This window comes from Notolepis coatsorum (assembly GCF_963971535.1).
Source record: "Notolepis coatsorum genome assembly, chromosome: 19".
Classification (NCBI taxonomy): domain Eukaryota; kingdom Metazoa; phylum Chordata; class Actinopteri; order Aulopiformes; family Paralepididae; genus Notolepis; species Notolepis coatsorum.
The window spans coordinates 84,162,505-84,278,878 of NC_140183.1; the positions used below are offsets into that span (position 1 = coordinate 84,162,505).

General features: G+C 44.2%; 2 protein-coding genes and 1 long non-coding RNA gene across 6 annotated transcripts; 2 read left to right on the forward strand and 1 right to left on the reverse strand.

Moving 5' to 3' along the window:
- Positions 1-10,911: 10,911 nt before the first annotated feature.
- On the reverse strand, positions 10,912-62,685 carry leng9 (leukocyte receptor cluster (LRC) member 9). Of its 4 annotated transcripts, none has more exons than XM_084335675.1 (7): positions 62,547-62,685; positions 43,521-43,614; positions 28,936-29,063; positions 27,973-28,299; positions 14,936-15,164; positions 12,219-13,236; positions 10,912-12,111 (listed from the first exon to the last, which is right to left on the reverse strand). In XM_084335675.1, the coding sequence occupies exons 1-7, from the start codon at positions 62,680-62,682 to the stop codon at positions 11,452-11,454; spliced, it is 2,592 nt and encodes an 863-aa protein (XP_084191801.1). In that variant the 5' UTR covers positions 62,683-62,685; the 3' UTR covers positions 10,912-11,451. The 4 variants fall into 4 exon arrangements, with proteins under 4 accessions (XP_084191801.1, XP_084191803.1, XP_084191802.1 ...); XM_084335677.1 differs by having other exon boundaries at positions 12,354-13,236; positions 28,936-29,066; XM_084335676.1 differs by having other exon boundaries at positions 12,309-13,236; positions 28,936-29,066.
- A 788-nt stretch (positions 62,686-63,473) lies between these two features.
- On the forward strand, positions 63,474-87,346 carry flcn (folliculin). Its single transcript, XM_084336145.1, has 12 exons — positions 63,474-63,718; positions 64,214-64,423; positions 64,556-64,702; positions 64,864-65,085; positions 65,725-65,891; positions 79,848-79,939; positions 82,375-82,538; positions 82,916-83,029; positions 83,291-83,414; positions 84,418-84,546; positions 86,264-86,366; positions 87,040-87,346. The coding sequence occupies exons 2-12, from the start codon at positions 64,214-64,216 to the stop codon at positions 87,245-87,247; spliced, it is 1,680 nt and encodes a 559-aa protein (XP_084192271.1). The 5' UTR covers positions 63,474-63,718; the 3' UTR covers positions 87,248-87,346.
- Positions 87,347-92,195: 4,849 nt separating this feature from the next.
- Positions 92,196-99,164, forward strand: LOC311246118. The gene is made up of 5 exons (XR_014620776.1): positions 92,196-92,686; positions 93,113-93,222; positions 93,641-93,712; positions 94,918-95,064; positions 98,383-99,164. It is a non-coding gene; the product is annotated as an uncharacterized lncRNA (long non-coding RNA).
- The last annotated feature ends 17,210 nt before the right edge of the window (positions 99,165-116,374 follow it).

Genomic DNA, 116,374 nt, shown 5'->3' on the forward strand with positions numbered 1-116,374 from the left:
AATGTCAGTCACGGTTACTTTGAACTGAACTCCACGGGAGCATAAATCGGTGCACATGCCGTACTCAAGGGGAGGGAGGTCGAGGAGTGCCGTTCTCCGTGTTCCGTGTCGTGTTTTACCTCCAATGTTTCAGGTCAGGGTTGGCTCATCCTAGATCTCTGCCCGAGGGCAACATTCACCTAGAAGCAGCAACCCAGTGGCTCCAATAAAAAAATACAGAAAACAGAGAGCAGGTAAGAGGCACGGTACCCATCCTCATCCTCCCTTTATGAATGGTAGCGTGACCTTTGAGATATCTATAGGCTGAAGGGGTGCACACTGACCTGACCACCCCTGTAATGTGTTGTATCAGCAGAGTGCAGCCTGACAAACGGAGAGATTGCATTACTATCAATGGCAGACATAGCCCTGGCGACTAATCCCAAACCTCTCCCCAGTCACATCCATTTAAACCGGGGAGGATAGCCTACGGGAAGAGAATGGACTCTATATAACGGATGTATGGGGGCTTTGAAGCTATCTGCACAGCGGGATATGCATAGGACACGAGCTACTGAGAATAGATACAGGGAAGGATGCATGTTAACAGCCTTGATAGCCATGCTCCAGAATCAAACGTCGCTTTAGTGGCCAATGTACCCGGCTAAAACCAGCCAAGGGGGGAGAAAGTAGGGTAAATGCAAGGGCCAAATCCGGTTAGCCCAAACACACACACACACACACACACACACACACACACACACACACACACACACACACACACACACACACACACACACACACACACACACACACACACACACACACACACACACACACACACACACACACACACACACACACACACACACACACACACACACACACACACACACACACACACACACACACACACACACACACACACACACACACACACACACACACACACACAGGAATCCTCATTACAATGACAGAACGGTGGTGGGGGGTGGGGTTGGGGTTGGCGGGGTGAGGGGGCAATAGGTCTCCGACAGTGGCTGTAGATTAAGAGAATATCAGTGCTTTACTGTTTCAAGACAAGAGGGTTTCAAGACAGCTTAGGAGAAGAGAGAGCACGGGTCGAACCATTCATCACAGCAGAACTGAAGCTGGGACAGAAAGGGTTATACAGTACAGCTTTCAATACATTGCTGCTCTAATGTGTACAATGCTGCATTTGAGTTTGGCAGGGTTCAATAAAGATAAACGGATTCTGTGCTGAATGCCTTGTCCCGGGTTTTAGTGTCTTTAGTGTTTGAATGCAGCCGTCATTTTAGTCAATACAACATTCAATCAATGTAGCGTTCTCCAGGCATTCTACCATCTCTATTGGGATAAAGGCTTTACAAACTTTACAAACACTTTACAAAAGCCTTTGCTCTTAATTATGAGTGTTTTATGCAATGTTACAATGCTACTCCCTTTTATTGCACTTGTGATGGTTATATATATATATATATATATATATATATATATATATATATATATATATATATATATATATATATATATATATATATATATATATCCTGGTATATTTTGTAGTTAAAAATGTTTGCACACAGGGGGAGCTCCAGTAGCTCACCACGTATCTCGGCGCTATTTCGGCGTCGGGGACAACCGTGTGCGTCACGGATCTGGGGTACACGAGCTCGACTCCCGGACTCGCCGTATTTTCTCAGAGTGTCTTCCCCTGATCTATATCCCATTCAACCTGTTTCTTCAGTCGGTCATGCTTGACCAGAAAAAGCGATAAACGCTAAAAAGAACCAGCTGTCTGGTCAAAGTAAAAAAAAAAATGTTTGCACATAGTGAAGCACTTTTAAAATGTCCTTATTTTTTCTTTAACTGCTATACGAATAATCTTCAAAAACTTGTATTTATTAACACATTGAGAGCCACGCCCCTATGCCCAGATAACCCCTTCCGTGCCAGCACTTTAGTCAATGGGAGGTCGGGGATATTTGCGAACGCTTAAACTATATCTTAAATTATGGCTATGGGTCTAAAACACCCCTCGCTTATTAACACTTTGAGCGCCAGCCGTGTTTTCCTTTTTACCCCCTTGAATGCCACGGTCCACGGCCAATGTTAACGTTAATATCGTCTAATCTAAGGGCGGCTATGTGGCGTAGTGGGCAAGGCGCTCGCCACGAAATGCTGGAGACGCTGGGCTCGTCAGTTCGAGCCCAGCGCTCCACATTTGCTTTCAGTTTAGCTGGTCGTCCGTACTAATACACATTGGCCGTATTAGGGGGTGTGAAACTGATGGGTGGGGATCGGGCGTTGTGGACAGCGACTCCTACAGGTCGGTTGGTGCGCCTGCGCAGTAGAATCAGGAAGTGTCGGGGGCAGCGTGAGCCTCCCATGCCTTACTCCTCGCCACTGAGAGATCGAGCTGCGCAGGTGAAAAGATGCGACTGCTGTTACCTCAAGTACCGGAGGGGACTTGTGCTATGTATGACTTAGTCCACATTGCAGCCGGCTTGTGGGAGGCAAGAAACAGCGTCCGTGACAGGGGAGGGTTGAATTGGATGATACGAAATTGGGATGGGGAAAAATATAGAAAATGGGAGAAAAAGTGAAAAAAAAAAAGAATATCGCCTAATCTATGTTTTAAATTATGGCTATGTGTCTAATCTGCCCGTCGCTTATCAAAGAATCATTTTCCAGTCAACATTGTCAAGGCAGATTGTATTTTTATCGCTTCATTTCCGTTTGATAGCATTTTGAAAATCACCCGTTTTCGGGGAAAAAACAACCCATGCCTATGATAATCGCCTTTTACTGGAATATTCCAGAACGTTGTCATTTGTCGGCCTATTTATGAATCGTTTTCAAATAAACGCTAGATGATCGATAGTATTATGTGTGCGCACGCACGCTCGTGCCGTGTGCTGATAATCGCTGCTCTTATTTCCTCATGGCTTTTACAGTCAAAACAGCCATATCACATATCACATAAACGCTTATATATGTTACAATGCTCTTTTTTCACATCTGAGCGCCGGCGGTCCCTGGATCTCCAACGGTAGGCTTGCGTGATGCAATATGATTTCAGATCGCTAATAATAAAAAATAAAAAAACAACCCGAGAATACTTGTGACGTGGCATTCAACGGTCGGGGCGTAAACCCGAGAAAAGCCGTGAGTGGCATACAAAGTGTTAATGACTTGCTTGCAGTCAACATGTACGAAACGGATTGTTTTTTCATTGGTACATTTCCGTTTTATACCGTTTTGAATATGAGTATAGTTTCGGAGAGTTCTAGGAATTTCAGAGAAATTCCGCGATAATAGCCCTTTAGTGGAACACAAAACACGTTGTCATTTTTCAGCTGATTTATGAATCGTTTTCAAATAAACGCTAGATTATCGATAGTATATGTGTACTTATACACGCTAGAGCTGAAAAATCGATTATCTATGCCGTGCTTAGCGTTAACACTTTCAGTGGCCATCACGTCATACGACATTTTATCAGCCCAATGCCCACGACGTGTATTAGCGTTTTATTTTTTTATTAGCGATCTGATTTCATATTTCATCAACCGAGTCTCCCGTTGGTACAGCAGCTCCTCCAGCAGCTCAGAATGGAAAAAAGCGCCCCCTATCGTCTATCCCTGAGTAACTGCACGTCAGTCGCTTAGACTGACCTGGGATCAGTCGATATGTAGAGGCGGAGCCAGCTGGCTCCCTGAGCTGGCAAGCTGTCTGCTCAACATGGAAGTCATCGCGGGACGGAAATCAGCCTGGAATATATATTCACAGTAGCCAATCGATAGTAGACAGTAGTGATCGATTTTTGGAATGGCGATCAGGAATTGGAATGATCTTTTTGGAGAACATCTGATCTGAGGTAAGGAATCTATTTGACCAGTCTTGGGATATTCAGAGTTGTATTAGCTGAGATATCAACGTGTGTGTGTGTGTGTGTGTGCGCGATCGCTGATGAGGAACTCAGATAATCGATTTTCAGCTCGCTGCCCCAGCGTGCATATGTACACATATACTATCGATAATCTAGCGTTTATTTGAAAACGATTCATAAATAGGCCGAAAAATGACAACGTTTTTGTGTATTCTAGAATATTCCAGTAAACGTCTTTTATCATGGAATCTTTTTATTTTCCTTGAAAACTAGGGCTTTTCAAAATGCTATAAAACGAAAATTCACCGATAAAAAAACAATCCGCTTCGACAATGTTGACTGGAAAACGAGTCATTGATAAGCGACGGGCAGATTAGACACATAGCCATAATTTAAAACATAGATTAGGTGTTATTAACGCTAACATTGAAGTGGATGGTGGGCATTCAAGCACTAAATCGTGCGCCCCCTGCTGGCACTGAAAGTGTTAACGTTACGCACACACACACACACACGTTGTGATCACTGTGAAAAAAACATCTGATTAACCCAAAACTGGTAACATAGTCTTTACCTCACATCAGATGTTCTGCAAAAAGATTAATCGAATTCATGATCGCCATTCCAAATATCGATCGCGTTTATTGATCCAACATTATACTCCGAAACAGATAATCGACGCTTCTTCCAGTCCCCTCATGCAATAGTATCCAGATGCATGCCCCAGAAGTAAAACGTGGACCGGAGTTATTTTTTCGATGCACTTTTTCAGCCAATCCAATCCAATGATGTGCAATACCATCCGGGAGACGTTAGGCGGCGGTATTTGCCCTTTTCGAGCTCAGAGCCATTCCCAATGATAACGTCAGGCTGGATGGATGAAAAATGAATGGATATTGCTAATAAAAGAAATAACGAGAAAGAAAACGAGAAAACTCATCATTGGCACTCAACGCATGGCAAGTTAAGACGACTAATCTCGTCGTTGGCTATAGTACAACTTGGCTCAGTCAATAGTAGACACCAGCTGATCCAATTTAAAGTTGTGCATCGTCTCCACTACTCCAAGCATAGATTGCACAAGATCTACCCCTCTGTTTCACCTCTGTGCGACAGGTGCCAGGTATCGGAGGGTACACTTTCTCATGCCTTCTGGTTTTGCCCTTCACTAACAGGATTCTGGGCCAAAATATTTGACTGGTACTCTAAGGCCTACAAGATAACTCTACAGCCGGGGGCAGAGCTCGCCATCTTCGGCTGCTCTGAGTCCTCTCTGAGCTTTCCTACAGCTGTGCAACAATCTTTGACACTGGGGACAACGGTTGCTAAAAAACAAATACTGATGGAGTGGAAGTCCTCCTCAGCACCTTCTTTCCAACTGTGGATGGCGGACATGACCTCTGTCAAACGGATGGAGAGACTAAGGTTCCTGAGAACCGATTCACTTAAAAGGTTTTCAAAAATCTGGGACCCGTTCTTAGCCTATCTCGATGAGGCTAGAGGCGGCAGCTGACTCGCCCGTCTGATCTCACAGTCCCCCTATGAGGGACCCCAAACACAATATTTCTCAGTCATGTATGGCTGGTAACCGTGTTGTAATAGCAAATGTAAAACATTTGTTATTATTATAATTTTTTCTTTAATGCATTTTTTTTTACTTTCACTGTCTGTTTGTCTGTCATGTTGGTATACTGTTTGTCATGTTTGTACAATGTTCTGAAAAATGTAAAATAAAATATAAAAAAAAAAGAAATCTCGTCATTGGCACTCAATGTGTTAATCTATTTATTATTGTTATTATTATTGTTATTATCATTGTTATTGTTATTATTATTGAGGAGTCACTGCATATTGGTACTGACGCTTACGACACAAATTATATAATGTCAGGTAGGTCAGGTAGGGTATCAAACAAGAAAGACTGTCAGGCTTTAAAACTGTAGGACCCAGGCCTAGAACTGCACCCTGAGAGAGGGAACTGCACCCTGAGAGGGAGGTTTGCCCTGAGTGGAAGGTTTGAAGGGTCAAAGTGGGTATCAAACAGGAGGGAAGACTGTCAAGTGTTAAACTGTGGATACCAAACAGAGAAGGTAAAGACGACTTTGAACTGTTGAACAGTAATCCAGAACTATTTTATTTCACTGTAAAAAAAAAATTTGATCTATTCTATTCTACTATTTTATTGCACTGCACTATTACACTATCTTACTCTTTTTATTATTGTCTATTTAAAACTGAATCAAACCATAAACAAGGTGGCCTGTTGGGATGTTAGATCCTAAAGTGAAAAACTGTGATTTTATATGTCTGCACTTTATGTGCTCATTTTATGCCTGTCTTTTTTCTGTTGTGAAGCACTTTGAGCTGCAGTTTCTGTATGAAAGGTGCTATACAAATAAAGTTTATTATTATTATTATTATTATTATTATTATTATTATTATTATTATTATTATTATTATTATTATTATTACAATAATGGCCATGATAAAAAAAGTGTGAATACAGCATTCAGTATTCCCAGCCCTTCAGATTTGGGCAGTCCTCTCACAGGACACAGCTCGCAGATGCACCAGACAGGGCAGCTCTAAGCCCATTACATTAAGCCTGTTCACCTTAATGGTTCCAATGGCCCAACTGTCACAAATAAAATCAAAGCCAGCGCTCCATTCCACTTATTAAAAATCATAGTGAGCCACATCCATCAACTACACACAAACATCGTCAACAGATTGTCCCGACTGTGGTCTGGCGTCATCACGTCCACAAGATTACGGTCATATATTTCAACTCAATCAACACCTTACACATCACAATCATTCATCTGGGGTTCAGCAAATTTGTTGGATTATAGGAATTTGATTTAGGCAAGACAGAGAGGCCCATTTACCAAAACTTTTGGAAGGGTTGGACCCTTTTGAAAAGTCAAAGTGAGAATAACAACAGAATCAAGGTAGAATCTGTCCACATGAGTGCAGCCACTGCTGAGTCAAAACAGTAAGATGTTTCCCTTCAATACCTTATTCCCTCACAATGTCTAATGGAGATGATAGTTGACAAGCATCGCTCCAGCTCATCACACCAACAGCATGACCCATGGATACTATGAAATAACATGGATCGACAGCCTGACTGAAAACTAAACCTCCGTGTAGATCAAGAGAACAAGCCATTAGGGAGAACAACTGATTTGAACATTTTGGTAGAACTCCATATTAAGGTGCAAAGACTAAAGGGTAATTACGGTGTAATAACATAGAAATAATAACTACTTTGTAATGCTAAGTACTTATTTGTAATTACAGACCAATGCTTTCTCTGGTAGGTTTACCTACCTAGCACTTGTCCACAATTACTGGTCATTACCAGATCTACCATTGCCAGGCAAATTCCTATGTTATTACACAGTAATTACAAGGTAATTTGTGTACTGTGATAACAAGTGCTACAAAGGGTTCCTATGATATATCAATAAACGTCATGTCAGAAATAGGTAAAGGTATGATTGAACAGTAACCCACAAAGTTATTGAGGCAATCTAAAGGGGCTTGGAGCAGTGGCTTAGCTGTTGTCACAGAGCGGAAGACTCAAGTTGACATGATGTCTCTTGCCAGGGAAGAGAAGAGATAGAAGAGAGAAGAGAAGAGAAGAGAAGAGAAGAGAAGAGAAGAGAAGAGAAGAGAAGAGAAGAGAAGAGAAGAGAAGAGAAGAGAAGAGAAGAGAAGAGAAGAGAAGAGAAGAGAAGAGAAGAGAAGAGAAGAGAAGAGAAGAAGATAAAAAGCACTGTGTCTCCAACTCACAGACCCTGAAACAGAAACAAAGCAGGAGAATCATTCTGGATTGGAGAACTCCACCTCATTGTTCAGGCTGCACTGGCCTTTGGGAATGGAATCAATTGGAGTGAGCACGATACTCCATAATGTCTGAATGTACAGAACGAAGACATTTTGTTAAGGGAGCTACAGTAACGAGAAGAAGATAGGAAGCATGTCTTCCTGCTGAGTGGAGAAGCCCCTCCAGCGCAGGGACATCTTCTCCCCGTTTATCTTCATTTACAATGCACTGTGGCAACACTGTTCTAATCTGGATCAAAGGATATGAATAATGTAGCCCTGCTGCAGCCGAAATGATGCTGCCGAGACGACTCTCGTAAAAATCTGTTCCACAATTAAGGCCTGAATAATCATTTAACAGCCACTTAACGACAGTCTTAATGGCTGCAATTTATGACAGTATTATAGCCCCAGTGAGACACCACAGCAGCTATGAGACATTAATACCCATTCAAGTACACGAGGTGCCTTCAGTATAAAAGCACCTGTCTTTAAAAGCCACATCAATGACAAACGAGTGTGTGTGTGTGTGTGTATCAAATTTGAGCAATATTTAAAATAAAAATGGAAACCTTGGATTCAAATGCAAAATTCATTTTCAATTCCAATGGTCTAGTGAGTGCAGCTCACAGTCAGTCAGTCCAAAGCTGTGCTTTGATGTGTGCAAGAGTCCAACATGACAAGTTAATGGTGACAAAATGCCTCCATGCTAATGACCTAATTGGCAATCGTGCACAGAACATAATGTTCAATTATCGTGCAGATTAAGCCAATAGTCCAGAGACAGTGGAACCAAATGCAATAACTGAAGCAAATGAAACATTTCTTAAGATTAATTATGTTCCTAATATATATATTTTATGTCTTAATTGGGGGTGGTGTGTGTGCGTGCGTGTGTCAATAGATGCATTCAAACCATAACAGCGTCATAGTAATAATGTCATGATTATAAAAAGGTCTATGGAAAATATATAATCAAAATCCATTAAACGTAACATTAAAAAAAGCCAGACAGACGCAGGCATTCCGTAGCTCCACATGGTTTATAAAGTGCATGATGAATTTATTTCACTTGACTGGTGATTAATCTTTGCGACCGCACGGACAATTAAGCCATAATGTAGGAGTGAGTGGAGAGGTCTCGTTCTCTTACCTTTTTGATTGTAGTGCTGGGAGGGTTCTCTCTCTCCCTCTACCTCTCTCTCTCCCTCTATCTCTCTCTCGCTCTTCCACGGGTTTCCGTCAAATATTTACCCACTCAGAGAGGTACGCTGCCAACCATCAACGCTGGATGCTCTTGAGAAAAAATAATCATCCTGGGAAAAATAAGGCTTGAAACCTATACCAAAAATGTGTTAAAAAAAATAAAAGAAGAAAGAAAAATAGACCCAATAATTATTTGGGGGTTTTGAAATATTTAACCAGCCAGTAATTGTATGGTTGTCTGGTCACAGTGGAGAGGTGCTTGTGTTGATGGATGAGAGAGGAGCACACTCGGTGAGTGAGAGCGAGTGAGCGAGAGGGAGAGAGAGAGAGAGAGAGAGAGAGAGAGAGACCAAGCGAGAGAGGGAGAGACCAAGATAGAGAGAGGGAGAGACCAAGCGAGAGAGAGGGAGAGGGGGAGACCAAGTAAGAGAGTGAGAGAGAGAGAGATAGAGAGAGAGAGAGAGAGAGAGAGAGAGAGAGAGAGAGAGAGAGAGAGAGAGAGAGAGATTAAGATTGAGGAGACACCCCGAGGGACTCTTATGGTTGTGTTGAAGCCCCTCGTAGCGGGCGGCGCTTAGGCGGCTTCCCAGGCGAGGCGGCGACACGATAGTGCCCAAAGATAATTAATCCGTTAACGGGGATTAGGGGTCCGTCCTCCCCTCACTCACTTTGTACTGGGAGAGATACCAGACCTGACCTCCATCCACACACACACACACACACACACACACACACACACACACACACACACACACACACACACACACAACTACAATTAAATCAAACACAAATGCATTAAATGCATAATGATCCAGTCAGTAATCAATGATCAAGTCAGTCAGTCAAGTTACTTAAATTATATATTTTTTAAAGTAAGTGATATTTAAAAGGGAAATAAACCCACTTAAAATATTGGAGGCAACAGAGTGAGCTGCTGGTGATGATGTGCAGAGAGCCATGGTGAGGTAAGCGAAGATCATAATGTTAGAGCAGGAGAGGCGAATAGGCAGACTTATACATGGATACTAAGCAGGAGATGGAGGGGGGGGGGGGGGGGGGGGGGCAGGGGGGAGAAAAGCAACATAGATATCGTGAATAGAAGAAAAGAAAAAAAAAAGTGGGTTGTCAACCAAGCTGCGAGAGAGCGTGAGAGAAAGGAGGGGGAGGGGGAGGGAGGGGGCGTTGGAGTGAGCAATGAATAAGAGAGGGAGCCGGCGACATGCCATGGATTTGTAGGCAAAACCAGTTTCCAAAGAAGGCTGCAAAATGGCACCAAACACAGATTCAACAAGAAGCAGGCAGAGCACAAACATTTTTATTTTGAGAGAAATGAAGATGGGAGGTAGTGAGAGAGAGAGAGAGAGAGAGAGAGAGAGAGAGAGAGAGAGAGAGAGAGAGAGAGAGAGAGAGAGAGAGAGACACACACACACTGATGCTCTCTTCACCACGATGCCCGTGGGCTGATCTGACCCGAGAAAGGAGGAGTTGGGAGACAAAATGATAAAACAAGAGTGAAGAAGGAGCAAAAGAGCATGGTGTTTTTGTCTGCCGTTGGAGGAAAGGGGGGGGGGGGGGGGTGCAGAAGCGGGAGAGCGAGCGAGGGAGGGAGGGGGCGGCGTTAGTTTTTCTGTGTCACTGAAAGGGAGTGGGGGATGGGGGAAGGGAGGGAGATAATGCCAGCGAGGGAGCAAACAGGAGAGAGAGCTGTGAGCAAACTCACTGGCTCATATAGTGGGCCTGTATCTGGGAGGAAAAGGGGGGAAAGACACGGAAAATTATATTATGTATGCAAGAGTTACTCGGAGAGCGTTAACCCCCAGCCTCCGTGCCTCTCTGTGTGTGTGTGTGTGTGTGTGTGTGTGTGTGTGTGTGTGTGTGCACGTGCGTGTAAGACCATAGCACAGCAACAGGACCACATCCAGGTCACCCAACGCACCAGGGATAGAGAGATATCACCACTCACAGGATCTAAAATAAGCCAATTCAATATTTAATGTCTAGTGGTCCAATCAAATGGTCATCGTCAGATGTAAAAGGCATATTACAAATTAATCACTTTCCCGTGGACCACAAACCCATACAACATTCATTTAAAATAGGAAGTCATAAAATCATGTACTGCAAAATACAGCTTATCATTATATATACTGTGAGAAAAAAAAAACTTCATTTTCCCTTCATTAATCATGGATGACCATTGCACAACCCTTTAAGAGAGGTCTATATTTTATGTCCTGCCTATATAGTCCTAGTGCAACCCAAATGACAAGAGAAAAAGTGGAGTGTTTTCACAGCACGTAGTAAAATCTCACATGTATAGTCATCTTTTAGAATATTTCTATTCGGTGGTCAATCAAATAGCGGAAAAGAACAAAGAGTTTTGGTAAATTAGGTCATATTATAGACAGTGCAATCCTGCATATCCCAGAAGTATTACACCCACATACACTGTACACATACACGTGTACCGTGCACTACCATGCACGTGAAAGTGCACTCTCTGAGACATAGAAAAATCAGTGTCACCGAAGAGAGACCGTGCGCAAGGTCTCATAAAACCCGTCTGTCTTGGACGTGCCCATGGCACACAGGTGCAACGTGGTCACCGGCAATCGCCCGAAATTCAGCCCCTTGCCCACCTTTAAATCTCCCACGCCCTGGAAGACCCTCGGCCCCTCCCTGCCCTCCACCTTGGCCAGGGTGAGGTGGTAGCGGGGGCTGAAGGAGTTCCCGTGCAGCCAGCCCTCCTGCCTGAAGGCCTCCTGGAGGCCTCCGTTGAGGTGCTGGATGGGCAGCCGGGGCTGTGGGCTCAGGTAGAGAACCTTCCCGTTGAAATGCTTCAGTCTGGCGGGGAAGGACACCACCACCGGGGGGTTGCGGTCCAGGTGGGCGAATCGTCGGAGGATCTCCCCGGCGGCGGCCACCTCGGCCGGGCCGCACAGGACCAGGAGGCACAGGGTCACGTGGAGGGTGGCGGGGTCCAGCCAATGAGGGGCGGAGGTGGGGAGGAGGGCGGTGAGCTCCTCTCGTAACCGCTGGAAAGAGGAGAGGATGGCGGGAGTGTTGGCCTTGAAGGTGACGAAGTGGGTGGGCCGACCTTTAAGAGGACGGCCGCCCGGCCCCTCCTCTCTCTGCTCCAGAGGCGCAGGTGGACACGGGTCAACGTGACACGGGTCGAGATTCTGTCGAAAACATTAAAAAAAAAAAAAAAAAAAAATCAGCACAAGAACATGGACCTGGTATAAGTGCACAGAAACAAAAAGATGATTTGAGAGTCAACTGGACCCACCAGTTGGTCCTTGTCCCCGTCCCAGTGGTCTTCAACTGGACCCACCAGTTGGTCCTTGTCCCCGTCCCAGTGGTCTTCAACTGGACCCACCAGTTGGTCCTTGTCCCCGTCCCAGTGGTCTTCAACTGGACCCACCAGTTGGTCCTGGTCCCCGTCCCAGTGGTCTTCAACTGGACCCACCAGGTCGTCCTTGTCCCCGTCCCAGTGGTCTTCAACTGGACCCACCAGTTGGTCCTTGTCCCCGTCCCAGTGGTCTTCAACTGGACCCACCAGTTGGTCCTTGTCCCCGTCCCAGTGGTCTTCAACTGAACCAACCTGAAACCAACTATTATTTTTGTTAGGCCCCACCAGTTGGTCCTTGTCCCCGTCCCAGTGGTCTTCAACTGAACCAACCTGAAACCAACTATTATTTTTGTTAGGCCCCACCAGTTGGTCCTTGTCCCCGTCCCAGTGGTCTTCAACTGAACCAACCTGAAACCAACTATTATTTTTGTTAGGCCCCACCAGTTGGTCCTTGTCCCCGTCCCAGTGGTCTTCAACTGAACCAACCTGAAACCAACTATTATTTTTGTTAGGCCCCACCAGTTGGTCCTTGTCCCCGTCCCAGTGGTCTTCAACTGAACCAACCTGAAACCAACTATTATTTTTGTTAGGCCCCACCAGTTGGTCCTTGTCCCCGTCCCAGTGGTCTTCAACTGAACCAACCTGAAACCAACTATTATTTTTGTTAGGCCCCACCAGTCCGTCCTTGTCCCCGTCCCAGTGGTCTTCAACTGAACCAACCTGAAACCAACTATTATTTTTGTTAGGCCCCACCAGTTGGTCCTTGTCCCCGTCCCAGTGGTCTTCAACTGAACCAACCTGAAACCAACTATTATTTTTGTTAGGCCCCACCAGTCCGTCATTGTCCCCGTCCCAGTGGTCTTTCCGTTGTTCCTGGTATTCCTCCAGATCCTCCGCTTCCTTGGTCTCTCCGTCTCGTTGGACTTGGGACAGTTGTTCCGTTGAAGTCTGAGGTCTGAAATCAAAAAGCAAGGAAATGTATATTCTTCAAAACAAAGTCAACAATTTTGTGATTGACATCATCTCAAATGTTCCTCGTGTCCAAGGAAAGCGACATCTGTGATTGGAGGATCAAGAAGAGAGGGGGCGGAGTTTGAGACAGGTGAAACAAGGCAAATCATTTGAATTCAGACAATAAACTGTTAACAGTTATTTGTGTTAACAGTGCTTAGCAAATCCAAACGGATGTATTATGCATCTCACACATATCCCAAAATGATACACTTGTCTTGCACAAATACACTTGGTTGGAAAGTTATAAAGATTTAAAATGTATGATGTCATTGTCATGTATGATGTATAATATTCCAGGAAGAATAAATATGTCTCAGTGAAATTATGAAAATAAGAAACATCAAGGCCTGAGTGAGTGATTAACAGTTCCTAGAGAGAGGCATGCAAAGGCCTTGATATATAGTATAATATTATACTATTATAGAAATATAATTTCATAATTTCACTGAGGTAGGCTATATTATGTTACTTCCTAGAATAATATACATCCTAATAACATCACAGATTTTTACTTGAACTCAATAACTCAAGTCAAATTAATGTGTACAAGACGGTTTATACACAGTCAATTTCGCAGAGTAAATCTTTGAGTAAAATGTACACTCAGTTTGAGTACAATTTACTCTAAGAAATTTACTGTGTAGTTTGGGGCATTATGTGTGAGATTATCAGCATAATTAAATCAGCTTTATGTTTTTGGTGGAGTGTTCCTTTAAGTTAACACACCCAATCAGAGGATGCAAGTTGATGTTAAAGTTTGGAATTTTGGACTCCTTGCCTTATTTCCCACTGAAGGATGGTGTCTTCCTCAGCACGCTGTTCTTCATACTGTACAGCCACAGCACTGGCTAGTTGGCCACAAAACGAATGGAGTAATGGAGCCACGCTTCAGTGTGCAAGCTCTGAAATGAACGTTTAAAACGACTCCACCACAGTGCACCCAAAGCAAAGACGTTTGTTTGAGTATGATTAAGTGCTTTTTACAGTGGCCCCATTAACTTTACATTCATTGTGTGGCTAACTACAGCATCTCTAATAATAATAATACATTTTATTTGTAACACACTTTATATTTGTAACACATCTCAAAGTGCTACATGAAAGGAGATAAAGATAATCAAATTAAAATGAATAAAATAACCAATGAAATGAGATACATTCAGATCAAAGTCAGCTCTAGACAGCTAAAAAAAAGAAAAGATCACGTTTAAAGAGAAAAACACACAAGGCATCAGTAGGTCCATTTGAAAATAAATAAATAAATAAATGTTTTTAGTCCCCTTTTGAATGCCTCAACGGACTGTGGTGCTCTCAGATGGCCGGGGAGGGCATTCCACAGCCGAGGAGCAGCTGAGCAGAGGGCCCGGTCACCATTGAGTGTGTTTAAGGGTACAACAGTATCCAGTATGAAGCACAGTGTGGATTGTGCTGAGAAAGGACTCTACCCTTTAACAACACCATCAATGAGTAGGAAATAGGGCTAGGGGTCCAGAATTCTGAACTTACTCTTTAAACGTTCAAATGTACGTATTATACATGTCTATGCTGCACATGTCTATGTCACATTATTCTATCCAGACGTTTTATCAAAACTTCAAAAAAGATTTTCAGTCAGATACAAAATAATGAGGATCATATACCCATTTAAAACGTTATCCAGATCTGGTTTGGATTCTCTTCCCGCTTCCTGTCGTCCCTGAGGCAAGCGTCCTGGTTGTGTTGTTGACTCCACAGCGATGTCGTTCTGCCCCTCCTCTCCCAGGTGTCTGTTCTCCTCTGCCTGCCTGCTGACGGCAGATCTCTGGTCTTCTGCCGACTCAAGGGGGTCCAGGTTTAATGAGCCTGGATGCTCGGCACCTTGTGTCACTCCTGCAATCACATATTGTGTTTGTCAATGCAGATTCTAATAGAATAGGATAGAATAGAAACACTTTATTCATCCCGAGGGAAATTAGGCGCTACAGATCGCTAACAGTAAACAGTAAACATTTAGGTAGTCAAAAACAAAAAGTCACGAATAAGAATAAAATAAGACTAAAATACGGTCCGGGATATACATTTTCTATGTTATGTATATACATTCTAATATAAAATATACAGTAAAAATATACAGAAATATACAGTAAGTGTACAGTAAAAAGTGTGGAATTGTACAGTGTCGATTTAAGAGTAAAGTAAAAGTCCAGGGCCCTCATTCATCAACGTTGCGTACGCACAGATATGTGCTTAACCCGTGCGTACGACCATTTCTAAGCAAAGTGTGGGATTTATCTATTTGAACGTGAACTTGACTTTGTGCGTATGTCTACGCACAGCCCAGAGCATGCGTAGCTGGCGCCCGTTGGTAGAATATATTATTACAACAAGGAAATAAGCTTCTGTGCATTAGTTTCAACACTGGCGTGTTCTGTATGAACCGTAATTCATTATAGTTCATTGTAAAATAGCAACAGTAGTGTAATCATGGTCAAAACCCTATAAATAGCATTTGGAATAATAGGTCTTTATCTCCGAATGAATGCAGCATGGTTTATATAGCGTTATCGGAATATACAGGGTGTACTGACTGACTGCGCTCCGCGTAGCTCAACTCGTTATTATTTTGTGCACAGACCGCAGAAACACGGGAACGCTTTGATTATATTTAACACTTACCGTGCCACACACGAGATATCTCGGGTTTATTTATAGGTGGTTGAAAGCCACTCACGAGATTTCTCGGAATTATTATTATTTTTTTTTAGCGATCTGAAATCATATTGCATCACCCGAGCCTACCCGAGTATAGCCGAGCGGCGCCGGCGATCATTGTGGAAAAAAGCGCCCCCTGTCGTCTCCCAGATGACATAAGTGATTTTGGAATGGACTCAATGAAAATGAATGGGGGAAAAAATCCGGTACTCCACATTTTCCAGTCCACTGATCCAGCCGGGGTTACCACAGTTCATTCTGGAACCTCAGAGCCCCGCTGATCATGGAGTTCTACTGTATCGCGTTGGATCCATACACTTATCGATTTTTTCGAATGGTGATCAGGAATTGGAATATACCAGTTGGATACAATCTGATGTCAGGTAAGGACTCTATGTTATCAGTGTTAGGATAATCAGAGTAAGTTTGATGAAGTTATAAGCTGTTTTGTGAAATGTCTTCTTTCGGTTTCACTGTAAAAGTCCGAGAGGAAATCAACGGGGCGATTATCCGTGCGCGGCTCGAATGTGCTTGCGTGCACGTATAATATTGATCATCTAGCGTTTATTTGAAAACGATTCATAAAAAGGCAGACGAATATCAACGTTGTGGAATATTCCAGTAAAAGACGATTTTCATAGAATGCTCCAGAATGGGCTGTTTCTTATCTGAAAACGGGTGCTTTTCTAAATGCTCTGAAACGGAAACGACGCGATAAAAAACCAATCTGCCTTGACAGCACTGACTGGAAAATAGTCTTTGATAATGCGATGGGCAGATTAGACACATAGCCATAATTTAAAACATAGATTAGGCGATATTAACGTTAACATTGGCGCCGATGGTGGCATTCAGCGGGTAAAAAGGAAAACCCGGCGTGGCGCTCAAAGTGTTAAAAGGCTTTACGTTAAACAAAACAAGTGGAATTTCGAAGCTGTAAGCAGAATACAAGTCATATGAACACCCACGATATAGTGTTCTTCCCCCTTCCTTTTTTTTTTTTTATTGATCTTTTCCCCCCTCCATTTTCCTCCGATTTTCTCCCATCCCAATGTTAGTCGTATGCCAATTCCCAATCCCTTCCTGGTCGCTGCGCACTTACCCCCCACAGTCAGATCATCTGGGAGAGTGGAGGCTATCACGTGCTTCCTCCGACACACGTCCAGCCAATCAACCGCTTCTTTTCACCTGGCAGCGCGGATCCTCCCTGAGAGGGCGTAGCGTGTGGAAGGATCACACTATCCCACTCAGGTCCTATCCGCGCTTAGCAGGCGCCCCGACCGAACTGTAGGAGTCGCTGTTTACAACGACCCGGACCCACCCCGCCAGCTTCTCCCACCCTCTAATACAGCCAATTGTATTAGTGTGAACGGCCAGCCAAGCTGGTGACAACCCCGGAGCTGTGAGCTGGCTTCGGGGTTGGTGACGAACGCAATCTCCGCTACGCCACCTAACCGCCTGTTCTTCCCCCTTCCTACTGTATAAGAAAGAATAAAAAACGCATTGCAATGAGAACAGGGTGTATGTGTATTACAAAACCCTTGCAATAATGTGTCTTAAATTAATGAAAAGCATACATGCTCTGGACACAGAGCATATATCGTGTGGGTGATATATGACTTGTATTATGCTTACAGAATTCCACGTATTTAGTTTTACAATGTCAAAGCCTTTTAATATAAATCAAAACATTCCCGTATTTCTGCAATCTATGCGCAAAATAATAAGGAGTTGAGGTAGATACACACTCAGAACGTATTACATGCTGGTATGCTGATAGAGTAAACTATTATATGAATATGAATATGATATGATATAAGGTATACACTGGTCCATCGCATACACTGGTATGCGCAAGTTACTGTTGCATAATGTAGGCTATGGCTGCTATTATATGTAATTCATATAGGCTACCTAATAGTATATGATTTTTAGAGGCATCTATTTTGTTGTCGGTATTAGGCTAATACCGACAACAACAGGGGGGGACCCTGATGTACAGTAAACAAAACAAAAGTATTTCTCTGGTCTGCATCCCCTTAACAATTGTGTGTATTGAGCCGTACTGTATTGTACCCATTCTGCAATCTGTTAAATAAAGTTTTCATTCATTCATTCAAAATAGATGCCTCTAAAAATCATATTATAGCCAATCGAACACAACTAATAAAGGCATTCATATTACAGCACGGTTATAATGACACACATGATGAATTGAAAATGGGGGACCCTGATGTAAACAAGACGAAAGTCTTTCTCTGGTCTGCATCCCCTTAACAATTGTATGTATTGAGCTGTACTGTACTGTACCCATTCTGCAATCTGTTAATAAACTTTTCAATTAATCAATCAATCAATCAAACCACCAACGCCAAACAGTGGTCAACGAACGGTCTTTATTAGTATTTTGAGCTGTCCAGGCAGAATTGCAGCAATGGTCTTAGGGAGCCGTTGATATCTGACATCACCGTGTACAAGTCAGCCTTTTATTTATCCCATAACACCGGTTGTGTCTTCTTGGTTCGACAGCGCCTCAGTGAACAATCTCCCGTGAAGTTTCTCAGAGTTCCGCTCGGTCAGTCCATTATTTCACATCCCATGGGGGGTGTTTCATGACCATATATGGATAATCATGCACGAGCATTGACGGTAGAACAAAGAGGTATTTACTGGAATTTACCAAATTTCTATTTCAAGAGAGATTCTGCTGAATAATATTATGGGGAAACTTACTCCTTGCTTACAAGTCTTGGTTATCATAGACTCAGGTCTACTGTAAGCTTTAAGTCCCACATTAACAAGGTGACAAAAACATAATTCTTCCACCTTAGAAACAAAGCTAAAGTACAACCATTTATAAATCAAAAGGATGCTGAAAAACGGATACATGCCTTTATTCCAAGCCGACTGAAGAAAATACTTCAGCTTATTCAACTCTCAGCTAGGCTATTACACTGGCTTCCAGTAACATTTAGAATTGATTTGAAGGTCCTCCTCCTTATGTAGAAAGCCCTAAATGGAACCAGACCAAGCTATATTGGCAATTTTCTTGTCAACTACATGCCCCCAAGAACACTACGATCACCTACTTCTATCATCTTGTATTTTTATTTTCTGCATTGCATTTATTCTGTCTATTTTATGCTCATTTGATGTATTCTAGTGTATTTTCTGCTGTAAAGCACTTTGGGCTGCAATTCTTGTATGGAATTTGTATTTTTTTATCCTCAAATTTACTTTACACTCTTTATCCTTGGGGACATTTTGACCCCAGCAGTTTAAACCTCCAGAAAATGATCATAATCAAAAGTGTTACCCAAATGTATGTTTCAGGTGCTTCATGTTACTTTGTTGATTACCTAAATAACCATTTAAATAAAACATTACCCCTACTCCCCCCCACCCACCCAATTATACATACATAATATATATTATGTTGTTCAAGTGGGGAGTGGGCCCATGATAACTTTCCGTTTTTGGAAAGTAACGTGTCTGCTTGTGGTTGAGAGACAACAGGAGCATCTGCACTAAGGGTCTCATTCTCATCAGAGGAGGACGCCTCATAATCCAGGTCTCAGACACATTCTCTCCTATGTCACTTTCACTGTCAAATATCTGTGACAAAACTTCACTGGCAGAAAACTTTTTCTCCAAGGTAATTTTCAAATTAGAGTTTAGAAGGCTGCTATGCAAGCTATGTTTGCTCCTCCCCTATGTTGCGTAAAGTTTAGGTAGTCAAAAATCACAAATAACAATAAAAATACAGTCCGGGATATACATTCTAAAATACCGGTATATACATTCTAAAATATACAGTAAAATTTACAGTAATAAATGTAGAATTTTTTTAATAAAAATGTTTAAGTGTATATGTAAAAATAAGAAGTCAAAAGTCCAGGGCCCTCATTTATCAAGTTTTCTTAGAAAATGTTCTATTTCCATACGTAAGCACATAATTTAGAATGTGTGCACGCACAAAAAAAACGGGATTTACACACGTGCGTACACAGGTCCTACGCACACCTGTCATGATAAATATCACCTTGCTCCTACGCTGAGGCTTGTGCACACTTTCACGTATTTGCATACCAGAACCGCCCCGATTAACCATAATGGTAATGGAACACCCCCATGAAATGTGGAAAAGTGGACTAACCCGAGCGAACTCTGAGAGACTTCACTGAGAGCGAGATTGATCACCGAGGTCCAACCAACAAATTTAACGTATAATCTTCGGTGCGCCGGGAGCCAAGGATGTTGACTGACCCAGTCCTGCTACAGAACCAGCACATTGACAGAAATAAATGACAAGATGACCCGACATTAAGCACTGTAATGACTGAAATTAAATCAATTTCAGCAAGCCAACTCTGCGCTCTACAATGCCTATTATGTGCGCTCGTCATGAGCCCGTGGTTCTGGTCAGAGTCATTATGGCTTCAGTGGATAACCCTGATCTGCATTGTGATGTTTTAGATACCCCAGTAATAACATTACAATTGAATTAAATACAATTAGGCCTGAATGAGACTCCGGCCACCGGCACATTATCAGCCAAAATGCGCATCGCAGATTATCTGTACATTGACCGAGTGGAATCCCGTTCACATTACTGGATTTGTTTATTGATGGAGCAAACTGAGAGATTGTTCACAGAGGCGCTGCCGAACCAAGATATAATATGATGTGTATAATATAATGTGTGTAGAGGCATATGATACAATCTATTTTGTTGTTGGTATTGGGTAGCCTATATGAATTACATATAATAGCAGCCAGCCTACATTATGCAACAGTAATTTGCGCATATATAACACACAGCCCTGCGAAGCCTGCATACAGTAAACTAACTTGATCATTAATCTAGCTGTTGTATCTTTACGCTTATGAAAACATTAAATAATATGTATAGGCTATAGGCCGTTGCTTTAGCCTATATTCTCAAATGGCATTTAATGGCTATCCGAGTCCTCGATATCCTCGCGGACGGACCAGTATACCTTTATATCATATCATATTCATATTCATATCATAGTTTACTCTATCAGCCTACCAGCATGTAATACGTTCTTTGTTAGAACTCAACTTGTTATTATTTTGCGCATAGATTGCAGAAATACGGGAACGTTTTGATTTAGGCTTTGACATTGTAAAACTAAATAAGTGAAATTCTGTAAGCAGAATACAAGTCATGATATCACCCACACGATATATGCTCTGTGTTTTCATTCATTTAAGACACATTTATTGCAAGGGTTTTGTATACACATACACTCAACAAATAACCTCAGTCTGTTCTCGTTTTTTATTCTTTCTTATAGGAAGGGGGAAGAAGAAGAACACTATATCGTGGGTGTTCATATGACTTGTATTCTGCTTACAGCTTCGGGGTTCCACTTATTACGTTTAACAATGGCAAAGCCTTTTAAATATAATCAAAACGTTCCCGTATTTCTGCAATATATGCGCAAAATAATAACGAGTTGGGTTACGCAGAGCGCAGTCAGTGCTTATTTCCGCGTTGTAAAAATATTCTACCACCGGCGCCAGCTACGCATGCTCCGACCTGTGCTTAAATATACGCACAAAGTCAAGCACAAGTTCAAATTGATAAATCCCACACTTTGCTTAGAAATGATCGTACGCACGGGTTACGCACATATCTGTGCGTACGCCACGTTGATAAATGAGGGCCCAGGAAGATTACCAGAGAATTCCTGATGAATTGAAAATGGGGGACCCTGATGTAAACAAGACGAAAGTCTTTCTCTGGTCTGCATCCCCTTAACAATTGTGTGTATTGAGCTGTACTGTATTGTACCCATTCTGCAATCTGTTAATAAAGTTTTCAATCAATCAATCAATCAATCAGTTTGTACTGTCACTCTGTGGTGAGGCAGTGAGGCACAGTGATGCGTTGTATACTCTCATGGTTGTTGGAATGAAGGACTTCCTGTGCCGTTCAGTGTTGCATCTAGGGAGTCTTAGTCTAACACTGAACATGCTTCTTCTATCAGCCAAGTCTGTGTATAGCGTGTGGGAGGGGTTGTCCATGATGGCGTGGAGCTTAGCAAGGCTCTTCCTCTCTGACAGAGGAAGAGTCTAGCTCCACTCCCACCATGTTACTGGCCTTCCTGACCAGCTTATTTGTCACATATAAGGTACATGTACATTACAGTGAAATGCTTGGTTCTGTATGAGAGCCCCCTGAGATTGTGCTTCAGACAGTAAAAAAGTTAAAAAAAAATAAAGACCAAACACTATACAAAATATACAAACTAGTACAAGTACACAATGCAAACAAATGCAAAGATGAGTTAGAGAGGTAGTGCAAATATTTTACTAATAAATAGATACAATATGGTGTAGTGTTAAAAAGTGTTTAAAGTGAATGTTAAAGGTGAGTGTTATTCCATACACATGGAATATGTATCTCGATACGATAGAGGGCACATATTGTGAAAACAAAGAACAATTTACCGCCTAATAGAGGCCTTGCACAGAGTGTTTAGAATGCCCATTTCTCCTTGTTAGGGACCAAGCAGTGAGACAATGAGGAAACAGGAGTTGTAGATGAAAACTTGGTTATTATTTACCCACAAGGTGCAAAACCATTGCAAACCAAGAATTTGATAACTAGGCCTATTGATGGGTTTCTCGTCCACGTCAGCAAGGAGGCCAAAAGGAACGTAATAATCCTGGTCAGAACAATGGGGCAGACTGTATAGAGGATACTTTGTAGGACATGACCTTGAGAACATTTGAAACTGTTTGGGGAGAGATTTCACACAGACACAACCAGGAATGAGGAAGATATGGATAGTGCACCATTGTATCTCTTTGTTCCTGGATTGTAGCCAGCTCTTCATAACAACTCATCAACAATAGTCTTCCGGGATTCTGAAATCGGGGAGGAGGTAGCGGGGGGAGCAAATGAATGAATGTGGATGAGAGCCGTGATGTAAGTGATTGCAGCTACGGCTGTGGGGGTGCTGGAGACATGATCAAATAGACTTGTATGGGCCTGAATCTCCTGAACACGGTGCGGCCCATTCCTAATCGATCAGAACTAAATCGTCCGAGAAAACCTACCCTGGGTAAATAAAGGTTAAACAACACCACGCACACCCGCCCTGGACTGTTCCATCAGAGGGGGGAGCTTCGGTGTTAGTGTCAGTGGCTACAGACCACTGCACTTAAAGGCCAACTTGCAGGTTAAACCCTACTCTTCAATTATGGGTAGTTTACATCATTGGTATCTAATTTCATTATTTATTTTTTTCCATTTGACGCCGGAAATGCCACTCAGAAAGGGTTAAAAAGGTCCATGCACGAATAACACGCACGGATCAAATGAAAAAGCTTATCAGACGCTAGCAGGGCCGTGACGTCGCGGAGCGGCAGAGCTTGCGGAATTATGTAACCGCCCTAATCCGCCATGATTTTCATTCGGCGCTTCAGCTCACCTGGCAGAGCAGCGGTCCTGCGGTCCGTTGTTGACGAGTTCGAATCCCATCAATTTTTTTTTTTAACGTGATTTTTTTTTTAACGTGTATTCTTTCGCCGGTTAAGGTTAGGCATGGTTAAGGTTAAGGTTAAGGTTAGGCATTGTTTCGGAGTTGGTTAAGGTTAGAACGGTTAAGTTTAGGCGCTGTTAAGGAGCTGGTTAAGGTTAGAGTTTGTCTTAGAGAATGGCAATATTCTTTCTATGGTTAAGGTTAGGCATGGTTAAGGTTAAGGTTAAGGTTAGGCATTGTTTCGGAGTTGGTTAAGGTTAGAACGGTTAAGTTTAGGCGCTGTTAAGGAGCTGGTTAAGGTTAGAGTTTGTCTTAGAGACAGCCTATTTCCGCACTGCCGCTCTCCCGCGTTGCCGCGGTCACATGGTCAAATTGTCACATTCTTGCACTGCTCCGCTGTTAAAAAGCAACACGCGTCCGGGTCATAGTACTACTGGCTATATGGCTCTGGCTAACGTTACCCCGCTAACGTTAGCATTATGTCTACTGTCGTGAACCATTTTAGATCGGGGCATGTAGAGGAGTTTGGGGAACGAGTAAAATGAGCAGGTCCTCTTCTCAGACCTGTGGGGCAAAGCAACGTTACAAGCTCAAACACCTTATAACTACGACTATTGTCGTGTCCATAAGTTCCCTGGCAGAATACTTGTGAGGACAAAGGTATACAAAGAGGAGAGAACCATTTAAAATCTGGCATTGTTAGGAGTTTCGAGAATGCTAGCTACCAAGCTAAGCTAAGCTACGTTAGCTAACTTAGCTACTAACGTTATATACACAATATGTACAACGACACAATGATTAACATTATTACAAATATGGTAACGTGGTTGTGGCTTTTACAAATAGTGGTTAGCTTTAGAGATGAATGGCTATGATCACGGAGCAATAGTGTTAGGTGAAACAGTTACTAGCTCCTCGGCTAGTAGTAGCAAGGCTCTCTGCTTCCTGCCACTACCTGCTGTGACTCTCAGAGCCCCTCGCTGCCCTGCACCTGATGTGACGTCATCATTAAGATGACACACGCACGCTATGAACCACGGATTAAAATATGCATGTGAGTGAGGTTGTGGTTTGGTCGACAAAATGTTTGATAAAAAACGCTAAAACTGGGTCAATTTCGATAATTTTTTTCCCCCTCTTCATGAAAGTCAGCGTTGGCCTAGTCACATTGTTTATTGAACAAAAATACAACCTGCAAGTTGGCCTTTAAATATAAACATTAGTCTACCTGGAGACTCAATGAGGTAATTGTAGATGTCGCCATAAGACGGTCTGGCCATTTAGTGGGATCATTGTTTCATTATCCTGTTCGGCTGAAAGGACACTGGCCACCGAAGCTCGCCCCTCTGTGGGCAATCTGCGCATGTGCATGGGGAATAGGTGCTTAAAAATGGGCTTTTTCTCGGACGATTTAGTTCTGATCGATTAGGAATGCAACCACTTACATCACGGCTCTCATCCACATTCATTAATTTGCTCCCCCCGCAATCTCCTCCCCGATTTCAATGTAACGCGGAAGTGTAGTGGTCTATTAGGCGCTCTACAAATTAAAGTTATTATTATTATTATCATTCTGTTTACAATTGAACATTCCATGAAAATGATCTATAAATTCTGCATCTTCTGAAACATTTATAAACAGAAAATTCATAAAAATGGCACCAAAATTTGGTAAATTCCAGTAAATATTGCAATTTTGAAAAAAATTTCTTCTCTTAAGTATCATAACTGGATTCAGTATCTCGAATAACCCCCAAAACAACTCCAACATTGTTGAAATTGATCAAGTAGTTTCTGAGATTTGGCCATTTAGGCGATTATGGAAATGCTTGCTAATTATGCAAATAAAAAAAGTTGCCCAACATTTACAACTTAGCATCCGGCAGTTTCTGAGTGCTGGGGATCCGTACTATCCATATCATCATAAAACTTTGGTGGTTCCGAAATTTCCGGGTTCACAATGGGGCTCTATGGCAGTGATTCCCAACCTGGGGTCCGCGGACCCCTGGGGGTCCGCCAGGGGGCGCAGGGGGTCCGCCAGACCACAGATGATTTGAGTTTTTTTTTTTTTTCTTTTTTTTTCAGAGAAATATTTAATTAGCATATTTTTATCATCAGAAGCATGAATAGTCTCTCCACTACAATAAAAAATAAAGATAAATAAATAAACATCTAGACATGATTTTTGAACGTTAACAGTAGGCTACCGGGTAGCCGCTAAAACGCGAATCAGTTGACTGTATCATTTTCTGTAGCTAGCCTAGCACGCTAGTTAACTTTCTCGGCTCGTCTGCAGTCAGCCGCCAGAGGCGAAAATGTGTGACAAACGAAAAGGAGAAGACGGCAGCTCATCTGCAAAAGCAGTTAGGACCTACAGCAATCGCGAAAATTACATCACCATGGGCTTCACTGAGGGACCAGACAAACGACCTGAGTGTGTGATTTGTGGAGAAAAGTTGGCAAACTCGAGCCTGAAGCCCAGCAAGCTGAAGAGACATCAGGCGTCTAAGCACCCAGAAACCGTTGGGAAGGATCCGGACTTTTTTCGGAGGAAAGAACAGTCTCTCAAGGCGAACAAGCCTGTTGATGTTAGAGTAGCGTGGAGCAGGGGTGGCAGTGATTTACAGAAGGCTACCGAAGCCTACTTTGAGTGTTCGCTTTTAATTGCAAAAGCAAAGAAACCGCACAATATTGGCGAGCAGCTCATCAAACCAGCCTGCATCAAAATGGTTTAGAAACTGTGCGGCCCACAGGTGGCGGATAAACTAAAATCAGTACCACTCTCGAACAATGTAGTGAAAGACCGAATTGATAAGATGTCAAGTGATTGCGAGCAGCAGCTGTCAGAAAAGCTTAGAAAGGGTCCATTTGCCATACAACTTGATGAAACTACAACTGTCGCAGACGAGGCTGTGCTCATCGTTTATGTGCAATATATCGAAAATGAGGATCTGAAGCAGGACATTCTCATGTCAGTCAACCTTACTACCACCACTCGAGGTGAGGATATTTTTACTGCAGTGGATTCTTACTTCATTCAACATAAATGCAAACCGTTCACCATTAGGGCCTGATTTGAGAGGATGAATACAGGATTTGAATATTGGCCAACATTTTGAAATACATATGGTGCAAGATTAGATTTGTTGATTGAAGGCACAAGTCAAAGAAGCATAGTGGGTCTAATTATGATGCATATGCCTGTGTATAAGCAGTTTGTTATTAAAATGACAAAAAAAAGGTATTAAACCCAGCTAGGACAGATTCTCTCTGCTACTGATTGGAATTTCCTGTCTCATATTTAGTTTAATTTGTTGCATTGATTTGTTCCATAAATGCAAACCGTTAACCATTAGGGACTGATTTGAGAGGATGAATACAGGATTTGAATATTGGCCAAACATTTTGAAATGCATATGGTGCAAGATGAGATTTGTTGATTGAAGGCACAAGTTAAAGAAGCATAGTGGGTCTAATTGTGATGCATATGCCTGTGTATAAGCAGTTTGTTATTAAAATGACAAAAAAAAAGGTATTAAACCCAGCTAGGACAGATTCTCTCTGCTACTGATTGGAATTTCCTGTCTCATATTTAGTTTAATTTGTTGCATTGATTTGTTCCATAAATGCAAACCGTTCACCATTAGGGCCTGATTTGAGAGGATGAATACAGCATTTGAATATTGGCCAAACATTTTGAAATGCATATGGTGCAAGATGAGATTTGTTGATTGAAGGCACAAGTCAAAGAAGCATAGTGGGTCTAATTGTGATGCATATGCCTGTGTATAAGCAGTTTGTTATTAAAATGAAAAAAAATATATTTTATGGTATCTTATTAGGAGGGGGTCCGCGAATTTCATCAGATATGTTTGGGGGTCCCTGGGGGGGAAAAGGTTGGGAACCACTGCTCTATGGGATGGCAAATAGACTAATATGGCCAAAAATGATATCACGATATCGATATCATATCACTCGATATCTATAATTATCGATATTGTTATAAGTATTAAAAAAAGGTTAATTTTTAATTTTTTTTAACATCATTATGTATGTTTATTTTGCAGCAATTCTTTGTCGTTGCCGCCATCTTTAGTGTTACAGCCCCTCACACTCCAGTTCTCAGGCTGCAGCTGGTTTGAAAGCGAAAGTAAACAGGCTTCTCTGCTGGCTGTGGCTCCAGGGGAGTTGAACAGTTCTGGCTCTGCTAGTTTCTTTTCTATCTTTTGGTGCTTTTTTGGTGGACACACACATGTGTACTGTGACTCGCGACTGGAGACTAGCTCTGCTAGCACACATAGCCTACTGTGTACAGACGGTTTCAAAATGTATTTTAAATTAGAAAGCAAACAAAATAAAATTCTTTTATTTATTATCAATCGATATCGATTATTAAAATATATCGCGATAATTATTGTCATCGTTTTATCACCCAGCCCCCCCCTCCCTCCCTCCTCCTCCACTCTTACCTTCTACTTCCTCCCCCCCTCCAAAGGGGGGAGCCAGAGTGTGTCCGGTGGAGCCAAACACCCTGTCGGTCCTGCTGTGGCGGTCCCAGACGCGGACCCCTCTGTAGGTGAAGTAGAGGATGCGGTGTAGGGGCAGGGCCAGCTCGGTGGTGTAGTCACAGTCACAGGGGTCCGTGTCCCAGTTGAACTCTGTGAAGGGGCGCTCCAGCACCCCTAGGAAGCGGTCCACGTACCCCACCATGAACTCGGACGCTTCGACCAACGGATCCCACAGGACCCGGGATATGACCTCGTCCGCCGTGCGCATTCTAGGTTTTTTGGTCGTCTCTGTGGGAGGGAGGGAGGGAGGGAGGGAGGGAGGGAGGGAGGGAGGGAGGGAGGGCGTTCACAAGGCTCTTATGGTTATGCTTCTATACTCATATACGGCATACTCATATGGGCGGTGGTGTAGTGGTTAACACTGTCGCCTAACAGCAAGAAGGTCCAGGGTTCGATTCCGGCTTGGAGACCAGGTTTCCGCGTTGCCAGGTACCCAGGTGGGGGATCTCCCAGGCCTTTCTGTGTGGAGTTTGCATGTTCTCCCTGTGCTCGCAAGGGTCCCCCCCCCCCCCCCCCCCCCCCGATAAGAGAAACCCAATGGAAAAACATGCACAACAGACCGCTGTCGCGTCCCTGACGAAGACGAGCAGGAGCACTTGGATTGGTCCCCGGGGCGCGGTACCTCGCCGACGCCCCTATCTGCTCCCAGCTGCGCTTGACGACGGGATGGGTCAAGCGCAAAGACTCAATCGCATCGGCGACCCAAAAAACAATGCATGTGTGTGTGTGTTCCTGTGTGTCTGCCGACTGCCGCCCATCGCAAGTGTGCCGTTGCATGCCGAATAAAGACTTCTAAAAAGTCCTGCATTATTATTATTATACAACTCAAGAGACACGTGTACTTTGAGTGATTTGGAGTTGTACCTTCTCCCTCCATGTCTTTTGTTGTTTTGTTCACTTTGCCTTTCTTCTTCTGGTGTTTTCCCAACTTTTCATCATCTTTCCTGCTGTCTTGGTCGGGCAGCGCAGCCTCTGTGTCGTCCAATGAAGGGCTGCTAACGAAACAAGGCAGGGAGGAGAGGGAGGGAATTCTTCAAAACAAAGTAAACCGTTATGTGATGTTGTTCACTTGATTCATGTCTCATTATAAAGTAATCTATGAGCATTTGACATATCTCAAAACTTTCTTTGCTGTCCAAGGAAAGCGACGTCTGTGATTGGAGGATCAGGAAGAAAGGGGGCAGAGTTTGAGACAGGTGAAACAAGGGCAAATAATTTGAATTCAGCCAATAAACTGTTAACAGTTATTTGTGTTAACAGTGTTGAGCAAATCAAAACTGATGTATTTTGTATCACACATATCCCAAAACTATACGCTTGTCTTGTACAAATACATTTGGTTGGAAAGTTATAAAGATTTAAAATGTCTGTGAAATTATGAAAATAAAAAACATGGCCTGAGTGAATGATTAACGTTAGGTTATGACTATAACCAAGTTCTGTTAGTATAGCGACGCTCGGCATCGCTCTCTGCACTATCTCGCATACGTGCACGCGCACTGAATAAAGACCACAATGTACCTTTAATCCCAATATTCGTCTGACCACACCCCTATCAGCTTACCCATATAAGCAGGGGTGGGGCCACCCACTCTCCTCCTTCCCAAGCTTTCGCCACAAGGCGAGGTCAAAGGCTGCAGCGGCGTCGGATGCCGAGCGTCGCTATACTAACAGAACTTGGTTATAGTCATAACCTAACGTTCTGTATCGTATCGCTCTCGCTCGGCATCGCTCTCTGCACAAGGGAGGCCGAGCGAGAGCCAACGGCCGACAAATACACCCCGCTGACAGCCCCCCACAAACCATCAGAACAGGGAGGGCCGAGCCCCCCCGACCCACCCTAATGGCGGGCACCCCCCCTATTAGGGGCTTCACGGGAGGGCGACGGACCCGACCGTGCGAAGAGGCACTCAAGCAACTCAACGCACAGGGTGAGCAGACCGTGGCTTGACCCCACGACTACACACACGCACAACCCGCATGCCACCCGGGAACGAACGGAGGAACAACCTCGTTACTGCCCCCAGAATCACGGGGTCAAGGGCAAACCCAACCCCGTGGCAAGGCCGTAGCAGCGGAGCACGAAGGAAGACCCAGACCCACCAAAAGGACTGGACTCCCTAGAATGGGGGCCCGGAGAAGTCCATGATGCCAGCATCAAGACCCCACCAGGTGGGCACGTAGTGCCCCGCCCCCCACATCGCCAGCGTATTCGGACAAAGGCCCCTCAGTTACTGCACCTGGTATTCCCAGGCGGAAACCCATCCAAGTACTAACCAGGCCAGAACCTGCTTAGCTTCCGAGATCGGACGAGATCGGGCGTGTTCAGGTTGGTATGGCCGTAAGCCGAGCGGGCCCTGTCCCCCCAATAGTACACCGCCTGGCACACTGACCCTGCAGAACAGGCAGTCAGCATGGCCGTAAGCACACAAAAAAGGTTAACCAACGGAAGCAGGCAGCGCACCGGGGAAAAACCAGGCAACAGGCTGTTAACCCTAGCCTGGAGACTGCGGACGAGACAGGCGCCAGAGGGGACAGCTGAACACAGCCGCCCCGGCGGAAGGAGCGTAAGCTGGCGGTGTTGCATGACCAAGCCTCCATTTAAAACCCCCCACCCAGAGGGGTCGAGGCAGAGAAGGCTGACACGATTGGCAGACGTCATGAACGTGCAGGGGCACCCTCAAACGGTGAACCCGGGAGTTGACACTGCTCCAACACACCAGGGAATCAACCACCTCGGTGTTACCCAATGCGGTGGTTGTTCCTATAACCCCTCAAGAAAAAACTCCAAAACACACCTGCGGGTATACACCGGCTATACCGCAGTACAAGTGTTTCAGTTTCCAAAAAGGGTTAACCCAGGCCTACGGGTCGCAAACATCACTTCGGACCGGGCCTGGCGGTACGGGAAGCACAGGGTCACCAGAGGAGGTCAAAAAACCACCCCCACAGGCCCCTCTTCGCCATGCGTGAGAGAGGAGCGAAAAATAATGGAGAACCAGCCCCTAAGCACACCGTACCTGGTATTCCCCGGCGGTCTCCCAACCAAGTACTAACCAGGACCAACCTGTGTAGCGGCCGAGATCCGACGAGATCGAGCGCGTACAGAATGGCATGGCTGTAAGCCATGACGACAGTGCTGAGTAAAAACATACCCAACCAGGGTCTCCATAGCGCTTAACCCTGTGACACCCAGACCGACCTGGCATTTTTCCCCCTGAAAAAAGCCCAAGTCCTTCAGGGTACCAGAACAGCAGATCTGCATCCCCGGCGGACAACGGGTTCAACTGATCTGGACCAGCGTGACCAGAACCAGTCCCGTGCCCTAACCACGCCGACATGCCTACTCCAGGAGAAGGGCAGATATGCGTGTTGATCTTAACATGAAAAGAAGGCGCCACCCAGACGTTCGGACGAACCGCGCCTGGTGGCCCACCCCAAGGGCGTGAGACCCCACCACATATGTTCAGATCCATCCCGTCATCATCCCCCAGACATGAACGAGAATCCGTCGACAACCCACCCAGGTCATGGGATGTGGTCGTCGGAAGAGGAAAAACCCCCATCTCAGTTGCTTTATAAAAACGCTGTTTCAACCACAAGCAACCAAGGCGTGCCAGTCAATCGCCTGTTTACAGCGAGCTAGCACTATACGTGCGTCGGGACACACCCCCATCAATGAACAGGCTATTTAGACCTGTCATTGAATCCCCAAGGCGCCCAGGGGAACGACAAGAGGGGTGTGACACTCCCTAACTCCAACACTTCTGGAATAGAAAGAAGGAAGCATCAACAGTATGTATCCCAGTCTACACAGCCGGGGTAAAAAATGTTCACATTTTTACATCCCACCACCCTCCCATAGGAAAGAGACGGGGATCCCCAGAGAGACTTCCCACGCGAGCTGTACAGATTGAAAAGAATATATTGCACCTTGAGCCATGTAAAAAACTGGTTTTAGGGCCTCCGGGGAAGAGGCACTGAACCCATACACACTCAATAAACGAATTGAATCGAATATACATACAATAGAAAAGGACCCTTCTAGAGGGTCCACTCACTTTGACAATCTGAGGAGGAAGGCTCTGTACTCTGATGGAGGCTTCCTCACATGGAAGAAGGAGTCCGAACTCACAGAAGGCCTGAATAGGCGCTTGGTGAGGAGGAGCCCTGACCACCCCCCCTGAAAACAGATCCATCACATGGACCTGAACAGCACACGGAAGTCCTACCAACAGAGACGCGCACGGTGACGTACTCTATGGCGGGGGAATTCCTGCGGTGCACACGCCCAATATACCAGGCCGTGGGACCAGGAACTCCCTCCAACCCCCCCCCCCCCCCCCCCCCGTAACGTGCCGAACCGCCACGTGACGGGAACCTTGAAGGACAGGGGGTGTACCCCTGACCGACAGAACAATGGGGAGAGGAAAGGTTACCAGTTCACCCCTTTACGACCCCACACCCATGATACGATGTAACGACAAAAAGAGAATATGACACAGTCATAGTCAGTTCTATGAAGCGTTTCACAGCTCCACACAGCGCATGAGCTAACCTGCTATCTGATTTTTACTAAGGAAAAACACAGAATAGAGAGGGCTCTAAGAACCCCGGTCCAACATACACATGTGCTTCTGTGGCCAGTACAACCCAGTTGTAGGTCACATGACACACACAACCCATCATCACCTACAAAAAATGGCAAAAACACTCAACAGAGGAACGCAGTTTTTTTCACAATGAGAGAATACATCATTCTTGATTAGTATCGACCACAGGCCTTGCTAAGCACACATGACAGCAACCAAACCAATTTCCCTTTAGGAAATAAGTCTCTCCAGCAGATTTAGCACAACCTCAGCAATCAAGCTAAGAGTTACATCGTATCCCTACCACACAAAAGACACAATTAATGCACAACATGTCTGATAGGAGGATGAAAAAGTCCCCAGGGAACCGGGGGGGAAACACAATCCTCCTATTTTACCCTCAATACGGCCAGTTAAAACAGGAAAACCTGTTAATGTGTGAACACACTGTTCATTGTCATTACAGTCTGAGAAAGAACATTCTTTTACTCACTTGTCACCAAGCATAGCTTCATAGGTTAGTTACCTTAGTTGTGAGTACACGGCCGTGTTTCTCACACAACAACCAGATCATTACATCCCGTTTGCACGGAGAAGCTAACTGCCAGTGACAAAAACAGCTCACACATAACCCGCAACGTATCCTAAATGCATTGTAGCAACACACGTTTTGGGAAAAACACCGTTATTCACAATACATTTAGCAAAGTAAAACCAGAAGACGTGTTATGAGGTCTGGTCAACCCCGTTCCTACCCGGAACGCAGATCAGCGAAGTGCAGTCACAGACACCGTAGGAAACACAGCCGCTCCTGTGTTGTCCGAACTGGGCAGCGTCACCGCCCCAACCCGCACTACAGTCCCCTGTTGATGCAACCTTGCCGTCCTGGCTCAGGGCAGGGTCGACGAAAACATCCCCTGTCAAGGATGACGTCGTGGTCAAGAGTGTAAAACATGTTAAAATCAAAGCACGTTCAACAGACTAGCATCAAGCTAACGGCCGCTCCAACCGTTCGGGTGCTACTGCTTCTGCTCGCGAGACGCCGATCTAACGACGCACGCGATCAGAAGCGAGCTCACGGCGGCGCGCGAGAAGCTAAGCTACCCCGCGCCAGGCCATGGCCATAGCAGCAAGCTAACGTTACCTAGCGACCACGACATGCTAGCCCCGCAGCTAACAGCTGACTGGCTAATAGTAGGCCCTAAGCAGGCCATGCAGCGATCCAGCAGGCTAACGCAGCAGTTAACAGCTGACTGGCTAACCGTAAGCTATGAACATGTAAACAATGACATAACACTCACCCAGACAGGCCGCCGTTCTGAACCTCTCCTCACTTTTTAAGAGAAAAGAGAAAACAAGATGTCAACACCGCTTCACAACGGTGACTTTACCACATCCGACGGAATCAGCACAGTACCAACTGGCCTGTGTAGCTGACTTTGAACATGAATCTGCCGCTATCGCACATTACATGCACATATCCCCTCGTGAAGGAATACTCTCATTTGGATATGAAAGATGGGGCCTTAACACGGTGACAGAGAGAATCCACTCGTCCAGAACACACAGGGATCACCAGTGTCAATGGTCGCGGCCCACTAGTTAAAACTATAATGGTCTTCAGACCAAGGCCTTCTGTCGCCTAGGTGGCTGAACAAAGGACCCTAGCCTGGGGCCGGTTTCCATAAACTTTGTCAAGTAGCCCCCATAGCACTAACAGACAAGTGGAGCCCGCCAGCAAACACTACTCACCCAACCTGGAACGCACCGCTTCTCACAACAGCGGCATGTCCGACAGTTCAGCTGTGGCCTGACAGGTTTCACCCCAACAAACACAGCAAGGAACTGCAGTTGAGAAGCATGCAGCGACGTGCTCCCAATACGAAAACCGGTGGAGGGTTTTTAGAATGATCATCATCTTCCAGACACTCCAGTACGAAGACAATATCGCCGTATTTTCTCGAAAATAGTGAGAGAGAAAATAAAGATATGATGTCAACGTATCCTTGTTTCCCAAAGCTGCTCCTAAACCTTTCTTCCATCATGGTGTCAAGTGTGGGGATCTACCGAGGCACTTCTTCCTTGTGGTGAAAGCGAGAAGGAGGAGAGTGGGTGGCCCCACCCCTGCTTATATGGGTAAGCTGATAGGGGTGTGGTCAGACGAATATTGGGATTAAAGGTACATTGTGGTCTTTATTCAGTGCGCGTGCACGTATGCGAGATAGTGCAGAGAGCGATGCCGAGCGAGAGCGATACGATACAGAACAGTTCCTGGAGAGGCCTGGATATATATAAAAAAATATTCACTGAGGTACATTTGTTACTTCCTAGAATAATATACATCATAATGATCAAATCATAATGATACATCAATAACTCTTGAACTCAATAACTCAAATCAAATGAATGTGTACAAAACGGTTTATAGTTTTGGGATATATGTGAGATTATCAACATAATTAAATCAGCTTTATTTATTGAAAGGAGGCGTGAGGAATAAATTAGGTATAACTAATGTGAAGGAGACAGGAATGACAGATGGAGAGAGAGAGGAAGGAGAGTGATTCTGATTAAATTCAAATTAGATCTCATATAGCATGACCTCCAGTATGTTTATGTGTGTTGCTTTTATATAACATTATAAAAATAATAACATTTTCTACATAATGCTTTCAAACACAAGGTTAAAGTCGCAATCTCTGATTGAGCTCAAAACAAACGCTCCAGAATATCAGAATATCAACATCAACAAACGAAGCTTGGGCAGTTTGTTTTAAACAAACAACAACAGGCTAGGTCCCCATTGCCGAGCAACCTAAGGCCATGTCCAGACTAAACCGATTTCGGTTGTATCAGGCAAAGTATTTGATCGTATGTACCTTTCATCCACACGGAACTGCGTTCTGGCAGCCTGAAGACGCTACTTTCTGAGACCGGCTCTCAGAGTGCGCAATTCTGAAGACGCCCCCCTTGCGTCACCATCTTTACAAGCGATACGCGTCTTCTCCTGAACCGATGACGCGATAGCCCACCTCTCCCTTACCCCGCGTGTGCAAACTCTATAAGATAGCGGTTCCTCTTAACTGAGCGATGAGAAAGTGTGACATTAGGATGGATTGACTTTATTCCAATTTCCTTTCACTTCCACACGACGGTATCGGGTTCATATCTACTTCAGGGTTTCGCAGACATGATGCAAGAAAGATGCTCCGACACCTGATTCCTCTCAGCCAGTCTATTTTGCGAACTTCAGTGTGGAGTATTATTTGTTATCATCGCCGGCGCCACCTACACAGACTTATTGCGAAATTGTGGGATCCCAGTACTTTGTAATATTGCATGATAAGCACCGGCTACGGTGCATCACTCTCTCGGTCTGCCGTGCTATAGGAGTAGTGGAAGCACCAGCCAACACCAGACACTCCTCCTTCACAAATAAAGAGAAAGAGGACTTCTGAAGATTTCATGGGTCAGAGCTCAACATTCTGACTGCCATTCATTTACATTTTACATTTAGTCATTTAGCTGACGCCTTTATCCAAAGCGACTTAAAGGTTTTGCACAACAAGACATCAGGAAGGGTACAACTCTATCAGCTGAGTAACAATGTTCATAAAAGCGTTGAGTGCTACAGTGTAGGTTAGTATATTAGGACAAGTGCATGACAGTAATATTAGTTCGGGTTAGATAAAAAAAAAAAAAAAGATTATTTCAGATATTGATTGAAGAAGTGTGTCTTTCGTCGACGGCGAAAGATTGCACAGGTTTCGGCTGTCCTAACTCTGGTGGGAAGTTCGTTCCACCATTGTGGGGCAAGGACTGAGAATAGGCGGCCTCTCTTTGATGACCTATTCATTTGATGTTGGCAGCTATGCCCCTTTAACTCTTTCTGCGCCAAACCCGACTTTACTCTGGTTTCGTCGCCAACCGCTGAGCGCCAAACCCGACTATACTCGGGTTTTGATCCTTTGATCCCCATTCTAAACACTCAGCCGGAGCTCCCTGGGTCTCCCTGGCACATCTGCCTACGTTGGAATTGCAATGACGATATAATCTCGCCAGGTGGCAGTATCGCCTACCTTTTGAACTGGGATAGTTTAGTGTGGGGAGTGTCTGTCCTGATTCCTGTCTGTCCTGATTCCCTCTGAGGGGGAGGAGTTCTTGCAGAGTAATCGCTCTGAGATGGTCTCGCCTCAAACCTATCGTTTCCCGTATACACGAGTATACACATATACATGAGTAATCACTATCGCGATGGGATCACTGGGATTATTCTTTTTGGAGTACCTTCTGGCTAAGGTAAGGTCTATTCTATGTCTATTTTACCGAACCTAAAACATGTTTTTGTACCGATCAGTGTCGTATTTTACCGGACCTAAAACATGCTTTTAATAATAATAATAATAACTTAATTTTATATAGCGCCTTTCAGAAGACCCAAGGTCGCTTTACATGGGGGGGGGGGGGGGGGGGGGGATGACAAATTAACAAACATAGTGGACAGACACAACATATACATATAAAGTGACGATCGCAGTTTCGAGTTAAAACGACCCCCCCCCCCCCTTGATGATTTTGTGAAGACACATATGTATATGGTATATACCTTTGATTTGGAAGTATTTGAGGTTTCAGGCGAGCAACCTGAACGATTTGGGCATAATGCATATAACGCGTCATATCTCGCTATCTATGAAAAAATACTGGATTATTCTGGAAGTGAAGCATTGGTCTGTGGAATCGGAGGACACGTTGCAAGCGGCACTAGAGTGCACAGACTGGAACGTGTTCCGCGAGAACACAAACAATATAAATGACTACACGGAAACAGTGCTGGACTTTGTTGGCACTCTGGTTGTAGGGCCAATTTGCCTATCTAAGCCAGGATGCGTGTTGCTTTTTCACAAGCCAGTAGTGCAAGAATGTGACAATTTGACCATGTGACCGCGGCAACGCGGGAGAGCGGCAGTGCGGAAATAGGCTGTCTCTAAGACAAACTCTAACCTTAACCAGCTCCTTAACAGCGCCTAAACTTAACCGTTCTAACCTTAACCAACTCCGAAACAATGCCTAACCTTAACCTTAACCTTAACCATGCCTAACCTTAACCATAGAAAGAATATTGCCATTCTCTTTGACAAACTCTAACCTTAACCAGCTCCTTAACAGCGCCTAAACTTAACCGTTCTAACCTTAACCAACTCCGAAACAATGCCTAACCTTAACCTTAACCTTAACCATGCCTAACCTTAACCGGCGAAAGAATACACGTTAAAAAAAAAATCACATTAAAAAAAAAAAATTGATGGGATTCGAACTCGTCCACAACGGACCGCAGGACCGCAGGACCGCTGCTCTGCCAGGTGAGCTGAAGCGCCGAATGAAAATCATGGCGGATTACTAGGGCGGTTACATAATTCCGCTCGCGCTCTGCCGCTCCGCTCGCTCTGCCGCTCCGCTCGCTCTGCCGCTCTGCTCTGCGGTTGCCGCGCCTGCCGCGGGGCATGGCGCAGCCAATCAGGGAAAACGCGGAAGCAAAAGCAGCACTACAGGCTTGGCATTAAGCAATAGGCAGCCAGGATACGTCCTTAACGCGCTCACACCACTTTGACTTGGGCTGTCTTGCTACTCACTGTTTGATGTTGTTGATGGTTGCGTCTTGATGGGTTCGAACCGGTTGATTTTATGGAAGGAGTTGTGTAAAAGTTTCAAATAATAATGGGGGAGGGGCGGCTGGGTGGCGCAGCGGTCTAAGTGCTCGTCACCAACGCATCAGCGTTGCCTCCGGCTTGGGCCGCCGTCATACTGACTCAATTGGCAGAGTCAGCGGGAGGGGAGTCGATGGGTGGTAATCTGGTCGTTGTAAACAGCGACTCCTACAGGTCGGTCAGGGCCTGGTGAAAAGAAGTGGCTGGCTTACTCCGCATGTATCGGAGGGGACATGTGATAGATTCTTCAACCCTCCCTACGACGGACCAGTGGGGGGCACATGCGAGCAATGATCAAGATAGGGGAGGGGGGAATTGGCACGACTAAATTGGGATGGGAGAAAAACAGAAAAAGGAGAAAAAGTGGATAAAAAAAAATAATAATAATGGGGGCAAACAACGAAACAAAACAGGCTCCAGACTTGAACTAAAAGGTTTCAAAACAAACAGGCGCAGCAAAGGGGTTCAAATAAACTCAAAATTATTCTAAACAAAGTCTTTCATTCAATCTGAGCTGTGTGTGTGTGTGTGTGGAGAGCGAGCGGTTAAAAATCTGTTTCTCTTCTGGCGTGCGTCTACACACAGCTGGGCCTTAATTAATAGAGGACCATGGTGCCATTTTTCGAGGCGACCAGTGGGGGCGTCATTTAGTCAAACACTATTAAATCAAATGAAATGGCTCCTACACTGGTAGAAGAAACAATCCCCTCTACCACAATTAGAGTTTACCCAAACCAAAAGCGCAGGGTAGATAAATCCGTCTGTGAGGCTCTGAAAGCGCGCACCTCAGCTTATAACGCCGGGCTCGTGACAGGCAACATGAACGAGCACAAGGAGGCGAGATACAATGTAAGGAGGACAGTAACAGAGGCAAAACGGCGCTACAGGGATAAGGTTGAACAGGCTGATTCCAGAGGTATGTGGCAGCGCCTCAGAACGATGACAGATTATAAAGGCACCTCCCTCAAGCTGAACAATGATATCTCCTTGGCGAATGAACTCAATACCTTCTATGCGAGGTTTGAGGCTGTGAATAATAACACCAGCCTACAGACGACTGCAATAGAAGGGGGAGCCACTGCCGATGGAGACTCAGTGTTCAGGATAACAGAACATGAGGTGAGGAGGACCTTTAAGAAAGTGAATATCAGGAAGGCAGCAGGACCGGACGGTATCCCCGGCCGCGTCCTAAAGGTCTGTGCCAACCAATTGGCCCCGGTATTCACTGACATATTCAACCTGTCTGAAGAAGTCCACCATTATCCCTGTACCCAAAAAATCCACGCCCGCTTGCCTCAACGACTATCGCCCTGTAGCTCTCACCTCCATAGCCATGAAGTGCTTTGAGAAGCTTGTGAAGGGCTACATCTGTTCCTCCCTCCCCATCAACCTGGACCCCCTGCAATTTGCATACCGCCCTAACAGGTCCACGGAGGACGCCATAGCCCATGTGCTGCACACAGCAGCATCACACCTGGACAAGAGGCAGGGGAACTATGTGAGAATGCTATTCATTGACTACATCTCAGCATTCAATACCATAGTCCTCTCCAAACTCGTAGCCAAGCTCAGGGACCTGGGCTTGAACTATGACCTCTGCCAGTGGGTCTTGGACTGCCTGACGGGAAGACCCCAGGTGGTGAGAGCAGGTAACTGCACCTCCTCATCCATCACCCTCAACATAGGGGCCCCCCAGGGCTGTGTTCTGAGTCCCCTCCTCTACTTGCTGTACACACATGACTGTGTGGCACAGCGGAACAACAACACAATCATCAAGTTTGCTGACGACACAGTAGTGGTGGGCCTGATCTCTGCAAACGATGAGAGGGCCTACCTGGAAGAGGTAGAGGATCTGGCGCGGTGGTGTCAGGAGAACTGCCTCTCCCTGAACGTCAGCTAAACAAAGGAGATGATTGTGGACTTTAGGAGGTCGGGGGTCAGGGACTACAGCCCCCTCAGCATCGACGGGGCACCGGTTGAGAGAGTGAACAGTTTTAAGTACCTCGGAGCCCACATATCCGAGGACTTGACATGGACCACACACATTGACAGTGTAGTGAAAAAAGCATGGCAACGCCTCTACTTCCTTACGCGCCTAAGGAAGTTCAAAGTGAGACAGATGATACTCAAGAACTTCTACTCATGCACAATAGAGAGCATCCTGACTGGTAACATCACCTCCTGGTTTGGGAATAGCACCGCACAAGACCGTAGCATACTACAGAGAGTGGCCCGTTCAGAACGCACAATTGGAGGTGGACTTCCCACTCTCCAGGACATTTACAACAAGCATTGCAGGAGCAAGGCTAAGAGAATAATCAAAGACTCAAGTCACCCAAACAACTGCCTCTTTGAACTGCTGCGGTCAGGCAAGTGATACTGGAGTCTCATGGCCAGTACAGAGAGACTCAGAAGGAGCTTCTATCCCCAGGCCATCAGGATGCTCAACGAAAATGACACTATTTAACAACCCATCATCTACACTCACAGCACACACATCCACACGCACACACTCACTTTAAATAAACACTCACCGTAACACCCACTCTACTCACTTTAAACACTTTAACACACTTTATATTTATTAACAAAGAGATTTGCACTACAACTCATACCTCATTGCACCTTACCCTAAGTTGTACCTGATCCCATTGCTGCATTGTACCTCACTGTTACTCTTTTTTTTTTACTCTGTATTGTATATTGTATATATGTATATTGATTGACTGAACACTTTTTGTTTACGTACTCTTGACTTTGTCTATTTTATACTTTTTATCTATTTTATCTAGCACTCTCAGGTTGCGGTTACATTAGGGCCAGAACGATTCGTTTCAGTTTAGTTTTTCAGAACGCTACGTAATGGCAGGCAAGTTAGACGTCGTTTTGTCTCCTGACCACCGAGTGATGTATACATGTAGTACAATGCCAAAGCAGTAGGTGGCGATGTAGTTCAAACATGAAGGCCATTTTCAACCAATCAGAAAGGTTGAACGAGTCACTCCACATCCTGCTCAAAATCTCAGAAAGCCACCATCTTTAAATACCTCTCACGAGCCATTTAGCAACATAGCATTTATTTTTCAGAAAGAAACAAAGTGCAATAAACAAAAACGGATACATTCACTGTGTGTTCTGCCTCATTTGTTGATGATTTGTTGATGAAACAAAACTAACATCAACACAATTGACCACCGAACAGAGTTTAGTCTCACAAAAAAATCGCCGATTTTGTTAGCTTATGTGCTAACGTGATTGGGATATGCCATTATAACAGTATAGCATTGTGGCTATCGTACATTAACCTAGTAATGAATGGATGAAAACGTTATTTAACAGATTGCAGAATGGGTACAATACAATACGGCTCAATACAAACAATTGTTAAGGGGATGCAGACTGTTGTACTTTGGACTGGGTTCCTTATAACAATAACTTGACAACACATGATCTTAGTTTAGCCGCAGCTACAGGCAATCTGAGGAGGACGCAGCTGATATCCTGTATAGGTCCAGCCAGGGGAGAATTTGGCGTCGGTGTTTACTACTGCGCATGTGCGTTGGGCAAGAACGGCTCCGTATCCGGCTCGCGCAAATTACATGGCACTGTTGTCGACGAGTTTCCAAAACGAAAACACCCTTTCAGCGTTGCCGCTAGAAAAACGTGTTTTTCCTGCCAAAACAGCGTTTTCTTTTAACTTGGACATGCAAACGTAATCATTCGAAAATACAACGTTGCTGTTTTTCCCCAGTGTAACCATGGCCTCAGGAGCTCATACAGAAAAAAGCATTTCATGGAAAAATATTCTGTATTTTACTATGACAACTATTAAAGAAACTTGAACTTGAAACATGGAAAGGGGCGATGTTTAGCATGGAATAGCGCACAAACTACAGCAGGGATCGGCAATAGGCGGCCCGCGGGCCGACATTGGCCCGCCAGCAATCATTTCTGGCCCGTCAGATTATTTTGAGAATATGATATTTATTTTACGCGTGGGAAATATTCACTCGGGACGCCAGGGTGTCTTTTATTGTGAAGCTGTATCTATCTACCGGTAGTCATCAAAAGCATGTCTGTCACTATAGCCAATTGAAATGCTAGTAATGGTCACGTGGACTGGGAGAACCAATGGAATAGTCCCACCGGGCCGCGTGTATATTTCCCTAACGCACTTTCACTTCCACGTTCGAGATGCGAGCGAGTAACAAAATGTGTTAAAAAAACAAAACAAACATCTTTGGATAGCTTCTTTGCAACGGGGAAATATAACGCTTCTTTTAATAAACAGGAGCCATACTTAAAATACGGGTTTATCGCAACAGGTCGGTGATTCTTGCGTGCCGAGCCGACGTCCTCTCTGCATAATATGTGGCAACAACAACAACAACAACAACAACGAGGAAATGATGACAACTGTGTTCAAGTTGGCAGATAAAGTAGCTGCATTCAACGCCAATCTGGAATTGGAGGGCGGCGAGTGGATATGTGACATGTTTCAAACATTAGCAGGGATTTTGGAGGACTTAACAACAAACAAGGTATGGTGAGTCGTGTTTTCATGCATTCTGTCTTCTGATCTGTTCATCACGCGCCGCGGTGATCTGCAACAGCTGATCTGCTGTTCATGAATGAATGAATGAATGAAAACTTTATTTAACAGATTGAAGAATGGGTACAATACAGTACGGCGCAATACACACAATTGTTAAGGGGATGCAGACCAGAGAAAAACGTTTGTCTTTTTTCACTATATTAAATTAGCCATTGTTTTTTATCCTGGCCCGCGAAGCAATGGCTTGGGGAAAATATGGCCAAACCTAATTGCCGACCCCTGAACTACAGTATGTAGAAAAGTCAGTCTTGGACTATAAACAATGCCTGTCAAATGAGCCATACTATTGTCTCCATAGCTATAATACAGAACACACGATGGGTCCGCAAACATCGCTAAAATGGTCAATAATGCTGGCACCATTGAGTAAAGATGGGAAAAGAGCGTGGCGGTCAATGAGTTAAGATTCCCCATCTCATTTTAAGTCACTAGAAAAGAGTAACAAGATATACACAGATTTAAATAAATCATCCCAAGTCCCAAGTCCCTGCTAGGCCACAGGTTGCGTCAGTGATGGGGATGAGGGTTACAAACCTGTGAGACCGACGACATCTGTTGCCAAAGTGGCACTTTCCCATCAAGAAGAACTGGCAGACCCCACCGACCTCGTCCCCCTGTTCTGCTAACTCTGTGAGTGAGAGAAGGGACAGCAAGTGAGAAAAGGAGTAGTAAAGAGTGTGAGCTGAGAGAGAGAAAGAGAGAGAGAGAGCGAGAGAGAGAGGGCTAGGCCTACAGTATAAGGTAAATTAACAATGTAGGAGAACAATGGGGGAGACAGTGGATCAGGAGGTAGAGCGGTTGTCTGGTAATCGGAAGGTTCCCGGTTCGATTCCCTCTCCTCCCGGGGCAGTGTGTCCAAGTGTCCTTGAGCAAGATACTTAACCCCTCATTTCTCCCGATGAGCATGTCGGCACCGTGCATAGTCTGGTCGCCTCCGCCGTCTGTGTGTGAATGTGTGAGTGAATGGGTGAATGAGAGGCATACATTTTAAAGCGCTTTGGATAAAACCTGCTATATAAATGCAGTCCATTTACCATTTACCATGTACAATATTGAACTCTGCATCCACAGTGCCTCAACAAAGTAACATCATCATGGTAAAATACTAACTACCCTATTGACCTAAGATCTAGATCTCTTAGATGGTTGAAGATTCTCTGAAGTCATGCCCATGTCACCAAATTAAGCCAAACAAAGATATTGGCCAGTAGGCAGTCAGGCCCACTTTTAGTTTGAGTTCAGTTACCATTATTAAAATGGGTCTACATTCTAATCCACTAGGGCAGAACACACATGGAAAACATGATCATTGGATGAAGTCACATTAACATGTAGTTATGTTGTTGCTTAAATACTTGTTCAGTGCTTTGCTTCTCCATTGTTGTAAAGCGGGAATTATATTGAATGTCTAAAACACAACCACAAATACAACAGAATAGTTTCTGAAATACATATTTTCAAATATCAATAGTATAGAATTATAAAATGATAAAATATGCCTTAAAAACTCTTCACAAATAGTATGTTGTATGTAGAATGTTGTGAATGAGACACCTCATATTTTCACCAACATTGGAAAGGCTCAGCTAATACCTAGTGTAGCCTAGAATTATTGTCACCTAGCTGGGCAAATGCCAATCAACATACAATAGCCAGGGCTGAGCAATATGGAAAAAATAAGTATCACCATATTCAGAAGGACTTTTCTTTTTATCTGCTTAGATATGGAAAATCACATATACGATCATGGTAAAGGGAAGTGTGAGTATCAAAACTGAAATTTCAATTGACATTATCAAACATATCAGAAATCATTGTGTGAAAAATATGGCTCAATATATGCTTCATCTGTCACGGTTCCTACCTGGCTACTCTCTCTCTCCCATCCCTCTCTCTCTCTCCTGCTCTCTCGTTAAGTACAGGTGTGGTGCTGTCAGAGGAGCAGCTGATTTGACGTCTGTGGGCCAATTACGTCAGGGATATAACCCCGCCCCAGATGTCATGAGGCTGCCAGATCATAACTTCGTATTTCCCAGTTAGTCGCGTTATTCTGCTCTCTTGTATTGTTCCTTTGTCCATTGTGCTTTGACTGTATCTAACCCGTGTTCTCATCCCTTCCCAGCAGTCCTGCCTGGCTCTTCACCCCATTCTCTGGCTCCCGACAAAGACGTGCTCCGACTCCTGCCTGCCTGACGATTCTCTGTGCCCTACTCCCGGAACATATGAGGACCTGCAACCGTCTTGATCCCTGCCTGGCTGACTATCCTGTACCCGCTCTGACCCCCGTCTGTCTGACTATAATACATATATTGTAACGAGCCTGGTGGGGTTCAGACTCGCCACGGTTCAAATACAAACAAATTTGAATGTCCACACAAGAGCAATATCAATCAATACAAGTATTTATTGAATTAAAGGCAGAATCCAGTGGGAAAGGCAAAAGAATGTTCAGAAAAAATACTTTATAAATAATAAAATAATATTTATAACTCGCATCCTCCGTTTGTTGGTGCTGAGCTAAACTGTAAAAACAGTAATACATAAGACAAAGCGGGGCTCGCAACTCACTTGTTGTTCCAAGGTGTTTTAATTGACAAAAAGGCAGTAGATACGACGTTTCGACCGACCTTTCCGGTCTTCTTCAAGGCAAAAGAATGGTCATGATACAGTCCGAGGGTCAAAAACACAAAACTGTAACGTCCCTAGGGCCGGCCCTGGCCGGTTATGAGAGGAACAGTGAACATTTCCTCCCTCCTAACATTGGTCTCCTACCTCCTGACAGTGGTCTCCTACCTGGTCTCCTACCTCCTAGTGGTCACCATCAGATGGGCCAGATGAGGCAAGCCACCATTTTGTGTTTCTTTGTTATTGTTGATTTAATTGCTTCATGTTTGTTGTCCTGGGCTTTTCCTTTCCTTGTTTAATGGTCTTCCCCTTGTCTGGTTGTGGTTTGTGATATTGCCTTTGTTATTGTTGTGTATTGATTTAGTCTAGTTGTGTTTAATTGTTTCTGTATTTTTGGACTGGCCTCACCAGGTGTTGTCAATTATAATTAGCATAGTATTTAAAGTATGTCTTCTTCCTCTGTTCTGTGTGGCGACATACTTCCTGTTCCTCCCCGTTCCTGCCCTCGTCATGTTGCACTGTGTTGTCATTCTGAATAAGTGTAGTGTTTTGTTGTTTACTGTTATTTTCCATATTCTCAAGTTCTGTTTCACTAGTACCAGCACTGCTGCACCGTTTGTTCTTTTGTTATTTGTAGTTTAGTCTTGCTTTCTCTCAGTTCTGAAATAAATAGAACACCACATTTTGTGAAGAGCAACCACCGTTTCGTTCTCGTCATTTTGTAGTTCTGGGGCTCCTCCATCCTTCTGCTTACTGGGTTCTGTTCTCCCCCTAATCGTAACAGAATGTCGCCACCAATACTGAACCCAGCAGAAAGAGTAAAGGGGACAATGAGAGTTATCCTCAAGTTAATGGAGGGGGATCTGTCCACCTATGCCCCAGCTAAATGTGTTTTTTTTTTTTACTTAAGACGATCCGGTCCGTAGCAGACCAGGATCCGGATCAGGAGGCAGAGATGGGGGTGTTGGCCAACAAGGTCGCAGTCCTCATGGAGAGGCATAATTTCCCTTCACCCTCTGATCTGTCTCTTGTTCGTGGCCCTGCAGCTAACCAGGCCTCCCTAGCTAGCATTGTACCTACAGCGAGCGAGGTCTTCCCTGCTGTCATTAACCTCACTGTTAGCCTAGCTCCTGAGGCTAACCGGATCTCCCCAGCTAACATTTCCCCTACAGCCAATCCAGGCCCCACTGTTAGCCCAGCCCCCGCAGCTCGCAGACCTCCGAGAGCTGGCAAGACTCGGAGGGCTAGCATGACTAGTGCAGCAGACGAGGCCTCCACAGCTGACCCGGCCGTCGCTGCCAGCCTGGTTCCGCTCGGTGTAGCCCCGGCTGTCATCACTCCCCCTCTGGCTTCCACGCCCAGCCCAGCCTCTACGCCACGCCTCGCCGCCGAGACCGAACCGGTCTCTACGACTGTTCCCAGGTCTAGCCCTCCTTCCCGGGTTTTGGTGCCCATCCCCACCCCCCCTCGTCGGGCCGCTGCTCCCAGGTCCAGCTTCCCTCTCCAGTTCCCTGTTCCCCCCCCCCTCTCCGGGCATCTGCGCCCGTTTTCAACCCTCCTGGCTGCTATGCCCCTCCTGGGTTTTTTCATCGACCTTCCGGGCCCAGTTCTCCGGGTCCTCGCCCTGGGGTTTTTCCGGGGTCCCGGCCTCCTGCTTCACCCGTGGATGGACGATATTCTTGGGGGTCTGGAAGCCCCCCGTTCGGGGGGAGGTACTGTAACGTCCCTAGGGCCGGCCCTGGCCGGTTATGAGAGGAACAGTGAACATTTCCTCCCTCCTAACATTGGTCTCCTACCTCCTGACAGTGGTCTCCTACCTGGTCTCCTACCTCCTAGTGGTCACCATCAGATGGGCCAGATGAGGCAAGCCACCATTTTGTGTTTCTTTGATATTGTTGATTTAATTGCTTCATGTTTGTTGTCCTGGGCTTTTCCTTTCCTTGTTTAACACTTTAATCGCCTCCCCGCCATGCTTATTCTGCCGAAGACGCTGGACAGCGTCTTTGATATCAATATTTCAAAAATCTGTGATCGAAATCATATTTCTCCCCCGGAGACATGAGATGTACTGGTGAGCCCCTCTCAACTCTCTAACGGTTCAAGAGCGCCATCTGGTGGCCGATCGGCGGATCGCCCAGGGAAGAAACAGGAAGTGGAAGCTGGTGCTCATTTCAATTCGGTCCGATCACTCGCTAATAGTCCCAGGACTCGAGCTGATCACAACGGATAGTGATCCGTTACCAATAACTCGATAAACAACATGATTTGGACGTATATACTATTATACAACCTGGAAATGGATCGGATATTTCGACATCCCATAATAGAAAAAATTCTGTTCCACGCTCATCTCCCAACGCTACGAGGAAGCTACGGTGAGTTTCAGCGTTATTTGTTAGCGTCTTCGATACTAACTGCTCTAATGATCATATCACCCACACTAGATGAATGATATAACGTTGCCCACGGAATTATAAACGACCCCCCCCCCCATCCGGTCAACATCAGATCATACGTAGTAACTCCTAGAAGCACGTACAGTTGACATTTTTTATCTCACACAGATTCCTACCAAACTGTATTTGATCATCAATATAATGCATTTAGGGCTATAAATCAAGTTCTGGAGAAAGCTGCAGAAAACGATAAAAACATACTTATACTTTAGACCGTATTTTAGTATGAATATGTGAATGAAAAAGTATAACGTTGCTACACCCTGAACAATAGATATAGGACGTTGAATGGGCCATAGTAATGTCAATTTAGCAATACAATTTAAAAAGTTATAGCCCTGCAAAGAAGGGGAACTTCTCCATGTTAAATAGGGCTGGCGAGGGATGGTAAATTATGAATTTAACCCCGGCGATCAAAGTGTTAATGGTCTTCCCCTTGTCTGGTTGTGGTTTGTGATATTGCCTTTGTTATTGTTGTGTATTGATTTAGTCTAGTTGTGTTTAATTGTTTCTGTATTTTTGGACTGGCCTCACCAGGTGTTGTCACTTATAATTAGCATAGTATTTAAAGTATGTCTTCTTCCTCTGTTCTGTGTGGCGACATACTTCCTGTTCCTCCCCGTTCCTGCCCTCGTCATGTTGCACTGTGTTGTCATTCTGAGTAAGTGTAGTGTTTTGTTGTTTACTTGCTTGACTTTGTCTGTACTCTGGTGGAAGAAACAATCCCCTCTACCACAATTAGAATTTACCCAAATCAAAAGCCTTGGGTAGATAAATCCGTCCGTGAGGCTCTGAAAGTGCGCACCTCAGCATACAACGCCGGGCTTGTGACAGGCAACATGGATGAACACAAGACGGCAAGATACAACGTCAGGAGAGCAGTAATAGAGGCAAAACGGCGTTATAGGGACAAAGTTGAACTTCAGTTTGAACAGGCTGACTCTAGAGGCATGTGGCAGGGCCTCAGAACGATGACAGATTACAAAGGCACCTCCCTCAAGCTGAACAGTGACATCTCCTTAGCAAATGATCTGGTCCCACCTTCTATGCGAGGTTTGAGGCGGTGAATAACAACACCAGCCTACAAACCACTGCAATGGAGGGGGGGGGGGGGGGGGGCGCTGCTGATGGAGATTCAGTGTTCAGAATAACAGAACATGAGGTGAGGAGGACCTTTAAGAAAGTGAATATCAGGAAGGCAGCAGGACCGGACGGCATCCCCGGCCGCGTCCTAAAAGTCTGTGCCGACCAACTGGCCCCGGTATTCACTGACATATTTAACCTGTCCTTAGAACAGGCTGTCATCCCCACCTGTTTGTCCACCATCATCCCTGTACCCAAAAAATCTGATCTCTGCAAACGACGAGAGGGCCTACCTGGAAGAGGTCAAGGTCCTGGCGGGATGGTGCCAGGAGAACAGACTCTCCCTGAACGTCAGCAAAACAAAGGAGATGATTGTGGACTTTAGGAGGTCGGGGGTCAGGGACTACAGCCCCCTCAGCATCGACGGGGCACCGGTTGAGAGAGTGAACAGTTTTAAGTACCTCGGAGCCCACATATCCGAGGACTTGACATGGACCACACACATTGACAGTGTTGTGAAGAAGGCACGACAACGCCTCTACTTCCTCAGGTGCCTAAGGAAGTTCCAAGTCAGTCAGAAGATCCTTAAGAACTTCTACTCATGTACAATAGAGAGCATCCTGACTGGCAACATCACCTCCTGGTTTGGGAATAGCACTGCACAAGACCGAAGCAGACTACAAAGAGTGACACGTTCAGCGGAATGCACAATTGGAGGGGGGCTTCCCACCCTCCAGAACATTTACAACAAGCGGTGTAGGGGTAAGGCTAAGAGAATCATCAAGGACTCCAGCCACCCGAACAACTGCCTCTTTGAACTGCTGCGGTCAGGCAAGCGATACCGGAGTCTCAAGGCGAGCACAGAAAGACTCAGAAGAAGCTTCTATCCCCAGGCCATCAGGCTGCTCAACGAACAATAAACACTATGCAACAACCATCAAATGCACACAGCACACACATCCACACGCACACACTCACTTTAAACAAACAACACACTGCAGCACCCACTCTCCACACTTTAGATCACCTAAACACACTTTATATTTATTGGTAAAGGATTTGCACTACAACTCGTACACCTTACTGTAAATTGTACCTAAATTGTACCTCATCCCATTTCTGCTTTGCACTATATAGTATTGTATATTAGTATATTGCATAGTATATTGTATATTGTATGGTAACTCAGTTACTTCTAGTCTGCATCGAACATTGTACATATGTCTATACTGAACACTGGGACCTCTATTTTTATTTCTTTTTACATGCTACTTTATTTTATTTCATATTTATCTTGTCTAGCACAGTCTCTGGAGCGTAACAGTAAGAAGCATTTTGTATAAAAGTATTCTGTACTTCTGTATGACAACTATTAAAGAAACTTGAACTTGAACACTGCAGCACCCACTCTCCACACTTTAGATCACCTAAACACACTTTATATTTATTGGTAAAGGATTTGCACTACAACTCGTACACCTTACTGTAAATTGTACCTAAACTGTACCTCATCCCATTTCTGCTTTGCACTATATAGTATTGTATATTAGTACATTGCATAGTATATTGTATGGTAACTCAGTTACTTCTATTCTGCATCGAACATTGTACATATGTCTATACTGAACACTGTGACCTCTATTTTTACTTCTTTTTACATGCTACTTTATTTTATTTCATACTTATCTTGTCTAGCACAGTCTCTGGAGCGTAACAGTAAGAAGAATTTTGTATAAAAGTATTCTGTACTTCTGTATGACAACTATTAAAGAAACTTGAAACTTGAACTAGTTATTTTCCGTATTCTCAAGTTCTGTTTCACTAGTACCATCACTGCTGCACCGTTTATGTTCTTTTGTTATTTGTAGTTTAGTCTTGCTTTCTCTCAGTTCTGAAATAAATAGAACACCACCTTTTGTGAAGAGCAACCACCGTTTCGTTCTCTGTAATTTTGTAGTTCTGGGGCTCCTCCATCCTTCTGCTTACTGGGTCCTATTCTCCCCCTAATCGTAACACAAAACAGCCTCGCCGATAGAAAAAGGGATTGTTCAATACTCAGGGTAGTCGTCTGGTCCAGGGTCAGTACACAAGGGGGTTTCTCAGCCAGTCCAGGGTCCAGTACACAATGAACACCTACTCGCCTTCACCTCTCCTCTCACTACCCCTCACCTTCACAACTCCGAATAACACAATCTCCCTCTCTCAATAACAACAACTCCAACCTCACCTCCGCTCAACTTACTCCTGACTAACCTAGTGGCTTTGTAGTGTGTGGGTCTGGGCGTACGTGCACGTGAGATGTGGGTGGACTAATGATGCGCAGGTGTGTTCCATCAGTACTAATCAGCTACTTAATTGTCTCTACTCCTTCCGTGGCAATAGTATCTCCCATCCTTCACATATCCATGAGGGGGGGTGAGATCTGCCACAATATACACAACAATACTTAAGCATTACATCACACGCAGGAGTGGTTTGTGACCAATAAACCATGCCTAGGGGTGGTTGTTAGGCCCGAGGCGCAGCCGAGGGTCGTTAGACCCCCCTAGGCATGGTTTATTGGTCACAAATCACGACTGCACGTGGTGTAAAGCTTTTATACAACTGCCAGATTCATCCAACCTTATTTCTATACAATAAACACACATTAATCGAAGATTTATTGAAAAAACCATCCGCCAGAAAAAGTAGTTCCCACAACTCCATGTGGAAGCAGCTTGAAGTGCATCCAACCAAACTAACACATCCAACTGTGTATTATTGGAATGATTGAGAGAAGTTGCCTCATGTGGAAGCAGCTTGAAGTGCATCCAACCAACTAACACATCCAACTGTGTATTATTGGAATGATTGATTGAAAATTTATTAAAACGTTTTCTTTGCCCTATAGGAAAAAAACGTTTTCTTCGCCCTATTTTTTTATTTATTTCTTTTAGCCTAAACTTAACCAGTTGGAAACCAGGGGTACAGTAATAAAATTAGCAATCAACCAATCAATCAATTCAATAGACCATGCTCACTTAAAACAGCGCTGCTTCTCTCTCAGTCTGACTCCCCCGCTGTTGCAGACAGGAGTGTGTGTGTGTGTGTGTGCGTGTGTGTGTGTGTGTGTGTGTGTGTCACAGTGTGTGTGTGCGTGTGTGTATGTGTGTGTGTGTGTGTGTGTGTGTGTGTGTGTGTGTGTGTGTGTGTATGTGTGTGTGTGTGTGTGTTTGTGGGTACGCCAGCGTCGGACAGTGTGAGAGAGAACGCTGCAAGAAAGTAGGAAGGAAGAAATTTAAATCAATCAATTAATCTATCAATCAATCCGCGATTTTTCTTTTGTTCTAGATTGAGTCAAGACCCATCAATTACATCATCCAACATTGTTTAAAATACTAACACATTCCCCTTGACAGAATCGCTTCATATTTAGTCGTTATGGTGCTTTCAACATAACCATTTGATCTCCGCGATCCTGTTTTCTCCCGGAGTGAGCCGGGGAGGGTTATGTGATTTGGTTGTGGGCGGGTCCTGAGCCCAGGACCGTGGATTGTTGCCAATAAAGACGTGTGAATGGCCAATCAGAATCGAGAAATTTGCATGCCGTTGTATAAAATACAATACAATACAATACAATAACACAGTGATGGTGTGATAAAAATGTATAGGCTGACATACATTGCCCAGCCCTACTATACACATAAAAGTACACTCATAGAGCACCAAAACAGGTCATCTACCTCTCCCTGTTCTCTTTTTTTATGCAGGCGTCTTCACTGCACCAGTGAACGGTGTTCTGGTGATAATGGCGTTTACACAAGAATGACCAGGCGATAATGTTCAACTATGCTCACAATCCGGACGGAAGTCGCAGATAATATGTGGTAAATCCTGTTACTCTAGATATGATCCTGATGCACCTCCCCTCTGGCAGAGTGCTGTACCACGATTTGGACAACTTGACCACTTTTAGTGGATTCCTGCTGTTTCCAATGTGAAAGTGGCACTGCTTCTACATTTCAATTCATGTAATAAAGATGACACAACAAACGTGTAGCTATTTATCACTCAGCAATGAATGCACTTACGGAAGGTGTTATCCATACAACAGGTGGGGACGACTCATTGAAATTGGAGGCCCTGTGAGGCACTATGGCATACGAATGCCAGTCAAGCTTACTTCCACATAATCACACACACATCCGAAAACTCTAAACAGTTTCATGCACACATTAATTTAGTTTGACATTTTCTGAGAGTAAAAGTTTGAATAGGGCCACTAGTGATGTCATCGAGGACATTGAATCCTTGTGTTGTGTAAATTACAGCTCCATGAAATGGTGTAAATTAAGAAATACCCTGTCTGGACTGCTACCTTATCATTTCATTGAGCTGTAATTAACACAACACAAGGATTCAATGTCCCCGATGATATCACTGGTGGCCATATTCAAACTAATTTACTCAACTGTCATCCTAAATTAACACATTCTGTGCCACGCCTCTTCCGGGAAGCGGCTATGCTCATGCCACCCATTAAACCAATGTAGTCCGTCACCTTGTTTGTAGAGCTATAACTATATTATAGCTATGGATACAATACTATAGTCATTTGTCACTGGGTTTCTTCCGGTCAAGATGCAAAAAAGAAATCATTTTTCCATCGATATGTTCCTGTTTTATACCATGGTGAATATGAGTGTTATTTCGGAATGATCCGGGCCAATTCCTGAGAGGCTGGTTATACGCCGCAATGTGTATTATACCTAATCCATTGGCGTTTTGTCCCTACACACGCTACAGTTCAAATCAAAGCATTTTTCGATGCTTTGATCGTCACCAACGGAATACGTTATGGAGTAGCGTTACACACATACGCTCGGATCGCAATGAAAACATTGTTGGATCAACGCAAGATTGATACCATATAGCCCTTACCTTGACTAGGATGTACCCCGAAAAGAATATTCCAATTATCTGATCGCCATTCCAAGTATTGATGTCCATCGTTCCGCCAACATAATCCAACACAGAATCCACCACAGGAGTAATTGTTTCTTCTCAATCCGAGCATTAGAACCGCTACACTTGTCCGAATAAGAAAAGTCCGCCTGGACCTATATAATCGACGCACAGCCAAAGACTCAACGTTTCAAAGGATGTGCACTACCGGCCGCATTCCATCAGGCGGTGGTATTGGACTTTTGCGATCTCAGACTCATTCCCTATGATAACACCAGGCTCCCTGGATGGAATAGGGTATTACAAAAAAATTTAAAACAATCCAGAAACGTGTTCACACGTGATTGACACTCAATGGCCGGGCGTCAGAAACGTGTAAATCAGTGAATGGCACTGAATGTGTTAATGTGTGAAAAACTGTTTTGGATTTGGATGTGTGTGAGACTATGTGCAAAATAAATCAACATCGTTTTTTGGTGAAGTGCCCCTTTAATGACATTCCACCACACCTTGTAACGCAATGTACCACTGATCAGAAGAACTAAATGGGAGTCACGGTCCTAATCCTTTTTTAATTGTAATTGTATTTTAATCAAAGGCTTCAAATCTACATTGCTGACCATGAGACATTACTGGCTGACCCTGACAGACTAGAACGTACCAGCCAGGACAAACGCACCAAGGTTACAAGAAGTCTCTTATGATCAACTGGTTTCAGATACATAGGAACAGGGGGGATTCCAACAGGAAGGAATGCTTGCACAAGGTCTGGAACCTATGTATGAAGTACTTCTGTTCACGTTTTGGACCTGCCATCTGGCTCTGAACCCAGCAACACTAGAGGGAGTAGAAGCAGATAGTGTTGGACAGGAACTGCCTCCTGCTATGGAGGGCTGTGCCTGGATCATATCAATCATGAGACACTGGTTTCTACTGGAAGTTGCTTAAGGTGGAGGATAAATGCACTCTCTAAAAAGCACCCATGCTCGTGTAACCACTCCTCTCAATCACAGACGTTAACTGCAACACACCCTTCACCATAGGCCCCAGGAGATAACAGAGAGCAACTTCCCAGAACACATATTAGTCATGGTGCCCCTTAACAAATCTACTGTTGGTACTGGGCTGCTCACTAAGGTCTAATGTGAGCCGTATGCATGCCCGCCTCTCTTGGCTTAACGTTGAAAATAGATTGTCTTTTAATATACTTGTGCTGTTCAAGTTGGTCATGAGCAGTAAGACTCCTGTTTTTATACATAATCAACAGATTGTTTTTAGTAATACTGTGCACGAGCATTACACTAGAGGTTCCAGTAGTGGGCAGCTTGAATTGCCAGGTCCTAGAACCAGCGCTCTGGGGAGATCTTTTATTTTTAGAGCATTAACTCTGTGGAATGGCCTGCCTCGGAACCTCTGCTGCATTTACAGTAGATTCACTTTTAAAAAGAATCTTTAATTGTTTTTAAATTGTTTTTAACACTGTAAAGTAATTTTTTGTTTTTGTTTTACACTAATGTAATTTTAGCTATATTAATTGTTACAGTAGGTTCATTATGCATTGTGTGTACTGACTTTTAATAATTTTGTTTTTTGCAATAGTGATTGTTTTTGTGTGTTTTTTTGTGTGTGGACCCCAGGAAGACTAGCTGGTTGCTATCGCACCAGCTAATGGGGATCCCTAATAAAATAAAATCAAAATCTGTACCACAGGCTCAGGGGTTTGTAATTGTTAAAAAACTAAAAGAATATAGATGAGGTGTGGGAATACCCAAGGCAGTTGTGGCCTATGGGATTGGTCATAATTTTGTTGTAGTATCTGTAATTTACAATATCTACATTAGATTAGATTCAAATGTAATTGTCATTTTACAGTAAAAGTACAGTACAATGCAAAGAGGTTTGGCATCGAACCAGAGTGCAAATATAACAGTAAAGTGCAACAGTAATATACAATGTACAGGTGATTAAACTGGGTATAGAATATATAAATTAGTACTACTGGGTGTAGTGCTAATCAGATGTATGTACAGAGTTGTAATATATATTAATGTACAGTGATACAGGTATAAAGACAGTATGGTCGTAGTCATACTGGCCAGCAACGTAACTAGTAAGAGTAGGTAAGGGATATGTACAGATATAGATATAGTATCTACAGATATGTAAAAGGATTATGTGCAGGTATGTACAGACAGATGAACACCTTCTCGCCTTCACCTCTCCTCTCACTACCTCTCACCTCACAAAACTCTGAATATAACAATCTCTCTATCAATGCAACAACTCCAACCTCACCTCCACTGAACTCAACTATCTCTATCCTAGTGTATTTGTAGTGTGTGTGTCTGGGGTGTGTGTGTGAGATGTGGGTGAACTAATGATGCACAGGTGTGTTCTATCAGTACTAATCAGCTACCTAATTGTTTCCACTCCTTCCGTGGTAGAAATATCTCCCGTCCTTCACATATCCATGAGAGGGGGGGTGATATCTGCCACAATATATATACATACGTTAAGAATAAATATATATATGGGATATACAGCATTCTTGTACATGCTATCATACATAGCTATATGGGTTATATGCAGCTCTATAAGAAGGTATATAGAAGGATTATATGCAGTAAAATGTTTGGACACACTTTTTCATTTATATATTTACTGTACTGTATATATATGCAGTAAATATAAATATATAAATGTATATACAGTATGTGGTATACAGCACTTTCATCTCAGAAACATAGCAAAAGTACAACCTTTTATTAATCAAAACGATACTGAGAAGCTAATTCATGCATTCATATCTAGCCGGTTAGACTACTGTAATCCACTTTTCACAGGTCTCCCTAAGAAAACTTCAGCCCGACTGCTAACCAAAACCAAAAAGAGAGAGCCTTAGTCCAGTCTTAGCTGCTTTATACTGGCTTCATGTAACATTTAGAATTTACTTCAAGGTCCTTCTCCTTACATACAAAGCTCTAAATGGACAGGGACCTAGCTACATCGCCAACACTCTAATAAATTACAGGCCAGCAAGAACACTGCGATCATCAGCTGCTGGACTATTAGAGGCTCCCAGAAACAGTCAAAAGAGGATCGGTGATGCAGCCTTTATCAACTACGCCCCAAAACTATGGAACAAACTACCCAAAAACATCAGGGAAGCCAGCTCGCTAGATATCTTCAAAAGACAGCTTAAAGCCTATCTCTTTGCTCAGGCATTTAAATGAAACATCAGGGATATCCTGACACAATTTGTATTTTACCTGCACTATTCTTATTCTGCCTACTTTTATACACTTCCTATCAAATTCATGTGTCAGTTGGTTCTATCATGCAAATTTTATCTCACTACCTCGTATGCACTGTAATTTAGTTATGAGCGATGCACTGCTCTGTTGTCATTTAAAACTGAACTTTGTAAAGAAACTGCTCTGTTGTTCTATAAAGTGTTAAGAGCGATGCACTGCTCTGTTGTTCTATAAGGTCATTTAGAACTGAACTTTGTAAAGAAACTCAAACTATTATGAGCGATGCACTGCTCTGTTATAAATGTTATTGTATATTTTTATTGAACTATTTTATCACACTTTTTTAATTCTATTCTATTTTATTATTTTTATTACTGCCTATTTTTAAACTGAATCAAACCGCACTTTTTTACTCTGTCTATTCCATTCGATTACTGCCTATTTTTAAATGGAATGAAACCGTAAACAGAGAGACCTATTTGGATGTTAGATCCGAATGTGAAAAACTGTGATTTACCTTACTACCTTTTTTTTTTTTAATCTTTTTTTATGCTCACTTATGCCTGTATTTTCTTACTGCTGTGAAGCACTTTGAACTGCAATTTCTGTATGAAAAGTGCTATACAAATAAAGTGTATTATTATATTATTATTACTACAGTATAGTATGAGGTGGGTAGTTAAGATTATTATGATTACAGTGTAGGGCAGTAAAGTTGTAGGCAGTGAAAACAGTAGGTAGGTATAAATTGAGTATAGGCAACAGAGCCGTACAGTATGGGTAACAGAGCCTAGGGTGTAGGCAATGGAGTCATAGTTCAGAGTTGTCTTTTTTTTTTTTTATCCACTTTTTCTCCCATTTTATTCTATATTTTTCCCAATCCCAATTTCGTATCATCCAATTCAACCCTCCCCTGTCACGAACGCTGTTTCTTGCCTCCCACAAGCCGGCTGCAATGTGGACTAAGTCATACATAGCACAAGTCCCCTCCGGTACTTGAGGTAACAGCAGTCGCATCTTTTCACCTGCGCAGCTCGATCTCTCAGTGGCGAGGAGTAACGCGTGGGAGGCTCACGCTGCCCCCGACACTTCCTGATTCTACTGCGCAGGCGTACCAACCGACCTGTAGGAGTCGCTGTCCACAACGCCCGATCCCCACCCATCAGTTTCCCACCCCCTAATACGGCCAATGTGTATTAGTATGAACGACCAGCTAAACTGAAAGCAATGTGGAGCGCTGGGCTCGAACAGGCGAGCCCAGCGTCTCCGCATTCGTGGCGAGCGCCTTGCCCACTACGCCACGTAGCCGCTCACTCATAGTTCAGAGTTGTCAACGTGGCACAGAGTTCAGGGAGATGACAGCTGAGGAAAATAAGCCGTTCCGAGTCTATACTGCCTTCCTCATTAATCCAGGGGTGCAGTCGTAATTTCAGAAGTGGTTGTACTCTGTTTATAATGACGTCACGTGCATGCGCATAAATGTTCCCTTGTGTGCAACAGAACAGCTCCGACCAGCATTATGATTAGAATGAGTATTATGCATAAATAGTAGGAAACATGTTTGTATAGGAAATTACTAGTTTTAGTTTAGTTTTTGTAAATATTGCCTTGAAATAGATAAGCTGAAAAAGGTAGCAGGATGTAGCCTTCAATATATAAAGAAATTATATTGTCAACAGATATGGTTGAAAAACAAACAATGTTTTAAATGTAATTGTAGATACAATATTGTAGTTACAATGTCTTTAATTGAATTAACTTAAACTAGAAAAGTAAATACAAACTAAATTAACAATGTAACTTACAGTTTACAGAAGGACAGTTTCCTTCTGAAGCACAACTTAAGAAATGTCTCATCCTTCCAGTCGGGACCATTTGTCACAAACCCCCACCAATTGGTACAGGGCTTGTATTTTGGTTTGGCTCTTCTCGTTCTTTGTTATGCTATTGTTATGAAAAGACAAGTAGCTATGTGAGTACCGGTACTTGGCGCACGGCACGACGAGTCGAGTGAAAGTTGTGAACGCATTTTTGTGTGCACTCGCGTGCACGTGCTTCTGCTCAGAAAAGTGGTGGAACGGCGTGGTACCGCGTGGCATGAGCACTGCACCTCTGATTGTATCTACAATTACATTTAAAACATTGTTTGTTTTTCAACCATATCTTTGATTGATTGAAAATGTTATTAACAGATTGCAGAATGGGTACAATACAGTACAGCTCAATACACACAATTGTTAAGGGGATGCAGACCAAAGAAAGACTTTCGTCTTGTTTACATCAGGGTCCCCCATTTTCAATTCATCATAACATATATGACATACATGACATACAGATAGACAGTACTGCTACATCTCTACATTTATGACATACCAGATTTACAAATACAGTACTGTTTTTGATACAAGAAGAGTCTAAAAAAGAGAGTATATACATTTGACGAAGAAACTGTACATTGGAGGAGGTTGGTAGGTAGGAGGTTGGTAGGTGGGGTGGAGGAGGGGGGGCGGGTTGGGTAGGCGGGTGGCGGGGGGGTAACTGTACATTGGATTATCGACGAAACCTTACTTGGTTCCAAGAAGAGGGTCTCGTGTATTATTGGGTTTAATAGGACATTTATTGTACATTGGAGGGGGTTGCGTTAGGACATTTACAGGGGCCAGTTTCGAATTGGAGTCTCTCGTAGGTGTTCTTTGAGAGTCGTTTTGAAAGTGGGTAGTGATTCACATTCCTTTACAGCTGTGGGTAGGGCGTTCCACATTGATGTGGCATAATTGCGAAACGTGTTTAGTCCCTTGTTTGAGCCGAATCTGGGTTTAACATGATTTGTGGAGCTCCCTCTGGTGTTGTGGTCGTGGTATTCACTGACCTTTGGGAAGTATTTTGACATGTACATGGGTACCTTAGTCGTGTAGTGTGGACCAGGCCCATTGCAAGTTGCTGTACTCTGTCGTCTAATCTAAGCCATCCTAGGTTGTCAACAATGTCTGTTAGTGTTGACAATATCATTTCTTTATATATTGAATGCTACATCCTGCTACCTTTTTCAGCTTCTCTATTTCAAGGCAATATTTACAAAAACTAAACTAAAACTAGTCATTTCCTATACAAACATGTGTCCTACTATTTATGCATAATACTCATTCTAATCATAATGCTGGTCGGAGCTGTTCTGTCGCACACGAGGGAACATTTATGTGCATGCACGCGCGTGCACGTGACGTCATTATAAACAGAGTACAACCACTTCTGAAATTACGACTGCACCCATGGATTAATGAGGAAGGCAGTATAGACTAGACTCGGAACAGCTTATTTTCCTCAGCTGTCATCTCCCTGAACTCTGTGCCACGTTGACAACTCTGAACTATGACTCCATTGCCTACACCCTAGGCTCTGTTACCCATACTGTACGGCTCTGTTGCCTATACTCAATTATAATAATAATAATAATAATAATAATAATAATAATAATAATAATAATAATAATAATAATAATAATAATAATAATAATAATAATAATAATAATAATAATAATAGATCAAATTTATATAGCGCCTTTCATAGAACCCAAGGTCGCTTGACAATCAGGACAAAAAATAGGGCTAGGGAAATAGGGCTAGGGAAATAGGGGGGGAAAAGGGGGATGAGGGAAGTTAAGGGATAATGGACCTAATCTAATCTAAACTAACTGATGGGGAAAAGTCTTGGTGAAGAGGTGTGTTTTAGAGCAGATTTGAAGGTGTCCAGGGTTGGGGCGTTGCGGATTTCGGGGGGAGAGAGTTCCAGAGGGTAGGGGACGCCACGCTGAAGGCTCTGTCCCCAAAAGTCTGTAACCTGGTGCGAGGGATGGAGAGGAGACCTAGATCAGAGGATCGTAGGTTCCGGGATGGAGTGTACTGGTGGAGGAGATCAGACAGGTACTGGGGGGCGAGGGCATGGAGGGATTTGTAGGTGAGGAGCAGGAGTTTGAAGGTGATGCGGAACCTGACTGGGAGCCAGTGGAGGTGGATGAGGGTGGGGGTGATGTGCTGCCAGGGCTTGGTGTGAGTGAGAACCCTGGCAGCTGAGTTCTGAACATACTGGAGCCTGTCCAGGGCTTTACTGGGTACCCCGAACAGGACTCCGTTACAGTAGTCCAACCGGGAGGTGATGAATGAGTGGATCAGGGTCTCAGCCACAGAGTCTGAGAGTGAGGGTCGGAGACGGGAGATGTTCCTGAGGTGGTAGAAGGCAGACTTGGTGACGGATTTGATGTGGGAGTGAAATGAAAGTGTGGAGTCAAGGGTGACGCCCAGGTTACGGACTTCGAGAGACGGGGAGATGGAACAGCCGTCAACGTGGAGGAGGAGATCTCCAACCTTCCCGAGCAGTGCCTTGGGGGCCACAACCATGAGCTCTGTCTTTTTGCTGTTGAGTTTCAGTAATTTGGTTGACATCCAGGTTTTTATGGCGTGGAGGCAGTTGACTACAGACTGTGGGGGGAGCTGGGAGGATGGTGAGGTGCTGATATAGAGCTGAGTATCATCAGCATAACAATGAAAGTTGAGTCCGTAGTGACGTATAATCTGACCGAGGGGGAGCATGTAAATGGTGAATAGTAGGGGACCCAGCACGGAGCCTTGGGGGACACCGTGGTTGACTGGGGCCGGGGGGGAGGATGAGCCGCTGATGCTGACAAACTGAGATCTACTTGTGAGATATGAATGAAACCAAGACAGAGCTGTACCGGTGATGCCAAGGTTGTCGGAGAGGCATTTGAGGAGGACTGAGTGGGATATTGTATCGAACGCCGCGGAGAGGTCGAGAAGGATGAGGAGGCTGATGTGTCCGGAGTCTGCAGCAAGGAGGAGGTCATTAGTGATCTTGATGAGGGCGGTCTCTGTGCTGTGATGTGCTCGGTAGGCTGACTGAAGGGGTTCGTAGAGCTCATGGTTGGACAGATGTTGATGAAGCTGGGCGGCGACTGCCCTTTCCAAGGTTTTACTTAGGAAAACTATTATTATACGCACGTGACGTCATTATAAACAGAGTACAACCACTTCTGAAATTACCACTGCACCCCTGCTCATTATATACTCATCAATAATGTATCATGTCTGTAACGAAGATGAACTACAAAGTCAAAGATCCTAATATCAAACAATGTCAGAGTCGGTCAGCATCAATGGAATGTTAAAAGTGAGAAGAGCCTTCACCTGTCGTGGTGTTGGTGCCAGTGCCACTGTCATGGTTATGGCCAGCTGGGACTTCTGTCCCTGGGCTGGCTGTGTCTGTCCCTTCTCTGTTGTCCTCTGATGAGTCCAAAGGCACTTTTGGCTCATCTGAAGCCATGGTCAATCTGTCAGATGGTGTTATTTCAACAGTGGTATTAAGAGGCAGTCGTACACTTATTTATAGATAGAATAGTTTATTGGTTTAGAATGGAATAACACATACATTTGAACACAGGATGAACAGATATACATATCACCATTTTACCAATACAATAGGATTAAAAAAAATAAACCCAATAAAGCCAATTTCCCTCAAAATATTTCACAGGCTGTTGTGTTGTTGTTGTTACCTAGTCAGTATGACTGCAAAAATACGACATAAGACACTGAAACGTATTGCGGAAGTGATTGGCTAATCTATCTGCTGGCAAATAAACTAGTATTATTTGAACCTAACCTAACCCAGAGAAAAAGTGAAAATTAAAAAGCTGAAAACGCCGCGTTCAGAGCCAAATTAACATATACGTCTCAAGTTAAAAAAAAATATATATATAAAATATATTTAATATATGAACACACGTAAATACTACTGTGTGGAGATACAGTAACGTTACCTGAAGAAGCACGCCCTCTGTTATGAGTTGAGTTCTGACTCAATCGACCTTTGACCACAGAGGGGTTATGGGTAATGTAGTGTTTCTTTGTTTATGGCCGAAAACGATATAAATCGCTATACACCCAGAACACCAATTGATTATAGTTTTAAAACATTTGTCTTATTAACAAATTCAACAGATTTCGACCACAGTAAGTGGTAAACAAAATAAAGGTAGTGCCCTGTGCATAGATGGCCCTGTGCGTCATTGAGCGCGTGACTCTGCATCACATGATCTGTTGTTTCCAAATTGAGCCAGCAGCTGCAGAGAAGACGAGAAAAGTGTATATAAATCCAAAGGCTGCGGCTCAAAGAAAGGCATGGAGTCTTGAAAACAGAAGAATGATCATATGAGAATGCAGAGCGAATTTCTTGTTCCTGTCCTCCAACGACATGTCAAATGTTTTACGGCAAACGGAGATTGCGATCAGCGAATGTCCTCCTGTGAAGAGTTGATCACCACCACCAGTCATTTGGTGAATTGAATTCTGTCCTGAAGGTAAGGGTGTTTTACTGCTAAAATAATTAAAAAAAATTAACTGTGTTCCAGTCCTATCTTATTCCTAAACACGACTTCACTGTCTGCAACTAAGTAATGATGTCAGTGGGCAGCAAAAAGAAGCCTATTGTATTGACAAATATAGATCAATAGTATCAATGTTATTGCATGTGTAATGAATGAACGAATGAAAACTTTATTTAACACATTGCAGAATGGGTACAATACAGTACGGCTCAATACACACAATTGTTAAGGGGATGCAGACCAGAGAAAGACGTTTGTCTTGTTTACATCAGGGTCCCCCATTTTCAATTCATAGTGACATTTATGACATACATGACATGTATGGCACAGGGACATACATGACATACAGGTATTTAGTACTGTTACATTTGTGACATAATACGATATTCAAATATACAGTACTGTACAATAACTTTGATTAAAAACCACAAACGACCTCTCACTCTGTCTCCCCCCTCCCTCTCACAGATGAACGCTCTGGTTGCTCTCTGTCACTTCTGCGAGCTCCACGGCCCTCGGACGTTGTTCTGCACAGAGGCTCTGCACCCTCCATCCCCTTCTCCCCCACAGGCAGGCGCCCCGGTGCCAGGAGACCGGGACAGAGATGGGGACCGCGAGGGAGAGGGTCTCACCATGAGGGCCAACAGCTCAGTCTCGCAGAGAGGGGAGATGTGTGAGGTGAGGAGGGTGTGGCGGGACGTCACGTGTCAGTGTGAATGGTGAACAACACGTTCACTGGCCTGTTGAAACCTCTCAAGTACTTTTGTCTTTCATCCATCCGATTTTCTCCATTCCTCCCCTTGTGTATAGGGTTGTCGGTCTCTGCCTGCATCTCACCCTGGCTTTGTGAGCATTGACGATGAGACGGGTATCCGTTTCCTGAGCCACCAACACCCCAGACAGCCGCAGCTGTTCAGCGTGGTTCGCCAGGCCTGCGTACGCAGCCTCAGCTGTGAGGTAAACGGCGACGTGTGTGTGTGTGTGTGAGAGTCACACATCTTCTTGACCCCCTCAGCTGGGTCATGCATCAAACGATTTTACATTACTGTATCTCTTGTTCTGACCCCCTCTCTCTCTCTCTCACTCACTCTCCTTTTTTTCTTTCTTTCTTTCTTCAGGTGTGTCCCGGCCGCGAAGGCCCCATATTCTTTGGAGATGAACAACATGGATTTGTGTTTTCACACACATTTTTCATCAAGGACAGCCTGGCCAGGGGCTTTCAGAGATGGTACAGCATCGTCATGGTGGCCATGGACCGGATCTACCTCATCAACTCTTGGCCTTTTCTGCTGCGCCACCTTCGGCTCACCATACAGAGCCTGCAAAGTACTGCCCTCAAGGTATTCAGATGCCCCATCAGGGTAGGAAATGAACAGGGGCTCGGGGTAAAAATACCCCTAAATGTGCATCAAATGCCCCAGAAATTGGCATTACAAGTGCAAAACAAACTAAACCCTGGAAAAAAGGATGGAACTAATATGTGTGAGAGTTGATCATTCTTAAAGGGGCACTTCATAGAAAAACAACGCTGATTCATTTAGTTTGACAGTTATTGAGAGGAAATTTGTTTGAATATGGCCACCAGTGAGGTCATCGGAGGACACTGAACTTAATTATAGCTCAATGAAATTATGTAGATGAAAAATATAACATATAGCTCTATTTTTTCTATATTCTACATCATTTAATTAAGTTGTAATTAACACAACACAAGGATTCAGTGTCCTCTGATGACATCACAGGAGGAGACAATTCAATTAACTCTCAATAACTGTCAATCTAAATGAATGCAATTGTTTTAAGCAATGGTTTTGATTGTTTCTCAAAATCAGATCTTATAGATTAGAAACCCACTCTAATGCACATGCACATAAAATACATTAATTAAAACGCCTCATACCTACATAGCCTGTGAATTTCCACTATAGGTTTGGTGACCACCCCCCCCCCCCCCCCCCCCCCTCTGTCCTCTCCCACAGGTATTTGAGGGCGAGCAGGGTGTGTGTCCTCAGCGAGCTGTGAGGATGAACAGTGCATTCTCCCCTGCAGTCTTCCCCCACCAGAGGAGTGGCAATGCAGCGCGGTCACTGACCTCACTCACCCAGCACCCCAACCTCTGGGCCAGTCTGCACTCCTCCTTTAGCTGGTAGGTGACCCAACAGACGGACACACTGTCACTCCACCCTATAACAACATACCTCCTATAACACTATAACATGCCTGCACAATCCCTTCTCTTTTCCACACAGAAAAGGGGATGGAAAATTACTTTTTAGATGCGAAGCACCTCTACGACCATCAATGTCACTAACTCACTCTTTAATTGACTCTAGGTTAGCCCCCCTCCCCACCCCCCCCACCCCCCTCAGCTTTGTGTAAGGCCAGTTGCATATCTATGACACTGGGCTGATTTGGATGAAACGTTGCACATTATAGGCCGACAGCCGGCAATGGAAGTGAATCCTTGAATATTTTTCAAATCGGGGGCGGCTGAGTGGCACAGTGGGCAAGGCGCTCGCCACTAACGCAGGAGATGCTGGTATCGAGCCCAGCTCTCGGCGTTGCTACCGGCTCGGCCGGCCGTCATACTAACATGTTAGAGGGTGGGAAAGCCGTGGATGGGTGGATTGGACGTTGTGGACAGCGACTCCTACAGGTCGGTTGGGTGACGCCTGTACAGCAGAAACAGGAAGTATCGGCGGCAGCGTGAGCCTCTCCCACGCGTTACTCCTCTCGCCACTGAGAGTTCGAGCTGTCTGGTGAAAAGATGCGACAGGCTGCCTCCTCGTGTACCGGAGGCGACACGTGATGCAAGGCTTCTATCCTCACTACAGCCGACCAGTGGGGAGGCATAGTCTAGCAACGTTCAAGACAGGGGAGGGAAGAATTGGAATCACGAAATTGGGATGATAGAAAATAGGAGAAAAAGTGGATACAAAAATATATATATATATATTCAAATCGGGCAACAAGTATTTATTTTATATAATAAATCATTGTCCATTGAAATATTACATGCAGTATAAAGTTACACCTTTTGAAGAGGGCGATACTAGACGGCTCTCTGGTGCCTGTTTACAACATGCCGTAGTGAGCCTTTTGTTGTTTATATACCTACTGTATGCATGAAAGAATATTTTTAGTTGCATCAATATTGTGATATCAGAACGATATCCTACAGTGTATTACTGTCATGCGCATACGAGTGAACTGGAGGATCTACTAAATTTCCCAGACCTGAAGTTGCATCGCTGGTTTCTGATGGCAGCAAACGATACAGAATTTGGCTGAGCTTCGCAAAAAAAAGATGGAATACAGCTGTAAGATAATTTCATGCAAGGAAGGAAGTGCCTCCAAAAGCTTTGCTTCAACGCTCCGTGCACCGTTTTGACATTTTGCAGAGTCTCCCAGTCACGTTATCACTTCATACTCCTATATCTCCTGTGGTGGCACAGCGCTAACATAGCGCCGAGAGAGGTCTGGCAGTTCATAATGTCCCATTATTTACATGAAAGGTTAGCTTGTTTCCGTTCCATGAAATGGTCTGAGATGTCCATTAATAACCTGTTGCAACTAGTCGACGTAACATAGACACAATTCCATTAGGTTCCATTGTCAATAGTGGCAGTAAAACTGTATTTCACTATGGTTACACTTTGCAATAATGCCGTGGTTCACATGCCTACCGAACCGTGGGGGGTCATCCTTGCAACCCCCCTACCTCTGCTGTTATGGACATAAACTGTGATATTGTGGTCTTTGTAATTATGTATCTATGTATTTAACTGCATGTAGTATGTATGTATTGTAAGTGATGTTATATGTTCTATGTTGGAACAATACAATGTAATGCACTGAAAACAAATTCCACCAGCCTGGCTGGGTGGTCATTAAAGAATCTAATCTAATCTAATCACTACGGATCGCAGATCAACGTTATATATATATATATATATATATATATGCATTATACCTATGCATTAAAAAACGAATTGGTTAGTTACATCAATATTGTGTTGGGTCATCATTATACAAAAACGTGCCATCCTTTTTTTTTTTCAAAGTACAAAGTGTTTTTTCCATGGATCAATATACTCATTTACAATTGACACTTTCACAGCATCTTCTGTTTTTAAGAAAAGTTTATGGTAACAAAATAATAATACCCCCAATTTCTTGTAAGTAACAGGGCTGACACCTCAGTAACAGGGTTGACAACAGTTACTGTATTGGTTATACTGATTGTTTAACTTGGGTGTAATGGAGTTATAATGGGACATTCATAAACCTTTAATTCAACTTGACTAATCAGAATATTTGATGAGATTTATTTTGCATAATGATAATAATAAATTGTATTTGTATTGCACTTTTCGTTCACTGGGATCCCAAAGTGCTACAGGGTTAAAACATAGTTAAAAAAAAAAGATTTATTAATAAAATTAAAAATTAAATAAAAATAGAACATAGTTAAAAACATAGTATAAACAGAAAATTAAAGACGACGGCACAAGAAAAAAGAAAATCACAAGAAGAAAAAGCTAGCAATCAAAGGCTTTTTTAAATAGATACGTTTTCAGGCCTGCTTTAAAAGTGCAGGCTCTGTGGTGTCCTCAGCTGGATGGGGAGGCTGTTCCACAGGCGTGGTGCAGCCGAGCAGAAGGCTCGGTCACCCATGGTGCAGAGCCGGGTACTGGGGACCCGAAGGAGCAGGCTACCTGCAGATCTGAGGGTACGGGGGGAGGATTGTGGAGTGATGAGTTCCTGAAGGTAGAGGGGTGCGTGTCCGTTTATGCAGTTATGGGTGAGCAGCAGGATTTTGTAGTTGAGACGGGGAGCCAATGTAGTGAGTGGAGGATGGGGGTTATATGTGCTTGTGTTTACGGACTCTCATCAGGATCCTGGCAGCGCTGTTTTGGATGTATTGCAGCTTTTGGATGCTCTTGCCAGGAATCCCGATGAAGAGTCCGTTACAGTAGTCCAGTCTTGAGGAGACAAAGGCATGGACAAGCTTCTCTGCGCCTGACAGGGTTAAAGTGGGACGGAGTTTGGATATATTTTTTAGGTGATAGAATGAGGTCTTGCAGAGGTGTTTTATGTGGATGTTGAAGGTCAGGTGGGGGTCAAATCGAACCCCCAGATTTGTGACTGAGGGGGATGACCTGGCCGTCAAAGGTGAGATGGGATATGGGTGAAGACTGAACCTGGTGTGGGGTCCAATGAGAAGTGCCTTGGTTTTTTTGCTGTTTAGTTGGAGGAAGTTGCTGTTCATCCATGCCTTTATCTCCTCAAGACAGGTGGTGAAGCATGACAGAGCTGCAGAGGGGTTTGGGGCAGTTTTTATGTAGAGTTATGTGTCATCGGCATAACGGTGGAAGGACATTCCATGTCTACCGAGGGGGAGCATGTAGGTGATGAATAGGATATTTATTTATTTATTCATTTATTTAGCATAGAGGATGTAAAATAGAAAAAATTTGCCCCTGTGAACACACAAAACACCATTTGTCAAACACTCTAAGCCAAGGATTAGAATAGAAGGAAATTGGCGGTCAGGTGGCGTAGCGGAGATTGCGTTCGTCACCAACCCCGGAGATCCAGCTCACAGCTCCGGGGTTGTCACCAGCTTGGCCGGCCGTTCACACTAATACAATTGGCTGTATTAGAGGGTGGGAAAGCTGGCGGGGTGGGTCCGGGTCGTTGTAAACAGCGACTCCTACAGTTCGGTCGGGGCGCCTGCTCAGCGCGGATAGGATCTAAGGGGGGTAGTGTGATCCTTCCACACGTTACACCCTCTCAGTGAGAGTCCGCGCTGCCAGGTGAAAAGAAGCGGTTGTTTGGCTGGACGTGTGTCGGAGGAAGCACGTGATAGCCTCCACTCTCCCAGACCGACTGTGGGGGGTAAGTGTGCAGCGACCAGGAAGGGGATTGGGAATTGGCATAACGACTAACATTGGGATGGGAGAAAAACGGAGGAAAAAGGAGGGGGGAAAAGATAAAAAAAAAAATTCAGAGGGATATTTGAATCATCTCCAAGAAGGAGTAATGCAGGACACATGGGTATCATTCCATCCAAAACATTACATAATGCAGTGGAGACTTGCCTCCAAAAACCTTATTGCTATAAACGGGCATTCCCAGAACATGGGAAGGAAATTACCCAATGCACCGTGTCTCATATCTTCAGTTATAAGTTTCATTTGGAATGCATGATGAGGAGTAAGGCCTAACAAAAATAATAGTTGGTTTCAGGTTGGTCAGTTTGGCCATGGGTAGGTAGGGAATTTATTTTTATTTTTTTTTTATTTTATTCTTTCCCACGGCGACTATGGATAGGGAATTTCTTTATTTAATTAACCCTTTCACTGCCACACGACAGAAGGTTAGCCCTTTACTATCACACAACCGACGGCGATGCTCCATCATTAGCATCATTAGCTCCGCGGATGCGGAGCTAATGATGCTAATGATGGAGCATCGCCGTCGGTTGTGTGATAGTAAAGGGCTAACCTTCTGTATTGTCACAGTGAAAGGGTTAACCGGCTGTCGTGTGGCAGTGAAAGGGTTAAAATGTTCACAACAACATGGATGCATGTACTCTGCCAGCATGTTTAATATCCATAATACTAAATGTTTGACTAAGATTTCTATGAAACTTTATTCTAAAAAAAAAAAAAAAAATTTTTTTTTTTTTTTTTTAATATATAATTTTTTTTTTAAACTCATAAAATATATTGGGTCGCACCTAAATCGGCAGGGTCGGTCGGCAACCTGAAACCAACCATTATTTTTGTTAGGCCTAATATATAATCTGTGGGCAAATTTGTAGTTCATCAGTTGATGTGCTGAGGTTTTTTTGACGATGAAAATATATTCTCCCATATATTGTTCCAATTCAGGATGATATTAAGATGCTGTAATTCATTGTTCCAGAATAACTCTGTTCCAAGAATGATGTTGTTTATTATTTGCTGCAATTATCTTTCCATACAAAAAGGAAACTTAAGCCCTGTGTGGCGTGTTGGAGAGAGGAACTCAATCAAAGGGTACATTCTATGGAACACCATGGGCACGTAACACAGACCACAACCTTGATTAGAAGAAATAAGAGGTACCGTGAAGATTAAAGTTTGTAACCTTTTTCATTCAATAAATCCTCTATAACCATCACATTTGAACTAACCAAGGAGGAAAAACAAAAGTTTTAGACCCTGATAATAGGTCATTTTATGCCATAATGGAGATGATCTAAATAGCCTATAGGGAATTTGTAAACAATTATCCACCTGTCCATAACCGTTATGAATTGTCTATTATAGAGCCCATCTGCAAGGAGGCAGACTTCTATTTAACTACAGATCACGGCACATCTTGGAAGTTGCCATGGCAAAACAATAGCCTCTATTGAATGCCAAGAGACCTTGGACCAAACAGTTCTTTTTTTTTATCCACTTTTTCTCCCATTTTCTATATTTTCTCCCATCCCAATTTCGTATCATCCAATTCAACCCTCCCCTGTCACGAACGCTGTTTCTTGCCTCCCACAAGCCGGCTGCAATGTGGACTAAGTCATACATAGCACAAGTCCCCTCCGGTACTTGAGGTAACAGCAGTCGCATCTTTTCACCTGCGCAGCTCGATCTCTCAGTGGCGAGGAGTAACGCGTGGGAGGCTCACGCTGCCCCCGACACTTCCTGATTCTACTGCGCAGGCGCACCAACCGACCTGTAGGAGTCGCTGTCCACAACGCCCGATCCCCACCCATCAGTTTCCCACCCCCTAATACGGCCAATGTGTATTAGTATGAACGACCAGCTAAACTGAAAGCAATGTGGAGTGCTGGGCTCGAACAGGCAAGCCCAGCGTCTCCGCATTCGTGGCGAGCGCCTTGCCCACTACGCCACGTAGCCGCCCATGGACCAAACAGTTCTTAAAGTTAAGATGAGCAATACCACCAACTAATTTGCGTTGTTGGAGAGTTTCAAGTTGTACGAGACCCTTTCTTGTTCCAAATAAATAGTTTACAAGCTGCATCCAACTCTTAGAAAAGTTCAGAGGAGGAGTTAAGGGGGTTCATAGAAAACAAACAATTTATACAGGTACGAATGTAAATTTTAACCACTGAGAGCCATGGAGTGAAAGATTAAGTGGGGCCCATCTTGTAAGATCTGCCTTGACCGTATCTAGTATAATAGATAGTTCTTACATTTGCTACTAATACTGGGATAAATGTTAATCCCCAAGTATGAAAATCCAGATGTCTGTATCTGTACATGGGGAGCAGACGCAGAGATGAGGTTGAGAGTTTTGTGGTAAGTGGCATTAGAATGGATTTGGACCAATACATTTTTATACGCTGAAAAGGAGCCAAATGTATTGAATAGAGCATGAGGAACTTTAGAGTAAATATCAACTTTTTGTATGGTAAGATACAAAATAATGTCATCTGCATACAAGCATCTTCAACACATTCAGAACGCAGCCGCCCGCCTGATCTCAAACCTACCGAAGTCAGCCCCTGTCACCCCACTTCTTAGGGACCTGCACTGGCTCCCCATTGCCGCACGAATCTGCTTCAAGGCCCTCGACCTGGCATACCGTGCGGCAAAGGGAACCGCTCCTGTCTACCTGATTGATTGATTGAAAACTTTATTAACAGATTGCAGAATGGGTACAATACAGTATGGCTCAATACACACAATTGTTAACACTTTGGTTTGCCACTTGTTAACATGGTAAAACATGGTTGAATGCCACCACCCACTTCAATGATAGCGTTGTGAACGCATAATCTCTGTCTTAAATTATGTGTCTAATCTGCCCGTCGCTTATCAATGACTTGTTTGCAGTCAACATTGTCGAAACGGATTGTTTTTTAATTGGTTCATTTCCGTTTTAAAGCATTTTGAAAAGCCCTCGTTTTCTTGAAAGTTTCAGGAAAATATATAGATTCCGTGATAAACGCCACTGGAATATTCTGGAATACACAAAAAACTGTCATTTTTCGGCCTATTTATGAATCGTTTTCAAATTAACGCTAGATTATCGATAGTATATGTGTACTTATGCACGCTAGAGAAGCGATCTGAAAAATATGTTCTCATTTCCTGATCAGCACACACACACACACACACATGGGGCAAACGCTGATATATAGGTGGAAACGGATCCGATTACCCCAAGACTGGTCAAATAAATTGCTTACCTCAGATCAGATGTTCTCCAAAAAGATTATTCCAATTCCTGATCGCCATTCCAAATATTGATCGCGTTTATTGATTCAACGCTGGGTACTGTAAATATGTATTCCACGCTGTTTTGCGGCTCGGCGATCACTTCGGTCTCTTCAGATGGCTCGCCGGATAAGTAAAATGAGGACACTGGACCCCCCCCCATCAGTCTAATCCAATGGGGTGCAGTACCACAGGGAGAGACGATAGGGGGCGGTTTTTTCCCAATGGAGCTCAGAGAGAGTCTGCAGCACTAGCGTGAGGCTCGATTGATGAAATATGAATTCTAATTAAAAAAAATACGACAAACAAACACTGACTGGGGGGTTGGACATTTACCGGGGCCAGTTTCGAATTGCAGCCTCCCGTAGGTGCTCTTTGAGAGCGGTTTTGAAGGAGGGTAGAGATTCACATTATTTTATGGCTGTGGGTAGGGCGTTCTTCTGGCCTCCTCAGACCCACTCCTATCCGAGCTCCGGGAGGGTCATCAAAGAGAAGCCGCCTATTCTCAGTCCTTGCCCCACAATGGTGGAACGAACTTCCCACCACAGTTAGGACAACCAAAACCAATCAATATCTGAAATGAAGAAAAAGAAAAAAGAACCTTCTTACGGTCATGCACTAACATACACTCAACACTGTAGCACTGAAGTCTGAACACTTTGATAAACATTGTTACTCAGCTGATAGAGTTGTAGCCTTCCTACTGACTTCTTGTACAAAACTTGTAAGTCGCTTTGGATAAAAGCGTCAGCTAAAAAAATTACTAAATGTAAATATAAGGAAAGATGGTGCTGTGTATAGTATATAGGTTTTATAAGAGAGGACTGTAACTGCTTGGGCATGCTATGTTAACGCCCCAAAGACGAGGCAAACAAGATGGGGGACAGACTACGTCCTTGTCTCATCCCCTGATTGAGACGGAACCGTTGCAATATCATATCGCCTAACGGCAGCTGTAGGCTCACAATATAAGGTTTGAATCATCCAAATTAAATTAGTATTGAAACCAAATATTTTCAATACTGGCCGCGACTCCCACTTCAGCCGGTCAAATGCTTCTCTGCGTCCAATGATCCAACCACATGGCGTTTCTGACCTTTGCACTTGATCTGTAAAATGGAAGAGACATCTCATATTATCCGCTGCAAATCTGACCTTCATAATACCAGTTTGGTCATGATGTATATGTTTTGATACCACTGTCTCACAACCTCTTAACACATTAACTGCCACGGAGTTTGCCCGTCTCATACCACTCTCTGCCACCACTCTAAGCCTATGGAGATGTTCACCTTCTTTGCAGGGCTATAACTTTTTAAATTGTATTGCTAAATTGACATTACTATGGCCCATTCAACATCGATTATCTATCGTTCAGGATGTAGGAACGTTATACTTTTTCATTCATAGATTCATACGAAAATACCGTTTAGAATATAAATATGTTTTTATCGTTTTCTGCAGTAATTCCTAGAACGTGAGTTATAGGCATAAACGCATATATAGATTATCAGCTGCCGTTTGATCGTCAGTAAATGCTTTATGTAGTATGGGTGATATATTGATCAGAGCAGTTTGCATTAATAATAATAAACAATCACGCTGAAAATGCCGTCAGCGTCCTCTTACCGTTCGCCGATGAGACTGGAGGAAAAAGATCCCACTTATTTGACGTGGATCGCCTAGATCCATTTCCGGTTTGTATAATAATAATAAACGCCCAAATCATATCGATTCTTGAGTTATGGCAGCGATCCAAATGTACGGATGTGTGTCTAGAGTCCCGCAACAATATGTGAGTGCCGGACGCATTTCCCCGGTACACGGAGATCACCAGAGATCCATTTCCGGTTGTAACTCGCCGGATCACCACCAGGCGGCAGTATTGAAGCGTTGCAGAGTTGTGCAGGCTTCCACTGTATCAGCCGAGGCTGGGTGAGGGCATTCTGAATACCATGGCAAAAAGATGAAATATGATCTCAATAACGTTGTACGCCGTGGAATGGCAGAATTAGCATGACCTTGAAACACGTTGTACGACGTTTTTGGCACAGGATGTGTTAATTAAAGCTTTAGCATACAATTTACAGTTTTAAACGATATGGGTATGTAATCAGAATCAGAAAGGTCTTTATTGCCAAGTAGTTTTCACATGAAAGGAATTTTGTTTTTGGTGCAACAGACGATTACAGTAGAATAAAGTAAAAAGGCATAATAAAATGGAATATAAACTAAATTAAGATAGAAGCACAATAGAATAAAAATAGGCCAGTGTGCACAATTGTAACTAGAGCATTCTAAAAGATATTTCACACTCTTTGAGTGAGTCTGGAGAGAGTTGGAAGATACAGGGGTTTCAAAAAGAAAAAGAAAATAGTCAATTGTCTCCAGCTGTACATCAGTTTTGTAGAGTATCACATCTCTAGAGGATAAGCAGACCGTTTCTGCTTACGGTCTACTAGGCCTCGAAGAATTCTTATAATAAAGCTGACTAGGGCGGTTAGGTGGCGTGGCGGAGATTGCGTTCGTCACCAACCCCGGAGCTGTGAGCTGGATTCGCCTGTTCGGGTCCAGCTCACAGCTCCGGGGTTGTCACCAGCTTGGCTGGCCGTTCACACTTGATACAATTGGCTGTATTAGAGGGTGGGAAAGCTGGCGGGGTGGGTCCGGGTCGTTGTAAACGGCGACTCCTACAGTTCGGTCGGGGCGCCTGCTAAGCGAGGATAGGATCTAAGTAGGATAGTGTGATCCTTCCACACGCTACGCCCTCTCAGGGAGGATCCGCGCTGCCAGGTGAAAAGAAGCGGTTGATTGGCTGGACGTGTGTCGGAGGAAGCACGTGATAGCCTCCACTCTCACAGATGATCTGACTGTGGGGGGTAAGTGCGCAGCGACCAGGAAGGGGATTGGGAATTGGCATACGACTAACATTGGGATGGGAGAAAAATCTGAGGAAAATGGAGGGGGGGAAAGATTAAAAAAATAAATAATAATAAAGCTGACTGGTCCTTAACACTTTGGGTGCCAGCTATTACCCGCAACCGTCTGTAGCGAGGCCACCACTAGTTAGATAGGGAACGGTCACCTTGTTTGTAGAGCTATAACTATATTCTATATTATAGCTATGGATACAATACCATGGTCATTTGACAGTAAGAACCTTCCGTTCAAGATATGAAAAAGAATTTTTTTTCATCCATACATTCCCGTTTTATACCGTGGTGAATATAAGTATGTTTTTAGAGCGGTCTAGGGTAATTCCTGGGAGGCCCGCAACGTGTATTATACTAAATGCATTGTCATTTCATCCCTACACACGCTACAATTAAAAAATCAAATGCATATGATGGGTATTATGTTCCATCGTTTTTTGATGCTTTGATTGCCACCAACGGCATACGTTGTGGAGTAACGTTACAGTAACACTTTCAGATCGCAATGAAGGCATGCTTGGATCAACGCAAGATTGATATCATATAGCCCTTACCTTGACTAGGATGTACCCCAAAAAGAATATTCTAATTATCTGATCGCCATTCCAAGTATTGATGTTCATCGTGTCGCCAACATAATCCATCCCACAACACCGATTGGGAGTATTTGATTCTTCTCAATCCGAGCGTTATAACCGCTCGTCTTGCCCGGAGAAAAAGAGCCGAGCCGGACCAATATAATCGACGCACAGCCCAAGACACAAGGTTTCAAAGGGTGCTCGGTACCGCCGCCTGGTAGGATGCGGCTGGTACTGCACCTTCGGAGTCCCAGTTTGCCTTTTACAGGCAACATACAGCTCCCTGACATTGAATAGGGTATTAAAATCGGAAAAAAGGAAAAACGACCCAGAAACGACTTAAGTTGTTTATGGCACTGAACGACTTAGGCCCAGAAACTACTTAAGTCGTTTATGGCACTGAATGTGTTAAGAGAGAAAATGCAGCCTTCGCACTCCAAATCCTGATGTTCTGCTTAAGAGAGCTAAAGGACTTGTTTCATCATAAGACTGTTTGACTCATTTCTATCTGTGAAATCGATTTTGAGTTTGTTTTTCTATAGGCCACTGTTGCTGGTAGATCCTGAATACACCAGACACTTTAATACACCGAAATACTGGCCGCTATGAAAACCAGAGACAAAAAATGCTCTGAGTTTCGTAAAAGTCAGTCAAAGCTTACTAAAAGCACGAGCAGTGAACTCCAAGCCCACGTGACTGAACTCAAACTAGAAAGAAACAGACTAAGAAACGACGTAAACTCCATGATCAAAACTGCAAAAAAGAATTTCATCAATGACAAAACTGAGGAAAACAAAAACAAACCACGTGAACTTTGGAAATTACTCAATAATCAACTAGGATGCAGTAAAAAACTTAAAACCAGATTCTCAAACATAAACATAAAAACGGACAACACGCTCATCACAGACAAGCTGGATGTAGCCAATTACTTAAACATTTTCTTCACAAACATAGCCACAACACTGGTAAACAAACTACCCTCCCACTCAGGGCTTTATGGGGTAGAACACATAGTAGCTTACTACAAAAACCTAGGGGTCCACAAGGACGACTTCAAGCTGGAAATGGTAACAACAGATGAGGTACTCAATAAACTGAGCGCCCTCCAACCTAACAAGGCCACTGGCCATGACAACATCCCCTCCAAATTCCTCAGAGACTCAGCAGCCGCCATCACACCAATCATCACACACATAATAAACCTCTCCATAAAACAGGGACACGTCCCCAAGGACTTCAAAATTGCGAGGGTGACCCCTCTGCACAAAAAGGGCAGCAAATTAGACCCAGGCAACTACCGCCCTGTTTCTATTCTCACCTCCATCTCGAAAGTCATGGAAAAAATAGTCTACGAACAGGTCGAAAAGTACCTAGCGGAAAAAAATCTAATCTACGAATTCCAATCTGGCTTCAGAACATCCCACTCCACTGACACATGCCTTCTCTATTTGAATGACCACATCAAACAAGAGGTGGACGCAGGCAAATACTGCGGCATGGTCATGCTGGACCTACAAAAGGCCTTTGACACGGTCAATCACTCCATTCTGATTGACAAGCTAAAAGCAATTGGTTTTGATAGTCTATCAGTGAGCTGGATGCAATCCTACCTTGAGGGGAGGGAACAGATGGTGGAGGTAAACGGTACCCTATCCCCCCCCCTCACAGTGAGCTGTGGTGTTCCACAAGGAAGCATACTAGGACCGCTACTGTTCCTAATTTATGCAAATGACATGTCGTCAGCTTGTGACTGCAACTTGTTCCTGTTTGCGGACGACTCAGCCCTGCTGGTCTCTGACAAGAACAAGTTACAGGTTGAAAAAACCCTCAGCTCGGAACTAGGCAGAATCTGCATATGGCTCGCTGATAACAAACTATCATTACACATGGGCAAAACAGAGTCCATTCTCTTCGGTTCAAATAACAAACTCAGCAAGACCGACGGCTTCTCAGTTACAGTGGGTGACAATATTGTCACAAGGAAAGATGAAATTACCTACCTGGGTTCCATCCTAGAGGCTAATCTCTCCTGTGACAAAATGGCATCCAATGTAATAAAAAAAGTCAACCAACGAACTCGATTCTTGTACCGGATCTCCTCTCTGGTAAACAAGAACACCCTGAAGACTCTGGCAGGAGCACTCATTCAGGGGTACTACGACTATGCTTGCACCTCATGGTACCAAAGCACCTCAAAGGCGCTAAAAACAAAATTACAAACATCTCAAAACAAACTGGTCAGACTACTGCTTGACCTTACTCCTAGAACCCACCTCACCCCTGCCCACTTTGACAACCTAGGATGGCTTAGAGTAGACGACAGAGTACAACAACTTGCAATGGGCCTGGTCTACAAGATACACTACACGACCAAGGTACCCATGTACATGTCAAAATACTTCCCAAAGGTCAGTGAATACCACGATCACAACACCAGAGGGAGCTCCACAAATCATGTTAAACCCAGATTCGGCTCAAATAAGGGACTAAACACGTTTCGCAATTATGCCACATCAATGTGGAACGCCCTACCCAAAGCTGTAAAGGAATGTGGATCACTACCCACTTTCAAAACCTCTCTCAAGGGACACCTACGGGAGACTGCAATTCAACACTGGCCCCTGTAAATATCCTAACCCAACCCCCTCCAATGTACAGTCATTTACCTAGTATGGTTGTCAATAGTTCAATGTACAATTGTGTTTGTTTGTACAGTGTCTCCTCCCCCCCCCCCCCCTCAATGTACAGTGTTACTTGTTTATACAGTGTGCCCCCCGCCCCCCCCCCCCCCCAACCACCTCCAATGTAAATTACCCAGTATGGTTGTCAATATCCCAATGTACCCAACCCCCCCCACCCAACCTCCTCCAATGTACAGTTTCTACATCAAATGTATATACTCCCTTGTCTTGACTCCTTCTGTATCACAAACAGTACTGTATTTGCAAATCTGGTATGTCATAAATGTATAGATGTAGCAGTACTGACTATCTGTATGTCATGTATGTCATATATGTCTATATGAATTGAAAATGGGGGACCCTGATGGAAACAAGACAAACGTCTTTCTCAGGTCTGCATCCCCTTAACAATTGTATGTATTGAGCCGTACTGTATTGTACCCATTCTGCAATCTGTTAAATAAAGTTTTCATTCATTCATTCATTCATTAACTACTTGTTTAACCTCAAATGGCTGGTCGAGTAGACAAACTTACAAGCCAAAGTGAACTAGCATTCGGCATTCTAATTTCCTACACTGGGAAATGTACATTAGGATGCTCTGTTAAAATACCACATACAATAAGATGTACTTTTGTATTTTCTATTCCTTATTTTTCGCTCCTCCTTTCCAGGCTACTGAAGGCCTGCGGTAGTCGCCTAACAGAAAAGCTGTTGGAAGGAGCTCCTACAGAGGACACACTGGTGCTGATCGAGAGGCAGACCGGTAGGGAGACACAAGTCACAGAGCACTGATGATAGACCCATCTGTCTAGATTACAGGGGCTAACATACATTTCTTTTTCCTTTTCTTTTTTTCATGACTGTGTTGAACACCCAAACTTGTAGCTGTGCCAGACTAACCACCTGTTAAACCTATTAGGCAGGATAATAACTGGAACCATAGAAGTGTCCCGTAGCATTGAGCCATCGACGGATGAGAAAGAAGAAAGAACCAAGTTAGCTCAGAGGTTCAGAATCTGTTGGCTTATGTCCAGTGTTTGGCTGCGTGACGAGACTGATGTAATCAGCTATCGTGTCTATCAGTAGTCTCCAGGGGATGTGTGATTCAGTGTCATGGGGCAACAGTCTGAGGTAAAGACACTGTGATTCACTCAAATTAAACTCATGACACCCTTTGCTTTCCAGAAAGTGTTTACGACGTCATTAGCCCAGATTTCCTTAGAAACGTACACACATGCAGGAGGCGTTTGAGTTATGCGGATGCTTCCCATAATTGTTTAGTATGGATTACGGAAGGCAATCTGAAACGGTTATATGGAATTCTGTAGTTTTTAAATGTTTAAATATCAACATTATCTGGCCATCCTCTGTAAATATTATCAAACTTCTCTGACCTCATCTGGTCTTTCCAAAGACCCAAGTGATGGGACTGTAATATATATATATATTTGTGGAAAAGGCTCCCTCTTGTATAGTATATTACACTCCTATACTAAACATGTAAAGGTACCGAATTTTGGTACCGATTGATCTAGTGTGAATCGGTACTCTGTAGTATCAATGTAAAAGTACAGAGTTCGGTACCCAAGCCTAGAATTCAGGCATTCTGTGTTTATCGTAATAGTAATTGCTTAGTTAGCCAATGCTCCAGAGATTAGGCTGTAATGTCACACAGACAACACATTGACATTTACTGCAGCAACAAGGGATGTTTGGTCCAATAACTCACATCCATATCAAACCAGCCTGGACATTATGTGAGGTCCCCACACTGATTTATTGTAAGTAAGTAAACATTGATTTATAAAGCACCTTTCATACATGTCATGCAGCTCAAAGTGCTGTACACAAACATACGCATATGTAAAGCATCACATTAATAAGACAACAGTAATAAAAGTACGGCAATAGGCAAAGCACAGTAAAATAACATTTCAGTAAAAGATCAATACATAAAATTAAAAACGCATAATAATAAAAAAAAACATTTCAATAAGATACTCGCTTTCCCTAAGGCATGGTACACTATTTGTAAGCTAGACTGTATAGGTATGTTTTTAATTTTCCTTTAAAAATGTGTATGGAGCTGGCGTTCCTGATGTGTGTTGGTAGTGTCATGTGTTCCATAGTGACTAAATGAGTTCCTTTCAACAGGTTAGTGGTAACGGCAATCTATATTAAAGCCCCAGTCTGTGATGTTTATGATATGTGATTTCTCCATAAATCTGTAAATGGGAACATTTTGGCACTTTCTTAAACCAGCATGAAGCAGAATATAGGTGTATTGTACTCTTAACTCTCAAAACTCATATTTACCGTACTTTTCGCACTATAAGCCGCACCTGAATATAAGCCGCAGCAGCTAAATTGAATGATGTGTACATATATAAGCCGCACTGGACTATAAGCCGCAGGTGTTTTAATGTTTAATTACCATATGTAATTAGCATTGGGACACAATACTGTTGGACAAATAACAAGAATTAACTAATTTACAAGTTGTATTAAGTTTAGCAAATAAGGGAACAGATAAATAACATTTCAATGCAGTCAAAAAAAGCAATATTTCGATTTTCACATTTTCGGGTTTGGTCACGTCGAGTCACATATAAGCCGCACCGTTATATAAGCCGCAGGGTCGAAAAATGGGGGGAAAAGGTGCGGCTTATAGTCCGAAAATTACGGTACTTGTTTTCTAGTGTTATTCCTTGTATCAAGAGCTGAGTCAATCAACTAGAGAATAAAATGTCTTGTTTTTATTTTTCTATTTTCTTTCATTACTAGTTTGTTTGGATCACTGATTGGGCCATGGAATGTTATCACTACAGAATATTACAAAAGAGAGCGTGACGTAGGACACACTGTGCTCCAGTACATCATCACCAACACTAATAGACAGCGTTTCAGCCACAGAGGGTCTTCATCAGGTCTTTATTTTCCTAACTTGCCATCTAAGAAGGGATGTGCATATACAGTAACTATTCTCACTCCATAATATCACTACAGAGTAGCCTATATCTATGCATACTTACCAACCGAAGAAGGGATGTGCGTGCGTATAGCGAATTCTCTATATACTCCATATCACTACAGAATAGCCTACATCCATGCATACTAACCAACCCAGGAAGCAATTAACGACACAGGGAAGCAGAAATTCACTTGGGTTCTCAATCATTGTTCTGTGTTTGCCTTCAGAACAAGAGGAGGAAATGAGCTGCTGGGGGGGAGCAGAGGGAGGCGGGTCCAGACCCCAGCGGCACCAATCGGAGAGTGAGCATGGCAGGGACTTCCTATGCGATGATGGGAAATTAGATGGATTTCCTGGCCCGAAGTTCAGATCATTGAGGCATTTGAGACTGGTAAACTCAGGTTTTTGAGACTATGCTTGTGTTAATTATGCATTATTCCATAAATAAATAACTTGCCCTGTCAGGGCCAGACCATACCAACTGAAGTGTGTGTCCTACTACTATTGAATAGTAGGCACTGCGACATTGTGAGCTGTACTGTATTTGGTTTTGATCAATATGAATGTGATGTGAAAATGTTGTTTTCGGTTGAAACTGATCATAGATCTGTGAAAAGTGAATTAATATGATTCATGACAAACGCAAGGGATCAGCTTGACAGATTTTAACGCTAACTCTACATTTCAACCCCCCATTGTTATACTTATATACATTGATATCAGTGAGCTGCTGGGTCTGTCTCACAGTGGAATCTGATTGGTTCACAGGTCCTCGGGGCTGCAGAGTTCCGCCAGCTAGCATGGCACGTGCTCATGGGGAATCAGGTCATATGGAGAGGGGCAGACCCAGGACTCATCCAGTCCGCTTTCACCATACTGAAGGTACACCGCAATGCTGCTGCAGTGCAAACCTAGCAGCTCTTCTGGAGATATGGCTCATTTGTAATGCAGTTGAATATGAGGAGGTCACTCTATTTAGTTGAGCCATGTTGTAATAGTATGTTGTTATGTCAGGGGGACACATCCACGATTGGTATGGTTGTCGACTAACAACCATTATAATAATGCTTATGTCATAGTTTAGGATTATCGTATTTACTTAATTGATAACTTGCATCTCTGGTCCTCCTGTACTCTCATCAGGCCCTGCTCCCAGTAGGATGTGTGTGTTCTGTGCCATACAGTCCCCGATATGAGGAGGCCTATAAATGCAACTTCCTGGGTCTCAGCCCCGATGTGTCCATTCCAGCCCACGTCAGCTCCTCAGGTACAGGAAGCCCTCCCAACTCCTACTGTCAGATCTGATGGCTCTCAGTATTGGGGCTCATTCACTTCTAATCGGGTAATGCAGCACCTCACCGCAGGGTGGTGTGCTGGTGTGAATAAACATACATCCACAAGAAAAATAAACCATCCTCTGCACTGGTCTGAAATGGCAAAAAAGTTAATGTGTTACAACCCATGCCGTAACAACTGTTGGCGCCTTCCCTGATCCGATCTGAATGTCCTTCCCTGATCCGATCTGAATGTCCTTCCCTGATCCGATCTGAATGTCCTTCCCTGATCCGATCTGAATGTCCTTCCCTGATCTGAATGTCCTTTCCTGATCTGAATGTCCTTCCCTGATCTGAATGTCCTTCCCTGATCTGAATGTCCTTCCCTGATCCGATCTGAATGTCCTTCCCTGATCTGAATGTCCTTCCCTGATCCGATCTGAATGTCCTTCCCTGATCCCATCTGAATGTCCTTCCCTGATCCCATCTGAATGTCCTTCCCTGATCCCATCTGAATGTCCTTCCCTGATCCCATCTGAATGTCCTTCCCTGATCCCATCTGAATGTTCTTTCCTGATCCCATCTGAATGTTCTTTCCTGATCCCATCTGAATGTCCTTCCCTGATCCCATCTGAATGTCCTTCCCTGATCCCATCTGAATGTCCTTCCCTGATCCCATCTGAATGTTCTTTCCTGATCCCATCTGAATGTCCTTCCTTGATCCCATCTGAATGTCCTTCCCTGATCCCATCTGAATGTCCTTCCCTGATCCCATCTGAATGTCCTTCCCTGATCCCATCTGAATGTTCTTCCCTGATCCCATCTGAATGTCCTTCCCTGATCCCATCTGAATGTCCTTCCCTGATCCCATCTGAATGTTCTTTCCTGATCCCATCTGAATGTCCCCCAATACCCGCCAAAGGCTACTGCTGTTTCACATTGTCACTTTCAGAATCAATATTTTGTCAGACCTCTGTATTGTTCTCTTTCCTCCAGAGTTCTCATTATTGGTGGATGTGGCCAACGCAGAGAGAGGCTGTCAGTACTCAGCAGTATGTGAAGATGAAATCTCCTTGCTTTACCAGTTCACCATTGGCAGTGCCAACACACAGCCCACAGACAGGGGTAAGGATACATGCTGGATGTTTCACGATGTTGAAGTGTTATGTACAGTGCTGGACCTCAGGAATATAAACCTGAGCATGGTTATGTGTAGCTCTGCCCCTCTTCTTTGCACCAACACAATCCTTCTTAGAGTGGTTCCCAAAGTGTGGTCCCAGGACCACCCCCCTGGCAAAAAGAGGATGATTTAAATGTGACTCTTATTTGATTCACTAGTTAACACAATTAGCATATATACTAATAACTAATGTGAATTATCACTGGTTTCACTCCCTCCCCACTGTCATTTCCCCACCTACAGTAAAGATGGTTATGGAATTGTGAATTAAACAAAGATCTCCTCAGATGGGGGCCCATAGCCTAATATGTGTCATTGACACTACCTTAGCATGGCAGTTGCATTAGCAAGCTAAGACCAGCTGTAGCCTGTAACCAGTTAACTAACGATATCAAAAGATGATCAAAGTCTTAAAGGGGACCTGCATTGCTATTCCTAGCACTATTTGGGCAACTTTACACAATTCCTGTGAGTCTATGGAAGACATCTGTAAGGTTTATTTTTAAAAAAAAATCATTGTTTTATATTTCTAATGGAGTACTCAAAAGCACCATTTTCCAGCCTCAAGATTTCAGCCTGTTATTGGCCTGGCTCCGCCCATAAGCGTCATCCACACAGTCTGCGAGTGGCAGAGAGAGCGAGTGGCAGAGAGAGAGAGAGAGATCCTCCACCTCCCTCTCTCGATTCGGGAGCACAAGCTGCAGCGCGGCAGAAACCCCCCCGAACGGGAGGCGTGAATGCTTTACCCAACGCAGTTGTGCGATTTGCGAATCTGATTGGCCACTGACGTTTCTGGTCATGTGACATGTGCACCAATCGTGTGACTGCACGTTCTTTCGACAGTTAGGCTTAGGCACTCTTTCGAAGTTGGTTAAGGTTAGAGTTTGTCTTAGAGCGTGACGGCAAGTTCTTTCGCCGGTTAGGCTTAGGCACTCTTTCGAAGTTGGTTAAGGTTAGAGTTTGTCTTAGAGCAGGGCGATAGAACGCCAGGTGCTTTGCAGGCTGTTCGACGCGGAAATGGGCAAAGACACAGCTCGTCACGCTATTGGGCGCACATGTCACATGATCAGAAACGTCAGTGGCCAATCAGATTCGCAAATCGCACAACTGCGTTGGGTAAAGCATACACGCGAACGGGAGAGAGAGAGAGAGAGAGAGAGAGAGAGAGAGAGAGAACTGTGTAAATACTCTGCGTGTCTCCCTCTCCCGTTCGAGGAAGTCCACCACCGCGCCACGCCACAGCCCATGCTCCCGAACCGAGAGAGAGAGAGATGGAGAAGGGGACCCGCACGCAGAGTGCCCACACAGTGATCTCTCTCTCTCCCTCTCTCTCGATTCGGGAGCATGGGCGGGTCTATCTGATTCTCTCTCTCGCTCGCTCTGTCAAACCCTGTTTGGTGCGCTACAACCACAGAGCCAATCGGATCACTATCCGCTCCATCCTCTCCTCATTACGTCACGATGCGAGTCAAATCAGAATGACCTAATTGAATCGAGCAGGAAATGGTCTGAGCTGAATGAGAGCAATCCACCAATATGGTATTTAGACACAAAAACACATTGATACTAACTCCTATTACTATAATACAATGCTAGAGACTCAAAAAAGACATTTATAATGCATGTCACCTTTAACTATCTCTCTCCATCTTCCTCCCACAGGCCCCACGTTGCTGAATAAGCTGGAGGTAGCATTGTCTAATGAGAACCTGTCTGTGGATGTGGTGTCTCACTGTTTGTTGTGTCTGAAGGAAGAGTGGATGAAGTAAGACCTTTAATTTATTTTCACCAACCTGTTGACTGGCTTGGGTTTACTCAAAAACGACCCTTGTTCACCAGTATATAATACAATACTAAATAAATGTAATCATGGATAATACAATAATATTAGATGTCATCATGGATGATACAATATTAAATGTACAGTAATTGTGGATAATACAATAATATTTAATGTACCGTAATCATGGATAATACAATATTAAATGTACAGTAATTGTGGATAATACAATATTAAATGTACAGTAATCGTGGATGATACAATCATATTAAATGTACAGTAAACATGGATAATACAATATTAAATGTACAGTAATTGTGGATAATACAATATTAAATGTACAGTAATCGTGGATGATACAATCATATTAAATGTACAGTAAACATGGATAATACAATATTAAATGTACAGTAAACGTGGATAATACAATAATATTAAATGTACAGTATGCTAATTATGGATGATACAGTAATATTAAATGTACAGTAATCATGGATAATACAATATTAAATGCAATCATGGATAATAATAATGATGATGATGATAATAATAATAATATTACATTCTTCCCTCCCCTTTGTGGCTTGTGTCCCCTTCCCTTGTCTTCCCTTCCCTTGTCTTGTTCTCCTTCTGCCCTTGATTCATCCATCCCCTCCAGCAAAGTGAAGGTTCTGTTCAAGTTCTCCAAGGTGGACGGGCGAGGCAGGGAGGACACCCAGAAGGTGCTGGCCCTGCTGGGGGCCACGGGGGCCGGGGAGGAGGACAACGTGCGGCTGCTCAAGTTCTGGATAACGGGACTCAGTAAAACGTACAAGAGCCACCTGATGACGGCAGTCAGGGGAGGGGAGAGGAGCCCCAGCCAGTGACAGAGAGACGGGTAGGGAGGGGAGAGGAGCCCCAGCCAGTGACAGAGAGACGGGTAGGGAGGGGAGAGGAGCCCCAGCCAGTGACAGAGAGACGGGTAGGGAGGGGAGAGGAGCCCCAGCCAGTGACAGAGAGACGGGTAGGGAGGGGAGAGGAGCCCCAGCCAGTGACAGAGACGGGTAGAGAGGGGAGAGGAGCCCCAGCCAGTGACAGAGAGACGGGTAGGGAGGGGAGAGGAGCCCCAGCCAGTGACAGAGAGACGGGTAGGGAGGGGAGAGGAGCCCCAGCCAGAGACAGAGAGACGGGTAGGGAGGGGAGAGGAGCCCCAGCCAGAGACAGAGAGACGGGTAGGGAGGGGAGAGGAGCCCCAGCCAGTGACAGAGAGACGGGTAGAGAGGGGAGAGGAGCCCCAGCCAGTGACAGAGAGACGGGTAGGGAGGGGAGAGGAGCCCCAGCCAGTGACAGAGAGACGGGTAGGGAGGGGAGAGGAGCCCCAGCCAGTGACAGAGAGACGGGTAGGGAGGGGAGAGGAGCCCCAGCCAGTGACAGAGAGACGGGTAGGGAGGGGAGAGGAGCCCCAGCCAGAGACAGAGAGACGGGTAGAGAGGGGAGAGGAGCCCCAGCCAGTGACAGAGAGACGGGTAGGGAGGGGAGAGGAGCCCCAGCCAGTGACAGAGAGACGGGTAGGGAGGGGAGAGGAGCCCCAGCCAGTGACAGAGAGACGGGTAGGGAGGGGAGAGGAGCCCCAGCCAGTGACAGAGAGACGGGTAGGGAGGGTAGAGGAGCCCCAGCCAGTGACAGAGAGACGGGTAGGGAGGGGAGAGGAGCCCCAGCCAGAGACGGGTAGGGAGGGGAGAGGAGCCCCAGCCAGTGACAGAGAGACGGGTAGGGAGGGGAGAGGAGCCCCAGCCAGAGACAGAGAGACGGGTAGGGAGGGTAGAGGAGCCCCAGCCAGAGACGGAGAGACGGGTAGGGAGGGGAGAGGAGCCCCAGCCAGTGACAGAGAGACGGGTAGGGAGGGGAGAGGATCTCCAGCCAGAGACAGAGAGGCGGATAGGGAGGAGAAGAAAGGGATGGGCAAGCGGGAGGTGATTTCATAAAGGGAAAGGGAAAGTATTTGAATTGTATCATCACTTGATGAGTCACTAATGACTACTTTGGAAATGGACAGAAATCGCAAAGTTTTCCTACCTGTTTTTCTGGTGTGCTAGTTTTGAAAAGGAATAAGAATGTCTAATTTTATGCCCTCGTAAAATTGGACAAAAATATACATTATACCAATGTAGCTACCAGCAAAGAATTTTGAGTCAACGCCTGCAGACTGAAACTGAGCTAAAGCTGCGCTTCAGCCTTTTACAACACTAGTGATTCTATATGAAATGATTCTTATTATTTTGTATTTTCCGGCAGACTAGACGCTTTGGACTGTATTGGAAATGTTTCGAAGCACCCAGGCAGCCATTTCCAATCTATTTATTTTTCCAATTAAAATGATTTGTTTGACAAGTGTAATCGTACGGATAGATAGATGACAAGAAAGGGAAAGAAGGTGAAAGGAATGTGCTCTGCTCATGAATACTTTTCTTCCTACGTAATGAGAAATCCACTGAAGTTGTGTTTGCAACACTGATATTTATTCAGTTTCCAGAAATGTTTATTCAGTCTTGGATAACGTAATGTGGAATTCTTTTTTTTCTTTGTAAAAGGGAATTCTTATAGAAAATGTGTTCATACTAGTATATGAAATGTAAGTTATTACACAAGGGTTACTACTTTTGTTAACTGGTTGTATGTTCTTTTTAATAAAATAAATGAATCCGCATGGTCACTTTAACATCCTCTGGTGTGCTCCATAATTGGCTCCACCTTGTGGAGAATTGAGGGAACAAAGAAAGGGGGGGGCGGCAGCAGCAGCAGCACACGCTCATACTTTTTAGGTTATTTGTTCTTTTTTACAATGCATGGCTGTCGGCCAAGAATTCTCAAGTGGCGGGTCTTCTTTCATACCAAAATGTACAACATGGTTGCATATATACGGGGCCTCTCCTGTGCCACCGAACTGCCATCAGCGGGGATTTGCTTCCTAACTGCAGCTACATGTTTGGTCGGTGCACTAAAAAAAGCAGCATAGTAAAAAAAAAAAAATCAGTTATTCGTGCCTGTGCTTTGCTGATGTCTGCGAACAATAAAATTCACTGGAATGCAGCTTTCTTTTGAATAGTTCCCTTTCCCCCCCCCACACTGTTCTTCAACTGTACTGATTGTTCAGAAGAAGAAAATATGTAGTTTTTTATTTGTATTTGGTTTAAAGTGTTAATGAACGGGACTCTTGTGAACATCAAACTATCATTACACCTGGGCAAAACAGAGTCCATTCTCTTCGGTTCAAATAACAAACTCAGCAAGACCGACGGCTTCTCAGTTGCAGTGGGTGACAATATTGTCACAAGGAAAGATGAAATTACCTACCTGGGTTCCATCCTAGAGGCTAATCTGTCCTGTGACAAAATGGCATCCAATGTAATAAAAAAAAAGTCAACCAACGAACAAGAATACCCTGAAGACTCTGGCAGGAGCACTCATTCAAGGGTACTACAACTATGCTTGCACCTCATGGTACCAAAGCACCTCAAAGGCGCTTAAAACAAAATTACAAACATCACAAAACAAACTGGTCTGACTACTACTTGACCTTACCCCTAGAACCCACCTCACCCCGGCCCACTTTGACAACCTAGGATGGCTTAGAGTAGACGACAGAGTACAGCAACTTGCAATGGGCCTGGTCTACAAGATACACTATATGACTAAGGTACCCATGTACATGTCAAAATACTTCCCAAAGGTCAGTGAATACCACAACCACTACACCAGAGGAAGCTCAACAAATCATGTTAAACCCAGATTCGGCTCAAACAAGGGACTAAACACGTTTCGCAATTATGCCACATCAATGTGGAACGCCCTACCCAAAGCTGTAAAGGAATGAGAATCCCTACCCACATTCAATACTGCTCTTAAAGAGCACCTACGGGAGACTGCAATTCAAAACTGGCCACCGTAAATGCCCAAAACCCCCACCACCTCCTAATAGACAGTCTCCTCCCCACCGCATGTATATATTCCCTCCCCGCCGTATGTATATTTCTCTCCCACCCACCCACCCCCTCCTAATGTACAGTCCCCTCCCCATCATATGTATACTCTGTCAAGATCTAGGGGTAACAGTACTATATATTTGAATACCGTTTATGTCACAAATGTATCAGTACTAAATACCTATATGTCCCTATACCATAAATGTCATGTATGTTGTGTATGTCATAAATGTCTATATGAATTGAAAATGGGGGACCCTGATGGAAACAAGACAAACGTCTTTCTCTGGTCTGCATCCCCTTAACAATTGTATGTATTGAGCCGTACTGTATTGTACCCATTCTGCAATCTGTTAAATAAAGTTTTCATTCATTCATTCAGGACTGGCACTAGTTTAATCTAATAATGACATTTCGTTTTGCTAAAATACTCTTACCTAATAAAGGGTTTTTCTATTTTGTACTTTTTGTTTTTGTCTGTCTAGAGCTGTAGGTTGGATTGTATAAACGTCAATAACCACACAAAAAAAGAAGACATGGAACCGAGATCATTTCTTGCAGTTCCAGTGATCAGTTGCACATTTACTTTGTTAGTACGTCCACTTACACTTCTATTATACTAACTCTCTTAAGTGATTTGTAGGACAGGAGGACAGGTTTAATGTCTGGATATTTATGTCCAGGGACCAGGGTAACGAGAAGGAGATGTAGTATGTGTGAGCTGTGAGGAGGTTTCCAGTTAATGTCTCCCCATGGGAGAGTTACTGGATTCAGGCCTGTTGTTGACTCTGCAGCCTCTCGGTTCCCCTTTAGCCTCATTCCACTAGAGATATGGGCCTCTAGACGTAGTCCTCCTCACTGCGTCTTTTGGCTGTATATTCAAGAACAACCAAACACATGGAAATAACAGTGCCTTGTTAGTTGTTCCATTATCAATGGTTGCCCCACACACACATTTACACACACATGTCTGTCAGTCGGAGATCACACACAAACACAATGTAGTACTACATGGCTCGGACAAGACCGGGCATGACAGCAGCACCCAGCTTCTACTATGACAGGTGTGATTCAAGAAAGCCAGCCAGTCAGTATGATTTCACGAATGGCTGACTAACCAAGCAAGGATCCCAGTTCCACATGACTGAGTAACATGTGGAATGGGGGACCTTGATGTAAACAAGACGAAAGTCTTTCTCTGGTCTGCATCCCCTTAACAACTGTATGTATTGAGCTGTACTGTACTGTACCCATTCTGCAATCTGTTAATAAAGTTTTCAATCAATCAATCAATCAGTAACAATGGAACAACTTAACTCGCCGAGTGACCACTGACAGCGAGTTTAGTCAGAATAGTAGTTGTGCAAATCCTGTTATTTATTTATTTATTTAGATTGTATTTCTAATTCATGAAAAAATCCCTAACGTCTTCTTATATGGTAAAAGACTATATAAGACTGACGGGACGGCTCAATGACTTGCGGGATACCACGACTAGGAAACGCGGGCGCACACACATCCACAGAGACACAGGAGGAGGAGGTGGGGGCCGCCGGGGTGTCAAAATGAAAAACAGACGCTCCAACGGCATGACTAACCCTACTCACAGGCCCCCCCGCTTTGGGAGGAGGGGGCGGGGGGTCAGGGGAATGAGAGTCTAAGCAGCAGGGGGAGGGGGCTGGGTCAGTCCATGGTGAGGTAAAACGTGTGGCAGTCAGTGGGAGGGGCTGGAACTTAAAGGGAGCAGAGCGGAGCAGACGAGCAATGTAGATCTGATGGCAGTGAGCAGCACTTTCACTTTGAGCCCAGCCTCTGCTCTGTCTGAGTGCCGAGCACCCACTCTACCCAGAGGGAGAGGGAGAGGGAGAGGGAGAGAAGAGCAGGCCTGTGTCTCTCTCGCTCTGTCCATTAACCAATTTCAAGGGAGAGAGAGAGAGGAGAGTGATTCAGATTAGGCTGGTGGTCAGAGATATACTAGGTCAACGGAGAAAGGGACAAGGAAAATACAAAGAATAGAGGAGGAGAAGGGAGGGATAGGGACAATACTAGCCAGTCAGCACCAAGTGGGGAAATCCAAAGTGAGAGCAGGATTGCGTGAGAGGATAAAGCAAGGGGGGAAAGTACCAAAGGAACCAAAGGAATTAAGAAAGATGTCAAAGACTGGGGACTGAGCAGAGGAGACAAAAGACACAGCAACGCTCTCTGTGTGTCACAGACCTCAAGAGAAACCACAGACACTTTTGAAGGCTGATGCTGAAAGAACTCTCTGCAGAGTGATTGCTCCCCAACAAGAGAAATGGAGAAGTGTCCTTTCTCAGGAAGATAAAAGGATGTCACTGCCAGGTAAGAAAATGTGGACTATTTAGCAGTGCCTTGTTTTGAAGAGGCGTGGGACAAAATTGTGACAAATGGAATTGATTATTTGTTGACATGCTGGCTCGCAATGTTAACTCTATTATGTCAGTATAGTATTTCCCATGTGTTGTTATTCATTACATGTATGTATTACATTAGGGCTGTTTCCACGGTATACATGTTTAATGTACTGTAGTTTGTCACTCAAATGGCTAATCGAAGCAACAAATTATGTCGTTTCTAAGCGAGCCTGCAAGCTGCATGTGCTGCAAACCACAGAAAGTTTCCATCCATTAACCTGAACCTCTCTCTATTACACTCTCTCTCTCTCTCTCTCTCTCTCTCTCTCTCTCTCTCTCTCTCTCTCTCTCTCTCTCTCTCTCTCTCACACACACACACACACACACACACCAGGTTGCCTGTTATTATCACTCTTGACTGCTGTCCAATGTGGTGGATGTGACTTTGATCGAGAAGGTGTCAAGAATATTAAAAGAACTATCGACATTAACCCCACTGGATTTGTAAGTTGAACATCATTGACTTTCCCCTGTGTTAGTGTGTGTGTGTGTGTGTGTGTGTGTGTGTGTCTTCCTGTCTTTAGCCGCAGGCCCCATCTCCTATAGAGGTTAAACTCATCATGAGGGGGAGTGTCAGTGCCACGTTCTTATCTCATAAACTCTTATCTGAACTCTTTTTGGCCTTTTTACTCAAATACCACTATAGCATGTACTGTTTAACCATGCATGTGCCTCGTGGGACAGGCTAGATCAAGGGGTTTGTTTATAACTGGCTTATTGCTTCACATTTGAATTACAGTTTAATGGCTTCCTTGCCAATTCAACAAATCACATTCTGTTAAGGCTCACAATGTGGTGATTTATCTGTCATTAGTCAGTTCACATCTTGATCTCTGAATCCTTTTCCCCCTCCTCCCTACAGCGGACAGTGTTTCCTAAAGATTACTATGTTGAGCACCGCTACAGCGACGGCATGCTTTGCAACACTGATCCGGTGAGTTGTTTATGAATCGCACGCCGGTAGCAAATGACGCATAATGTGTAATGTAAGGAATGTGTAGAGCACCATATGAGTCTGTTTTTAAAATTAGGATTAAATTCAGTGACTGTCCGGCTTGCTTTTTCATGGACTTACACTTACAGTGACTAATCCTATATTATTTGCCCTATCCTTGAAGAGTTTCAAGTTTCTTTAATAGTTGTCATACAGAAGTACAGAATACTTTTATACAAAATGCTTCTTACTGTTACGCTCCAGAGACTGTGCAAGACAAGATAAGTATGAAATAAAATAACATAGTATAGCATGTAAATTAGAAGTAAAAAATGAGGTCACAGTGTTCAGTATAGACATATGTACAATGTTCGATGCAGAATAGACGTCCATATAGAATAGAAGAGCACCTGGTCTTTTTCACCTTCGACATTAACATCATTATAAGGTGTTTTACCCAGTGCAGTGCTCTTCTGTTTTTACATTTTGATTTGAACAATATTTTCAAACCTAATTATTATCTAAAGATGGTAAGGTGGGGTGTTGTGTGCATTCATAGTTAAAGACGGTAGAGGTTGAGTACTTTCATTCACACTCCCGGGTGATTTGGATTTTAAATACATGGACAAAATAAATCAAAGCAGATTTACATGGTTCTTTGATCTTTGTCTTAGGGACTTATTCAGAGTCACAGTCTCATTAATATCACACACACACATGCATAGTCTCCAATTAAATTAGCCAGCAGTTGATGTACTGTATATGACCTGTGTCATTTGCTAAAGAAGAAGTCTTTATTTGTCATGCAGCAAACACACACACACACACACACACACACACACACACACACACACATGCATTGGGTCGCCAATGAAATGCCTCTCTGCACTTGACCCATCCCGTCGGTCCTTCCATGGGCCGCACGGTGCACCCGGGGACCAATCCAAATGCTCCTGTCCGTCTTCGTCAGGGATGCGACAGCGTTAGCGATCTGTTCTGCATGTTTTTCCACTGGGTTTATCTCTTTTTTGGGATGGGCTCCCTTGCGAGCACGGGGAGAACATGCACCCTTCACACAGAAAGGCCGGGAGATACCCCACCTGGGTACCTGGCAACCTGGTCCCCAAGCGGGAATGAAATCCAGGACCTTCTTGCTTTGAGGCGACAATGTTAACTAAAGCTATACCTCTTGTGTTTCCCTCCAGTGCTGTGTGTTCCCTGCTGCAGTCATCCTCTTGGATTCCTGGTATGTTCTCCAGAAGAACCTGTGGAGGGAGCACCTGAATCGCTCCTTTGTCTCCGACATAAAACAAACTTTGGATACGATCATGAGGAAGAACAAAAATACAGAGGTATGTGTGTGTGATCTTGTAACCGTAACAGAGTAGCAAATGAGCACATTAAAGGAATAGTCATTTTAAGAATTCAGACATTGATGGCCGAAGAGCAAAACCTCCTATTCTGCAAGAAAACAACCGGTCCGTTTGTTTTTTTCTCAAAAAAGTGAATTTTTCAGATAGAACCCTTCAATCGGTGATGTCCCTGGGATGTAAAATCTTGGGCTGCTCCACAGACGATGAATGGGCCTCTGACTAAAATGAAATAAATAATCAAATGTTTGTGTGAGCTCTTACACCCAAATTAGGTTTATATTCTAGCATTGTGAGAAGGTGTGAACCATAGTTAAAAAACCTTATTTCGGTGTAAGAGCTCACACAAATACTTTTATAAAGTCATAGCCCCATCCATTGTCTATGCCTGGAGCAGCTCCAGATTTTACATCCCAGTGACATCACAGATTGGAGGGTTCTCTCTCTGATTTCTAGCTTTACTGACTGAACTCTCCCGGGGCACAGGAAGAACATTATGTGAATTATTAAAATGGGTGACAATCCCCTTTAATTCCTAATCGTGATCACAGATTCATGATGTGATTTTTGCTATGTTCTAGATAGGCCCTCTGTAAGAACCATGCTATGTTCTGGATAGGCCCTCTGTAAGAATCATGCTATGTTCTAGATAGGCCCTCTGTAAGAATCGTGCTATGTTCTGGATAGGCCCTCTGTAAGAATCATGCTATGTTCTGGATAGGCCCTCTGTAAGAATCATGCTATGTTCTAGATAGGCCCTCTGTAAGAATCATGCTATGTTCTGGATAGGCCCTCTGTAAGAATCATGCTATGTTCTAGATAGGCCCTCTGTAAGAATCGTGCTATGTTCTAGATATGCCCTCTGTAAGAATCGTGCTATGTTCTAGATAGGCCCTCTGTAAGAATCGTGCTATGTTCTAGATAGGCCCTCTGTAAGAATCGTGCTATGTTCTAGATAGGCCCTCTGTAATAATCGTGCTATGTTCTAGATAGGCCATCTGTAAGAATCGTGCTATGTTCTAGATAGGCCATCTGTAAGAATCGTGCTATGTTCTAGATAGGCCCTCTGTAAGAATCGTGCTATGTTCTAGATAGGCCCTCTGTAAGAATCGTGCTATGTTCTAGATAGGCCCTCTGTAATAATCGTGCTATGTTCTAGATAGGCCATCTGTAAGAATCGTGCTATGTTCTAGATAGGCCATCTGTAAGAATCGTGCTATGTTCTAGATAGGCTCTCTGTAAGAATCGTGCTATGTTCTAGATAGGCCATCTGTAAGAATCGTGCTATGATCTAGATAGGCCATCTGTAAGAATCGTGCTATGATCTAGATAGGCCATCTGTAAGAATCGTGCTATGATCTAGATAGGCCATCTGTAAGAATCATGCTATGTTCTAGATAGGCCCTCTGTAAGAATTGTGCTATGTTCTAGATAGGCCCTCAATAAGAATTGTGCTATATTCTAGATAGGCCCTCTGTAAGAATCGTGCTATATTCCAGATATGCCCTCTGTAAGAATTGTTTTATTGCATATAATCCATACACGTAAATAAACGTGTCAGGGAGTATAATACAATTTTCTTGTAAATCAATGACACACCTTGTGAATTGGAAGCAGTATCTTCCTCTGTGTCTTTCAGCTCAGTATGAATGCTTTATCGTTGACAGATAATCCTTCACTACTGTTACAAAGGGTCAGATTAAACCGAATATATATATTTATTGCCTGAGATCCCATGTATAATATTTGTATATCGTTTGATATCCCCTGTATATTCCTTGTACAATATGCACGGAATATCCCTTTAGTCTAGCAGGACAGACCATAATATTCGTTCTCCTATTGGAAGCGATCCCCTAGGCGCCACTGCCTTACCCCCCTCGAGCTGACTTGAAAGCTACCGCCAGGACTTGCCCAAACATGCCCGCTTTCGCCCAAGGCTACGAGACAGTGAGCAGGCTGGCACCATCGTTTACCCCCCGCACATATAAATATAGCGCGGCGAATACAGAACTTCCCTTGCAGTTCCCTTTCAGTTCGCCTTCAGTTCAGTCTGGTTCAGTTATCCAAGCAACGTCTCACCCACTACGCAACGTGGGCAGAGCAGGGCTCGCATCGCCCCAAGATAGTCTCGTGTTATCCTAATACGTCTGTTTGTCGTATCGTTCTCTATTTATTAGTAAGCCTTCATTACGAGTCAAAGACCACGTGGAGTGAGTGATTGTGCGTCTACATAGAGCACTTATTGCCCGTGCTAATAGTATAGTAACGTCAAGTTTAACCGTGCATTACCGCACCGGAGGATTTACACCGGAGCAGCAGCACCACGGAGGATTTACACCCTGCCAGCGGTGCCACTCTCCGGGCAAGGATTATTATTCTTCATTCTTCACCAAGCTACTGGAAGCAGAGAACCGTCTACACCCACTGCTGTGGGACCCACGTGCCCGTGGGGACATCACTCAAGCCCGTCTCCGTCGTACCGGAGACCCCACGGCTTCCACCTTCATCTGCGCGGAGCGCACCCTGGGATTACCAGGCTGCTTTCTCCGCTGACGCAGGGAGTAAATACACCGTCTCCAGGTGCCTTGCTACAGCTCCGTGGACCATTGACATTCCTAGAGCATTGCCCCCCTCTGCTGGCTTACAACCGGTAGTACCCCCTATCCCAGAGTACTCCCAGAGATAATCTTTAATATTTACTATTGACTCGCCTATGCACATTCTATTTGCCTTATAAGCGCATCTAAAGTGACCAAATGATAAATGTAATATCCCTTTTATGTAATAAATATTGTAAACGAGTATTTTGTGTGGAAAACCGTGTTATTGTGGGAGTGTTCTAATCTAATAATACTTATGTACAGTATTGGCCAGGAGTACATAGACGGTAGTGATTTAATGACATCAGTACTTGATTAATACAGTCAGGGAATTGTACCCCTCAGTTACAACTACTGTGTTTGCTTTAAAGTTCCAATCCGGTGTTTTTGACCATAAGCATGGGGTATATTCACATGCATTCCTAAGCTTTTTTTTGTGGCACTTTCTTAACCCATCATGAGTCAGAATACAGCTCCGTTTGACTCCAATATTTAAACATCAACAATGTAAACTCCAATGTGTAGCAGCCACAAAATATAGCAATGTAAAACTAAAACAATGTACAAAAGGTTTTTACTTGTTGTCTATTTTAGTCCTTGTATCAAGAACTAGAGAATGAAAATGACTCCATTCCTTTTCCTTCTCTTTCTGGTGGTGCGGCTACCCTTGTGTGGATCATGGATTGGGGCCTGGCAGAGATTCCAGGAAGAGGTGGATCTCTCCCGCCTCCCCACAGTGCTCTCCTCCCCGGAGGATCTTCTCAATAAGACCTCAGAGCTTTTCTCGAGATGGCTCGAAGTGGGTTGTTCAGCTGCTCTTGAAACATGCCCCCTCCCCACTATGGCCCCCCCCCCTGCCGCTGAGCGGGAAGAGTACGCTCCGTCAAGGGCCAGATTATTAACCACCCGGGCTATTGGTCGGGTGGAGGAAGGACAGTGGGAGGAGTTGTTGGACAAGACACAACTGCCCTCCAATGGCGGTCCACCAGCCTTACCGGTCGCTGCCTCCGTCTGGAGCCTCTTTCTCTGTGGAGTGCACTGGGCATTGTTGCCATAGTTACGCAAAACAGATTTCTTCTATGAAGCACACAAAATGCAAAAGCAAAAAAAAAAGGGTTTCTGGCACTGAATGATTGTTTCGCATTCTGTCTGTGTGTTATAATGTAATGCAGTAAGCTTCGTTAATATGAAGTGACGTGCGCAGGTTGCACTAAATGTCCAAATGTAGTTAAAACAGCAGAGAATAAACTAAATTGAGTTGCTGCACAGTTAATATCACAGTTATAAACTCATAGCCATACTGTTTAGAACAAGCCATGAGCTCCAGCTAGTGCTCTATATGAATACGTCTTTGATGCTGAGCGAACCACAGCACCTAAGCCATTGTCTATTTGATGTGAAATTCATCAATGTTTACAACGAATGTTATGTAAATCTATGTAAGATATTTTTTGTTTATGATTGTTTATGAATGTCTACTTTTGTACATATTGAAAATTAAATCCATTTACATACAACGTTTGCCAGTTGATATTTCTTTGTGGCCTATTGTTGGAGCAGTTTGTCCTGTCTTTGACAACAGTTTGATATGGATGGAAAGTTTAGCTCACAGTTTAATCAATTGGATGAGTGATATAGATAGGAAAAGGATTGTGGGTGCTGTACTATATATGCTCTTAACGAAACTTGTTGCTTATGGTTTTAATCATTTGACTCTTAACTGGATGAGGAGCTATTTATCAAACAGAACACAAACTGTCTACTTTAATGGTAGTTTTTCTACTGTAAAGACAGTACAGTGTGGGGTCCCACAGGGAAGTTGTTTAGGCCTGTTGCTCTACTCTATTTTTACTAATGATATGACACTCGTCCTCAGTAAAGCTAGTGTAGCTATATGTTTGCAGATGATTCTACAGTGTATAATGTCATCAAAACATGGATGAGCTAAATGTGCAATTGGAAAAGGATCTGGACTTAATTCTAGAATGGGTAATAAAAAACTAAATTTATTCTGAAAGACTAAATGTATACTTTTTGGCTGAAACCATGTATTGAGACAGAACCAATTAAGATTATCCATCAAAAGCAACTGTATAGAACAGGTTACCGAGGCTAAACTTCTAGGGGTCCTACTTGATGAACAGCTAACGTGGCAGAATCACATTGACAAGGTGACTAGTAAAATGGGGAAAGGAATATCTATGATAAGAAGATACTCCTCTTTATTAACGCCACTTACCCTCTTACAGGTTATTCAAACCTTGGTGTTATCACACCTTGACTACTGCCCAGCAATCTGGTCAAGTGCAGCAAAAAAAGATCTTAACAAACTTCAGATTGTGCAGAATAGAGCAGCTCGTCTTGCACTCGGTTGTTCTACGAGAACAGGTGTAGAGTAGACCAAATGCATAGTGATCTTGCGTGGTTGAAAGTAGAGGACAGATCGACACGCAGCCTACTAACATTATTCAGGAATATAACTGTGTTTAAACAACCAAACTGCCTGTACTCAAGAATAACCTTTTCCCAAGACAGACATGAGCACAGGACAAGGCAAGTTACCAGGGGGCATGTTTCAATTCCTCTACCGAGATCAAATGCAATGAAAATAACAGCTATGTATAGGGCCATCTCACAGGTTGCCATATGAAATTACTCAAGCAATAAGCAAAGAAAGCTTTAAAAAGCAAGTCAAAAGGTACTTTTGGGTACAGGTACAATGCTTGATATATAACATTTTATTATTTTACTAGTCATTTTGTAATATTTTGGTATAATGCTAATGTAATGAGGTGGGTTGGGTTGGATGGGTGTTGGGGGGGGGGGGGTGAATTATGTTTGATTATGTTATGTATATTGTTTCGTATGTTTGTTATTGTTGGTTTTATTTTTAATTATGTTTGTTTGTATTTATTGTTTTGTGTGGACCCCAGGTAGAGTAGCTGTTGCCATTTGTAACAGCTAATGGGCATCCAAATAAACTAAACTAAACTAAACTAAACACAGAAGGCACAAAGCCTTACATGTATGGCTGAATAAATTAGATAAAAGAAAACATTGTGTATAATGAGGTTAACATTGGCAGAGGTAGTGAGCTTAAGACAAGGGGGGGAATAGGGGGTAATATCAACAATCCAACCACAATAAGAAAAAAAAAAAAAAATATATATATATATATACATCCAATATAGCCTACCAGACATTTTGTAGACAATAACATACTAGACATACTGTGTGCTTCTAGCATGAGGAAAACAGGACTGAGCCAGGAGGTGCAGGGTGTTGGTGCAGTACAGGGTGGTGCTCAGTCAATGGGGACAACATCCAGCTGAAGGGACCTGAGGGTTGTCAATTTTACTTATTTGAAGGTTGCTAAGAGTTTGAATGGACAGTGGGAAGGACACCAAACAGGCCAGCTAAGGATGAGGGGTGGATGTTAGCAGTGGGTAGGGCACCAAACAGGCCAGCTAAGGATGAGGGATGGATGTTAGCAGTGGGTAGGGCACCAAACAGGCCAGCTAAGGATGAGGGGTGGATGTTAGCAGTGGGTAGGGCACCAAACAGGCCAGCTAAGGATGAGGGGTGGATGTTAGCAGTGGGTAGGGCACCAAACAGGCCAGCTAAGGATGAGGGGTGGATGTTAGCAGATATGACAGCTGAGAGGGTGTCAAAGACAGACTTTCAAAATAAAGACAATTCCAGAACATGTGGGTGAGATTAGCTGTTCCTATAAGTGACATTTATGAGAGTTTGGATCACCAGGATAGATGCAGGCTAGGACTCTGTGAACTACTTTGTATTGTGAGACCCCGTGGGGGGAACAAACAGATGACAAGTGGACACATTCCAAAACTGACTGCCAAGTTTCTGTCTCTATATTGAGAAGATCAGACCAGAAGATCAAAGGCTGAAGAATGGCACGTGAGTATTGTACAGTTTTGACATGGTTTGAGGTAAGGATTAATAATACGGTTAGATTAGATTAGATTAGATTAGATTCAAATTCATTGTCATTATACTGCACAAGTACAGTACAACAAATACATGGTGTCGACCAAGGTGGAAGGAGGAATAGTGCAGAAACCAGGGAAGTGATTGCGAATAAAGTCTTGGATTTGTAAGTATCTGAAGAAGTGGGTCCTCTGTAAATTGAATACACAATTAAGTTAACTGATCAAAAGATGCAAATATTCCATCAATGTAAATATACAGAGACAATCCTGTGGTGTTCCCGGGATGCAAAAAGCCCTTCAGAGTTAGTTTGAAAAAGGTTTAGAAGTTTAGGATTTTGTTCTTACTGTTCATACGTAAGTCTGATTTAAAGGGGACTGTGGGAAAATGTGTTTACCTAGTCTTTGTATGGATTTTATTTGGCAGTCTGGAATGTTACTTAGGCGCTGGGGGGAAATTACATAGATACTCCTTGCCATTTGGCCAGGGTTTAAAGTCTTCAGATTAACAAGTCTAAACAAGTCGTGTAGAATTATTGGTCGTTGTGATGTCACAATAAATTTGCTTTAATTGGCTGTTCTTTTTGGAGCCAGAAACACTGCCTACCTAATCTACTACCCAGTTTGTAAACGTTTTTTACTCTTGGGTGTGGGCTAGCCACACAGGGAAGGAAATTATTAATGTTTGCTACCCCCACCAAAAACAGCACGTTCAATAAAAGGGAAGAGAAAAAAGAATAGATAGCCTTTCAGATAGCTTTCTTTGCAAAACATGGAAGTTGTATAAAATTGTTGAAAAGATACACATGACCCCTATAATATTTTATTTGATCATTCAGAACGGCAGAGTAGTGACAGGGCAGTGTAGAAGTCACAGACTCAGAAGAACCAGCCATTTGTGTGTGACTGATCATTGTCAAATCATCCTCACTCCTAATTAATTTAAGTTATTCAAAATGTTCTTAACATTCTGAAAGAAACAGACTTCAGATGGGGAAGGAATGTACTTTGGATCAAATGTGTCAGACCTTTTCCTGGTTGATCCTGATATATTGTGGGCTACATACAAACTCAGAGCAGTTTATATCACACATGCCCATGCTTGTACAGACATAATGCATCATGTCTATAAATGTGCAACACTATGGTCTCCTCACTGAGATCCTCCTTCATTTCACAATCCCTAAAAGCTATGGTTTACAAAAATCCAGAAAAACGTAATTTTTTTTCTCTTTTTTCCCTTTCCTGTCCTTTCCCGTCCTTTTTTTCTTTTTTACCCCTTTTTTCTTTTCTTTTTTTCTTTAATTATATTATTTATGCAAAACATCCACTTACTAAATCAAGGATATGGGGTAAGAAAACACATGGAAGCAATATATGTCCACCACAATGATGTGGAAGGGTTATTGAAACAAACCAATATCTACGGACCTTGTTGTACTTGGATCTTTCACACACACTGAAAAGCTTGGCCACTCCTTAGAAGACTAGAACACATTTATCAGGATGTGCCAAAACAAACAACCCAAATAATGAGAGTGCTCAGGCCTTGTCCAGACTTGAGACGGAACCGATCTTTTTCGTTTTCATTTCGTTTTCATTTCAAAAAGGTTTTCCGTAAACACAAAATCGTCTCAAGAAATATGTGCGTCCAAAACAAAACACTGAAAATGCTGTAACGCTGTCACAAATGTACAAAATAAACGTCTTTCCGGTGTTTTAGACTTCGCTCTTTTATTTTGAACCCCCCGACCGGAAGTATTATTGTTGTTATCGCTATGAGCGGAACTACCTCACTAAAAGACCGCAGTACGTCAGACTAAAGGACAGTCAGTCTGACGTACTGGTGAGCAACACCGGCGCCCCCCAAGGAACTGTGCTGTCACCCTTCCTCTTCACCCTCTATACCTCAGACTTCTGCCGCAACTCAAGCAGGTGCCACCTGCAGAAGTTCTCTGACGACTCCTCCATCGTAAGCTACATCACCGACGATGATGAGGAGGAGTATAGAGCCCTGGTGGAGAGCTTTGTGGGGTGGAGTGACAGCAACCACCTCCAACTCAACACCAGTAAGACCAAGGAGCTGGTGGTGGACTTCCGGAGGGGCAAGAAGAGGCCCCCCCGATTCCCATCACCATCCGAGGGGAGGAGGTGGAGGTGGTGGAGTCATATAAGTTCCTTGGGGTACACCTGAACAATAAGCTGGACTGGTCGGACAACACAGAGGCCCTCTACAGGAAGGGACAGAGCAGGCTGTTCTTCCTGAGGAGACTCAGGTCCTTCAATGTTTGCAATAGACTGCTGCAGTCATTCTACCAGTCTGTAGTGGCCAGCGTCCTCTTCTATGCTGTAGCATGCTGGGGGGGCTACATCAACTCGAGGGACACCAACAAACTGAACAAGCTGGTGAGAAAGGCTAGCTCTGTGGTGTGAGTCGAGCTGGTCAGACTAGAGGTGGCGGCAGAGAGGGGGATGAGAAGGAAGCTGGCTGCTATCCTGGAGAATCCCTCCCACCCCCCTCTACGACGAGCTAGTCAAGATGAGAAGCACGTTCAGTCACAGACTCATACCCCCCCGACACTCAACTAACCGCCTCGGACAGTCCTTCATACCAGCGGCCATCAGGCTCCACAACAGTGGGCAGGGACTGCTGCCAGACATCCAACTAGAACTACTAGGAACCTAAAAAGGACAATAACACTACCTTATGCCTACTGCACCTTATGTGATACTGTGATACTGTGAATACTGTATATTTCAGTTAGTTAGATAGTAAATTATAACACCACCTTATGCATACTGCACCTTATGTGATACAAATACTGTATATTTCAGTTAGTTAGATAGTAAATTATATTGACTTGTTATTTTGTTTACACTGCTTGTGTTGTTTTTACTACCTGTACCCCCCCCCATGCTGCTATGATGCCTGCATTTTCCCAAGGGGATCAATAAAGGAATATCTTATCTTAACAACTTGTGTTGTCCGGTTCTGTGTTTCTGAGCTAACGCTAATACAAATGTTGAGATTGTTGGTGAACAACTAACTTTAGGTTAGTTTTAACGTTAGCTAACGTTAGACAAGTTAACTTTAGCTAGCAGCAGGGATGGACGCCTGTTGAAGTCAGAGGTTCTAGGTAGGATTGTTATTAATAGTCTAACTGCATATATAACTGTTTCCACTAGAGGGCGCTCTAGGCGGAGCCACTCGGGACACCACCAGGTGGTGAGTATAAATAGGGATGTCTCCTCCTACTCGACCTCTCTCCCCCACCTACCTCTCACAGAGAAGGACTCATGTGTTACTGCTCATACCATGTGAATAAATAAACCACGCCAGTTAAAGGCTGAAGATAGAAACCATGCCTCTTGACCACATTATTGTCGCCCTATAGCCTGATTCTGTCAACAGGTTATGGGCCCAGATCACACCGGGGGCGAAATAATAAGGGTAGCAAGTTTAGCTAAAGTATAGGCTAGGTTAGCACCGGGAGTACCGCGTGGCTAGACGCTAGGCCAACAGGAGCTAAAACTACGCCCACCATCAAAGAGCAACATGAAAGCCAAGAAGTCTCCCAGGAGGGTCAAGAAGGTAGCAGCCGGGAGTCCCAGGAAGGTAGCAGCCAAGAGCCCAGAGGAGGCGGCACCGGGGGAGACGGAGCATGCTGAGCACAACGGAGGCGAGGGGGAGAACCCCGTCTTAGAACGCGTGGCGCCTGCTGAGCACAACGGAGGCGAGGGGGAGAACCCCGTCTTAGAATGCATGGCGACCAAAGGGAGGAGCAAATGGCCCTCATTCAATGGAAAAGCAGAGGACTACGAGCTCTGGGAAGAGCGCATGCTATGCTGCATGCACGGTGCGGGACTGAAGGAGACGATCCTGGCAGCCCCCATGGGAGACCTGACGGCGGAAGAGCAAGCCCTGGACGACCAGCGTAACGCAGACGCCTACTGTGAGTTAGGGCCGATGCTCGACGACACCAGCTTGGGGCTGATATTCCGCGACACTAAAGACAAAGGCCGAGAAAGCCTGGAGGTATTGAGAGAGCATTACACCGGGCGAGGAAGACCCCGAGTCATGGCCCTCTACATAGCACTGACGACCCTGAGGAAGGGGCACACCGAGACTGTTACCGAATACGTCAACAGAGCGGAGCAGATCACGACGCCACTGAGGAGTGCAGGAGAAGCACCAAGCGATGGGCTAATGATGGCGATGATGATGAGAGGACTACCGGAGCTGTACAAACCGTTCACACTCCTGGTAACACACGGTTCAGCGGACATGACGCTGAGACAGTTCATGGCCAAGTTAAGAAACTTCGAGGCCTCAGAAGATACCCACCCAGCCGCCGCGGAGGCGGGAGAGAGGGTGTTGAAGGCCCAACGGAAAAGACCAGGCCCACGACGGAGCTGGCGTGTTGGCGATGCGGAGAGAAAGGCCATCAGAGAGGTAACTGCACAAGGACTGTCTGGTGTGCAGATCCACGCGGGACGCAGGCAGAGCGTGCATGAAGAAACGCGACCAGGGCGCGCGACACGCGCATGGACAAGATGACGCCGATGGTCGGCGTGAGACGGATCGAGGTGACACCTGGAGAGTAGCGGAACGAGAGGGCTTCATCCCCAGGGCGCAGACGGCGTACGTCACCAGGCCAACGCAGCTGCCACAGGCCCAAAGGAAGGGACTGATCGTGGACACAGGTGCGTCGTCCCACGTCATCAACGACAGGAGTCGGTTCAAGAACTTTGACAGAACTTTCCGCCCGGAGAGACACAGCATGGAGCTGGCAGACGGAAAGCGCACCTACGGGTTGGCGAAAGAGAGAGGAAACGCACAGGTATGCCTCACGGACAGCGGGGGGCGCCGGCGTACAGTGACGTTAAAGAGCCCTCGCTGTCAGGTGAAAAGAAGCGGCTGGCTGACTCCACATGTATCGGAGGAGATATGCGATTAGGGATGACCCCCGGACCCCGGTTGTAAACGGGAACCGGTACTATATTAGAAAAGGCCGGAGTATTTATAAGCTCCGACGTTATCGGTACTGCTATCGGTACTCGAGAAATTATGGAGTTTTTTTTTGAGGAATTTAAACGTCGCAAACTAATCTTGTTGGCCGTTTTCTATATCTCTCCTGCCTCTGTCTCTCTGCCTGCGCAAGCTGTGCTGTGCTGTGCTCACACACACACACACACACACACACACACACACACACACACACACACACACATGTCGTGAATTTATCAAAATGAAACATGAAAATATCAACGGAACTGTACAAAATGATTAGATGAAATTGCTGATTTGACAGAAGGAGCAGGAAACCCCATGTTGGTTATCTCTGTGGCCCCAGGCTTACAGAGGTTGACACAGTGACTCCCCCGACCAGGTGGGACCATTAAGGTCATAAACTGACCCCTCAAGACCAGGTAGTGAGATGGGCAGGAAGGAGTGGTATTTACTTTTAGCTAAAGAAGAACAAAAGCTTACTTTGGGTGACCCATTTCCCCCACGGGACCTATTTGGTAAGAGACTAAAGAGGAAGGAGATAATTATCTTTTAGAACAGGAACTTAAAATACAGTTGAGGTCAAAGGTTTATTTACACTAGCTAAGTAATTTCAGGTTACGACACGGCAGCTGCTCGGACGACTAAGGCCCAGAGGTCAGAAAGGAAACACCAGACACGTTGGAATCTCCCTTACACATCAGATTTGACTGACTTTAGGCAGAATGCCCCCAGTTATACATTTAACTCCAATAGATAGACTAGACGGTTTTTAGACCTTGAGGAAAATAGATAAAACTAATGGCTTTGTCAGAGAGATTAGTTAGATGTCCTTAGAAAACAGTGCAATCGGGTGCTCCAGTAGCACACCATGTTACCGCGCTGCGTCGCGGGACTCCGTGCTGCGTCACGGATCTGGTTGACTCCGAGTTCGATTCCCGGACTCGCCGTCATTTGCCGAATGTCTCCCCCTGCTCTCTCTCCCGTTTCACCCTGCAACTGTCGGTCATGCTTGACCAGAAAAGCGATAAACGCTAAAAAATAAAGTTTTAAAAAAAGAAAACAGTGCAATCAATAATGTACTAAAAGGGAGCGAACATACCAAATCACCTTAGATAAATAGGTTTGGCAGGCATGAAAAGTTGACAATAAGTGAACCAAATACAAAGACATTGTTTGTAAATTAATGTTAATACTGAACAAAATACTTAGTGATCAAATAGAGCTACAAACTAGATTACAGATTACTTTAAAATAGGAAATACAAACAGTAGGAGATAACATTAAATAGTTCAATCAAATAAAGTAAAATGTGGACCAAACTGAAGACAAGACTGTGAGTCTAGACAATAAAGAATTATCATAGTATTCTAAAAAGCAATTACAGAATGGTAAAGTGTTTGTAGATGGAAACAGCTCATGTTCTATTCTCTGTGCCACGGAGAGAAGAGATAAGGATCCCCAAATAAGGTAATATAATAGAATGGCAAACTGCTAACAGGGAGGCGGATTCTACTGTGTAACGGTGTGTCAGCAGACCAGGCTGACGTGTCATCGAGCGAGAAAACCAAGGTTGCCTTGGCGACCACGAACCACAAAGAGAAGCCGCGAGTTGTCATGGACAACCCGAGAGACAAGAACACCATCACCGGAGAAAGCGTTGATCGGCCGCAGCTGATCAGATAATGGACAAAACTGCCACATCAAAGAGACGATTAGATTACAGTAAAGATCTTGTACTTGTTTGATTCATAGCTGTGGTTTTATTAAGAATGGAATAAACACACCAGTTTGTTTTATTCAGAGCACCTCGTCTGTGTTTTCCTTAATAAGAACCGAACACCTGACATGCAAACAATGCAGAGAGAGAAGAGTAGACTATACGATCATAGAAATAGATATAAATGAAGTGAAAGATACTTCACACACACACACACACACACTCACACACTCACACACACACAAGGGTGCTGTTGTAGGCTACAGTACAGACAGCTCTGCTCTCATCATGGCGGACAGAACGAAACGTTAAAAAGTCTGGGTCTATTTGACTAAAGTCGATGCTGACAACGCTTGTTGCCACAAGTGCAACAAGACATTTGCCAGTAATGTATAAGTGCTGGTACTTGTCAATGTGGCTGGCGGGGAGCTAACGTTATTAGCCTGAGCTCCGAGTAGAGTAATGGCCAAAATTCCGGAAGTAAAAAAACGAATGAGAGCTTCCGATTGGTGGTAAGAAGAAGAGGTGGGTGCAAGCGGTGTGACGTAATTGGCAGAATTGACTGTCAATCAAAATAGTATTGTATGACTCCAACTTTTTTATCTTACATTTGTTGTTAATTATAAAAAGTCTATAATTCAGACACATTTAAAACATTGCTGCTGCTGTTGCTGCTGAAGAAATAATATTTATAAATTTATATAAAAGAATAATAAAGCAATGTCGATTCTGTTCTTAATTAATTGTTTTTTTTATTTTTGCAAGATAATCAAAAATAACCGATAAGAGTATCGATAAAGTACCGAACCATTAAGCAGTATCGATAAGAGTAGTAGATAAAATCCTAACGATACCCATCCCTACATGCGATAGTATCTATCAACCCTCCCTAGACCGGCAAGTGGGGGGGAAGTGCACGCAACGACCAGGAAGGGAATTGGCATAACGACAAAAATTGGGATGGGAGAAAAATACAGAAAAAGGGGAGAGAAAACCAAAGACACCAAGAGCTCTACTTTACCACAACAATGAACCAGAGAGCTACACTGCACATGGTCTAGGTAGGATATATGGAGGGGTGTAGAGCTTGATTGCAGATCAGCAACAGCTGCCGTTGCACGGCTGCTGTTGATGGAGTGAGATCCTGATTGACCAGCTGCTGCTGGTGGTGCTGGAACTGGGAGACATCTGAGAATGGGGATATGTAGACACAAGAGGGAGACAAAAGACAACAACAAACAAAACATGCCTATATGCACAACAGATCATATACATAACTCCCTCTATATATATACAGGGTCCGTAACAGTAGTATCAGTGTTGAATTTAGTTTAGAGATGGCAACGCCACCACAAAAAAAGTCCTTTTCAGGGGTTCCCTGGACCGGCTGTCATGGCAGTCAGGTGAGTCCTCGCGGCGCGCGGTGCATAATTTGAGCCGCCCGGAGGCCGTGGCGGGTCCCTCTCGTGTGAGGAGGATCCCCAGCCCCGGTGTCCCCGCGGAGTTCAGCCTGGGTAGGCCACCAAAGGCCTTCGACACTGTCAATCACTCCATTCTGATTGACAAGCTAAAAGCAATCTACGAGGATTGCATCCAGCTCACTGATGAACTATCAAAACCAATTGCTTTTAGCTTGTCAATCAGAATGGAGTGATTGACAGTGTCGAAGGCGTTTTGTAGGTCCAGCATGACCATGCCACAGTATTTGCTCGCGTCCACCTCTTGTTTGATGTGGTCGTTCAAATAGAGAAGGCATGTGTCAGTGTAGTGGGATGTTCTGAAGCCAGATTGGAATTCGTAGATTAGATTATTTTCCGCGAGGTACTTTTCGACCTGTTCATAGACAATTTTTTCCATGACTTTCGTGATGGAGGTAAGAATAGAAACAGGGCGGTAGTTGCCTGGGTCTAATTTGCTGCCTTTTTGTGCAGGGGGGTCACTCTCGCAATTTTTAAGTCTTTGGGGACGTGTCCCTGTTTTATGGAGAGGTATATGTGTGTGATGACTGGGGTGATGGCGGCTGCTGAGTCTCTGAGGAATTTGGAGGGGATGTTGTCATGGCCAGTGGCCTTGTTAGGTTGGAGGGCGCTCAGTTTTTTTAGTACCTCATCTGTTGTTGTGCATTTCAAGTTTGAAGTCGTCTTTGTAGTCATATGTTATTGGGGGGAAACGAGACACACACTCAGCAGTCTGCCTTTTTATAAAATGACTGGAAATCAACATGAGTCTATACATTTTGTATTTGCAATTATAGAAGGCGTTAAACCTTGAGAGTCATAGGATTTTTTTTATCAATAAATCTGAACAATTCTGCATTTAAGGTTACATTAGGGTTGCTTGTATATTTATTAGAAGATCAGAACAGTTGATTATTTTAATTGGAGCCCAAAGTCTAGTTTTTTTGTGGTCATGTCTTCCCCGTTTTGTTGTAGTAGATAATGTTGTAGGCGAGTCTACTAGTTTATGACATCGATAATTTACAACCGAACCATCTTGCGCTGCGGGCCACCTGGAGGGGAGAGAACAGATGGTGGAGGTAAACGGTATTCTACCCCCCCCCCTCCCAGTGAGCTGTGGTGTTCCACAAGGAAGCATACTAGGACAGTTACTGTTCCTAATTTATGCAAATGACATGTCGTCAGCTTGTGAGTGCAACTTGTTCTTGTTCGTGGACGACTCAGCCCTGCTGGTCTCAGACAAGAACAAGTTACAGGTTGAAAAAACCCTCAGCTCGGAACTCGGCAGAATCTGCACCTGGCTGGCTGATAATAAACTATCATTACACCTGGGTAAAACAGAGTCCATTCTCTTCGGATCAAATAACAAACTCAGCAAGACCGACGGCTTCTCAGTTACAGTGTGACAATATTGTCACAAGGAAAGATGAAATTACATACCTGGGTTCCATCCTAGAGGCAAATCTTTCCTATGTGACAAAATGTAATAAAAAAAGTCAACCAACAAACTAGATTCTTGTACCGGATCTCCTCTCTGGTAAACAAGAATACCCTGAAGACTCTGGCAGGAGCACTCATTCAAGGGTACTACGACTATGCATGCACCTCATGGTACCAAAGCACCTCAAAGGCTGTAAAAACAAGATTACAAACATCACAAAACAAACTGGTCAGACTACTGCTTGACATTACTCCTAAAACCCACCTCACCCCTGCCCACTTTGACTACCTAGGATGGCTTAGAGTAGACGACAAAGTACAGCAACTTGCAATGGACCTGGTCTACAAGATACACTACACCACTCAGGTAACCATGTACATGTCGAAATACTTCCCAAAGGACAGTGAATACCACGCCCACAACACCAGAGGGAGTTCCACAAATCATGTACAATCCAGATTCGGCTCAAACAAGGGACTAAACACGTTTCGCAATGTTCGGTAAAAAAATGTGAATCCCTACCCACATTCAAAACCGCTCTCAAAGAGCACCTACGGGAGGCTGCAATTCGAAACTGGCCACCGTAAATATCCAATCCCCCACCTCCCCCCTCCTAATTGACAGTCTCCTCCCCACCGTAGCGGCACGGTGGTGTAGTGGTTAACACTGTCGCCTCACAGCAAGAAGGTCCAGGGTTTGATTCCCGCTTGGGGACCAAGTTTCCATGATGCCAGGTACTCAGGTGGGGTATCTCCCAGGCCTTTCTGTGTGGAGTTTGCATGTTCTCCCCGTGCTCGCAAGGGTTTCCCCCCCGATAAGATAAACCCAATGGAACAATATGCACAACAGATCGCTAACGCTGTGGCGTCCTTGACGAAGACGGACAGGAGCACTTGGATTGGTCCCCGGGGCGCGGCTCACGTTGATGCCCTATCTGCTCCCGGCTGCCCATGGGGGGAAGGACAACGGGATGGGAAAAGTGCAGAGAGACATTTCATCTGAGACTCAGTGCATGTGTGTGTGTGTTCCTGTGGGTCGCCCATCTCGCGTGTGTGTGTTAAACTGCATGACAAATAAAGACTTCTAGTCTAGTCGTATGTATATATTTTCTCATACCCACCCACCCCCTCCTAATGTACAGTCTCCTCCCGATCATATGTATATATTTTCTGTTAGGATCTCTGGGTAACAGTACTGTATATTTGCATATCGTATGTCACAAATGTGATTGATTGATTGATTGAAAACTTTATTAACAGATTGCAGAATGGGTACAATACAGTACAGCTCAATACACACAATTGTTAAGGGGATGCAGACCAGAGAAAGACTTTCGTCTTGTTTACATCAGGGTCCCCCATTTTCAATTCATCAGGACATATATGACATACATGACATACAGATAGACAGTACTGCTACATCTATATATTTATGACATACCAGATTTGCAAATACAGTACTGTTTTTTATACAAAAAGAGTATATACATTTGACATAAAAACTGTACATTGGGGGAGGTTGGGTAGGTGGGGTGGGGTTGGGTGGGTGGGGGGGGCGGTTGGGTAGGAGGGGGGGAGGACACTGTACAACTGTACAAGCAAAACTGTACATTGGAATATTGACAAAACCATACTTGGGTAATTTACTGTACATTGGAGGGGGTTGGGTTATGACATTTACAGGGGCCAGTTTCGATTTTGCAGTCTCCCGTAGGTGTTCTTTGAGAGTGGTTTTGAAAGTGGGTAGTGATTCACATTCCTTTACAGCTTTGGGTAGGGCGTTCCACATTGATGTGGCTTATGGCGGGGACTGAGGACGATAACTGACTACAAAGTCAGCGCCCCCTCAATGGGGAGCGACGACGCCTCTCTCGCGGACAAACTCAACTCCTTTTACGCACGGTTTGGTGCAAACAGTGGCGCCGCTAGCTCAACGGCTAGTGACGTCACTGGCGCGCCGGCTGTTGTGGAGGGGGGGGGGGGCATCCGCGGGGGGGTGGGGACGCTCTCTCATTGACGGAGCACAGTGTGAGAAGAGCATTTATGCAGGTGAACACCAGAAAGGCTGCTGGCCCAGATGGAATAACAGGACGCATACTTAAGTCCTGTGCTAACCAGCTAGCCCCTGTGTTCACCACCATATTTAATGCACGGTGTGGGACTGAAGACGATGATCTTGAAGGCCCCCACGGGAGACCTGACAGCGGAAGCATAAGCCCTGGACGACAAGCGTAATGCAGATGCATACTGTGAGTTAGCACCACTGCTCTACGATACAAGCTTGGGGCTGATATTCCGCGACACTAAAGACAAAGGCCGAGAAAGCCTGGGAGTGTTGAGAGAGCATTATATCGGGCAAGGGAGACCCAGAGTCGTGGCCCTCTACATAGCACTAACAGCACTGAAGAAGGGGCACACCGAGACTGTGACCGAATACGTCATCAGAGCTGAGCAGATCATGACGGCATTGAAGAGTGCAGGAGAAGCACCAAGCGATGGTGATGAGGGGACTACCGGAGCTGTACAAACCGTTCACACTCCTGGTAACACACGGTTCAGCGGACATGACGCTGGGAAAGTTCAAGGCCAAGTTACGAAACTTCGAGGCCTCAGAAGATACCCCCCCAGCCGCCGCGGAGGCGGGAGAGAGGGTGCTGAAGGCCCGAGCGACGCCAAGGGAGAAGACCAGGCCCACGACGGAGCTGGCGTGTTGGCGATGCGGAGAGAAAGGCCATCGGAGAGGTAACTGCACAAGGACTGTCTGGTGTGGCTTCTGCAAATCCACGAGGCACACAGACAGAGCGTGCACGAAGCGCACATGGACAAGATGGCGGCCATGGACAAGATGGCGGCGACGGTCGACGTGAGATGAATCGAGGCGACGCCCGGAGAGTAGCGGGACAAGAGGGCTTCATCCCCAGGGCAACGCAGCTGCAGCAGGCCCAAAGGAAGGGACTGATCGTGGACACAGGTGCGTCGTCCCACGTCATCAACGACAGGAGTCAGTTCAAGAACTTTGACAACACTTTCCACCCGGAGAGACACAGCATGGAGCTGGCAGACGGGAAGCGCACCTACGGGTTGGCGCAAGAGAGAGGAGACGCACAGGTATGCCTCACAGACAGTGAGGGGCGCCGGCGTACAGTGACGTTAAAGAACGCTCTCTACGTACCATCGTTCCCCCAAGGACTATTCTCTGTAATAGCTGCTACTGCGAACGGTGCCAAAGTGTTCTTCAATGAAGGTAAAATGTTCTTGTAGAGCCCAGCGGTACGCGATTTAACATAGAGGTGTACCAGAGAATGTATTATCTGCAAACAGAGTGTAATGACAACGACAAGTGTAATGATAATAATGATATGTGTAGCGTGACGGTCAGTCACGATATTCAGACATGGCATGAGATTATGGGTCATTGTAATTACGAGGATTTACTGAAACTGCAAGGCGGGGCCAGAAGGCATGCACATTGAAGGTGAAAAGCGTAGACCTGACAAAGAATGTGTAGTGTGCATAAGGGGGGAATTTACTCAATCGAGAAACAGAAATCCCACAGGAAAAGTAAAGGTACCACTTGCGCTAGTTAACAGAGATCTAGCCGGTCCAGTAAGCAACGAGTCCATAGGAGGCTTTCGATATATACAGTCTTTTACAGATGTGTGCACAGGGGCAGTGTTTGTTTACTTTCTCAAAGCAAAGAGTGACACACTCCAGGCCACGGAGGATTCCTGGCAGACGTAGCCCCTTATGGTAACGTAAGATGCTTGAGGTCCGACAACGGAACCGAGTTCACAAACAGAGAGTTCCAATCACTGTTGAGAAGGAACAAGATAAGACACGAGACGTCATGTCCATACCCCACACCAGAACGGAGTGGCAGAGAGGGAATGGCGCACCCTTTTCGAAATGGCTAAGTGTAAGCTAGTAGACAGTAACTTACCTAAGAGTCTATGGCATTATGCGGTGCAAAAAGCCGCTTACACCAGAAACAGGTGCTTTAATAAGCACACGGGCACCACCCCGTATACAGCACTGACAGGAAAGAAGTGTACTCTAGCTAGAATGCACCCATTTGTATCAGTGTGTCATGCTTACCTGCAGGACAGAGGAAAGCTCGAGTCCAGATGTGAAAAAGGACTCTTTGTAGGGCACGACAAAGGAAGCCCTGCTTTCCTAGTTTATCATCCCGGTAAAGGGAGAGTACAGAAACACAGGCTAGTCAAGTTTGTCACAAAGACAACATGTGAGAGCGAGACACAGACAGAGGAGCCAGAGCTGGACTCCAGAGTAAGGTGTGAAGAAACAGAGACACCTCAGCCCAGTGTACTTAGCACGGTTGTGCAGACAGACAGTCAGCAACCCCCAGAGGGCGATGACGAGGAGCACCCGAGGGTGACGTCACGTGCCCCAAGCAGTGGGAGGTATCCCTCAAGAGAACACAAACCCCCAAAGTATCTGACAGACTATGCCCGGAGAGGAAGTGACGAGGATGACAGTACACTTACCACCATTGATTACTGCTACAGGGTAGTCAGTGGGGTACCTCAGACCTTTAAAGAGGCCATAGTGTCCCCTGAATCAAGTAAATGGGAGAGAGCAATGGATGAGGAGATGAGGTCCCTAGAGGACAACCACACCTTTACTCTAACCAAGTTACCAGAGGGCAGACAGACAGTGGGAGGGAAATGGGTGTACTCGATCAAGGAGGGTATTGAAGGCCACGACAAGTACAAAGTGAGGTTCGTAGCTATAATAAATACTGAAGGAGGGTACTCCATGTTTAAATACGGAAGGAGGGTGGCTACATGCTTAAATGCAGGAGGAGGATGCTCCAGGTTTAAATACAGAAGGAGTAGATTCCAGGTTTAAATACCTGAGTGGATTCCATGTTTAAATACAGAAATGGATTCTATGTTTAAATACAGAAGTGGATGATTTTACCATGTTCAAAATGATTTAATTATGTGGAAAAGATCCTGAAACGTTTTGACTGATGTAAAAAAAAATTACAGAGAAGCTGTGGGTAGCCTCATTTATTTGACAACATGTACTCGCCCTGACCTATGTTTTGTAGTGAGTAAATTGTCACATCATTTTGCTGACCCCACAGAGGA

Bases quoted from the DNA above. Each gene is read 5' to 3' on its own strand.
- leng9 (XM_084335674.1), bottom strand. From the start codon at position 62,682: ATGGCTTCAGATGAGCCAAAAGTGCCTTTGGACTCATCAGAGGACAAC. The intron at 15,165-27,972 runs GTAAGAGTGGAG...ATGTGATTGCAG, and splicing joins AGGGGGGGAGGAAGTAGAAG to GAGTGACACAAGGTGCCGAG. The intron at 12,112-12,218 runs GTGGGTCCAGTT...TGTTTTCGACAG, and splicing joins ACGGGGACAAGGACCAACTG to AATCTCGACCCGTGTCACGT.
- flcn (XM_084336145.1), top strand. From the start codon at position 64,214: ATGAACGCTCTGGTTGCTCTCTGTCACTTCTGCGAGCTCCACGGCCCT. The intron at 64,703-64,863 runs GTAAACGGCGAC...TTCTTTCTTCAG, and splicing joins TACGCAGCCTCAGCTGTGAG to GTGTGTCCCGGCCGCGAAGG. The intron at 86,367-87,039 runs GTAAGACCTTTA...CATCCCCTCCAG, and splicing joins CTGAAGGAAGAGTGGATGAA to CAAAGTGAAGGTTCTGTTCA.